The sequence below is a fragment of the Mus musculus genome, chromosome 13 (assembly GCF_000001635.26).
Source record: "Mus musculus strain C57BL/6J chromosome 13, GRCm38.p6 C57BL/6J".
NCBI lineage: Eukaryota > Metazoa > Chordata > Mammalia > Rodentia > Muridae > Mus > Mus musculus.
The window spans coordinates 37,343,684-37,473,667 of NC_000079.6; the positions used below are offsets into that span (position 1 = coordinate 37,343,684).

General features: G+C 44.3%; 1 protein-coding gene and 1 long non-coding RNA gene across 2 annotated transcripts; one reads left to right on the top strand and one right to left on the bottom strand.

Annotated features, from left to right (window-relative positions):
* The first annotated feature begins 1,661 nt into the window (after positions 1-1,661).
* Ly86 (lymphocyte antigen 86) lies at positions 1,662-75,353 on the top strand. Its single transcript, NM_010745.2, has 5 exons — positions 1,662-1,891; positions 31,280-31,366; positions 33,205-33,333; positions 71,814-71,866; positions 74,856-75,353. Exons 1-5 carry the CDS (start codon positions 1,756-1,758, stop codon positions 74,937-74,939), a joined length of 489 nt encoding a protein of 162 aa, NP_034875.1. The 5' UTR covers positions 1,662-1,755; the 3' UTR covers positions 74,940-75,353.
* A 2,901-nt stretch (positions 75,354-78,254) lies between these two features.
* Gm4035 (predicted gene 4035) lies at positions 78,255-91,438 on the bottom strand. The gene is made up of 2 exons (NR_167664.1): positions 91,313-91,438; positions 78,255-78,472 (listed from the first exon to the last, which is right to left on the bottom strand). It is a non-coding gene; the product is annotated as a predicted gene 4035 (long non-coding RNA).
* Positions 91,439-129,984: the final 38,546 nt, after the last annotated feature.

Here is a 129,984-nt window from a genome sequence, read left to right on the forward strand (position 1 = left end):
CAATTCCACTTGATGTTGACTATTCTTTCAAATACATGAGCCTGCGGGGCTATGTGTATTCAAACCACTGCACTTATACTAGCTTTCTGTCACTGTGAGAGAGTGCCTAAGGTAAATAGACAAAGGGAGGAAAAGTTGGTGTTGCCCCACAGCATCAGAGGTTTCAGAGCATGGACATGTGGCCCCATTTTTCTGTGGGTTGGATTGGACCATGTTAAGGTGGGGCTACACATGGAGGAAACCTGATTTCCTTGTGTTGGCTCGAAAACAAAGCAAAAGGAGGGATACGAAGAGTTAGAATTCCACTATTCTCTTTAAGATGATCTAAATTAAAGGTCCCACCACATCTCAATGGTGCCCCAGGCAGGTGACCAAACTTAGCAGCACATGGAACTCTGGGTGACAGTTAATATCCAAACCATAACAGAACTCAAGATGACACCATTATGGATTGATTTCTGAAACAGGTGAGCCAAAAACCACTCGTCAGACCCAAGTCCTGGCTCTTGGTTGACAAAATGAGTTCCCATAACTCCTTGAGGGAGTGGCTTGCTCGTTTTTTCCTACGAGGCTGCATTACATGTTATAGAAAAAAATGCCATCTGTCATGCAAGGAGAGAATATTTTTATTGAGAAGTCTTCTAAAAATACATTGTACATTCTCAATGGGATATAATTCATCTCTTCCTGCCATGGGAAAGAGTGTTGCCTGTTGCTCTGCAGCATCACTGGCCTTGGCCGTGAGTTTGATGAACTGCATAGAGTGGGGTTAGGATTAAGAAAGCTGAGGCAGAGCGGCAAGAGTCCATGGAGGGCAGCATCTTTGTGTGAGAAGCGGTGTCAGTCACCTCTCCTAGTTGAACTAGCCTTTCAGGGAGGCCATGGGCCCATGAACTGTCTCCATGGGTAAAAGCACTTACCTCACAAACCTGGTGACTTGAGTGCCACTCGCAGAACCCACAGAGAAAGGAGAGAATTGACTCCCAAAAGTTACCTTCTGACTTCCACATGATCATACACACGCAAACACACAGAAAGACAACACAGATATACACTAAAAAAATAAATAAAATAAAAATGTTAAAAGGGTAATCCTTCCTCCTGGTGCTGTTGGCCCAGAAATGGAAGATGGCTTACTTCTCAGAGGGAATGCACCACCCAGCTCTGTGTGGGCTCCTAGGACAAGCTCCTGTTCCGCTGGCCCAACCCCAGGGCCAAAGCCAGACAAGAACAAATCCAAAAACCCGGTTCCAGATCCTAAGTTCTAGTATACCACCCTCAAAATGTCACATGTGCCTGCTGGCGTTAGCCAGCTCTGAGACTCACATCAGTGGGGTGTACGCTGATAGAAAACACATGGTGGCCTGAAGCTCATTTTTCCTGAGTTTACAGCTCCAGTGGGGGACAAAGATTCTAAAAGGGGCTGTTCTGAAGAGTCCTGCAGGACCTCTTCCTGTGAAAGCGAGAAGTCACCTTTCAACCTAGCCCATACCTGCCCATATGCGCATGCGCATGTTCAGAGATATGCGCGCGCGCGCGCACACACACACTTGCTATTTCAAGTATGTGAAAGCCCCCTGGAACAGTATTCAAATGCCCCTCCCCGCTGTCTGTCTTTGTCTTCTCACAGTATATTTCCCAGAGACTAGTATTCGAGAAGTGAAACTGAACATACTACTCCTTCAGGGGGAGGACGAGCTTCGGAGGTCTTTTTATTGGGCTGGCTTACCATTGGGCACACACAACCCCCTCGCCATGAATGGTGTCGCAGCTGCCCTCCTTGTGTGGATTCTGACTTCTCCGAGCAGCAGTGACCATGGCAGCGAAAATGGTTGGCCCAAGCACACGGCCTGCAACAGTGGGGGCTTGGAAGTAGTCTACCAGAGCTGTGGTAAGGTCTTATGAAATGGCTGCTTGTGCTTATGGGGAAATTAAAGCTACACGTGGGCAATACGAACACTGGGTGAGTATGGGCGAGGGATGAGGTTATCAGCCTCTCCGTGCTTTTTGCTGCTACGGTGAGCTTTTGTCTTGGCAGCCGTGAGGAGGGAAAGGCCAGGGACAGTGGAAGAGCCTTCTGAAAATAACGAAGACCACAGAAAGAGAGAAATGAACAGTCTAGATATGGAACGAAGTCTAAGAGCTCAGCCCTGCCCTCTCCCCCAAGAACAAGTGATCAGTAAGCTTTTCTTCCCAAATCCTGCGCCTACGCTGGCTTTTCACCTCAGCCATTTTGCAAACTGGGTGAGCATCAAGTCACTTTTGTCAGAGACTCTGTCCTTCAGCCGCTCCCTCTAGAGTTCTTGTCATGCCGCACTGTGCCACCCATTAAAGCAGCAAGCACGTCAGAAGTAGCATCCAATGCCAGGGTTTCCCCAGGGGCAAGGACAGCGAAGGGGAGTGCTGTGGTTGGCCTGTGTCCTGGAGCATGTATTAGAAACTTAACCTCAGTGCAACTGTTTGAGAGGTGGCATATACTGAGACGCGTTGGGCTGGGAGAGCCCCGCTGTTGGCACCACGAACCAGAACTTAGGAGTGGGTTAGTTCTAAAGTCTGAATGTGGTACCTCACCTCACTTTTTCCTTCTGTGACGCTATGACACAGCGAGGAAAAATGAGCCTTGGGATCGATTTCCAATGGGCAGTAGAACAAATGGCTTGTGGAAAGGCAGACATTTATGAAACCTGGAAATCTGTAGGGAAACGGGACAGATGAGCTGAAGAGTATGCAAAGGAGACTCTGAGCCTCTGTGTTGGTCCCACCGCTCGCTGAGAATAAATGAAAGCAAACTAGCTGAGCCCGGATTCTGCCACCCAACTTTGGTTTCTGGGGTAATTCAATGGATTCTTTTAAATTTCCTTTTAAAAGGAACCTTGAAGTGCATTTTAAAAATTAAAAATAAGAAAAAGAAAAGGACGCGCTGGGTGGAGAAAGTGCTGACCTCATGATGCTTGCTGTTCTTGGGACAAATGGGAGCCTAGACGTCTGGGGACTTGCTCACTTCAGGAGTAGGATGACAGCCGGATTGGGTCACGTGGACTACTTGGGATTTGATTTTCCGAGACATTAAGCCTCATGTGACTGGCTATTCCATGTCTAAGATTCTCCCTCAGATTGTAACTGAGTCTCATGTGTCCTTTCACTCACCTGGGTCTGTCAGGGAAAGAACGGGGACATAATGTGCTGCCACACTGTCTGCAGTGCTGCATCTATTTGTAGATGGTACTTCTCTGCAGAGTAATTAAATCTCAGAAATAAGCCCTGGGCACTTGGAATAAAGGAACAGGGGAGATGAAGTTTTCATCCAGGGTGAGTGGGAGAATCAGCCAAGGAAACCAAAGGATAACTGCTTTGTGGGAGGGATGTCTCAAAGGCAGGCATCAGTTACCAGGAGACACAGTGATTTGAAGAGAGCAAGGTTTGGATTGTCAAATGTTAACTGAAACTTTAAAGAAATGATAAAAGTAGCTGGGCCACATATTCCACAAGAAGGGTCTGCCTGTGTGTTGAGGGCTGTGCACAGCTCCTCACTAGCATGATCCTTGCTTTGTAGATGTGTAAACCTGGGGCCGGAGATGCCAGATAATACTGTAAAGGCTATCTAGCTGATACTGGAGAAATTATAGTCCAACAGCACAGAGAAGACAAAACATTTGGGTAAATATTTGTGGAGTTAGAACAAACTGATCGCTGACCTCTCTAAATCCAATAACCCTGGTGTGTAGAGTTTTGTTGTTGGACATAGTGATATAGAGGAGGGTAGAGAAGGAGATTTCAGCAGAGAGAATAGCTTATATAAAGGCAAAGAAGTGTGGCACAACCAAGCCAAGTTCAGAGGCCTGAGACATGATGGGAGATGTACAGTCAGAGCCCTAGACAAGGCCATGTTGCCTGCCTTTGGCTTTGGGGAGCCTCCACTTTGGAACGATCCTTTGAGGAGTGGGTGTGACTGGATATGGTACTTGTATCTGGACACCATGATGTTCGGGAAGTTCAGGGAAAAAAGTATGGTCATCATGAAAACCATTCAACAGTCTTTAGACTAAGAGGATTGTAGGTAGACTCTAGGGTCAGCAGACAGGCAAGCTGGACCCTCGGTGCTCTGGCAAGGGTGGTGCTCACTCTGTCTTCTGGGTGGTCCTGAGCTTTTGGAGGTTGAATGACTGGTTTGCAGGGCAGCTGCGTCATAAACAGGTTGCCTGGTGTGACACTCTGGCCAGTGTACTGCTAAGGCAGTATTAGCGCACATCAGGGGCTTCTAAGCTCCCACTACATGCCCAGAAACAGGGTTGCTGAGGTCTTCTGAAGTAATGCTTTGTTTATCTCTTTTAGTTTCGTTTGTGGTTTTAGTTCCAAGAGGAGGAGACCTAAAACCAGAAGTTGCTTTCTAAAAAAAAAAAAAAAAAAAAAAAAAACCTTTCTCTTTCAAGAGAAAGGGAAAATCAGAAGTGACTTCTGAATATTTGGTACAAACCAGAAGGCCAGACGTGGTGGCTCATACCTTAAATTCTAACACTTGGGAGATGGAGACTAGAAAATCTAGAAGTTCAAGGTCACTCTTGACCTCACGGTGACTTTGAGACCAGTATGACTATATGAGGCCTAGTCTCAAAAATACAAAAAAAGTAAATAAATAAATAAATCTAAAAAGGAAGTGAGCACGATGTTCTGAAAAGCAGAAGCTCTAACTTATTCAAGTAAGAGGACTGAAAAGGAAAAGAAGAAGGAAGCCAGTATTGTCAAAGTAAAGTACAGGAACGTGTGTGTATGTATATGCGTGTGTGTATGTATATGTATACATATATGTGTGTGTATGTATATACACACACACACACACGTACTTATGTGTCCATGCCTAGGGATATGGCCCCAGTGCCCACTAGTGAATATTACACAAAGATATAATGTGGCTTACAAGAATACTTATGACAAGAGAGAAATCAATAGCAGGAGGAGAAACAGGGTGAGTGAAAAAAGGCACAGGGTTACAGAGAGAACTTGCATCCCACCAAAAAAAAATCTACACATTAAAACCAATGTGCAGTCTGCAAGCATGACAACCTTCGACTGACTCCTGGAATATGTGCATGTTGTAGTGCAAGGAAAACCGATTGTACATAGTTGTCCTCTGACCTCCACATACACACCATGTCATAGGTATGCCAGTACTCATGCACACACTCACCTGCACACTTACACAATGATAACAAAATGCAATATATATGTTAAATCCTACTTATAAGATTATATGTATTATAAGTATTAGTTGTTATTGTATTAGGAGATAAAGCTTTTGTTAGGCAATCAGAACATGAACGTTGAACCTACAAAAACAGGATTTTTCTTTTACAAAAGAGACCTCTAGGGCCAGAGGATGGCTCCAACAACCCAACCCTGCTGGGCATTCTGAACTTTAACTTTTAACCTTGAGAATACTGAAAAACCCAAGTTTGTTGTTCAAGCTACTCTGTTTATAGCAACTTGTCAGAGCAGCCTGAGTCAGGAGAAACAAGCAAGTAAGGTCAACACACACACAGCAGATGAGTCAGGTAGGAGACAAGGACTACAGATCCGGAGTGGGCAGATCGCATTCAAACTGCTGGGGGAAACTCTAGCTCCCAGGCCCTGTTGCTGAGATATCTGTTCCCAGTCACGCTCCAAGTGTCATTCTGTGAATTAAAACAGAAAGCATGGGGGGCTTAGGAACCAGCTGAACTGGTAACGTGCTTGCTAGATGACATGACGACCTGAGCTCAATGCCCAGAACTCATGTAAGCATGCTAGATGTGGAAGTGCAGGCTTGTAAGCCCAGCACTAGGGAGGAAGAGACATATATTCCCAGGGCTCACTGGCAAGCCAGCCTAGCCTGGTTAGTGAGTTTCAGGACAGATGAAAGACTTTGTCTCAAAAATTAAGGTGAACGCCCCTGAGGAACAACGGCTGAGGCTGACCTCTGACCTCCACATATATGCACACATGTGGACAGAGACACAAGCACACAACACACATATATAATATAAAATAATTAAGAATATGTATACATATGTACGCATATATGTATACATATATGCATACATATATGTATATACATATGTATCTAATCGTTTCAGAGTTTTGAGGGCTTCACTGGGTTTCTGGGTCATTGTACTGCCTGGGCCTCACTTCCTTGAAAGCTCTAAGAAAATCCCTGTGTTTTTTAGCATGCAGTCTCGCTTTGTAGTTCCAGGCTCCTCCTTCATCTTCAGAGGCATCCCTGTAGCATCGCGTTTCAGTCATCTCATTGCTTTCCTGTGCTGTGGCAAAGCCCCTACCTCCTTCCTATGAGGACGACTTCACAAACACAGATGAGTAACTGCAATGGCAAAGCTTCTGGCCACATACAGTAGCACTCCTGGGTTACAACGATAAGGACATGGGTGGTTTTGGTCATCATTTCCAGCCTATAAGAGAGACAATATTTTATCTTATAGGGGTTCAGTGAAAAGGACTATGGGAAAATTTCTTCTCATATACTACACGCTTAATAAATCTTTGCTGTTGATATATATGATATTATATAATCACTACAACAGTGATTCCCAACCTTCCTAGTGTTGTGACCCTAGTCCCTCATGCTGTGGTGACCCCCAACCATAAAGTTATTTCACTCTACTTCATAACTGTAATTTTGCTGCTGTTATGAATCATGATGTAAATACCTAATATGCCCAGGATATCTGATAATATGACACCCAAAGGAGATGCAAACTACAGGCTGAGAACCACTGCAATAGATGCATATCTCCTATAGGCTTCATAGGCAATTCAAAGAAAGGACATTTCCAAAATAAAACTGTTTTTCAAGAAGATTGTCAACTGATTCTGAGGTATAAACAATACAAGAAAACTTCCCCTGAATACCTAGCTTCCTGGACGACATCTCTAAGCAATACCACTGTCCCCTTGGTGTAGATGAAGGCCTAGAGTCAGCACACAATGTAAAGAGCCATTGGAGACCCTTCCCTGCATGCCGCACTCAGAGGTCCTGCTCATTTTCAAAGTTCAGTTGTCATAGGAACAAATGAGCCATTCACTCTCCAGGAAATTCTGCATAACTATTGTTGTGGCTGCTGTGGGGTTTGTTAGTAGTTTCTTCACACAGGTTAGATTGCAGGGATCCTGGTGATATTTCCTGACACAGCTTAAGAATAGACTCCAGGCTTGACATACTTTTCACATACTTCATCATCAATGAAGCAGAGAAGATGGGATCTGTGTCATGCGCCTAAACAGCTTCATGCTCCCTTTTGTTTTCTCTGATACTCACAGACAACCTGGCCATGGAAAGGGTCCTTGAGAATAGTCTGCAGCAGGGGGCTGCCAACTGTAGCCTGCAGGCTAAATCACATGTGTGGCCTATGAGCTAAGAGCTGCGTCTTCATTTTTAAATGATTAAGAATAATACCTCTACTACTATGAAACGTACCTGATATGATTAACTTTAAAAGGAAAGATTACTTTGCTTCATAGAGTTGAGTTTCCTGTCTGTGATTCTTTGTACCCATTGTTTTAGGCCTGTGTGAGATGCTTTTAATATTAGGAGTGAAGTAAGTAGTATACCGCATACACAGGAAGTGAAACGGTAGAAGAGGAGACCAGGTCTCTCAGCTCCCTTGAAGGGTTTCCCTACATTGGCCTATGGACTTCTAGGAAAACTTGAACAAATTCACCAAAGATGACTGACGAAATTAACTGATGGCAGACTAAGGAAACAATGCCACCAAAGTCCAACTTGGTAAAGCAATGGATATTTGGGGGTTATTTGCAGGCATGTGGGCCAGGGACTACTTACTGGAGCAGGGATGACTCAAAGGGAGTTGCATCGTCAAAAACTCATTCCAATACAAGTGAGACTCACAAAAGCTGGTCCTCTGGATCTGTAGGCAACACCACTTGTAGGCAATTTGAGAGATCAGAGATTTGTCTCCTCATAAATTCTTACTGCTTATATTATCTTGGAGGATAGAGGGGATCTTATACATCTGGTAAGTTTCAGGAACTTTCTGAGATTTTTGAGTTGTCTTCTTCCTGAGTCTGAAGGATTTTTCTGAGTCTTAATGAGTTTCCTTCCACTACAAAACCAACTGTAGGAAATTACTATGCAAATTCCTACTAGGCCCCACCTCTCAAATGTTCTATTACCTAATGATAACTCCACATTAGTGAACAAACCTTTGAGACATAGGCCATTGGGAGACATTTAAGATACATACTAAAGCACTGAGGTACATGAGCACTACATGAAATTCAAATGTCTGTGTCTATAAGTAAAGTTTTATTGACACACAGCTGTGTTCATTCTTTTATGTATTGTTGATAGTTACTCATGTGCCATATCAGCATTGTTGAGAAGTGCAACCTTGATCACATGCCACACACAGATTTAGATACCAACCATCTTTATAGACATCTTTGGCCAAAGGTAGGAAAGAATCTCTCAAGATTGTCACTAAAGCAGATCCTTAAATTCTGGTTCTTCTGAGTGATTTTTAGCAATAGAGCGCCTGGAAATGAATCCTAAATCTACCATGTTAGTCAGAAATGTATAGGCTTTCTCTCGGAGAATTTTTGTTCTTATAATCTCCCTCTTAAGTATCTAGAATTCCAGCTTTTATGAGTCTTGTCCATGTTCGTGTAGGCTTTTTCCATTACAGAAATTTTAAAATTAATAGTCACTTAGAATGCCTCATATAACCCTTACAAAAAATCCTGGAGGGAAGTTGGATGGGGATTCCCCAATTGTAGAACTGAGGCACATATATAGTAAGTAAACAAGATAATATGCTAAGCTGAACACAAACCTAAGTATTCCAGCTTCCCCTCTTCTGGGGATCTAATAGGCAAACATCTAGGAGGAGAAAAGAGGAGGAGAGAAATATCTTCTGATTAAAGATCATTTTTTTTCCTGTCCTCCTACCCCAATCCCCACTCTCTCCATCTCTTTTCATATTCAGAATTGGCTCAATTTAGCTCTTGCTATGCAGCCAACAGGGACCTTCAGTAGCTAGAGAGGAGGATCTCCCCCCACCATAACCAACATTTGTAATGATGTGTCCCAAGTTGCAAGGTTGAACATAGAAATGCCATCCTCCAAATTTAAAAAGGGGAGGGGGGGCTTTTTACCAGTAAGAGTGATACATTGCCAGTCAGAGCCCTCTTGGGCAATTGGCATATTTATTTCATAAGGGAACCTGTTTCCTACATACAACAACAGGTTCCCCTGTGGAGCAGTTAGTGAAGAAAAGAAGGATGCTCTGTCTTGGGCAGTATGTTGTGGGTGGTCCCACGAGACCAGGCAGTTTCTGAGAGTTCCTAGAGTCAGATTAGGGCTGCATCTGGGCCTCAGGCTTTCCACTTAGACTTAATTTAACCTCCCCCCTCCTGTCCTCTAAGGCAAGCAGCCTCATTCACTTGTCTCAATAGGATTTGTAAGTTGTTGACATTTGCTTCAGGTTGGGCAATTTAACTGACCTCCAAAATGTCCCTTAATTATGAAATTCTAAATCTGGTCACGCACAGGTACCTGCATAATCCATCAAGGTAGTCAAACAGGACAATTAATCAGGCTTTAAGAATGCAAAGCAATGCTGGCAAAATCTCCCACAGAATAGAGGGCAAACTACGAATGACTTACCCCATAGCTCAATGTAACAAGACATACAGATAAACTGTTCATCAAAAAGTTTTAAGGTGCCCTGGGAGGTGAGGACCGAGGAAAGGGACACTTCTTTCTCCAGAACCTGACAATTCTGAAGTAAATGGAGCATAAAACCAATACCAAAGAAATGACATAATAAAATCAAAAAGAATCGCAGACCTTAGAGTCATTTAGCCATGATTTCTAATCCTGCAGAGAAAGTAATCTCTCCTAGCCCATGCTGTTGTACAATTAAGGAAAATATTGAGAAGTGGAGAAGGTGGGGCAGAGGCAGAGAACATGGATTCCAGGTGCCAAGTTTAGACATTCAAGATGCACACTGAACAGCAGATTTACCTGGAGCAGGACTGGCTTTTGGGTCAAATTTTAAAACAGGAAATTGATGTAGAAAATACAAGAGATGCAAGTGTTTGTTTGTTTGTTTGTAATCTTGTAAGAACACACACTGGAAAGGAAGCAGTCCCTATAGATAGGTTCCTGAGAAGACACCATAGGGACCTTCTAGTGGTTGCATTTAATGGAAACCACTTAGAAGCCAACCCTGCAGAGCAGTGCGAATCCTCCTGAGCACATTAAAAAGAAGAGACTCAGTAACCTGGTGAACAGAGGGAAGTATGCTCTGGCTGGCTGCGGTTCTACAGGGACCTCCTTAATAGGCAGGAAATGGGTGTGTTCTAAAAGGCTATGCACTGCCCTTTCCAGCCAAAGAAAAGCTCCCTGGGCTCCTGGCTCCGTTTGTGTTTTGAGAGGAGAATCTTGGGAAAGGGTGAGATAGGGAAGGCTGTCCTCCAGCTGGTTTTCAGTCAGCACATCCTAAACACCACAGGCAGCATGGAGTCCTGAGCATGGCCTCCATCAGGCGTGGATGGAGGGATTTGTGCAGGGCATGGGACACCAGAGTCTGAGAAAGTGGCCTTCAATGAAAATCCCACTGTGAGTTCCGTCTGGACAGTGGCCAAGGGACATGCAACTGTCAGGGAGTGTCAGGACTTTGATAGCAGCGTCTCCAAGACACAGAGCGACAGGTGGCCCTTTCAAGACCCAAGCAGCAGGACAGGGGTCTAGATGGGAAGAGGAAGGTGGCTTTCTCAGTAAATTCATACACTCTAGGCTTGTGTTCTGCCTTTCCTAGATTCCTTCTAAGGTCAGACTCTAGATCTCTGATCCAGTAGCTTTGTGCTAGAGAACTGGAACTAGCAAGCAGATGCTGGACGTATATAGCAGTCAAGCAGGAAGCAGGTGCCCACACGCTTCTGTTAGGCTGATGGCTGAGCAATGCACAGAAGACAATGTGCAGATTAGGGTGTCGCAGGAGTCCCTTTGGCTCTTAACCATGAGAACAGAGTGCAAGAACAATCTCTGTACGGTGGCCATGAATGCTGCCCCCTTTCCCAGTAGCTGAGACCTTTCTTATCTAAGAGGCTTCCTTGTGCATTGGTGATGATTTAGTTCCTCTAGTACTGTGCTTTGAAGTGTCCCTTTAAAGACGTGAGCCCTACTCACACAACTGACATCCCAATGTGTTGTTCATTTAACACACTTTTGCAGAGACGTGCACATTAGCCACAAATTTATCAATGGAATTTCCTTAAATGTTTGGTAGACCACAACAGACTTTTCCTGATGACTTTAAAACACTGAATAGCAGAGGAAGTGTGTAGTGACCATCACAAAATAATTTCACTATGATGTTTCTCAAAGTTGTTTCTGAACATTGGCTTCATGGGCCTAACATTTTTCATCTTTGTATCGACACTCATATTCTCCTCTTCCTTTTCTTTTTAAAATTTGATTGACCTATCACCGATGCTGCCTCAATCTCTCAATCCTCTGGCCTCAGCTTCCCGAGTAACTGGTATTGTGGGTATAGACCTGGTATTGTGGGTATAGACCTGGTATTGTGGGTATAGACCTGGTATTGTGGGTATAGACCATGGCACGATCACTCTTATCTATAAGACTTATGCTTTCTTGCAGCTGTTGGGGTATGTATTGGGCTATTTCTTGGTATATCTAGCATGTTCAAGCTCAATGAAAACATGGTTTTTTTGGACTTACCAGCCAGTCGACTCCGGACCCAGTTGCCAGTCATCGGCTTAAGTTCTCTTGGCATAATGCTTCCTGCCACAACTTAAAGACCTCTGAAGACTCTTCTTCCCACAAACCTCTTTCCGCTCTGCCATTTTCTCCTTTAAAAGTACACTGAGGTCTGCTGGGTCACTGTTTTGCAAATTCACACCCTGCCATTATCCTATGCTTGGAGGCTTATGTCTACTGTAGACATCTCAATTAAAAAATCAAGGGGTCATCTAGAGGTGAGGATAGAGCTTGCCTGCATGGTTAAAACTCATCTTTATAAAGCTGAGCTGACTCATGATTAGCATTAAGCTGTCTTCCCTCTTGTATATCCTGTAATTGCTGGTGCCAGTCCAGCTTTCTATTGACTTTGGGGAAGTGTGTGCTAGGGAAGGAACTCTAAGCCCTGTGGGTGCCAGGCAAGCACCCGGCAACAAGCGATACCCTGTAGCCCATCTACTGGAGTAGATGAGACCACTTGAACTGATCCACCCTTCTATTTTTTGCCAAGTCTGTCTGGCTCATTCACAACTCTTTGTCCTCACTCCTACTCATGTTCAAAGATAGAGAAAACTTCGGAGTTCTCTCTGGTCTGTCCATATGGATATAAGCATTCTGAATTCCAAATAACTGAGAATGAAGCTCCATGCACACGAAGTGCTCAGGATGTGACCCAGTTTCCTTTCCGTCTATGTTGTCACTCACACAGGCCTGCTAAGTAACCCCCTAGAGACGGAACCATGACACATGAGATCTCAGAGACGTCAGAATAGCCGTGGCGGATTTCATCCAACACCAACAGCTTCCTAGTACCATTCATGCTGCTGGCCACAGTCAGCTAAGACACTGCAATGTTTTTCCTGACTGGTTTTCGCTGTCTCTAACAGACATTGCAGGTCACACTAGACTGCCTGAAGTACAGACATGGAGGACATTGGTGTAGATCATCATCATTACAGTGGATAGGATGAGAGGGAAATGTGCCCCTACATGGAATGAAGGACCTTAGCAACTCTCAGAGATGAGTTCTGTGTCTCCAGAGGCAAAACTGTTGGTTTCAGCAGTCTATCTGTAGCTCCTGGTGAAATGTTAGGGTATAGGAAGGTTATCACTTGGTAACTAATCCCTCACCCCACCCCCACCCCTGCCACCCCAAAGTCTGGCATTTCTCAGGACAGGTTAGTTTCCTACAAGTCCCTCTGATAGGTAAAACAGGGGCTCTTTTACGGACTGGAATAAGGCCCTGAAGAGCCTTGAGGTTTCAATCTAACTTCCTCTTGTTGAAAAGGGGAACCTCTGAGCCTGAAAGGCAACATTTCTAACTATAGTTGGTCACAGAGCCAGTCAGTGGACAAATACAAGAGGACCCTCCTGGGCAAGCTCAGCTTCCTCGTCCATCTTGTAAAATAAGTTGTCCAGGTCCTTTCCTGCCCAAAACCCTATAAATTATGAAGGGTTGCAAATGATCCATGAGACTCAGCTCTAATTGAGAAGAACAATTTTATAAAAGTACCATATTGTGGACTTCACATGGGAAGTGACACAGTCTAAGACCTCAAGTAGATGGTTGCAATCATAGAGTGCTGACCTCATATATACTTGGCTTTTTCTACACACGCATACCTATGAAAACGTTTAATTTATGAATTGGCCCAGTAAAAGCAACAACTAGCAACTAGTAATAACATCATTTTAACAACAACACTTTCTGATTACATTGCCACCATCTCTACTCTTGCACTTTAGGGACATTACAAAATAGGATAACAGTCATCTGAGCGCAAAGCACTCTGGTTCAGTGACAACCAATCTGAAAACTGAGATGGCCACAAAAATCACAAAAATCTGTGAGTCCCGCACACAGGATGGATGTGCTGCACACAGGCGGGACATAGTGCATGGGATGGGAGTTCAGTGTGCTGCTCACAATAGTGTACAATTTACAGTTGAGAAGTGGCTTGTTTCTCGAAGTTTCCATTTTGATATTATTGGTTCATGATGGTAACAAATTGCAAAACATTAAATGGCAGCGGGCGAGCAGGTATTGTATTTTCTCAGCATATCAGAAGGGGAAATGCTTGCTTAGAGAAAGGGCTGCATCTTCTGACGGGAGCCTCCCTTGGGAAGGTTTACCTAACAGCTTGATGTAAATACACACTGTGTCAGAGAAGAGCTGTGAAAGCTATTACAGCGACTTGGGCCCTTGTGCCTGAAAGTGTCACCCCAGAGCCTGCATCTCTGTTCCTTTCTCCATTTGTGGAAACGCTAGCCATAGACAACCAACCCCAGCATCAGACAAATACCCAAAGACTGCTGCTACCATGCCCTCTATTGGGGTCATCGGCCTTGGGTCTGAATCCCTGGGAGGAGGGTGTTCTAAGAGGGAGACTGTAGCATGTAGTTTTAAATAAAACTCATGCAACATCTGGTTATGCGCCATATATGGGGTGGATCCCCAGGTGGGGTAGTCTCTGGATGGCCTTTCCTTCAGTCTCTGCTCCACACTTGTCTCCATATTTCCTCCTGTGAGTATTTTGTTCCCCCTTCTAAGAAGCACTGAAGCATCCACATTTTGGTCTTCCTTCTTCTTAGGCTTCAACTTTTGGGCTAATATCCACTTAGCAGTGAGTACATGCCGCATGTGTTCTTTTGTGGCAGAGTTACCTCACTCAGGATGATATCTTCTAGTTCCATCCATTTACCTAATAATTTCATGAAGTCACTGTTTTCAATAGCTGAGTAGTATTCCATTGTGTAACTGGAGCACATATTCTGTATCCAATCCTCTGCTGAGGGCCCAGGCCCATCCCCATAGCTAGCTCTTGCCCTGGTTCCCAAAACTAGATTGCTAAACTAACCAAACCAGTTTAACCTGAAATGCCTGGGGCTTGCATTTCTCAAGCCATCCACCCCCTGTGGCTGGCCTGCAGAATTCCAGCTACAGTTAACTCAGCTCCCCTTAACTCCATGAAATGACACTGGAGACTGACATTACACCCGCCAGATTTATAACTGTAAATCTCCAACCCCAATATGCCCATGTAAAGAACGCACAACTCAGTTAATATGAATACAAGCTAGACAGCTAGGTTAGGCAAATATACCTTATACTACTCTATTGCCCAACTATGAAATCCCAAGCCACTTGCAGCTCCCCTGGGATACATTAGGTCTGCTCCATCTTCAACCTCGTCTACCTCCATTTTCTTCTTCCATCGCCCATCTCTTCTTCCCTTCTTCCACCTTCTTTTTCCTCTATAAAACTTTCAGCTCTGCCTTTTCCTTCCACTACCCAATCACAGGCTCTAGCCTTCATTGGACCAGTTAAGATTTTACTTGACATCACCCGAGTATGTGATCTACTCCTTGTCAGGGCACCCCTCTTGAGGGAGCAAGAAAATACAAACAGCAGTCCGCAAGAGTAGACTAAGTTCCAGGCAGACCCACACTGAGCTGTTTGGAACCCAAGCAGAGTAAAGTGGACAAGAAGGTCATTTCCAATGGTAAAGGTGGCTTTTCCACCTCACCTGTGGATTAAATTTTAATTAAATGAAAGAGTATAAGTAGATGAACAAGTGTCAGGAGAAAACTGTCACTCTTTAGTTATTTATTCCACTGGTTAAACAGAGAGAATCCAGCTAGCAGGCAAGGATCCAGGGTCCTACCAAAACTGTGCCTCAGATTTCAGAACCAGCAAGTAGGAGTAGGCAGCCCCTCTGTGTGTTATCTGAGGGTGAGCTTTCCCTCTTGGGGCAGTAAGCCTCAAGAAAGATGGCAGGAGCATGAGGGAAAGCTAGGCCATAGTAGCTGCTCTCCTGCTAAGCTGAGAGTCTATATTTCACCTCTGTCAGACTTGGTGGAGCTAAAGTCAGAAGCACCAGGGCCACCAACTTGACAACGTTATGCTGGAAACCATGAACTCTCATCTTTTTCTCATCTACAGATAATGTGATATGATGCCTTTTTTCAGATGAACCAAGGTAGCAGTGAGCCTCAGTTGCCAGTCAGCCCGGTTACAGGGGGAAAAGATGCTCTATAGTACACTTTGCTGCTAAGCCAGGGTGTTGATAGACTACGGGTATTACATGCCTCTTTTCATGAATGTCAGAACCTTGACATCCCTGTAAGACAGCATGACTATTTAGCAAAACAGAAGTAGGAGGTTTACCCCTGTTGCCTATGACTGCTCCAGCTAGGGGCCTTTGAATAGGTCCCCAGTACCAGATAGGAATTTTCTCCTGTGGAGGGGGCCTCTGAATCTAGCAGAAGTCAGTTGGTTTACTCCACAATCATGCCACTGTTACACGCTGAATAGGCACCTCTTGCCTGGAAAATTGAACTATATCTATTTCTTAAAAGGAATGAGAAGTAAGCAAGCAACCATAAATTATGCTAGAGATGAAACCACATCTGACTTATTTTAGAACAAAATGCACAGCCTGTACTCAATATAAACTGGAAGGGTTGGCTTGAATATTGCTGATGTTAAAGGTTTATCTGGAAATGACTGCTAAAACAAGGAAGAGTACAAATTTATTTAAGAGCTGTTCCCTAGGAAACCCCAGGGATAAGAATGAGAAAGTTAGACAAGAAAGAAAATAAGGCCAATCCAAGTGGCCACTGTGAGAAAAAGACTCTCAATTGTACTGGGAACCTTGGGAAGACCCTGTGGATGATACCTTAAAGCTGTCAACTCCCAGGAGCTGTTCCCAGAGGCACTGGTTCTCAACACTTCCACCTTAACTGTGTTAATAAGCAGGCTTACTCCTACAGCAATAGATGTATAAGCAGAAAGTCCCAAGAGTTTGCAGGGGAAATCTTTGGTGGCATTAAATGTTATGGGTTTTAGTTCATTCAAGCTACTAAAACAAAATATCTTGGCTTTGGTAATTTGTCTGCAATAGAATTCTAATGTTCAATTATAATTTATTTATTCAACTGGTCATGAACCCCTTTCTATGGAGTGGGCATCAAATATGATCAGAAACCGACTGGCTACCCCTCATCACAGCCACGCCGCTATTGTATCAACAGGCATATGTTATTTTATTGAATTATATTGGTTAAGTAGATAATGGCTAAGAATCCAAGGTAGCTATAAATTTAACATCTCATGAGCGCCTGATCTCAGCTTCATAGATGCTGCCTTCTGACTTTACCCTCATGGTGGAAGGGGCATACAGTTTCCTTGGGCATCTTTTGTAAAGTACTAACTAATCCTACTCCTGAAGGACTAAGTGCCTAACCACCTCCTGGAGTCTTTACCCCTAGTACCACTGCCTTAAGATTTTAGCATTTAGACTAGCACTCTGCTGTAATGCTGTAATCCCCTTGAACATTTGAACTGCACGTTGAAATACTGAATTCAAATGAATATGTTGATGAACAGGACACTGGTAAAAGAGAGATTTACATCATTCACTAAAAAGATAATCTACACGGGGAAGCTGTATGGAATGACCAATTTCCTGAGAGCTATTGTAGAAATCTGTCTTCCTCTATAATATCTAAATGTAAGGGGTGCTATGGGCATAAGTCATTTTCAGTGCATATCTGAGCTTGTATTGAAAGGGCTATGGGAGCAAGGTCAACTAAAAAGCCAACAAACAAACAAACAGAGTCAAGAGATGATACTGAAGGTTCGGGTACCCTCAGAGAACTAGCTACCTTCTATCAGCTACAAGTAAGATGTTAATGACTGTGCAGTGGTTTGCAACAGTGACCTGCACCACATAAGAGAGAAACTGGACCCTTCAGGAAGATGCACTCTTCTAAGTGCAGTAGCCATAAATCTATTTTTAAATGAGCAAAACCAAAGTACTACTAGACAAAGAGATATCACTAACTCTGCCAGGTCACTAGGGAAAATATCTGTGAGAGTGAGCAGTTCCAGATATGATAACACACAGGCTTGGGCCCAAGTATATATGTACTATCTTTCAGATTCAGGAAATCCCGAGTCCAGAAATTAAAGTGGTTTTTGATTGGGAACATCTGGAGTGTGTTGGCAGAGAAACAGACATCCTCAGTTTATGTTTCCCTGGCATGCTAAAGATTCCATGAGCTCAGAGTCCAAAATCTAAAAACAGAAGGAAATAAATTCTAGTTGGCAGAGAACTCAAATGTGGGAGACATACCCTGAGAGATATTAGAATTTGGGAATACAGACACATAATATGAATAATAATATAACTGTTTAAAGAATTGGAAGTGGGAATTTCAAAATGTGAGAAAAGAAAAATACAATATCAATAAATATCAGGGAGATTTGACAAAAGAAAGCCATTTATTATGGAATATTTAATGACTGAAATAAAGAACAGTTGCTATGTTAAAATGGAGCTTTAAGAATAACTAGAGAGGGCTGGAGAAATGGCTCAGTGGTTAAGAGCACTGGCTGCTCTTCCAGATTTTCTGAGTTCAATTCCCAGCAACCACATGGTGGCTCACAACCATCTGTAATGGGATCCAATGCCTTCTTGTAGTGTGTAGCTGAAGACAGCTACAGTGTACTTGTATACATTAAATAAATAATAAATAATTTTAGAAAAAGAATAGCTGGAGAGATTTTGAGAGTTATATTATTCAATATAAACCATGGAAGAGTAAGTCAGAGATGAAAAATATAAGCTACTATGGAAGAAAATAAGGAAAAGGCAAGTTCTAAGCAAAAACGCTGCTTCCCTTTCTAGAACTCTCTATAAGGTATGCATTTTCAGGTTCCCTGTGTAGAGTCTCAAGAGAAACTCCATGACCTACAGAAGGGAAACAAATTGCCTAGCAATAGATCACAATTAGGCTGAGGCCAGACTTATAAAGAGTATTATCAACACCCCCAGAAAAAAAAAAAAGAACAGAACCACCAGTCTAGAATTTGTGTGTGTGTGTGTGTGTGTGTGCGTGTGCGTGTGCGTGTGCGTGTGCGTGTGCGTGTGTGTGTGTGTGTGTGTGTGTGTGTGTGTGTGTGTGTATAATTCCCATCAGTAATGAGAGAGAATTAAAGATCTTCTGGCCAAACAAAATCTAGAGCACTTCCTGGCAATCATAGTAGAAGTCAATTCTGAGGGGAAGGTGGGTCGTGATAAATAAAAAAATTGACCAAATTAATCAGACTTTTAAAAATACCCAAGAAAGCCAGACTGCCTTTTAAAAATGAGCTATCTATCTTCTAAAGAAATCTTTCTAGACTATGACTCTGCGGTGGGTGTTATAATTAATGGCAGACTATAAAACGCCTTTTGTTTAAAATTAAAATCACAGTAAAAATGTCCACCATCTCTTCGATCCAACATCCTACTGAAGGCCCCTACCAGAGCAGTGAGATAAAATATATTTATGGCCTTGAGAGGTAAGCAAAGCATATTTTAAAAATGTACAATGTAGTTAGGCAGTGGTGGCGCACGCCTTTAATCCCAGCACTCGGGAGGCAGAGGCAGGTGGATTTCTGAGTTCGAGGCCAGCCTGGTCTACAGAGTGAGTTCCAGGACAGCCAGGGCTACACAGAGAAACCCTGTCTCAAAAAACAAAAAAAAAAATTGTACAATGTGCATCCAATATGACCATCCACATGGAAAAACCCAGCCAGCCAATTAGTGCAGTGTGTGAGTGCTGAATTCACGGCTTCTCTGGAGGCGAACTTAATGCACTCCTTAAGGGGACAGCTAGTATGTTCCATCCAAAGAAATTATTTCCCAGCTGTGGAGTATGTTATTATGTGTACAGACTACAAATGATCCTTCTTTTGATGTGTACATAGACTGGCCAAGCTCTTGTCCTTATAAACTACTGTGAACATCATTTTGTTTTGTTTTGTTTTGTTTTGTTTTGTTTTGTTTTGTTTTGTTTTTGCTCTTTTATTTTGAGACAGAGTCATTTTTAGCCCAGGTCTGCCTGCAACTTTTCATGTATACCAGACTTTCTTCAACCCTGTGGTCTTCTATCCTGTCTCTGTCTCTCATGCTCTGTGTGAACGTGCACATTTATGTCTGTTACGTCAGAAAATGCTTCCTGACCCAGGTATTTGCTTTGTCCACTTTTTGGAAGCAGAACCTGGGGCAAAGCTATTTAGCTATAGCAACATCAAGACTCGTCTAGGGATGTTTCTATGCATACTAACAGTTTCTAAGTTATGCTCTGAAAACACGTGAGCAGACAGCGAGAGCAGGCTGAACAGTATCCAAACAGTTACAGAAATGGTGTTAAGGAGACAACAGAATGTTACCCAGCTTCTGGCAACTTAGCAGTGACACCAAGTTCATCTCCAACCCTTACTGTGTGATTAACTCAGGAGGATGTCCAAAAGATATATGGAGCTGGAGACTACAGCTACTCAACTGTTCACAGTTCTCCTTGGTTCATCGGAGGCTTGGTTTACTGGCTTCTTTTCTGTGTCAGCTTTCTATCGTTCCATGTAATCCTTTATATATTTATTAGGAGAACCATTTTTTTATCCTCTAAAGGGGAAGAGAATGAATAGGGATAAGACTTGTTGACTGGGGAGACAGAGAAATGAACCTTCTACTCTGTTAAGAATTTGTTTTGCTGGCACAAAAGCACAGCCTCCAGCAACTGTTCTTTTCCTCCCCGAGCCCGGACTTGCGGGAGCTTGTAATCCTGCATCACTCCTGCCCCTGGGACCCTGTTCTCCATGCACTTTGCTCCACCAATTATAAGATGCAATCAGCAAGGATAGTTTCCCAGAGAAGCATCTCTCTCCTCCCCAGAAGGAAGACAGCTTGCTGGCTGAGCCAGGTATCTGATGGATTCAGTCTGACTTGTTTTCATTGAGGTAAGAGATACAGGAAGAATTCATTTCCCCTGATTTCAGTTCATCGTATCCTGAGATGTGTTCCCAGTGGGCACCTTCAACTCCTTTGGAAAGCAGCACTATAGTTGTAAGAAGCCTAGGGGATCATACCTGAGAGATAATGGGCTTTAAATGCTTTGGATATCTGCTGCTATGCTATTCCTTGAATCCAGGGCTACTTGGTAGAGGCACTCTTGTCATAAATCAGAGGCAGTCATGTTCACGAGCATCATCCTCGATGGTCCTCTGAGACACGCTAACACAGAAAAGGAGTGTCTCACTATGAGTCATCTCCAGCACCAGGACTGCTTCCTGGGAAAAGTGCAAATTGATCTTTTTCCTCCTATGAGTAAGCTGAGGGATTGGAGACAGCAGTGAACAATTCATTACCAGGAATACAGAAATAACAGAAAACACGTCAGGCTGGTCCCACAATCAAAAGCACTTGGGAAATACATCTTAACAATTAATACTCGGGCTTTAGACATCAGAGTGTGGCCAAAATTGTGTCAGGACCCTGAACAGAGCCTCAGGAAGAAAGGAAGTAGCTAAACATGGATGCCAGAGGTCTTGAGTGTCCTTGTTCTGTGTCCTGCTGTGTTAACAGTTCTGCCCCTGGAACTGGAATTGTAGCTGGTTCTTCAAGATCTGAGTAGGCATAGAAGTTCTCAGGAAGTTCTCAAATATACCTTGGACTACCAGGCTCCTGTAATTTCTCCCTTGGGAGCCTACTTCTCTGGCAAGAGTTTCTTTCAAGTGGACCCTGACTGCTGAATCTCTCCTGGAAGGAGAGCTTCAAGTGCTCTGCCAGCCACTGTAGAAAGTAGCTGGGCAGTTTCTAAGGGAGCTGAACACGTTCTTGCCAGATCACTCAGAAATCCCACTCATGAGTATTCACTCCAGAGAAAGAAAAAGCACAATATAAAAAAAAAATCCGTAAGTTGGTGGTAGATTTATCGCTGCTAGATAGGAAGTGGTCACATGTCATGGCCTGTACTCTTCTGGAGGCAACTCTGGAACTTTGTGGTCCCTGGGTGTTGTAGACTGTTGTCCTCTGAGCATGGCAGCCATCACTCTCTTCATCAGAACAGCTGTGACTAGTTGCAAGAGACCCTTGGGATCACGCTTGTTGATATTCTTCCATAGTAGGAGAGGGTGAGGAGGGTCAGTAGATGCTCGTTTGAGATTCAAGCCATTGCCTTCCTACACTTCCCTCTGAGCTGTATGTAATTCTGCCTAAGCTGCGTGTGATTGCATAGACTTGGGCAGTAATGGAGTGCACAGTGTGGAAGACTAACTAAAGATGGGGCTCCATCCATGAGGCACGCTGATGTGAGACTTTATGGTAATGCAGTTACTTTGGGGTCACCTATGCCCTGTAAGTAACTGTAAGGGATACATGCTCTGTAAGAAAGCCAAGGAACTAATTACTTCCTCAAGTGGAACTTTGGTGCAATAAACACTATCGTCACTCACTGGTTTCCCTACCTTGCCTAAGTTCACACAGCAGTGAGTGTGTGTGATGGCTGTTATTGTTTGTCAACTTGACTACATCGGGAATGAACTACAATTCAGGAATGGAGATCACACCTGTGAGAGATTTTTTTTGTGGGGGGGGCTTGGTTTGAAGTGGATAAATGAACTTCTAGTTCAGACCTTTGAGGCAAGAAGATACAGGCAGGAAGACACACCTTTAGTATTTGCCATACTTTCTGCTGGAAATCTACATAAGAACATAGAAGATGCAAGCATTTGCTCTTTGCCTGCTTGCCCTCATCTTGCTTGTACATCCATTCCTTCACTGGCATTGGAGCCTACTTCTTCAGGATCCCAGCATAGACAGAAGACCAGCTGAGATACTCAGCCTTGTGGGCCTGAGAGATTACTAGATTCTTGGACTTTCCGTTCACAGCTAGCCATTGGTGGATTATCAGGACTAAGGCCTGTAAGTTATTACAGTAAGATGTGTGTGTGTGTGTGTGTGTGTGTGTGTGTGTGTGTGTGTGTGTATCCCCAGTCCTATCTTATCTGGTTTGGCTCTGCCAGCTCTGAAGCCTTCCACTGCCATCTGCATAAAAGATTCTGCTACTCCCCATCTTCTCCACACTGAGACGTTCTTACAGATGCATCCTATGCTTGGTCCCCCACCACCCTCCATTGATTATTATCATTTCCCCTTTTTTGCTCTGTCTTCTCCCTCTCTGGACCTCTCACATTAGGCCTTCCCATGCCTAGTATGACACTAGCAGAGAGAGGATGCTCCAGTAATAGAAAAAGGAAAGTTCTTAAGACCATTTTACAAGAATTTCACTAAGCAGATCTGTGCCTTGCTTCCAAGAGTTCTGGAGAAGCCACCTGGGTAACTGCTGGAGTCCCAATGGCTTATACTCCTAGACATGGCGAATAGAGGAAGCACTGTATCTCCAGAGACAGAAATCAGTAAGTTGAACGGAGAGGGAGCCAGGCACAGACAATCGTTGGTCTGGGTGGGAGGAATCCCCACATGAAGCTCCTCAAATTCTCATAAATCCTACAAATCATGAAATATGGTTTGCAAAGAGATGGGTTAGGGTTAGATATCTGCAACAGAGCTAGGCTTTGAAACTGCGGTGAAACACGTTGTATCTTGAGACCTATCTACAAAATTGTACACCAAGGAGATTAGCAAAAAAAAGGCCCATATGGCTTAAAACAGTGGTTTACAAATAAAATAGGTAATTGAATTGACTGTTAAAAATCTCTGTGCTGAGGCATCGCCCAGACACATTAATACAGAATGGCTGAATGGACTCAGATATTGTCATATTCACAGTGATGATCACTTGGTAGCCATCATTGGTGGAAGAGCACACTCTGAACCAGAGTCATACCCATTGCAACCCTATTCAGTTTCCTCCTCTTAGGGAATGTAGTCTAGAAGACTCCAATGGATGGGAAGCAATGGAGAAGACTTACCTCTGTGTACGTATATATTTCATTCATACGTAGATCTTAGTCACCTCAGCATATTATTTGTTTTCTGTATTAAAAGCACTCATCTTGTACCATAGAAGTACTTTAAAGCTTCTCTATGGCACGTCTGAATTTTTAGCATTATTACTCTTTTGCTTCAAGGTCATTGTCAAGTTAAATAAGGATTACATGAACCTACTATATTCCTGAGACAGTAGTTTTTATAACCAAGATAGCTGCTAAGTGGTGGGTTATGTATACAATGTAGATACGTCAGACAAAAAGCCAGTTCACCTCCCAAAGGGAATGAGTTGAGATTCTGTCTCGGCACTCAATGGCACCAATTTGAAAATTACCTACTGTATACTTTGGGACATTTTCCATTTAATAATTTTGGACAATAACTAATCATAAGTAATGACAAATATGGAAAACAAACTGCAGGAGAGGGACCAACCACTGTATTAAAACAAAACAAACCATTCCCTCCCCCTGCTGGGGGAAGGCACACTTCAGCTGTTCTGAGGCAAAAGTGCTATATATATATATATATCCCTCCTCTTTTTTGTCATTAAAGGGCTATCATTAATGACTTTCATTTATTTTACAATTGAAAAGAAACTAGTAAAGGTTCCAGGATTTTCCATCAGCAACCCAAACACTCCTTTACACTCAAAAGCACACTGGCCACCATTACCAAACAGCCTACACAGCATTGAGGTGTTTAAGCCTCACTAACAGTACACAGTGATGGTGTCAATGCTGTTTTTATTGCATTTAAAGCAAAGATTCATATCTAAGCATCTGCATACCTTAGCTGAAAACAGAAGCAACTGCATCAGAGGTGCAACTTAGAGTGACTAAATTCCCTATGACACACTGGGAGAAGAAACTTGAATAGGAATAGAGCTAGTATCATTTGAAAGTGAGCCACTGGGGCCTTGCTAGGCTATTCTCTAATAATGAGATTTGACAAGTGGGAAAGAGAAGAGATCAGGAAAACACCGCTAGCATACATCCACCCACGCTAGGCTTACTTTTTTCCTACAGTGCAAAGAAGCAGGGAATGGGGAAGGGTGTGCAGACAAGACAATAACTTTATAAACAGAAAAGATGAAAGTTGGCTTTGAGCTTCTGTGGATGAATTCTAGCAGTGGTGTCTCACCCAAGCCTTATGCCGTCATCATCAGTGATGGACCTTCGCTGACACTCGAATGATATCGTATGAATTGATACAAGAGGGTTAAGACCCCAGTCAAAACCACCAGATGAGAAAAGAAACTTTCAACACACACTACATTTTAATCATAAACAGAACAAAAGCTTGCAGAATTGGTAAGCAAGCAGCCTAATAGATAATGTCTAAATAAGGCCTGTTTGTTATTGTCTGGTGAAAGATACAGAGGAATGGCTGCCACATCTGACCTTGGACTATTGGCTGTTCAAGCACACCCAGAAACTCTATCTCAAACATCAAAGTAAATATTTCCATTGTTGTCAAGAAAAGCTAATGGACTCAAAACTTCCTGGAGAGCTAAATTGGAAAAAAAATATTATAAGCCTCACAAGAAGGTCTCAAATGTAATTGCTAGCACCTACCAAAGCCAAGGCCGAGAATACAAGGCTCCATTGCCTAACTCCTTCTGCTCTTGTCAAATCACCCCACTTTGTCCTTTTCCTTACATATCCAACCAACTTGGGCATGTCCACTAACACAGACACCAGTTATCTGAACTCCTTAATAAATAAAACACAATTCTTAACATGACAGCTTACACCTGGAATTGGGTGTGTCCAACTTCAAGACATTGCAACAAAATTCATGTCGGAGGATGGGACAATTGAGTTACAAAAAAAAAGTTCACCAAAAGAAATCCCATAATGTCATACATATATGAATGTAGGTCAACAATATGTCTGTCTTGGACATTCTGGCGTATTTGTGGAGCAGAGCTGCAGATACCAGTGGGGCTTAGAGAGAGCAAGATCCCATTGAATACCAGCTCTGGTGATTTTCTCATGCTGTATACTTTATTATTTGCCTGGGATCTCAGGGGCTGGATTGACTAAGGTGGTGGCCCAGAAGATGACACCTTGACTTTGGTACTTTGAACAGTGTGTTTTGGGGGAAGATGGAACTTTCAATAGGAACTGGTGGGAAAAAAATCAAAATGATTTTGGAAATTCAATTCTTAAGTTGAGGATAGTGAGGTACGGGGGTACCTCTCTAGCCTTCTCGTTGGCTCTGTCTCAGGTAGTCCAGTAGATATGTCAACAAGTCATAGGGTCTCTGGGATCCCTGAAGCCTCTGTGTTTCCTGCTGGATAATTGAAGTCCACAGAACTCACTCAAATTTCTCTACTGTTCTAGTTTCATTACATCACTGTGGTTTATTTGGTTTATAATTCCAGTCCTCGGCTTACAATTCCAGTCTGTCACTGAAGGGAAGTCAAGGCAGAAACACAGTAACCTGTCATCTCTCATCTACAGCCAGGACAGAAAGAGCAAGACGGTTCCTCACTTGCTTACTCCCTACAAAACTAGCACTCTTAACTCTTTTCTAATTTATGGGTTGGCTCATAAAACTGAGCTGCCCACAGTGGGATGAGCCAATCAACAACTGTCTTAATTAGGGTCGATACTGTTGTGATGACTCACCATGACCAAAGCAACTTGGGGAGGAAAAACTTTATTTGGCTCACATTTCCATATCACTGTTCATCATCAAAGGAAGTCAGGAGAGGAAGTCAAACAAGGCAGGAACTAGAGGCAGGAGCTGATGAAGAGGCCATGAAGGCATTCTGCTTGCTGGTTTGCTCTCCTCAGTACTTTCTCAGCTGACTTCCTTACAGAACCCAAGACCACCTACCCCTCGTGGTCCTACTCACAATGGTCTGGACCCTTCCTCATCAGTTGCTAATTTAAAAAATGCTCTACATCCTGCCTATAGAATCATCTTAAGGTGGCATTTTCTCAGTTAAGGCTCCCTCCTCTCCAGTGACTCTAGCTTGTGTCAAGTTGACATAAAATTAAAATTAGCTAGTACAACTCTCCAAGACAAAGCCACAGGTTAGCATGATCTAGATTATTCCTCAATAGACTTTTCCCCTGGGTGATTCTAAGTAATGACAAGTTGGCATTAAGACTAACCATCACACCAAGTTTTACAATCTTTTGTTTGTGTGTGTGTGTGTGTGTGTGTGTGTGTGTGTGTGTGTGTGTGTGTGACCTGCCCTTACCTCTAGTTCTACTACTTGGATTTAAAACCTGTTGGAAATTGACTGACTTTCTCCCACAGGGGAGGAATTCTCTTTTAAAAATCACTCCCACCAACCTTCTTTGAGCTTGTGTCTAAAGCCAGCTTCAATCTTCTGTATTTCCTGCTCTGGGAAGGCAAGCTCTCTCTCCCTTCTTTATCTTCTCTCTTCCCTTCTTTTTCCTACTATGCACGTTGCCCTCCTTGATCTCCCTCTCTCTACCTCTTTCTTTTTCCCTGACACACACCCTCCAGGGCTTATACTTGACCTCACTCTAAGGCCCCAAACACCAACTTTCCCCCTAATGGATTAAACCTTTGTTTTCATTCTTACTTCTTCTTGAGATCTGGTTTTGCTTCCTGTATGTGCTGTTAGCAGGAAAAAAAAAAGCTGACCCAGAAGAATGCTAATGCAAGGGCTAAGGATGCTAATGTGCTTGGCCACTTTCCAATAAATAAATTAGTGAAAGGTTTATATCTTCCATAGTAAAACTCTAATTATCTCTCTCCTATAGTCTCTCCCTTCATACCTGGCTTAACCACACCTCTCCAGAATGCCCTCAGAGTCCCTAGTTTGCCCTTCCTCTGGCTTCTCACAGTCTATTGTATATGTATCATTATGCCTCTATCATCCTTAATCAGTGTAGACGTTAAGGCTCTATTAGGGTAGCTGTAGAAGTGGCTCAATAAACACTCATACATTTACTACTTCTGCTTCATCTACAATTCCCTATCCCCACTCCCTTCCTTGTCCTGCAAAGGTCCCTGCCCATAAGAAAGTAATGCCTTAGGCCAATGCTTCTTCACTGAGGGTAAGTTAGTGCCCAAAGGTGGTTAGCCTTCAGCAGTTCTGTCACATTATGGATTGTCACAGAAATGCTTCTATCATATGGATAGCAACTGGATGTGCTGGTTACCAACCTGTGGACCACAAAACATTATTTGAGACTAAATGACAATAACCATGAGGTTAAGCTGTTCAGTTTTAAGGTTCTCAAAGGAATTATTCCAAATAACCTACTGTGTTCTCCTTTTTTTAACAGTTACGGAGAAGTTAGTGTAATACTAAGACATGATGCTCCTGGTTCTGGGAGTTCATGTCTAATAGAGGAATGACAGGATGTATAATACCCATAATTCAGAGCATGCTAAGCACCCAAATGGAAAAATAAGAAAATACAGGATATTGGTGTAAGGATGCACTTGAAGGAAATGATGTCACCTTTTCCTAGAGACTGCATAGCTTTCCTGTAGACTGCCTAGTTACTTTCAAAGACATTACATTAAAAAAAAATTGAGATAACTGCCAGGGAAGCTCAGAAAATTCCCTAAGTACTTTTAAAATAATCTTTCTGTTTCCATATACATTTCCTTAGAGAGGACACAAGCAACCTACTGATCCCTTTGTGATTATGTCTCTTATTAAAATTATTTTTCTAATACCAAGAAAAGGCTTTATTTTTTTTTCTTCTCCTTTTGGTTTACCCTATGTGTAGCTTTAAAATATTGATGATAAACACACTCTGGAATTCTGTAGCTGCTAACTGAGCAATATACACCTTTGTTCATTTTGCCTTGGATGGCAATTTAAATTAATGCACAGTTGTGAGGGTGCACTTTTCTAAACCTCTACTGTTAAGTAGCCTCTATCTCCATCAATATTGAGTGCTAAGTGTGTAGAAGGAACAGTTGCCTTCTTCATCCCACCACTATTTAACAATCTGAAAGAAGTCCTGAGACAGTATGAAAACGTTTAGGAAGAAGTCAAATGCGCATCAGAAAAGAGGGACATTTTCCCTAAGAAAATTAGGGAACAAATCAATCGGGAGAATACCTGTGTTGGATTTGCCAGGCTAGACTTGTCTAGGGGCCATTGCCATCACAGGTATCAGAGGCAATGATGCATCTCTCAGGTTAGCATGTTGATGCTCATGGCAGTGTCTGCAGCATCACCTAGAAACTCACAGCGGGAAGCAGGTAGAAGACTGCAATACCTAACTCCATATACCTGCACAGAAAACATCCCAGGCAATCTTAAAAATGAAATTAGCATGCATATTTTAGGATTTTCTTATTGATTCCAATATATACTTACTAAGCAGCAATGTGTGGGTTTGTCTGTGCTTTTGTTAATGCTGAGTTTACAGCTTGACTCGGGTGCTTTCCATGCTGGGATCTAGGTAAGCTAATACAACCTTTCTGAGTCTAAATGCTTCAGTCTGTGAAAGGAGGAAGAGTCGCACCTTTTCCCAGATCCTTCCTGGTTCTACCAGTCTGGAGCCGATAGAGCAAAGGGCCTAGTCTATAGAGCAGCAGTTCTCAAACTGTGGGTCTCGATCATACACATATTTCCTATGGTCTTGGAACCCCCAGGCATAAATTTATTTCCATTGCTCCTTTATAATAGTGATTTGGCTACTGAGCAGTATCTCAGTCCCTAGGACCATGCTTTTTCTGATGGTCCTCAAGCCACAGGTTGAGCACTGCTGCTATAAAGGAAGTAATAACTAATCAGCTAATTTTAATGTAAATAATCTGATATAAAGAATATGTTAATTAGCTGAATGGAAAAATAAGGGAAACCAAAAGAGTAAAATAACAGTGAATTAGAGTTGCCTCCTTGAGGACTAAGAGAGCTAAGGGCAAAAGCTGGCAGGATGAAAACCTGGGTGCTTGGAAGGCAGACCTTGTGGTCTAAGGCAAGAGTAGGGTAAACACCTCTGAGGCACTATTTAGCAGAGGTCTGGGGACTCACAGAGCTGAGCCTGGCTGGTTCCAGGAAAGTGCAAGAGAAGCATCATTTGGAAGCAAGGGCCACTGAAAGGGGTTGAGAAGCAAGCCCAGTCCCTGGCTCCGGCTTCCAGCTCTCCCTGACCCCCTGACTGCGTTCAACACAGGAATCATTATAGAGGAGCAGCAGCCACACAAAGCAAAGTACAAAGGCTGCATTCAGAGCTGAGATGTGGCTAGCGTAGTGGCTGACCCAGACTCATAGTCATCATGTGTGTCTGTGGGGTGCCTATCCCTAGGATGGACTGGATAATGGGGAGTTTGAGAAGGGAGGCTGAGGATTCTTAGCAAGTTCTCAGCACAAGATGGTGTTCCTCTCTTAGGCCCAGTGAGAAGCACAGTGGAAAAGGAAATGAAAAATGAAAGACACAAAATTAGTTCCTGCCTTAAATCTAAGTTTACATTAGGTGCTACGGGGTTAAGACAGGGAGCAAATTACAAAGCAATACAGTTGCGTTTCTATATCCACAGTTGCCACATCCTCAGATTCAACCAAAGCAGATCTAGAGTAGTTGAATATGAATATCTGAGCATGTGCAGAGTTCCTCCTGTGTTTCTTGAACAAAACAGTATAAGATGATTCACACTGCATTCGCCTTGTATCACACAACTGTATCACACTTATAACTGCTGTAAGTCTCCTAGGACTGACTTTAAAGATCTGTGTGGAGAGGAGTCTGGAAACATGACTCACTAGTTAAAAGGGTTTGCACAGAACCCATTTGGGGGTTCCAGCACCCACATGGTGCCTCACAATTGTCTGTAAACTCCAGTTCTAGAATATCTAACTCCTTCTTCTGGCCTTCACGAGTACCCATGTGGTGCACATACAAACATGTAGGAATTCACACATCTATTTTAAAAATGAATATATATGTATATACATACACATATATATGAGGATTGCATAGATTCTATGGAAATAGGATGTTTTATATCAAGAACTTAAGCATCAATGGATTTTGGTACATAGGCGTCCTGATGCGTTCCTCATGGATATTGAAGGATGACTAGAAATATTTACACAGTTAGAAGAGTACATCAGATACGACTGGGTTTTTCTAATTCAGAGAATAAACAACTACTCTCAACACTGTGAGGGAAGCTTCACAAAAGGCAAGAATTAGCAAGAAATGAAAGTATACAAGTGAATCAGAGGGCTGGAGTTTTCAAGTGTGTGTGTGTGTGTGTGTGTGCTGCACATTGCCACCTGCCTCAGGGTAGGGACAGAAGACTCGTTCTGCTCTTTATTCTGGTTCATAAGGTGCTATGTGAATAAAGAAACATTACACGTGAAACACATTATCTTTAGCCCCTAACTATTTAGTATAGTGCCTTGCATAGAGCAGAAAGGGGGCACTGAGTGGGACAAGGTGGCCTAAGGTAAAGCAGAAATGTAAAGGCTCACTGTGAGTGAGTATCTACACACATCTCCCTCCGTTAGCAAGATTAATGATAGGGGCTAAAAGAACTTAAGCAACGATGAAAACAGTAAGTACTAAACTTGTCATCTGTTCCTGAGGCCCTGTTGTTAGAGTGAGCACAACAGGGACCATGGACAGACTGCGAGGAAGTGCTGAAATGTTCCAGGTGTTTCTAAGTATTGGTTACTTCAGTCTGTCCTGTAAAAATCATTAGTGCAGATTGTGCAGATGAGTTTGCGGTGTCCTCATGACTCATCTTTCCATGTCCTCTTCGGCAGATCCCTTACAGGATTTTGGCCTTTCCATTGACCAGTGTTCCAAGCAGATCCAATCAAATCTCAACATTAGATTTGGCATCATTCTGAGTAAGTAGACTCGATTACCCTGACTTGAAGCATAGCAGAGCCTCCTCCTCCTCTGCACATACGATGATTCACGCTGACTTAGCACAGCAGAGCAGGCTGTATCAACTATCCTACCTTTGCCTCTCACATGCCCTCTTTAGTTAGTCCCTCATGATCATGAAAATGAAATGCTGGGCTTTTGTATTAAAGAGGTTCCAGATGCTCATTTCCATACTGTCAACTCCTGGTCACCATAGACAGCAGAGAGAGAGAGAGAAAGAGAGAGAGAGAGAAGAAGGAGGAGGAGGAGGAGGAGGAGGAGGAGGGAAGGAAGGAAAGGAAGGGAGGGAGGGAGGGAGGGAGGGAGGGAAGGAAGGAAGGAAGGAAGGAAGGAAGGAAGGAAGGAAGGAAGGAAGGAAGGAAGGAAAAAAGAAAGAGGGGGAAGTAAGAAAAGAAAGGAAGGAAGGAAGAGAGAGAGGGAGAGAGAAAGAAAGAAAGAAAGAAAGAAAGAAAGAAAGAAAGAAAGAAAGAAAGGAAGGAAGAAAGAAAGAAAGAAAGGAAGGAAGGAAGAAAGAAAGAAGGAGGGAGGAAGGAAGAAAAGAAAGGAAGGAAGAAAGAGAGAGAGAAGAGAGGGAGGGAGTAAGGGAGGGATGGAGGGATGGAGGGAGGGAGGAAGGAAGGAAGGAAGGAAGGAAGGAAGGAAGGAAAAAAGAAAGAGGGGGAAGTAAGAAAAGAAAGGAAGGAAGGAAGAGAGAGAGGGAGAGAGGAAGAAAGAAAGAAAGAAAGAAAGAAAGAAAGAAAGAAAGAAAGAAAGAAAGAAAGAAAGAAAGAGGGAGGAAGGAAGAAAAGAAAGGAAGGAAGAAGAGAGAGAGAGAAGGGAGGGAGGAAGGGAGGGAGGGAAGAAGGAAGGAAGGAAGGAAGGAAGGAAGGAAGGAAGGAAGGAAGGAAGGAAGGAAGGATTGTTTGGTTGCTACAGACAAGAGGCTTGCTTATTACCTTTGCCACAAGCAAATCTGCTCTATCCACAGCATGGTCTGTTACTCACATTACTTTGCTTCCCAAACAACTAATGGAAGTTCTTATATATTGGGGGAGGGGTGGGGGAAGGGACTAAATCTTTCCTCCCACCCCAGGATGTGAGCCCACATACTTCCTGGTAGCTTCTTGGTTGCCCATGCCATTACAGTAAACCAGTATGTTTGTCATAGCTACTAAAGTATCCCCTTTTGTAGAAGGCCAGTTTTCTCAAAACAGAGCAGAGGCATTCAGTAATTTGAGCACCAGAATCACTTTAGAGAAAAGAGAAGAATATTTTCAAAGACCAAGAACTCTCGTGTGACCAGGTCTCCCTATAACTCTGCACGCTATCTGGACATAGAGCGCCTGGAGAAATGCTACAGGCGGGGAAACAAAGAGGGAAGAGGAATGGATGAGAGACAAAAGAAGGGGAAGGGGGCCAGAATGAAATAGATGCCACCCACAGAGCTCACTGGAATTCCCTGGGGAGCCATGTGCAGCATCCGCTACTCAACAGCAGTGGCAATACGCCAACCCAGCCCTGCCTTGCTACTATCATGACAGATAAATAGCAGTAAGGAACTAAGGAACTCGAAAGGCCAGACTTGTAGGCATTGATAGGGCAGAGTGCTGAGAGTATCAAGAGGAAAAGATAGCCAGTGAGCTGCCTCATCCTGAACAGGTGGACACTTAAGCTAGAAGTGCTGCTCTGTTGCAAAGGGTGGTCCGGCCCCACTTACAGCAGGCAGAAGGCTGTAGAGTTCCTTTAGACAGTGCCGTTGAGCCTTGAGTTACCTCCCTGCAGGGGAAACACGGAGTGCTGAAGTTGTTCTTCTCTATAGGACAGGATATCAGAAAGCTGTTTCTGGACATAACTCTGATGGCAAAAGGCTCTTCTATTCTGAACTACTCCTATCCCCTTTGTGAGGAGGACCAGCCCAAGTTCTCATTCTGTGGAAGAAGAAAAGGAGGTAAGAAAGCTTACTGACTGCTTGTACCTGACACCAGGGTCCCAGGGGTCAAAGTCCTGACTCTTCCCCACTCATCTGAGGGCAACCCACACCCTATTCATCAGCATCTGCTGCATAAAAATACCAGGCAATGCTGTGCAGAGAGCCTCCCTTAGACAGATGCTGTAAGTGCTGAAAGAAGATGCGTAGAAGATTGTTCTAATGGAGGCTTTTTCCTGAATGTAACAGCATCTTACTCAAAAGACTGGCAGCAGAAAGAACCAGGAGTTTCCAAAAACCTATGAGGAGTCAGCTTGTTTCCAGGTTTTCTATGATCATCTCTGCTGTACTAAGGTCTCACCCATACAGCAACAACTCAGAAAAAGAAAACAGAACAAGGCTTGCTAAAAGTCACGGCTTTCCCCACCTCCCTCCCGGGGGCAGGGATGCCTGATGGAGATGTCAGGTAGCTAGGCTCCAACTAAAGAAGCAGAAACCCCATTGTGTGAGCTGAGTTCCCTTCTTTCTAGTCCACTAGGCTTTGACTTTGAGTAGGCTTGATCTGCAGGTGCACAGGCAAGCTCACCCACATGTCTCCACCTCTCTTTTTCCCTTCCCCTCCCCTTCCAGACCCAAAGATGCTTTATTGTTTATGAGAACTTGGGTCTGTTCTGCACTGGGCTCCCCAGAAGTTGCTCTCTGCCAGCTGCTCCCTTCTGCCAGTTTTCATTGACCATGGGGTGTACAATTTAAACGCATGTTCCAGAAACACACCCTTGACCGTTTCTCCTCCACTCCAAGAGCCCAGACCTTTAAGTAGCAAGGATCCTGTCAAAATGACCTGTGATGGTTTGTATATGCTCAGCCCATGGAGTCGCACTATTAAAAGGTGTAGCCCTGTTGGAGTAGGTATGGCCTTGTTGGAGTAGGCATGTCACTGTGGGTGTGGGCTTTAAGATCCTCATCCTAGCTGCCTAGAAATCAGTATTCTGCTAGCAGTCTTCATATGAAGATGTAGAACTCTCAGCTCCTCCTGCACCATGCCTGCCAGGATGCTGCCATGTTGCTGCCTTAATGATAATGAACTGAACCTCTGAATCTGTAAGCCAGCCCCAATTAAATGTTGTCCTTATAGTTGCCTTGGTCGTGGTGTCTGTTCACAGCAGTAAAACCCTAACTAAGACATGACCTAATTGTCCTTTTTAAACAAAAAACATAGAAGGCATTGGAGTCCTCTTCCCATACCCATGGATACAGAGGGAAAGATGTTTGTCTGCAAGAAAAGCAAACAGAAATTGAGGAAGAGCCACCAGATGGGAAGGGAAGCCATGATTTAGCACAATGAGCTGCGCTCCACTCAGATTCCCCCATCCTTGCTGGCCCTCTCCCCTGAGAACATGGTCTAGAGCTCTCTTGGAGCGCTTGCCACCAGCATCGTCTCCACTCATAACACACGCTAGACTACAGGTCTGGGGAAGTGTCACACATCACATTTGTCCCCTGCACAGTTGGGTCTTGGTATCTGGTCCTAGAACTCTCAGGGGATTCCAGACCCCTCAGATGTTTAAGCCTTTCATACAAATGGAGAACGTTTGCTCCCACACATATATTGAAGACTATCTTAATCATTTTCAGATCACTTACTAAGCCTAATGTCAACATGATATAAGTAGTGGCAATTCTGTATTGGTAGGACTTCCTGACAGGAAAGCTCTATACATCTCAGAAACATACTTCTCCCTACACACACAAAGCTTTTCTTTCCACAATTGGAATTTGAGGCTCCAAACTTGCAGCTACAGAAGGCCAAGTGTGCTCCAAATGTGCACTAGTTTAGAAATCTTGGTACACATTCACACATACAGCCACACACAGACACACTCAACAAATGCATACACACTCATTCACAAGCACACACGTACATTCACACTCTCACATATACACACTCAATACAAACATATACACATACACACACATTTACACATTCATACATAAATATACGAATACACAAATATACTCATACACAGACACACTTGCACATACATTCACACACACATACTAGACACAGGCATACATACACACACACATACACACACATACACTCATACACACACATACACAAAGACACTCAGACACATGCACCAAGCATTATACTGGCCACTGTTCTAAAAGCATTATACCCAGAAACCCATTTCCTTGCCAGCTCAAAGTCACAAGGGGGTGCTGTCAATATTCCCCAAATGTGTAAATACAGAATCTGAGGCACAGCATTTTAGCCGCCTATGCCAAGTCATAGGCTGGTGAGGGACCCGTGGCTGGAACCCAGCAAGGCTAGCTTCCAGGTCTATAATCTTAGCTAAGAAAAACAAAATGAGTGAATCAAAGAACAAGGGATATATGGCTGTACGCACATGTTTTAGCCAGGAGCTTATTTAGAATAATCACTTAAGAACTCTGTTTTAAATTACTGTAAGTGGTATTTGTTTTCCTCTTTCAACTTAGTGGAAAGGAGTGGTGTGTGTGTGTGTGTGTGTGTGTGTGTGTGTGTGTGTGTGTGTGTCTGTGTGTGTACATGCTGGAGGTCAAAGGACATCCTCCAGTAAAGGGCCTCCCCTTCCTGCTATTTGCTACTAGCTGGCCTGAAGACTTCTGGGGATTCTCCTGTCTCTGCTTCCTATCTTATCCCAGGAGTGCCAGGGCTGCAAACACGTGCTGCTCTGTCTGGTTTAACATGGGTTCCAGGAAATTGAACTCGACTTCTTTCTTAGTCAGTGTTCTACTGATGTGAAGGGACACCATGACCATAGCAACTCTGATAAAGGAAAACGTTTAATTGGAACTAGATTACGGGTTCAGAACTTTAGTCTGTTATCATGGCAGGAAGCATGTCACTGTGCAAGCAGACATGGGCTGGAGAAGGAGATGAGACTTCTACATCTGGGCCTGCAGGCAGCAAGAGACTAAGACACATTTCCTCCAACAAAGCCATACCTATTCCAACAAGTCCATCTCTCCTAATAGTACCACACCCTATGGGCCTCTAGGGGTCATTTTTATTCAACCTACTATATTCCCACTCCCTGGTTCCCATAGGCCTGTAGCTATATCATAATGCAAAATGCACTTAGTCAGACTTCCAAAATCCCCATAGTCTATAACAGTGCTCACCCCGGGAAAGTCCAAAGTCTCTTCTAAGACTCATGCAATCTCTTAACTGTAATCCCCTATAAAATCAAAATCAAAAGGCAGATCAGATGCTTCCAACATGTAATGGCACAGGATATACATTACCTTTCCAAAAACAGGCGGTAAGGAAGCATAGTAAAGATATACTGAACCAAAGCAAGACCAAACACCAGCTGCGCAAACTTGAAATCCTGTATCTCTGTGTCTATTATCAAAGCACTCCGCAGACCTCTCATTTCTTGTAGCTTTGTTGACTACAGCACACTCCTCTCTCTTGGGTTTGTTCCACTCCCTGTTAGCAGCTCCCCTTGACAGGTATCCAACAATTCTGGCATCTCCAACATCTTGAGGTCTCCAAGGTAATCCAAGCGTCACCTTCACAGCTTCATATAAGGGCCTCTCTAGGTCACCGTGACACATGCCTAGCCTTAGCTCCTCACATTACATTAACTAGTGCTTTATTTGCCCACTTAGACATCTCTGTGACCTCTAGATTTTTTTAAATATATTTTAAATGAAATAGAATTACATCACTCCACCTCCCTTCTCTCCCTCCAACTCTTCCCAGCCAACACCTCTCATATCCTCCTGACTCTCAAGTTGATATGCTTGTTCCTTTGTTATTGTTGTATACGTGTATGTATATGCATTATATACTCTTGAATAAATATAAATACAATCTGTAGGGCCTTTTTTAATTAAGGTGTCTACTCTTCAGTAAGGGTTCATTCTTGGGAAAGGCTAATTCTCCTCCCAACAAGCAGCCTTTAGTGGCCTATAGTTCTTTGTCTAGGGGTAGGACCTGTGAAATTGTTCCCACTTCTATGTTACTGTATTTATTGACACTGCCCTTGATCCAGCCCTTTTGTGCAACTGTTTCTAGGACCGACTGTTACTTAGCAGAATTCTTTTTTTTTTTTTTTTAAGATTTATTTATTTATTTACTTATTATATGTAAGTACACTGTAGCTGTCTTCAGACGCACCAGAAGAGGGCGTCAGATCTCATTACGGGTGGTTGTGAGCCACCATGTGGTTGCTGGGATTTGAACTTTGGACCTTTGGAAGAGCAGTCGGGTGCTCTTACCCACTGAGCCATCTCACCAGCCCAGCAGAATTCTTGATATCCTGGTTCTTACTGTCTTTCTGCCCCTTTTCCTTGATGTTCCCTGGTCCATAGATGCAGGACCTGTGATGTAGAAGAATCTGATGAGGCTGGGCTCTCCGTGATCTGTACATCACTGAACTGTGTCCAGCTGTAGTTTTCTGTGTTTGTCTCCATTTGCTGTTAAAAAAAAAAAAAAGAGGCTTCTTTGATGAGGGTTGGTAGCTACACTTACCTTTGGGTATAAGATGTAGCATACTGTAAGGAATTATGCTGGTGTATCAGAGTGGTTAGAGTAGATTCTCTTCTAAGTTCCATGACCTCACTAGTCCTGAGAAACTGGCTAGGTTTCCAATACCAAGTGTGATTTGCCTCCGGTTGGGTGGACCTGAAGTCCAATCAGACAGCTCTTGCTTGCCACCGACATGTGAGTGCCACTATTACACCTTTATGCCCTAGAGACTTTGATGAGTTGAGTCCATCCATAGGTTCCCTCAGCACGATGAACACTTCAATCAATCTCTTTTCTTTTCTATACTGTTTTAATATGGAAAAATGTACACCACCAAGATGGCACAATCTGCTGGAGCATCAGCAGCCAAGAACTACATCAGGAAGTGATTCTGGACAGCAATTCCTAGAACATAATTAAGAATTTAAAAGTTTTCACAAATGGCAGATGCTAATCAGGACTTTGTGAGTGTTAAGTTCAGTACAGAAAGCATAGAGAAATTATTACCCTGACATAGGCTCCTTCCTAATCTCATGGTATCTGCCTTCCCTCAAGCCCACAGAAATACACATATATAAAACACTAGAAGCTAAGAGACACACATAAGAGAGAGTGTGTGGTGTTTGTCCTTCTGAGCCTGGGCTACTTCCTTAGTATAATATTTTCTAGTCCTCTCCATTTTCCTGGAAATGACATAATCCCATTTTTTATGGCTAAATAAAATTCCACTGTGTATATGTGCTTCATTTTTATTATTCATTTATTATCCATGTCTGTTGAAAGACACCTAGGCTGATTCCATTCCCTTGCTATGTGAATAGCAGTAGGATAGAGTCCTTTGACTAGATGCCCAGGAGTGGTATAGCTGGGTCATATGGAAGGTCTACTTTTATCTTATTAGAGAAATGTCCCCACTGAAATTCATAATGGTTGCACTTGGTTAAACTCCTACCAGCAGGAAATAATGCTCTTCTTTCCCATATCTTCAGCTGTATTAATTGTCATTTGTTGTCCTGGTGACAACCATTCTGACAAGGGTGAGGTAAAAATCTCAGAATAGACTTAATGCGCACTTCCATGATAAGGGTGTTGAACAATTTTAAAAGTATTTATTGACCATTTGTATTTCTTCTTTTGGCAATATTATTTAGCTCCTTAGCCCATAATATTAATCTGGGTTGCTTGTTTCCTCGTTGTTTAGTCTTTTTAATCTCTTTGTGCATTTTAGACACTAATCCTCTATTGGATGTATGAATAGAAAAGACATCCCATTCTTTTTTCTTCTTTTTATTGAAAATAATTTTTCATACAACATATTCTAATCACAATTTTTCTCCCCATCTTCTCCCAGACCCCACCTCTACCTATTCAACTCAATTCTCCCTCTCCCCCTCCCCCTCCCCCTCCCCCTCCCCCTCCCCCTCTCCCTCTCCCTCTCTGACAAAAACAAACATAACCCCATGCTTTTCCACCTGCTCCCCAGTTCCCAATAATGACTTGGAAGCTTTTTTGTGTACAATGCTTAGGCCTTAGTTGGACTTGTTCCCTGACTAGCTTGTCTAACCTGTTTAAACTATTCTATGTCTGCCACATGGCTGGTTATCTCTCCTCAGTTTAGTACATCTAACTTCTTCTGAGTCCACGTGAATCTTCCCATCCAACTATCTCCCACAGTTCCAGCCTGTCTACGAGAACTCTCACCTTCCACTTCCCACCTTTTGCTAGCAGGTCTTCACCACCATACACAAGAGATTATCCCTACAAACGCAATTTTGTTAAAAAAAAAAAAAAACAGCACAAGAAACACACACAAAAACAAAACCCTTAAAAATATAAAACTGGAGACTGTAATATACACACAAAGACCAGTGTGAATAAAAACTACCCAAACAAAGCAGTATGAGGCAAATAAATCCTCAGAAATACCCTTGAGCTCATTTTGTGTTAGCCATCTTCTGCTTAGCATGGGGCCCTCCATAAGCAGGGTTAATATCCCCAGAAAGACTCTACTAGAGAGAACTAATTTTTTGCAAGTAGATGCCAGTTAGAGATAGCTTCTTGGTTAGGGATGTGAGTGCATGTCCACTCCCCCTCTAAGGACTGGGGCCTGCATCTTTTCTGGCTCTTACAACTGTTTCATTTCTTCTGCACAGTTTCCTGAGCCCTGAGGGGAGTATTTTTGACAAAGACATCCCATTTAGGACTGAGTGTTCCAAGGCCTCTCACTCTCTACACATTGTCCAGTTGTGGGTCTCTGTATTAGTTCCCATCTACAGTATGTAGAAATGTCTCTGATGGTGTCTGCATGAGACACTGATCTATAAATATAGCAGAATATTGTTAGGAGTCATTTTATTCTTATGTTTTTAGCAGAACAACAGTATTTAGTTTTCCTCCTTGGTCCATAATCTATTTAGTCTCAAGTTATTGGGCACCTGAGCAGTGTCAGGGTTCCATCCAGATGGGTTCCATCTTGTGAAGTGGTCCTTAAATCTAATCAAATAGTGCTTGGTTACTCCTACATTTGTGCCACTATGACACCAGGATATCATCCAGGCAGGCCAACATTGCAGATTGCTGGGTTTATAGCTAGCTTGGTACTTACCTTTATCCATGGTTGCATGCAGAGTGACTTTCAGTACAGATGCTCTAGTTAGGTACCAGGTTGACTTCTTCCTGTTCAAGGAGATACATAAGTGTTGTCTTCACCAATAGGACCTTACCATCAGTTTGTGGAGAGAAATCAATAGCCTCAGCAGTAGCCTGAGTTATTTGGGGATTTCCACAGACCCTCTTTGGTCAAAAACTCAATCAGATGAAACCCATTCCTAGCACTGGAAGTTTCACTTGGTTACAAAAGATCTCCAGTTGGAGCTTTGTCTCTCCCATTATTTGGCGACTCTACATAGGTTTCTTTGATATGCCTATCTATTTTAAGAAACTTTGACAGTACTAGACTTCCCCATGGCCCATCTTTCTCCTTCTTCCCTCCTCCACCTCCCCATTTAATTCCCCTAATCCAGTCCCCCTCCCATCTCTCTACAATGATATATTCTATTCCCCTTTCCTAGGGAGATCATTCCCTTCCCACAAGTCTCTTTCGCTGTCACTAATCTCTGTGATTATATGAATTATACACTGCTTATCAAAGACCTAACAGCTAACATCCCCATATAAGAGAATGCATGGTTTTTTAAGCTCCAATTTATCTGTGAATTTCATGATTTTCTTTTTAACAGATAAGAAATATTCCATTATATAAATGTACCACATTTCCATTATCCATTAATCTGTTGATGGATGTTTAGGCTGTTTCCAATTTCTGGCTCTTATGGATAGAGCAGCAATGAACACGGATGAGCAAGTGTCTTTTATCTACAGTCAGATGTAGAGTCTTTGGGGTATATGTTCAAGAGCGCTGGATGTTGGGGAAGATTACTCCCAACTTCCTGGGAACTGAAACACCGATTCCATCGTGGCTTTCCTGAAATCAATGGACAAGCTCTCTCCTTTTCCCACATCCTCAGCAGCATGAGCTAGCATTTGTTTTATTGACTTTAGCCATTCTCACTAGTACAAGATAAAATCTCAAAGTAGTTTTGATTTGCGTTTTCCTGATGACTAAGGATGTTGAGCATGTCTTTGTCCCTCCGTCATTCGTGCTTTGTCTTCTAAGAATTCTCAGTACACTTCTGTCTCCCATTTTTTAATTGGGTTATTTGTTTTTCTTAGTGTCCAATTTTTTGTTCTTTATTTATTTTAGGTATTAACTCTCTATCAGATATGGAATTGCTAAGGGTCTTTTCTCATTCTATAGCTTGCCACTTTCTCCAAACAATGACATCCTTTGCCATAGGAATGATTTTTTATTTCATGAGGTTCCATTTGTCAGTATTTGGCTTCATTTCTTGAGCTTTTGAAGTCCTATTCAAACTGTCATTACCTATGCCTATATCTTGAAGTGTCTTTTTTTTTTTTAAGATTTATTTATTTATTATATGTAAGTACACTGTAGCTGACTTCAGACACTCCAGAAGAGGGCATCAAATCTTGTTTCAGAAGGTTGTGAGCCACCATGTGGTTGCTGGGATTTGAACTCAGGACCTTCGGAAGAGCAGTCAGTGCTTTTACCCACTGAGACATCTCACCAGCCCTTGAGGTGTTCTTCTTATTTTTCTTTTCTTGAAGAATTTTCAGAGTTCCAGGCCTTATGTTAAAGCTTTCTGGTCCACATGGAGTTAATATTCACACAAGGTGAGAGAGAATGACCTAGTTTCATTCTACTCTCTGTGTATATCCAGTTTTCCCAGCACCATGTGTTTAAGAAAGCTTTTCTCGGGGCTGGTGAGATGGCTCAGTGGGTAAGAGCACCCGACTGCTCTTCCGAAGGTCTGGAGTTCAAATCCCAGCAACCACATGGTGGCTCACAACCATCCGTAACGAGATTTGGCACCCTCTTCTGGACTGTCTGAAGACAGCTACAGTGTACTTACATATAATAAATAAATAAATCTTTAAAAAAAAAAAAAAAAAAAAAAAGAAAGAAAGCTTTTCTCCCAGTGTTTCTAGCAAGTGTCTATAGCTGTATGCATTTATGTCTGGATCTTCTGTTGCTCTACATGTGGGTTCTTCTGCTAGCAACACACTGCTTTTATTCCTGTAGCTCTGTCACATAAACTTGAAATTGGATATGTTGGTACCTCCAGCATTGCTCTTTGTCCAGAATTGCTTTAGCTAACTAAGCACTTTATGTTTCTGAATGGATCTTTAAATTTTTTCCAGTATCTGAGAAGAAACGATGTTGGCATTTTGATGGGGACTTCCTTGAGTCTTTAGAGTGTCTCTGGTTAAAATGGCCATCTTCAGTATTGATTCTTTCAACCCACATGCATGAGATTCTTCCATCTTTCAGTGTCTTCCCCTTGAGCACTGGGCCTCTTCGGGATGTTTTGAAGTCTTCATTACAGAGGTCATCACTTCCTTGGTGGGATATATTCCCATTATTTTATATTTATGATGGCTACTGTGAGTGGGATTTTCTGTTTCATTTCAACATGTGTGTCCTTGGTAGATAGGAGGGCAACAAATTTCTGTATGATGGCTTTATATGCTGCCATTTTACAGTGTTAAAAGAGTTTTCTGGTAGTCTTTGAGATATCATGTATAGAATCATATCATCTGAAAACAGACAGTTGGACTTCTTTCTACTTGTATCTCTCTCGTTAATGCCTCTTGTCTTACTCTCTAGCTTAGACTCCCAGCGCTACATTTTAAAAGAGTGGTAAAGTAGATACATGTATCTTATTTCAGACTTTAATAGAAATGCTTTGAGTTTCTCCCTCCTTTAATACCCTGTTGGCTGTGGATATGTCATATGTAGCCTTTATTACGTTGAAGTATGTCCCTTCTGTTCCAAGTTTCTCCAGGACTTTTATCATAAAGAGATGTTGGGGTTTGTAAAAAGCCTTTTCTACATCTGTTGAAATACCCATGTGATTTCTGCCCTTGAGCCCACTGTGTGAGCTGTTGCAATTTTGATTTACCATGTGTTGAGCCATCCTTGCATGCTTGGAATTAAAAGGACTTGGTTGTGATGAATGAACTTTCTTATGTTTCCTTACATTTGATTTGCAAGTATTTTTATTGAAAAAAAAAAAAAAGGTTGTCTAATCTTTTCTACCCGTCCTTGCCTAGGCTAGCCCCATCCCTCCTGGCCACACTTACTAGACACCCCAACACAATTATGAATTATAGTTATGCATTATAAATATGAATTATAGTTTCTTTATCCAACACAATTCCTTCAATCCTTTGTCCCATTCCTTCTCCCTTCCTTCCTCTCGTTTGTGGGCCATACTGTCTTCTTTCTCCTGGCTTCATCCCTCCTTGATTCCTTTCCCCCTACCGCAATGACTAAGTCCCATATGTGGTGCCAAGAGCTCTGGGGAAGCCAAGATGAACCTAGGATATTTTCTGCCATCTCTGACATTATTGGCCTGAGATAAGAGATCTATAAATCCATGATTCAAAGCTACCACATGTGGTGTTCACACTGAACAGGAATAAACAAAATGGCAGGCCAGCCTGCGAGGTAGCTCATCCCCTGATGTGCCACCTCTGAGAGATCTAAGTAAAGAATTGCTTTCCTGCCTGCCTTAAAGTTATCTGAATCCTGTTACAAGGTGTTTGGCTATATGCATTCATGTTTGAATAATATTCTTTGGGGTATGAATTATAGTTTCTTTATCCATTCATCTGTTGCTGAAAACTTGGGTCATTCCAAATTCTATATTCTGGAATGAGCAAAGTCTTTAAATGTCATACTTCTTCAGGCACATCCTGCCCCATGCTCCGTTTGTACCTTTAGCGTTTCGCCAAAAGGTTATCACGTTCCCCCAGCAGCCTGTGTGATAACAGGTACTGTGTATAAGTGGTCCCTTTGACCTGTAACATTTGTTTCCATTTGTCTTCCATACGGATTTAACCTATTAATCCGTCTTTCGAACCCAACCAGATTCATTGCTTCAGCCATTGCCAAAGCCAGGGAATAGTGTTGGGGAGTAGATGGCAAAGATACTAATTAACCATAACGGGGGTGCATTTAGATAGGAAAAATAGTTGTTCTGTGATGGGAAACAATTCATGATTCCTACCTCTGCTATAGCCCTGATCTCAACTTCAGGTAGGTGTGTGTGTGTGTGTGTGTGTGTGTGTGTGTGTGTGTGTGTGTGTGTGTATGAAAGAGAGAGAGAGGGAGGGAGAGAGAGAGAGAACTGCACTCCTTGAAGGCAGGAATATTTCTGGCTTCCTGTCTCTGTGGACCTGGTAGATAGAGCTATCACAGAGTAAAGAGATAATGAACACTTCTTTTGCCGAGTGTGGTGTGGGCAGATGATAGACTGCATACAGGAACAACCAGTTCACATCAGATGAGAGTGTGTAAGGATGGTGCTGCATTGCTAGACACTGGAGGCTCATCAAATCCTAACATGGAGGAAATTGTCTTGCTCCTCCAAGTTCAAGGAAACCTCACTATTTATTCTGTGTGTGGCTTTAATAGAATTAATAAAACAGGAGAAATACTGGTCCCTCAAACCGTTTTAGGAGTCTAAATCTGTTTAGCAGCTCAGAGAGCTTGCCTTGGACTTATCTGAATGCTGGGCAGACAGCCCACAGTCACTTTCCTTATTGCTATGGGGACAATGACTGCAGACGCAGGCAGAGGGGCTGGCATCTGGGGAGCTGCCAGGAAATTTTATTCAGTATGAAACAACCAAATAAGGGATGCACAAATGCTGAACAAATAATTATGTAAATTAAATAAGCCAGAAAAGTGAAATCTTAAAATTCAGAGGCCTCTTGGGTCACTGGGATTTTTAACCTACTGCGGGGAGGGCAGTTGCTGTGATTAACACTGGGTTTGGAAGCTGGCAAGTGACACCAGGGAGAACCGGAGCCATCAAACCCAAGCACAAGCTGCTATTTCCACATTAGGCATGGGACAGAGTCCCGGGGGGAGTTGCAGTTCATTTTAGCAGAGTGAGGAAAAACTTGCTGTCCTGCGGGTGAGACAGTCTGCCACCATCTGCAAGTCCAGTGCTCAGCGCTGTTTACCACGCACTTGCCTGCAAACTAGAGGCCTCTGGCTACTTCCCAAGCCAGGAAAAAAAAAGCTACTACCAAATGGCTCAGGTTGAGAAAAAAAATGAACGGTTAAACTGTAGTTTTCTTCTCCTCTGCCCTACCTCAGCTAGCTCTATGGCAAGAGGTTCTTTGGAGTGTAAAGCTAAGTGACAGTCCTCGAGCCCACAGACTGCCCATCATTTATGCTTTGGGGGGACAAAATATCCTCCCCCACAGAAATCTAAGAGAATTCCAAGAAAAACAGTGGTGTGTGGAACTGAATCCAGACACACCTCATCTTATCTTACCTCAGTTCGTGGCACTTGGCAGAAACTGTGTTTAACAAATGGAAGACTTGACAGCCCTGTGACAAGCAAGTCTCTTGGCACCGCTTCTCCAACGGCATGTGCTCACTTTGTATCTGTATGTCACACTTTTTTTGGCAATAGGTATTTTTAAACTAAAGTACTTCCATCTTTTTGTAGACATAGGCTGTGGCACGTTGAACAAACCACAGTACAGTATAAGTGCAACACTTATGTGTACCCAGATGTTGTGATCTATAGTCAAACCAGCTGTTTCCACGAACATCTGTAGGAAGTTCTGAATCAGAGTCAAATAGGCTATTATCTAATGTCAGCTCTTCCCTTTTCTCCTGAGACCTTTGAGCCTCTTCCTCCAGGCTCTGAGCTTAGGGATGCAGATGAAAAACAATCTATACCACTTACTCTGGGTCAATAGATTCATTCACTTTCAGTGCTTTGCTGTGTATGCTCAATATCAATATTGGGCTTAAGGACTCTTAATGACCACACCTAATTACTAACCTTAAAGAGACAAGTTGGAGTAGTCCCTACCACACTCAAGAACCGTCGCACAGTTAGAATACCCTGCCATTGGGTGGTTTAACTTTGATCTGATCCATAGCCATTCAACATGGTTGCCTAAGCAGATATTAATTTGGGTTCTATTTAGTTAGACCCCTGCTGTCCTGTGCAGGGATCACAAGCCACATATAGTGATAGAGCCTCTAAGTGTTGCCCGCTGAGCTGCTGTGTGCTGTAAGTCTAAAGCACATGCCCAATTTTTAAAGGCAATGTGAAATAAAAATATATTATGTCACCATCATCAATATGTTCACCTTCATTGTCCATTGCTGTAATGCAACATCTGAGGCCTAATGATTTTTGAAGGACTCAAGTTTATTTATTTGTTTGTTTGTCTTTATTTGTTTGTTTGTCTTTGCACTGCTGGGCATGGAACCAAGAGTCTGGCTTATGCTATACAAGTGCTCTACAGTTTAGCAACGCCAGAACCTGGAGGTTTTATTTGGCTCATAGCTCTAGAGGCTGAAAACCCAATTCCCATACATCTGTTCAGCATCTGGTCAGAGTCTTCTTGCTGCATCAGGACATGGAAGAGAGCTTCAAATAGGACAATGGAGCAAACTGCTAGCCTAGGTTTCTGCTCCTTTAATTCTAAAACCACTAGTTGTATTATGAAAGCTCCACTTCTTTGACCTCACCTGTAATAGTTAGGATTCTCACTGCTGTGAAGAAACACCATGCAACACTTATAAAGACATTCATTTGTGACAGGCTTATGGATTCAGAAGTTTAGTCCATTATCACCGTAATGGGAAGCATGGCAGCATGCAGGCAGACATGGCGCTGGAGGAGCTGGGAGTTCTACATTTTGATCCAAAGGTGGCTAGAAGACTGGCTCTTCTAAGCAGCTAAGAGGAGGGAGTTAAAGCTCAACCCCACAGTGACACACTTGCTCCAACAAGACCACACCTCCTAATAGTGCCACTATGTGGGCCAATCATGTTTAGAGGATTACATTACTCAGTCCAAATTACCTCCCAAAGACTCCAACATCCAAATGCCATTCACAAACTACTTCAGAAATTTAATTTCCAGCACATAAAACTTGAAGGACACCTTCAAACTATAGCAATGTTGAAATTTATAATCTTTGGGATGTGGTTGGTATGTTAGTCATTATCTATTATTGTATCACAATACCTGAGATAATCAACTTGAAAAGAGTTATTATACTGGGCCGAGCTGCATATTCTTATATCACATACATTATAATATATACCATATAGGATAATTATATGTATTAATATAGTGTAACATTGAACTATAGTGTACATAGAACTTAATATAGTGTACATAGAACCATAATGAAAGCAGCATAATACTATATATAACATGTAAGATGATATATAGTATATTCATAAAATATGTATTTATATTGTATAATGACATTATATATTATATGGTGGATAATATACTATGTATTAACTAGTATAACATTTATATTATATTTATTGCATTATCTCCTCTTTAAATGTTGAGGATCCCACCACTGGTCTATACCCTAGACCAATTAAATAAAAATTCCTGGAAGTCAGAAGCAAGCTAGGTTAGTCTAGTCCCCATTATAGCTGAAGAGCGCTCTATTCATTTCCGGAGCATTATCTTTGCACTTGACTGCTCTAGGAGCCTGTACCAGGATGTCATGCATATTAACCAAAGCTTCTGTGGACCTTATGAAGTGTAGAAGCTTTGTTATTAGCTTCTGCGGTGCTGTGGATTGTAATAAATGGTCTCTGTCTTTGGTTCCCAGCAGCTTCTAAAACACTTTGTAACTTCCTGAGCCTCAGAGGGACTGGGAAGATCTTTTGTTCTCATGTTAGCCACTGATAGAGCTACCAAGTCCCTAGAACTTTCTTGAAAGATGAGTATCTTTGTTCTACTGATGGCAGTCTTGATTGGCTCTTTAGCTGGTCATCAGAAATGCAAAGTCAAATTACAACCTGGAAATCATCCATCCCACCATGCACTTCTGTCTTCTTTTTATATATATATTTTTTAATTAGGTATTTTCCTCATTTACATTTCCAATGCTATCCCAAAAGTCCCCCATACCCTCCCCCCCCAATCCCCTACCCACCCACCCACTCCCACTTTTTGGCCCTGGCGTTCCCCTGTACTGGGGCATATAAAGTTTGCAAGTCCAATGGGCCTCTCTTTCCAGTGATGGCCGACTAAGCCATCTTTTGATACATATGCAGCTAGAGTCATGAGCTCCGGGGTACTGGTTAGTTCATATTGTTGTTCCACCTATAGGGTTGCAGATCCCTTTAGCTCCTTGGGTACTTTCTCTAGCTCCTCCACTGGGGGCCCTGTGATGGGGAATTTAGTCAATACCAAATCCTGTCCATGCTGGGGCCAGATCCAGAGTGACCCCTAATGTGTGGGTGCAGGTCCCTGCAGGGTAGTGTGTTTAGGATAACCATGGAAGCTCTGCACAGCTTTCCACATAACCTGCCTGTGTGTTCACTTCTATTCTCTGCAAGGAACGAGCTGAGAAATGTCGGCAAGCATTTTCCAGGGTTCTGCAAACTTCTTTAGCAAATTACCGAGCATAAGAACAGGCTAGGGTGAGTCCCTTGTTTGCGGAGAAAGTATGACTATTCTGAGAGCCTACTGGCTTGCGGCTGGTGTCTGAGATAAAGAGGAAAGGCAGTCTTGTGGGATGGAGCCCTTGACCTTTAGGGTCAACACTAACCTGATTACTGTCAGAACTGAAGTGAACTGTTCCATGCTCAGCTAATGCTGAAGGAGTGGATGGAGTGGGAGTAAATCTCACATATTTAGCAGTCAGAAATATAATATTTTAAGAACATAAGAAAATGATTTGGGTTTTTTTTCCTAGCTTTATTCTAACAGATGAGGTAGGGTTCCAGAGCGCCTCAACAAGGTAGCGCCTTAGACATCTGATATAGGAAATGCCCCCAAGTCTGTTTTTTTCTATTTTTAACTCACACCACAGTGTAGACCCAACAGCCTAACTTGAAACAAAGTCATCCCAGTCCCTTTAAGATCTGACTTACCAAGAGTTCAGTGAATGTGTGTGTCAGTGGGCTTAATGTCATTCAAAGAGTTTCCCAGAATATCCCATCTCAGGATGGTGAGAGTTACATAAGTTAAATAGAGCCAAAAATTAATTATGGTACTTACTGACCATGAAACTAAATTAGCAGGAAAGTAGGAAGAGGCCTCCTCCACATCACACTCCACCCAAATAAAAAATTGGGAGAAATTACTCAAAGGAGTTTGGTAACTCATGCACTTTATGTAGAACCATAAAATGGAAATGAACAAAGAAATTTGAATAAAGGCCCAGACTAAGGCCATGGGTTAAACAATGAGTATGAGATTTTTTTTTTCCAGTCCTGATGATAACTTGCATGTTGCTCTCAAACTTGATCCTAGCTAAACATCTGTGAATTCTAGCCAGAGTGGTCAAGATTGGTACTGATCTCACAACACCAAGTGAATAACTGACTTTAGAAATGACTCACTATTTAATGAATTGGTTTGTGGGTATGTGCCCAGCTGTTACAGTTTGCTTTAAAAGTCCCTGACGGACCCCTACTTTAAAGGCTCTGTCCTTGTGATGGTGCTGCTCAGATGTGACTGAACCACTAGTATGCGGGGTCTCATGGGAGGACCTTGGGTCATTGGAAGTGTGGAACCTCAGGTCTCTTTCTCTGGTTTCCTAGTCGTGAGTGAAATGGGTTTGCTCTGAAGATGTTTCTTGGTGTCCTCACTAGCACAAAGTAGTAGAGCCACCTGATCATGGGCAGGAGCATCTCATAACCTGAGCCAATATAAATATTTTCTCTCTCTTAGAGAACTAGACCCAATATCTGTTACAATGAATGAAAAGCTAAAGCACCAACCCACTCAAGCCAACTAAACCAACAATTTTTAAACTGGGGGAGGCAAGTATGAGAGTCATATGCAAAGGACCTGGGTACACCTGTACATGTATAAATGACCCCTCTGAGACATCTCTGACAGGCACAGCACAATACAATAGACACTGAAAGGACTTAATAATGTCACTTTCATGTTAGAATCCTAGAGAGGTACAGGAGACAGTACTCACCCCACAAGAATTGTTGATTCACAGTGCCTCTGTCCCTGGCTGGCCAAGACAGACACTTTTTTTCAAGAATATAGGACTTAAATATATGCAAATTACAAGATATGGGACTAAATGACACTTTTGTGCACCATGTAAGATACAGGACATAATTGAGTTTGGATATTAAACTCATGTTTAAACTCTTTGGATTGAAAGATGTCTCATAGTGACACTTCTTGCAGAGTGAAGAATTCTTGGGCCTTTTGTTGTCTTCTGAGTGTTTAACTGTTATTTATTTATTTATTTATTTATTTATTTATTTATTTTGTATTTGGGGAAGGGTCTTGAGTTTTCCACAATGGTCTCAAACTCACTACATAGCAGCAGATGGCTTTGAACTTCTCATCCCACTGCTTCTAACCCCTGAGTGCTGGGACCACAGGCAGGCTTCACCATGCCCAGTTTGTGCAGTGCTATGGGCCAAACCCAGGGCCTCATGTACGTAGCACAAGGACTCTACCAACAGAGCCACAACCCAAGTCCCCGAATAATTCTTCAGTCTAAAGAAACAATTGCTCTCTGGCTTATCGTCTGCATAAAATCAACTCTGCTATTTTAATTGTTTGCCCAATATGGTAAATACATCATAATTACAAGAACTTTAATATTCACCAGATCCACCGAGAGCTATATATAAGCATGATATTGCCCTTAGGGCAGATATTAGCCCTGACAACAGCTAAGGGCTTGGACTATGGTGTTTACTGATCTTGCATATGCAAATAAGTCAAAAGTATAAGTGCACTCAGTATTCACTTATGACTACTTGTCCTCTGTTCCACCCCATCTTGGCCCATTCCACCCCATCTTGGCGGGTGTTTCCTGCTGTCCTGCTTCTCCCTGAGCATCTGCATCTAGTGATTCTCAGGGCACCATTAACCTCTAAGATACCTCAGCCTTGACGCCTATACAGATCCAAAATCCATCTTAACACTTCTACCTAAATCCTCAGGTCAGAACTCATTTGCTTCTCTAGTGCCTTCATTACTTCTCGTTCCTGGTGCTGCTTTCTGTGATCTATGAAAGAGGGGTGAACAATAAGAATGCATTCCTCTTTGTGGCCTAGATTTAGAAAAATTCCCATTAAGCGCTTTCTGTATAGTGCCTTCTACCTGCACTGCTATCGGAGAAGACAAGGCCAACAACTACCTTCCAGGCAGACCGTTGAAGAGCATTGATCTAGGCTGACAACCTGACAGCTCCATAAAGCATGCTGGAGACACAGCATGTCCACAAGCCTCATTATTCACTTGTTTAACAAATGCAAGCCCGGGGAATTTGGTCACTGATCTCTGCCGTAACAGAAGGAGATTAAGCAGCTCCATTTGAAGCCTCAATTATGAAATATGTCCCCCCCCCTTCCACCTGCCCACTTATCTGACTTCTGGGGCCATTGGAGACCACCTGCTTCTGCAAGCCCTATTGCTGCAGACTTTATGCTCCAATGATCCCCACACTATATTCTCCATCTCTCCTGATCCCAGCTTCTTGTCCTGACCTTCATCAACCCTCTCAATAGCCTAAATGGCAAGATGTCTTCATCCCTCTTCTCGTGGATGAACCTACCTGGAAAATTGGACAATCTCTCCTGCCATCTTCATTCCTACTGTCATTTTGTAACGGCAGGCAGCATGTCACCTAAAGTATCATTCCAGGACAATGCCCTGCTCCCTGCCTCATCACTCTGCCTGGTGACTAGAAGATAGAATAGGACTAAGCTCACCCCAGCAACTCTCACAATGGAACAGGCATCAGCTTTGCTTGGAGACTGTGTTTAGCTGTAGATGGATGGACCATCCTCAAGTTTCAAGCTCATGAAAAGAATTCTGAAAACATACATTGCAGTATTGAGTGGCAATGTTCCTTGAGCGATGGGTGCTCACCTCAGATAGGAAAGACATAACAGACTGTCATAGTTAGGGTTTCATTGCCGTGAAGAGACACAACAACCAAGACAACACTTATAAAGGCAAAATATTTAATTGGGGCTGGCTTCCAGTTTCATAAGTTCAGTCCATTATCTTCATGGCAGGAAGCATGGCAGCCTGCAGGCAGATATGGTGGGAAGCCAAGGGTTCTGCATCTTGATCCAAAGGCAGCAGAAGAAGACTGTCCTCTGCAGGCAGCCAGGAGGATGCTCTCTTCCACTCTAGACAGAACTTGAGTAGTAGGAGTCCTCAAAGCCCACATATACAGTAACCCCACTTCCTCCTTCAAGGCCTCATCTATTCCAACAAGGCCATACCTCCCAATAGTGCCACTTCCCATGGGCCGGGCATATTGAAACCAGCACACAGACCAAAGAGAGGAGGCTCCCAAAATCTAACTTGATGAACTAATAAGTTTTGGGGGCTACTCACAGGTCTGTGGATGGGAGGCTAATCTCAGGAGCACGAATGACTGCAGATCTCACCTGTGCAGATGATGGTGTTCATCTAGGGACCACACCCTGAGAACTACTATCCTGGTGAACAGTCGTGGGTTTGGGAGCGAGACCTACAGACTTAACTGTGTGACCTCGGGCAAGCCATTTACGTTCTGAGCCTCAGTTTCCTCATTTGTACAATAAGGAGAATGGGACTGAACCCATTAGATAATGGAGAAATGTGGACTAATGTGTGAGAAGTCTTGCCTCTACAGTAGGCATTCAAAATATCATCCACAGCAGGTACTTGAAGCAGCTAATGACAGCATCTCAAGCTAGGGCTCAAAGACTCTCAGGACTCATCAGTCTCAGGGTGGAAGTCTGAATCTTAACGAGGCACCTGGAGAGTCACTAGAGGCCTAGGGCTTAGAAGCTGAACCTCTTTTTCCTCACAGGTAGCAAGAAAATAAATGCCTTTGGTCCAAGCCTCCATATTCCCCAGAGGTCAGTGATGTCTCCCTGGCCTTCCTAAACCCTGGGGAGAGCCCCATTTGCATTTCTGTCACTTTGCTTTCAACCTTTTCTCATCTTCATGTTTTATTCCTTGTTTGCAGCCTTTTTTAAGTAGCTCTGGGTTTCCTCAGCAGCCACTGCTGCTGCAAATTCATGGAGAATCAACAAAAGCAATAGGCTCTTTAACGGATGAGTAGAACTGCACTCTTGGACTGCAGGGCACAGACCTAAGAATAATGGCCATCAAAGAGAGGCTATGGGCAATGACCAAGCCAAGGGGGACTCTTCCTTGTTAAAATTAAAGGAGAGACCCTGGTTGTTAAGGAATGGTGCTGTTCTGGTGTTTGTCTCCATCCTCAAGTTCAAGTACCAGTTGCAAATGATCCAGTCTGGGGTTAAAACTGTCTTTTAACATCAGTCAATTTGTTCGGTTTGAGCCCAGTCTCGTAAGGCTAATGACAGCCTAGGACCAGAAGCAACTTTAATTTTCGAAGACAATGCTCAGCTTCTTTCCGAGTCCTTAGCCAGTTATGAACTTCCATAAATCTAACTCAGTGACTCACACACTTCCATGCAATAATCATTTAGGAAGCTAATTTAAAAGGACAACTCTCAGCTCCTCCATTCTACCCCAATCTGACCCTAAGGTTGCTGGTATTTGCATTTTAACTAACTAAACATTTCCTAGGGCTCCACTCTGCAGGGCCACAGAGCTTCCTGGGCCAAGACACATAGACCTCCTAAATGCTTATGTTGAATTCTCAGCCACGACATGCTTGCCAGCCCTGCCCAGGTTTCTGCAGATCAAGCCCCTTTCTTATCTCCCATGTTCTTCTTTCTTTACCCGGAACTCCAACCACTCCACCAACTGATAAGGTGAAATTTGACTGTGGTATTTAGAGTCTACAGAAATCGAAGAATGGGTTTGTAGGAGGAGAGGAAAATAATGACCAAGTTGAATTCTCTTGTCTGTGATTCCCACATAAAGCTGGGAATGTATTTCCTCACATGAAACTTGAGCAGCAAAGGAAAAAAGACATGGCAAGAGGAAGGAAGTTCCAAGTAAGTCTGACTACTTCCTCCCAGGATCCTCTTCCTCTTCCATGATTGACTAGTGCAGGGGCCATCGGCTTCCAGTGTCTGAGGCCCTTGAACCATGACAGGTCCAAAGTGAGAGATGCTGTAAATCTAAATGCCTCATTTCTATATTGATTATATGCTTTAAAAAAGGTAATATTTTAAATTACTGAGTTAAACAACATATTTTGCTAATCTTACTTTTTTCCTTCTCATTTTTTAAATATGGCCACCTGAAAAGCTTAAGTGGCCCATGTGACTCATGTATTTCTGTCAATGTTGACCCAGAATTTCATTGTCCAGCAAAATAATCACAAGACATACATGGTCATTCAAAACTGTTTTTTAAAGTAAATTAAAACCTGCACTGGCCACAGTATAAGCTCTTATGGCCACAGGGGGTTGGTGGCAGTCATATTTGATGGGATCTTTGCAAAATGTCCTACCAGGCAAATCTGACCTACTGCTTCATACTGTTTTGTATTGCTTGTAATTGTCTATCCTGAACTCGTTGGTATAGCTTGCATTAGAAATCTCACTCCCTGGCCCAGTTCAAACCCTAATATTTTCTCTTGGGCTCAAATCCTAGAATATGTTTGTGTCATGGTGCTAAAGTGCCCCTTTGGGGAAGCTACCACTCATGGCCCCATCTCAGGCTGACTACCTGGGTCCTCCTCCCTTTAATCCAAGACCTCTGTAATGTCTTCCTACTGCTGCTGTAACAAGTTGTCGTGGAATGTGCAGTTCATAGCACTGGTTTGTTCTCTTGGAGTCTGAATGCCACGAATCTAAATCCCAAGTATCTGGAGAGCTGTATGCCTTTGGAAGCTTAGGGAAGTCGCTCTCTTACCCAGTTAGTCTCTGGCTGTTGTGTTCCTTGGCTCCTCTCCATGCTCTGCCTCCATCTATACATGACCTCTCCTCTTTCCCCTCAGATCCTTCTTCCCTCTCATTTTCTAGTCCATCTAGGTAACCCAGGGCCACCTCCCCATTCCAAAATCCTAATTAGAGATTACATCTGCAAAGTCCCTTTTGACACGTGAGATGGCATAATATTCACAGGATCTCTGGGGACCAGGATGTAGCCATCTGTGAGTGACCATTGCTGCCTATGCAACTATTACTGAGAAAAGAACAGGTTTTGGGTTTTGTTTTGTTTTGTTTTTCTGATTTCTGCTGGCCATGTCAAGAGTCCAAGTAGCTACATATAATCCAAAGGAGCCTCGAGCTCCTTGTGTTTTTGATTAAAATGACCTTGTGAAAACCAAACCGCCATGAACTCCCTAGACCATACGCTTGCCCACATGCCCAGAGCAAGATATGAGTTTTTCTGTTCGGAGGTCAGATCATTGCTTCATATCAAAGCTTCGTCTCACTGGGACATGACTGTCACTGTTTCTCAACTTTATAACCACCCCTATTTGGCATAGCCTTTACCCAGAAGAGAACCAGTGCGGCCAGAAGTCAACGACTCATGTGTTGAAACCATTCCTACTTCAAAACCGGCTTGCTGTTGAAAATGAAAAGACTGGCAATGACCACATTGCTAAACCACTGGAGAGGCATGAGGGGAAGGCTGTGATTAATCCAACCCAGGAGAAGTCTTATTTGATAATTTTGTAATGATTCGTTGCAATCTCACAGGGGATGGTTCTGAGCTGTCAGTAACATTAGATTTCCCTAGTCAATGAAATCCCACAAGGGGGTCAGAAGTCTGGCTGCATGCGGAGGGGAAGATTTCAAAGTAGAACTCGCTGAGCCAAAATGAAAATAATTCATCTAGAGGAAAAGTAACCACGGTGGCTGGACAGCTATGGACTCTAAAGTAGGGCTGTGGTTTTCACAAAGAAGACCATAAGTATTCCCAGGGCACCTTACCCTACAAACAGCCAGCGGGTATTAGCTGGGGTGTAATTGAGCTGATAGCATGCACATCTAGCATACACAAGGCCCTAGGTTAGATCCTTAGCACAACATAAATCAGGTGTGGTAGCACAGACCTGAAACCCCAGCACATGGGAGGTGGACACAAAAGGATCAGAAGTTCAAAGCCATCCTTAGCCACAAAGTGAGGTCAAGAAAACCTCTCTCAAAAACAATTAAAATTAAAAATAATTCCCCTCTCTCCCTCTCTCTCCCTCCCCCTCTCTCTCTCTCCCTCTCTCCCTCCCTCCCTCTCTCCCTCTCTCTCTGCCACCATCTCCTCCCAAAGTATGAGGCTCTGAGAACTCACAAGCACAATTCAAGGCCTAAAAATTCTTTTTCCTGGTTTTTGCCTTAAAACTCCAGATCATTCCAACATAATCTGTAGACAAGGTATCCTGTCATCAGGAGGAGGTCCAAATTAATCAACAGCTGAGTCTCCTGAACCAGCACCAGCTCACCCGTGGTGTGTGGGCTGGGTAGGCTTTTTATCTACTTTACACAAGTTAGATGAATCTGAGAGAAGGGAACCTCAATTGAGAAAATGCCTCTATAAGATCTGCCTGTAAGCAAGCCTGTGGGGTATTTTCTTGACTAATGATTGATGTGGACAGACCCAGTCTGCTGTGGGCAATGCTACTCATAGGCAGGTGGTCCTGGGTCATATAAGAAAGCAGACTGAGCAAGCTATAGGAAACAATCCAGTAAGCAGCACTATTCTATGGCCTTCCATTAGTTCCTGCTTCTAGGTTCCTGGTCTGCTTGGGTTCTTGTCCTGACTCCCTTAGGATGGATTGTTACCTAGAAGTATAAAATGAAACAAACCCTCTCCTCCCCAAGTTGTTTTGAGTCGTAGTGTTTCATCATAGCAATTGGAACCTAAGACAAGGAATATAGGGCACTGACATGGTAAATTTTCTAGTTCTATAACAGATTCTGGAGCCTGAGTACTTTATAAAAAAAAGATTTTTTTTTTTTGGTCCATAGTTCTGGAGTAGTCTGGGACATCCAAGCAAGGATGTCCACATCTGCTGAGGGCATCATGCCACTTCATAACATGAAGGAGGAGCAAGTGGAGCAGGTGAAGGGTACTGCTCTGCTTTATTTTTTATTTATTTTATTGTATTTTATTCGTTTTTTCGAGACAGGGTTTCTCTGTATAGCCTTGGCTGTCCTGGAACTCACTTTGTAGTCCCAACCTGGCCTCGAACTCAGAAATCCGCCTTCCTCTGCCTCCCAAGAGCTGGGGTTAAAGGCATGCGTCACCACCGTCCGTCCGGCAACCACTCTGCTTTAACTGGAAACCTGCTCTCCTGCTTACCAGTGCAGTGGAGCCAGTGCACCAATCCCTCGATGAGGGTGTGACCCAGATGCATCTTGAAGATCCCACTCCCTCTTGACACCCTGGCATCACACGACTCTGAGTGCAGTCAAATTTTTCAAGCCATAGCAGGCACCATCCACCAGGAAGTATTCTACCTTTGGGATCCTCCCTGAGAAAAACGGGGCTCAGAAGCCTAACACTAAGCTAGAATGGGGCACGGTTGGGAAAGGGACCCAGGGAGGAGGAGAAGCTAGCCATCACTGTATTGTGGATCTGATCACCACTTTGGGGGGCTTAGGGGAACTGAGGTAGGTCTTTCAGAACTGTGCTTCTCAAGGTCAGGAGGATCCTAGGTAAAGAGCATCCTCTGGAGTTGTACACCATTGATTTCCTGGTTTCTCTCCATGTCATCTCTAAAGCAGAGTCCTGTGCCCAGGTGGCAATCCCTTGACCTGCGATGACAGCAGAGCCCTCTGCAGCCTCTGGATTTCTATGTCTCCCATCCCTCACCAAACACTCTCTGCAAGCATGTGGCAGGGCCCTGCAGCCCGTCTGGACTTGCAGCAGATGTGCAGCGGAACTTCCTGGGTTCCCTGGCCTCGAGGCCCGTGTGCTGCACAGACTTGTATGCAGGTGAAATATCCATATAGGCAGAATAAAAAAGGAAAGTTCTCAAAAGCGAAACAAAACAACTCAGGAACTCTAGAAGACAATGGTAAAAATGGCCCAGATACAGGCATGGCCTTGGTCTAATCCCTAGTATGCACACATGTGCAAATGTATACAAGTATACACACACACACACACACACACACACACACACACACACACGCCCAAGGGGGGGGAGGAAGGGAGGGAAGGGGAGGGAAAGTAAAGGGAAGAAAGGAAAACAAGAGAGAGGAAAAAGAGAAAAGGGAGGCAAGGAAGGGGAGAGAGGGAAGGGGGGAGGAGAGGAGAGGAGAAGGGAGGGGAGGGGAGGGGAGGGGAGGAGAGGAGAGGAGAGGAGAGGAGAGGAGAGGAGAGGAGAGGAGAGGAGAGGAGAGGAGAGGAGAGGAGAGGAGAGGAGAGGAGAGGAATGGAGAGGAGAGGAGAGGAGAGGAGAGGAGAGGAGAGGAGAGGAGAGGAGAGGAGAGGAGAGGAGAGGAGAGGAGAGGAGAGGAGAGGAGAGGAGAGGAGAGGAGAGGAGAGGAGAACCTGTCATGCTACATGAAGAGCTGTGCTGGAGAAGCCGTGCTCAGCCTTTGTCTAGATTTGGCTCAGGAAATCCCCAGAGGTAGAGAAAAGAAACTGTCTTTTATTCACAGCTCGCTAGAGTGAAGTAAACCACTCCCTGCCTCTCCCTCCAGAGACAGGCAGTATGCTCCACTAACCTTCGCCTCTCCCTTGATTTCCCTAGCTTCTCACTTGAGGTTTTGTTGGGCTCCATCTCACAGTGCTCTTGCAGAACACAGGCTGTGTCTCCCAGATTCACAGGCCTTCTCTGCATGCAGAGAGTTCTGGGGGATTATGGTTCTGAAGGCATCTCCATTTTATTTTCTCCATAGTTGTACTATGCTCCCACCAAGAGTGTATAAGCATTCTATTTTCTTCAAAAAGAGTAGCCAAGTAGACAAGAAGTAGAAACGGTTCTAAAGGTGAATGAAGCCATTAATGATAGAACTACACAGCAGATTGTATTCTACCTTAAAGAAGGAAAACTCATCATTTTTAACAGCATGGTTAAAACCAGAGGACAGTGTGCTAATCGTAATAAGCCAGAGAGAGGATTGATGCGGACTGGTTTCCTTTACATATGTAAAATAAAAGTAAAAAAAAAAAATTCAAACTCATCAACTCAGAACTCAGAGAGGAGAGATTTGTTACCAGCCAGGACCCAAGAAGTGAAGGATGACCTTGGTCCAAGGATACTATACTAAAGTTAAAGTTAATTTTTCTCACTGCTGTGATCAAAAATCTAACACAAGGAACCTAAAGGAGGAAGGATTTCTTTTGGTTCACTATCCATGAGATACAGCTTATCACAGCATGGAAGGAGGGGTGTGGCCACATTACATCCACAGCCTCAAAGCAGTCCAAGGTGCACGCTGGAGCTCTGCCCTCTTTTCCCTTCATTTTTCAGTCTGAGATTCCAGACCATAGAATAGCTCAGTGGCTACCTCGGTTGGCTCAGTGTAAAAACCTCCTCACAGATGTGCCCGAAGGACACTCCCCTAGTAAGTTCTCCACCCTATCAAGCTGACAGCATTATCCTTCACAGACACAGACTTTCAGCCGTGAGATGGACCAGTTTTTGAGATCTGACACACAGTGTGAAAACTACACCTCACAATCCTATCTTATTCACTGGAAATTTGCTGACAGGATGGACCTTAATTGTTCTTTATTAGGAGAAATAACACTAGGAGTGTGTGGTTATGTCGGGTAGCTTTAAATGCCTTAGACAGACACTTAGTCAATATAGCTTGGGAGAACCATTTTGCCCTACTGGCCCAGCAGGAAGGAAATGACTTCAAAATGTCACCAGTTGTTGGAGGTAACAGACCAGCACTGATACCCACAAGCTGACTCATATGTCACCTACATCCATATTTGCATCTTTAAGAATCTCCACACAGATAAAGCTAGGTCCTTGACTATATCACAGGAAAGAGTCAGAGTAAATGAAAGTGAGTACGTTTATTTTTTTTATTTTTTTTTTATTTTTTAAATATACTTTTTATTAGGTATTTATTTCCTTTACATTTCCAATGCTATCCCAAAAGTCCTCCACACCTTCTCCCAACAACTTCTCCACCCACCCACTCCCACTTCTTCGCCCTGGCATTCCCCTGTACTGAGGCAGATAAAGTTTGCACGACCATCTTTCCACTGATGGCCGACTAGGCTATCTTCTGATACATATACACAAGCTCCGGAGGGTACTGGTTAGTTCATATTGTTATTCCACCTATAGGGTTGCAGATCCCCCCAGCTCCTTGGGTACTTTCTCTAGCTCCTCCATTGGGAGCTCTGGGATCCATCCAATAGCTGACTGTGAGCATCCACTTCTGTGTTTGCTAGGCCCCAGCATAGCCTCACAAGAGACAGCTATATCTGGGTCCTTTCAGCAAAATCTTGCTAGTGTATGCAATGGTGTCAGCGTTTGGAGGCTGATTATGGGGTGGATCTCTGGGTATGGCAGTCTCTAGATGGTCCATCTTTTCGTCTCAGCTCTAAACTTTGTCTCTGTAACTCCTTCCATGGGTGCTTTGTTCCCAATTCTAAGAAGGGGCAAAGTATCCACACTTTGGTCTTCGTTCTTCTTGAGTTTCATGTGTTTTGCAACTTGTATCTTATATCTTGGGTATTCTAAGTTTCTGGGCGGATATCCACTTACTAGTGAGTACATATCATGTGAGTTCTTTTGTGATTGGGTAACCTCACTCAGGATGATGCCCTCCAGGTCCATCCATTTGCCTAGGAATTTTATGAATTCATTCTTTTTAATAGCTGAGCACTACTCCATTGTGTAATACCACATTTTCTGTATCCATTCCTCTGTTGAGGGGCATCTGGGTTCTTTCCAGCTTCTGGCTATTATAAATAAGAATGCTATGAATATAGTGGAGAATGTGTCCTTTTTACCGGTTGGAACATCTTCTGGATATATGCTCAGGAGAAGTATTGCTGGATCCTCTGGTAGTACTACGTTCAATTTTCTGAGGAACCGCCAGACTGATTTCCAGAGTGGTTGTACAAGCTTGCAATCCCATCAACAATGGAGGAGTGTTCCTCTTTCTCCCACATCCTTGCCAGCATCTGCTGTCACCTGAATTTTTTATCTTAGCCATTCTGACTGGTGTGAGGTGGAATCTCAGGGTTGTTTTGATTTGCATTTCCCTGATGATTGAGGATGCTGAACATTTTTTTTCAGGTGCTTCTCAGCCATTTGGTATTCATCAGGTGAGAATTCTTTGTTTAGCTCTGAGCCCCATTTTTTAATGGGGTTATTTGATTTTATGGAGTCCACCTTCTTGAGTTCTTTATATATATTGGATATTAGTCCCCTATCTGATTTAGGATAGGTAAAAATCCTTTCCCAATCTGTTGGTAACCTTTTTGTCTTATTGACGGTGTCTTTTGCCTTACAGAAGCTTTGCAGTTTTATGAGGTCCTATTTGTCGATTCTCAATCTTACAGCACAAGCCATTGCTGTTCTATTCAGGAATTTGTCCCCTGTGCCCATATCTTTGAGGCTTTTCCCCACTTTCTCCTCTATAAGTATCAGTGTCTCTGGTTTTATGTGGAGTTTTTAATCCACTTAGATTTGACCTTAGTACAAGGAGATCGGAATGGATCAATCCGCATTCTTCTACACGATAACAACCAGTTGTGCCAACACCACTTTTTTCCACTGGATGGTTTTAGCTCCCTTGTTAAAGATCAAATGACCATAGGTGTGTGGGTTCATTTCTGGGTCTTCAATTCTATTCCATTGGTCTACTTGTCTGTCGCTATACCAGTACCATGCAGTTTTTATCACAATTGCTCTATAATACAGCTTTAGGTCAGGCATGTTGATTCCACTAGAGGTTCTTTTATCCTTGAGAAGAGTTTTTGCTATCCTAGGATTTTTGTTATTACAGATGAATTTGGGGATTGCCCTTTCTAATTCTTTGAAGAATTGAAATGGAATTTCAATGGGGATTGCATTGAATCTGTAGATTGCTTTTGGCAAGATAGCCATTTTTACTATATTGATCCTGCCAATCCATGAGCATGGGAGATCTTTCCATCTTCTGAGATCTTCTTTAATTTCTTTCTTCAGAGATTTGAAGTTCTTATCATACAGATCTTTTGCTTCCTTAGTTAGAGTCACACCAAGGTATTTTATATTATTTGTGACTATTGAGAAGGGTGTTGTTTCCCTAATTTCTTCCTCAGCCTGTTTATCTTTTGTGTAGAGAAAGGCCATTGACTTGTTTGAGTTAATTTTATATCCAGCTACTTCACTGAAGCCGTTTATCAGGTTTAGGAGTTCTCTGGTGGAATTTTTAGGGTCACTTATATATACTATCATATCATCTGCAAAAAGTGATGTTTTGCCTTCTTCCTTTCCAATTTGTATCCCCTTGATCTCCTTTTGTTGTCGAATTGCTCTGGCTAGGACTTCAAGTACAATGTTGAATAGGTAGGGAGAAAGTGGGCAGCCTTGTCTAGTCCCTGATTTTAGTGGGATTGTTTCCAGCTTCTCACCATTTACTTTGATGTTGGTAACTGGTTTGCTGTAGACTGCTTTTATCATGTTTAGGCATGGGCCTTGAATTCCTGATCTTTCCAAGACTTTTATCATGAATGGGTGTTGGATTTTGTCAAATGCTTTCTCAGCATCTAACGAGACGATCATGTGGTTTTTGTCTTTGAGTTTATTTATATAATGGATTACATTGATGGATTTCCATATATTAAACCATCCCTGCGTCCCTGGAATGATGGATGATTGTTTTGATGGGTTCTTGGATTCAGTTATCAAGAAATTTATTGAGTATTTTTGCATTGATATACATAAGAGAAATTGGTCTGAAGTTCTCTATCTTTGCTGGGTCTTTCTGTGGTTTAGGTATCAGAGTAATTGTGGCTTCATAGAATTAGTTGGGTAGAGTACCTTCTGCTTCTATTTTGTGGAATAGTTTGTGAAGAACTGGAATTAGATCTTCTTTGAAGGTCTGATAGAACTCTGCAGTAAACCCATCTGGTCCTGGGCTTTTTTTGGTTGGGAGACTATTAATGACTGCTTCTATTTCTTTAGGGGATATAGGACTGTTTAGATCATTAACATGATCCTGATTTAACTTTGATGCCTGGTATCTGTCTAGAAATTTGTCCATTTCATCCAGGTTCTCCAGTTTTGTTGAGTATAGCCTTTTGTAGAAAGATCTGATGGTGGTTTGGATTTCTTCAGGATCTGTTGTTATGTCTCCCTTTTCACTTCTAATTTTGTTAATTAGGATGCTGTCACTGTGCCCTTTAGTGAGTCTGGCTAAGGGTTTATCTATCTTGTTGATTTTCTCAAAGAACCAGCTCCTCCTTGGTTGATTCTTTGAATAGTTCTTCTTGTTTCCACTTGGTTGATTTTGCCCCTGTGTTTGATTATTTCCTGCCGTCTACTCCTCTTGGGTGAATTTGCTTCCTTTTGTTCTAGAGCTTTTAGGTGTGTTATCAAGCTGCTAGTGTGTGCTCTCTCTAGCTTCTTTTTGGAGGCACTCAGAGCTATGAGTTTTCCTCTTAGAGATGCTTTCATTGTGTCCCATAAGTTTGGGTATGTTGTGGCTTCATTTTCATTAAACTCTAAAAAATCTTTAATTTCTTTCTTTATTCCTTCCTTGACCAAGGTATCACTGAGAAGAGTGATGTTCAGTTTCCACGTGGATGTTGGCTTTCTATTATTTATGTTGTTATTGAAGATCAGCCTTAGTACATGGTGATCTGATAGGATGCATGGGACAATTTCAATATTTTTGTATCTGTTGAGGCCTGTTTTGTGACCAATTATATGGTCAATTTTGGAGAAGGTACCATGAGGTGGTAAGAAGAAGGTATATCCTTTTGTTTTAGGATAAAATGTTCTCTAGATATCTGTTAAATCCATTTGTTTCATAACTTCTGTTAGTTTCACTGTGTCTCTGTTTAGTTTCTGTTTCCATGATTTGTCCATTGATGAAAGTGGTGTGTTGAAGTCTCCCACTATTATTGTGTGAGGTGCAATGTGTGCTTTGAGCTTTACTAAAGTGTCTTTAATGAATGTGGCTGCCCTTGCATTTGGAGCATAGATATTCAGAATTGAGAGTTCCTTTTGGAAGATTTTACCTTTGATGAGTATGAAGTGCCCCTCCTTGTCTTTTTTTGATAACTTTGGGTTGGAAGTCGATTTTATCCGATATTAGAATGGCTAATCCAGCTTGTTTCTTCATACCATTTGCTTGGAAAATTGTTTTCCAGCCTTTCATTCTGAGGTAGTGTCTGTCTTTTTCCCTGAGATTGGTTCCCTGTAAGCAGCAAAATGTTGGGTCCTGTTTGTGTAGCCAGTCTGTTAGTCTATGTCTTTTTATTGGGGAATTGAGTCCATTGGTATTAAGAGATATTAAGGAAAAGTAATTGTTGCTTCCTATTATTTTTGTTGTTAGAGTTGGCATTCTATTCTTGTGGCTGTCTTCTTTTAGGTTTGTTGAAGGATTACTTTCTTGCTTTTTCTAGGGCGTGGTTTCTGTCCTTGGAATGGGTTTTTTTGTTTGTTTGTTTGTTTTTTCCTGTTAGTATCCTTTGAAGGGCTGGATTTGTGGAAAGATAATGTGTGAATTTGGTTTTGTCATGGAATACTTTGGTTTCTCTATCTATGGTAATTGAAAGTTTGGCTGGGTATAGTAGCCTGGGCTGGCATTTGTGTTCTCTTAGTGTCTGTATAACATCCTTCCAGGATCTTCTGGCTTTCATAGTCTCTGGTGAAAAGTCTGGTGTAATTCTGATAGGCCTGACTTTATATGTTCCTTGACCCTTTTCCCTTACTGCTTTTAATAGTCTATCTTTATTTAGTGCATTTGTTGTTCTGATTATTATGTGTCAGGAGGAATTTCTTTTCTGGTCCAGTCTATTTGGAGTTCTGTAGGCTTCTTGTATGTGCATGGGCATGTCTTTCTTTAGGTTTGGGAAGTTTTCTCCTATAATTTTGTTGAAGATATTTACTGGCCCTTTAAGTTGAAAATATTCATTCTCATCTACTCCTATTATCCGTAGGTTTGGTCTTCTCATTGTGTCCTGGATTTCCTGGATGTTTTGAGTTAGGATCTTTTTGCATTTTCCATTTTCTTTGATTGTTGTGCTGATGTTCTCTATGGAATCTTCTGCACCTGAGATTCTCTCTTCCATCTCTTGTATTCTGTTGCTGATGCTCGCATCTATGGTTCCAGATTTCTTTCCTAGGGTTTCTATCTCCAGTGTTGCCTCATTTTGAGTTTTCTTTTTTGTGTCTACTTCCCTTTTTAGGTCTTGGATGGTTTTATTCAATTCCATCACCTGTTTCGTTGTATTTTCCTGCAATTCTCTGGAGTTACTTGTTATAGTTGTCTCTGGTTAGAGATTATTCCTCTGGTGATTCTGTTAGCCTCTATCAGCAGAACTGGGAGACTAGCTCTCTCCTCTGAGTTTCAGTGTTCAGAGCACTCTCTGCAGGCAAGCTCTCCTCTTACAGGGAAGGTACACAGATATCTGGAGTTCAGAACTCCCTCCTAGCAAAGATGAGGCCCAAAACAGGACCTGTTCCAGAAGCTGTGTTGCTTCGGCCTGTCACAGAAGCTGTTAGCTTCTGTAGTCCACACTCTCACCTGCACAGACTAGTCTCAGAGGGATCCGGGAAACAAGATGTCTCCCCAAGGTGCTCCGGCAAAGCCCTCCTGGGAAGGGCAGACACCTCTCCTCTGGCAGGGAAGGTGCCCAGATGTCTGGAACCCAAAATTGGGTCTGTCTCAGAAGCTGTCCTCTAGGGACCTTGGGGGTGTCTGCCGACTCTGTGCCCAGGTGACCCAGTGCTGGCGCCGACCAGAAGGGACTTGTGACCCTGGTCAGGCCGGGTTTCCTGCTTTCCTAATGCTGTCTCAGGTCCCGCACGATTGGATTGAAACAGAAGTTGTGTTCCACTCACCAGTGGTCTTCAGATTGCGTGGAAAGTCCTCTAGGGAACTTTGGGGGTGTCCGCCAACTCTGCACCCAAGGTGACCCAGTGCTGGCACCGACCTGAAAGTATAACTGGAGAGTCAAAGCAGAGAGGAAGTACGACCAGGATGGGGTGAGATGCCTATCGAAGATTCAGACTTGGAGTCCACACAGCAACAACAGCTACACCCAAGACCGAAGCTGTTGCACATCCAGTTCCCCTTGAGGATGTCAGTGGTCAACCATAAAATAAATGTGCTGGTTTCAAGCCCTGAGAAAAAGTCTGAGTGAACACATAAATAAGGGCTGAGAGTTGTAGCTCAGCGATCAAGCACTTGCTTCACGTGGAAAAGCCCTCTGTTCAATCGCCAGCATAGCACATAAACATAATAGTCGTTTTAAATAAAGCCCTTCTTCTGCATAAACTAATAGGTTTGGCATCATAATTGTTAGCCTACACTAACAGTGTTAAAACACTATAACAATGCTTAAATATTAAGAAAGTGGAATTCTAATGAGGGCCTAGGAAGGCCTGAGGAAGGATACAAAGGCTGTCAATCAAGTTCACCACTCTGGGAGTGAAACTGTCCAGTGGCCATGCAGAACTGGGTCTACCTAAAAGGGGATCTAGAAATATAAAAGGACAGTGTGTGAGAGAAGGATGAAGCCAAGACAAAATTTCTGATCAAGGCTCCAAGTTTAATTATTCAGCAATATGTTTATATAGGGAAAGCCCACGGAAACAAAGCACCATTTGGTTCAGCTGGATTGTGTTGCAAAGCAAGCTCAATGGGCAGTCTACTCTTCAAAGCTCCTGTAGGAAATTACAAATGCAGCAGGTCTTAAAACCACTGTGGGTCTGTTTAGCCTACTCAAGGCTGGGGGAAGGGCACATGGGAGCACCACCATGCTAAGAGCACCGTCATTTCCAAGCACTTTCGCTTGCTCCAGCCTCTGCATTGGTTTCAGAGAACAAAGGGATGGAGCAATTGGCTAAGCTCAGTGGAATCTGCTGTAAACATGGCTCTCCTACCCACCAGCAGTACAGAATAATTAACTGAACCTAGCAAGGACTGGACCGGTGCAGCCAGAACTAAAGACCTTGAAATAGAGCGTTTCAGTGTACTGGTTTCTCACTGAGGTCATGAGAATCACCCAATAAGGGCTTACTCCCACCCATTCTGTCATTACTGAAGAGAACTACAGAAGCAGTCCAGGAACAGATGAGCAGGGATACTATGAGCAGAGAGGCTGGGATCAGTGTGGGCCCTGGAGACCAGGGGTGGTCAAAGGAGGGAACAGAGCACAGACCTTCACCCCAAGGTCAAAGGAGGGAACAGAGCACAAACCTTCACCCCAAGCCCATGTCGTCCAGATCCTATGGGGCCTTTGTGTTCCTACCATAAAAGTCAGTTTCTGGAGTAGGAGTGGAGCTTCGTGGTCCAGCACTTGCATAGTAAACATGATGTCAATCCCTCACCCAACAAAAAGGCAATCAACTTAAGTTCAGTTGAACTAAAGTCAGTTTACTCTCTTTAATAAAGAGAGGGGGAAAGGCCAATTTTTAGAAGTTTTTCAATGAGGGAAAGGAAGAAATAGGTGAGAGTATCCTGGGAATCTTTTTATAGTATAGAGGGTGAGAATGTTAATTAAAGGAATCTCAGAAACGAAGAGGGCCTGAGAAGGGAAGGGAAGAGAGTTTAATTTTAGGTGTTGTTTTGTCGAGCTAACAACAAAAAGTCACTTCCCCAAGTTACTCGCAGCTATTTTCAGGAGCTTCGTGGACCCCAAAAAAGCTCTAGTCGAAAGCGTGAAGCATAGAAAAACCAATTTAATGAAAAGCTCTCCCAAAGAAGGACCTGTTAGGAGTGAAGAAGAGCACAAACTGGCAAAGCCCTGGGGCGTTAAGTGAGCATCAGAGAAGAACAGGCACCATCCAAACAGTGTTCTTCGAACAGCTAGATCCATCCATGTTTGAAACTGAAAATGTGAAAAAGAAAAACAGATGCTGCTGCACAAGACTTTCCAAAACTGGGTGTCATCGCAGCTGTCAGAATCCAGCAAGTGAGCCTCCTGTGAGCTGGCTAACAATCAACTAGTGACAACTGCCATTATCCCTCCGGAGGACCACACTGCTGGATGAGGCTACAGCCAAGGTCTCTAGTCCTCCTTGAGCCCTGCTGGAAGATTTCTATTTCTATTTTGTGAGTCTAGAATCTGAGTGCCAAGATTGCCCACTGTCACTTTGCTAGTGACAAAGAGATCTGGGCCTGACACCCATCTACCTCTGCATCTTAGTGTTGGGGATTGGTTCCAATGTTTTGAATTCATCCAGCCCCCAAAATCAGGAATTTGTATGTCCAAACACTGAAGGTTCTTGTCCCCAATTGGTTTTTGATCAGTCAATAAAGAGCCAACAGCCAATGGCTGGCCAGGCAGACTGAAGCAGGACCTTTAGATTTGCACAGGCTAGGGACTGGGAAAAGGGAAGAGAGAGGATCGCCATGACTTGGGAGAGAAGGATGGAATGTAAGAGCTGCAGAAGAGAAAGTCAACCAGCCATGTAAGAATTTGGGAAAGTGACCACTGGCCACTTCCCAGATTGGGCCTGGGTTAGCAAGGGAAGCTTTAGAAGTCTCAGGAGCATTGGAGGAGAGCATTTGCTAGCAGGGGAAGGTTTAAGAGTTCCCAACCTTTGAGGTAGTCACAGTATATCAAAAAATTAACTGGTGTGTGTGTGTGTGTGTGTGTGTGTGTGTGTGTGTGTGTGTGTGTGTGTGTGTGAGTGAGTGTGTGTGTGTGTGTCCCCTTCATTTTGAGTATACAAAGAGCTCCTGGATGGGTGTGTGCATGCAACCTGCCAGGAGTCAAACTGGTGTAGCAAGTACCAATACATCTTGGCTCAAGCCATTTGCCCTGGGCCACAAAAGAGCAATAAAATGGATATACAGTATGCATACCCACAGGAACCAAGCACACAGAGAAAACAACATAAAGAGGATAGTTTGGAGGTGGAAGGGGATCATCAAGAGGGCAGCAGAGAAGGGAGGGAGCTAGTGGGTAAATATAAGCAAAGTACCATATGTATGTTGTAGGCATGAATCGGAATGCAGAGGCACCTGCTGATATTTCTAAGTCCAGGGACACTAGATAGTTTTAGCAATGGAAGTAGCTTATCAACAAGAAAGGCAGGGCAGGAAGAAAAGAACGGCTCGGTGGTTAAGAGCATTTCCATCAGAGGAACAGACTTTGGATCCCACACCAAGTAGCTTACAAATGCCTATAGCTTGAGTCCCAAAGATCTAATACCTTTTTCTAGCACCAGTAGTCACCCTGGAAAAGCCACCCAAATGCATACACACACACACACACACTCACATATACATGCATATACAGACAAACACATACATTTTGTCTTAATATGAGAAAGAAGGGAGAGTCAGAGTCAGAGATAGAAACAGAGGGAAACATACTCCTTGAACTGACCCCCAGGCCACTAGATTCTGACTTTTCAGTTGTTCACATAGCATCTACCTTTCGTGGCTTTTGGAAGTATGTTCTCACACATGCTGTCTCTCACATGTATCCCTGGTAAGGAATGGTCTCAAGTCTTTCAACCAGTGGCTTCTTGTTGTTGTTGTTGTTGTTGTTGTTGTTGTTGTTGTTGTTGTTCTTGTTCTTGTTCTTGTTCTTGTTCTTGTTCTTGTTCTTGTTCTTGTTCTTGTTCTTGTTCTTGTTGTCATTGTTTCCCATGTTAATCATGATGCATATAGACCACCCCACCTCCATCCAACTCTCTTACCACAATATACATATGTGAAAATGGGCATATCATCTGGCAATGGTACACCTGCAATCACAGTACTTGGAAGGCTAAGGCAGGAGGATGAGAAATTCAAGATCATCCTCGGCTTCTTAGTAAACCCAAGGCCAGCCTGGATTATGTGAGATGATGTCTCAAACTGACAAACAAAAAGTCATGGTGTAACCCATTATTTTTTATGCTAACTAAAAACAAGCAATTGGTCTGTTTTTTTTAATTGTTTTGTTGTTGTTGTTGTTGTTTTAACTTTTTTTAAATTCTGAATTTTTCTGTATAGCCCTGGCTATCTTAGAACTTGCTCTGTAGAACTTGAACCCAGAGACACACCTGCCTCTGTTTCCCGAGTAATGAGATTAAACATGGGCACCACCACCACCATTTAATGTGGCTTCTAATGTGACTGAGATGGGAGGACTCTGAAATGAGCAGAAGAAAGAATGAAAATACTCTTCTTAATTCAGTGATGGAGCTGGGCAGTGGTGGCACATGCCTTTAATCCCAGCACTTGGGAGGCAGAGACAGGCGGATTTCTGAATTTGAGGCAAGTCTGGTCTACAGAATGAGTTCCAGGACAGCCAGAGCTACACAGAAAAACCCTGTCTCGAAAAAAAAAAAAAAATAGTGATGGAGTATGTCTTAGGTAGGGTTTCCTAAGAAGAAAAGAAGAGACACCATGACCAAGGCAACTCTTATAAAGGACAACATTTGATTGGGGCTGGCTTACAGGTTCAGTGGTTCAGTCTATTATCATCAAGGTGGGAGCATGGCAGCATCCAGGCAAGCATGTTGCAAGCAGAGTTGAGAGTTCTGCATCTTGATCCAAAGGTAGAAAGGAGGAGACTGGCTTCCAGGCAACTAAGATGAGGGTCTTAAAGCCCATGCCCACAGTGACACACTTCCTCCAACAAAGCCGCACCTACTCCAAGGCCACACCTCCATAGTGCCACTCCCTGGGCCAAGCTTATTCAAACCACCACCAAGTATGATGACCAGGAAGACAACCACCATTATGCTAGGAACCTGAATCCTTTGCTTTTCTTTTCTTGAAAAGAGGACAGCTGATAATCCACTGTCTTCGGTGTGTCCGGACATAGTGAAAATGATGCCATGTGGCTCCTTCAGCAATAAGTAGTAACAGACACTGTATTTAGAGAAGAGAACAAAACAAAACCAAAAGTGACTACAACCCAGCCCTTACCTGTATCACAAGTATTGGGTGTTTCTCCTGGAACTATTGCAGTGTCTTTGAGTTTCTGGCCACAGATCTCAAAACATTTCACCCTGTATTTCCAGCACCAGTCTAGACTCTTGACCTCTCAGTCAGCCAGGGTCTTTCCACGACCTGCTTGCTTCCTTCCCACACTTCTCACTATCTGGACAGTGCTCCATCCAGAAGTTTCTGTACCGTCAGCCTCATCACTGGGAAGCAAGAAACATGTACATGGGCAGAGACTATTGTTCATCAACACCTGAGATCCATTTGAAGTCAGGAAATTAAAGCTTTTATATCAATGGCTACTCTTATTTTATTATCCAGACTTGATCTACGTCTCTACGGCCACAGATGATATGATAACCTTATTTGGAGGGTTGTTTTAAATGAATGAATAACATTATCTGTGATCTATATATTTTTCAGAACAGATATACTATGCCGGCCCTGTCAATAACCCTGGACTTGATGTTCCACAGGTAAGGTTTCTTGTTTTGTGTTGTTGTGTATTATTGTGTTGAAGAGTTGATTTTAAACTCTTGGAGGAGAAAAAAAAAGAGAAAGAGGAGAAGGAAAAGGAAAAGGAGAAGGGGGAAGAAGAGGAGGAGGCAAAGAAGAAGAGAACTAGACTTACATAATTGAAAGTGTCGGCACATGCCACAGTTAGGAGGCATGCTAACAAATGCTAACATAGTTAGGAGGCATGCTAACACACTGACTTTGATGCTTCATGATCCTTTCAGTTGAACCAGAACAAAACCTACTGGAGTTGAAATTCTGGCATCTTGTCCACAGGATCAGGGTTGTGTGGGGGAACTCCATATGGCTAGTGTTGTGTGGGGTGTGTAGGAGGCAACTAGCTTCTGGCAATCTAGAGAAAGGAGAGTTTACAAAATCCCAAAGGTTTCAATGTCCCACTGGTTACCATGCCACACTATGACTGCCAAGCTGGGATGTGGGTCTGCTTCTGTTTACTGTACAATGTATAAAGAACAGGGATGGGGAGATAGCTCAGCTGGGAAAGGGCAAACCTAAGGATCTGAGTTTGATCTCCAGAGCCCATGTTAGGAAATCCAGATGAGACAGTATAGGCTTATAATCCAAGTGCTGGAGAAGCAGAAGCAGGCAGGCTCCTGGGACCTGCGGGCCAGCCAGCCTAGGGGGTTTCAGCTCAGTGAGAGATGCTGACTCAGAAAAAAAAAAGGAAAAAGTTAGATGACACACGAGGAGTGACACCCACGATTGTCCTTGGCCTCCACAGGCATGTGCACACACAATTATATGTGTTCCACGTGCACATGCATCTGCACACACAAACATGACCACATGACACATGTGGCCAAAGAATAAAGGCATAAACCCAGCCCATCCCTCCAGAGTCTGGGATATCCAGGGTAAAAAGGGGGCACATCTAGGGTCTCCTTGCTGGTGAGGACTTTGCAACATCCTAAGTCAGCACATTAGGGGACACAAATCAGGACATTCAAGGATAAAGGAGTCAAATTTTTTTATAACGCACCCACTCCCAAGAAAACCCATTACTCCTTAATCTATTAGTCCATAAATGAATGAATCCACTCACAAGGGCAGATCTCTTTTAAAGATCCCACATCTTCTGATCTCACGCTGGGGATTGCGTCAACAGACTTTATAGCAGGGACAGTCAAGCCAAAGCATTGTGGCCCATCCTGAGCATCCACGAGCAAGACTCAAAGCCAAGACGAGGATTTCCTGGAACATCATAAAAATGTCATTGCTCACACATCCTGCTTTCAGCTTCATCTTTTCAGGCCTCTGAAACATGAAGGAAAGACACTGTCTCCTGCATAAGGTGTCTCCTCTGCTCAGTTTCAGTTCTAAGTTTCTTTCCCTCCTGTCCCACCCTGTGAGCTCCGAAATCACAGAGTCCTGAACAGACCCAGTTTGGTTTCCACAGGAATCCTTCTCACACCTGGAATCTCTCTCCCTCCCTCTCCAGAAGTCTCCAATGATCTTCTCCTGCCTTTCTGTGAAAGGCACAACTTCTTCCAGGAAGGGAAACTCAATCTCTCCCTGGAGGAACTCTCCCAGGGAGCTTTTTCTTCACATCGTTGCTACTTGAATGTTTTTCCCCTCCTCGTTTTTCTCCTGATACCCCACTAGAGACTGATGTAATAATTGCTATCAATTGGATTTCATTTTGCCTTGCTGGCTTTTTACAATCAGCTACCCTTCCCAATCCCTATACAATGAAGGCACAGTCAGGGGAGGGAGGGCTCTTAAAGTCATAGAAGCTCTTTGAAAGGAGATTTGCCCTCAGAAATAGATATAAAGGGCATTATAGATGTTACTCATCTTAATACAGGATTACATCCGCTAAACTCTGCCTCAGTTGAAAACAGCTTAAGTGGAAAATGCATTGACTCCATCCAGCCTGCAGAACCTCATAGCTTAGTGGCAAGATACCCAGGAGAGTGCCAGCCGTTTGATCATGTCTTCTCATGACTGGGCACTGTGACTCACTGTCACTGCTCGGTGAGGAAGGAGGTTTGAACTGCGTGCCACAGGCCTGGAAAAATGAAGGTTGAAAATGCCAAGTACAGATGCTACCGAGCCTCTTTTCGTCTGTTGCCACTGTAAATAGAGCCATCGTAATCGGGCACCATACTGTAGTCAACAATATATAGTCAACAAGCCTGCAGTGCTTGCAGGATACTCCTTGCCTGCCTTCTTCAACCAGTAATAGTGCTCCTAGAGATGTAGGCCAGAGGAAGCCAGGTGTCCTGACCCTGGTTACCTCCTCTTCTGCAGCCTGGTCCTGGGAAGTAGACACCAGAGAAGCTTCTAACCCACACCCACAACCAACAGAAGACGTACGCCTTCCCCACAGGCCTATGCAGCAGAACAACTGGGGGCCTTGATCCCAAGAGGGGCTGTCCACATTGGCCACAAACAGCCACAGTGTGCCCAGAGCCATCAGCTCACAGCTGGCTGCCTCACAGCTTTGGAAAGAACTTCTGCACAGCTTTTAAGGAAAGGTTCTGGTTTCCTAAGAACTGTTAGTTGAAGGCATTTTAACTGAAGGCCTACTCACACCCTGTGAGTAGACCCCCAGAGATGGGCTCTGAACTGATGGAGGTTTCTCTTTAGCCAAATTCTTCCCACTTGGCATGTACAACCAATACCTTGGTTATTTTTCCTCGTTTTTGAAATATATTTATTTATTTACTTATAAAAGTATGTGGTATATACTGACTAGTGTGGTTGTGTATCATGTTGAGTGTCACACTAGATTGTCGGGAGATCTTCACAAAGACAAAGAAGTCTACACAGGTTCAGTACAGAAACTTCTTGCAAATATTTTCATACTATAGTTAGTGGGGTGGGCAGATACACAATCCTTGAGGAGAGAGGGACATGTTGTATTTATTAAGTAGTTGGTGGTATTGTGGGTCGCATGTCCTAATGCGTTGCTTGTGTCCCTTGCAGGGAGAATATCAGCTCTTGCTGGAACTGTACAATGAAAACCGTGCTACTGTGGCTTGTGCCAATGCCACTGTCACCTCCTCCTGAGCATGGTCTGCAAGGAAATGCACAGTAAACTCAATCTCAGGGGACCCCAAGGTCCCTGGACTCACCTAGCTGCAAGAACCACTGATAACCAAGAGAGGCTTTACAAAGAAATTTCTTGTGGGTCACTCTTCCGATCTTAGCTCCAGGGACAGATGTTCCCAGACCCAACAGATGTAATAAACCCTCAAAAACTATCTATTTCTGAGGACCCTGAGTAGTCTTGAAGCCCTATTGTAGTACCTCTCCTTATGTAATTACGTTTCATCAAAGCTACTTCCTTGCCTGCTCCTTAGCAACACTTCCTTGAAGTTGCCTGGGATGTAAAAAATAAAATAAAATAAAATAAAATAAAATAAAATAAAATAAAATGAAATGAAAAATAAATAAAATAAAACAAAATCTGCCCTGCACCTATTCACTGTGGCTTGCTCAATGACTGTAAGTACTGCCTGCAGTTAAAGAGATGTTTTCTTCAGATACAAGTGTTGGCCACCAGTGCTGCACAGGTAACTCTCAGAAAGCCAGGATGGTGGCCTCCATAAAATCAGAGCTCTAAGTATCATAGCTGCTCCTGGACCCTAAGACTGTGACCAGAAGAAGCTGATGAAACCCCAGCAAGCGTGACATCGCTGTCCCACTTGTTGACCTATTCCTTTGTCTTCACCCTCGATGTCTGTCACCCTCCATCTCTGTAACAAATCCCTAGGATAACTAACTTACAAAAGGGAACTGGGTGCTTGGCTCACAGCTTGGCATGTTTCCGAGGGTGACCGTGGCCCTTCTGCTTTGACCTGTGGTGGAATGTTGCTTTACACCAGGAGCGTGTGGCAGAGTAAGTCAGAGCTTTAGAAGCAGTGTTGAAGGTTCCTGAGTTGAGGGCAGACAGGAACGATAGCAGTGGATCCATGCTGCTCACAAGAAAAGATAAAGACAGCCATGCCAGGCCTCGGAGTGAGCCTCTAACTACAGAACCATATCTGCCCTTCCACCACCTCTCTCTCCAGGCATCTGCCCCATTCCTTTCTCAGTGCATTCCTGAGACTGAGAAAAGCCCTCAAGAGACTTGTGCACACTCACACTCCTAACAACTCAAAACAACTGTCACAGGCGCCCAGAGGCAGGAGAGGGTCCCAGCCATCTTTCTCCCATTGCTTTCCTTAAAGCTGACACCTCTGTGAGTTGTGTGGTGTGTGTGTGTGTGTGTGTGTGTGTGTGTGTGTGTGTGTGTGTGTGAGTGTATGTGTATGTATATGTGTGTATGTGTGTGTGGTGTGTGTGTGTGAGTGTATGTATATGTGTGTATGTGTGTGAGTGTGTGCGTGGTATGTGTGAGTGTGTGTATGTGTGTATATATGTGTGTATATGTGGGGGGTAGATGGGTGGGTATGGGTGTGTGTATGTGTGTGTATGTATATGTGTGTGCATGTGTGAGTGTGTGTATGTATATGTGTGTATGTGTGAGTGTATGTGGGTGTGGCTGTGTGCATGTGTGAGTGTGTGTGTGTATTTGTGTATTATGTGTGTGTGGGTTTGAGTGTGTATGTGGGGGGTGTATGCATGTGTATGTATGTGTGTGGGGGGGTATGTGTATGTATGTGTGTGAGTGTGTGTTTGTATGTATGTGGGTGTGTATGTATATGTGTGAGTATGTATATGTGTGTGTGGGTGTATGTATGTGTGAGTGTGTATGTTTGAACATATGTGGGGGGTGTATGTGTAAGTGTGTTTAGGTATGTGTTTGTATATGTGTGTAGGTATAAATGTGTGTATGTAGGGGATGTGTATGTATGACTGTGTGTATGTATATGTGGGGGGTGTGAGTGTGTGTGTGTGTGTGTGTGTGTGTGTGTGACATGCACACCTCATGTCAGAGACATAGACATTTATTCAGATTCTCTAAGTTTGGGTTAAATGGGGACTTTCATTTGCAGAGCTGACCCTGATCAGGGCTGCACGAATACACTCACAGTTTCACTAAGGATATGATTTGTGAGAAAAAGAAAATATTCCTCTGCCCCTACATATTGACTTTCCTAATGTCATACCTAAGCCTTGCCTTTCGCCATGAGTTTCATTTTTGCAAGGTGAGTCAAAATGCCAGTAAGAGTCTCTTACAAAACACAACTAGACCCGGTGGGAGGAATGGCCAGGCTCACTCTGACGGAAAGCAGTACCAAAGTCCGGGTGTGGTGGGCAGAAAACTGGGGGTTTTAAGAAGGGGTTCCCAGGAGAGTGGACCTCCCACTTCTCATGAAAAAACAAACAAAAAAAATTAAAGCTTCCTTCTGCAGCACACAGTGACTGCTACAGGGAGCCACAGCTGCTTGAAACACAGAGGACTGACTGGGTGCCTGTCCCCAACTGAGGTGTTAGGTCTCAAACCCCAGAGAAACATACATATCAGAGTGGACCTGGCCTCTAGGTTCTCCCAGCATCCCTCAGTCTCTACCTGTTACAGGGCATGGCTGGCATACCCCATCCCCACCCTAAACGTCCCCATCCCCACCCTAAACGTCCCCAGCCCAGGGGATGGGCTGCCCTTCCCCCAGCTGTCCTTCTCTACATATGCCCTGCTTTTTTGTTTTTATTTCTATTTTATTTTTGTTTTTGTTTTTGTCTACCCTTTTCCTTCCTAGCCTCTTGGTCTAGCTCCCTCCTCTCCATTCTCTCCTCTCCCTTTCTCCCTCCCCCTCTCCTCACATGGCCACACTCAGTTTGGTCAGGTTAACTCTGGACTGTCTCTGCCTCTGGCTGTGCTTTCCCTTCTATCTACGGTAAATCTCTCTCCTCCACCATACCTAGGAGCAGGCATGTCCTTTCCTTATTTCTTTTTTCATTCAGTGCATTTACAATACAATCCCTGTGTGTAAGGCACGGGGGACATTGTAGAACACAGGGCAAAAAGCTTGTAAGAGTCAGAGGACCAGGAAGACATCTATTGCAAGATTGTCTTCTAAATATGACAGGAAAGGGACACCCGTGGAGTCTCGAGACCATGGCTGCTTAAGGAAGACCAAAATAATGATAACACCAGTTGACATGACAGCATTGATGGGGGATTCTCATGGGACACTAGATAAGGAACTAAAGCAATTAAAGACTGCTGGGAGAAAGAGAATGAATGCTCCCCAGGGACACTCTTCTACATGATTATCCAATCCCAGTCAGTCAATCCTAAAAATACAAACAGCAGTAAACAGACTCAGCCGGTGGCATTTACGTATTCATTTGCATATGCATGAAACAGTAGTAATTAACGAGTAATTAAAGGCCTTGAATTTGAGGAGGAGATGATGTGGGAAAAGTTGGAGTTGGTGGGGTGCAGAATACAAATATATTTTAATTCAATAATGAAGTTTCTTTTTACATGGGTACCAAAAGCCAGACATCTAGATGACGTGGTCCGGCTGCCGGAGAGCTCTGAAGGAACCCAGATTGACTATCGAATAATTTATGTCCACTTTTCTTCTCCTAAAGAGACTTTGCTGCTGTCTCAAAATCACCATGGAAAACTCCAAGAACTTGCCCAGCCTCTGAAGAGAAAAAGAAAACCAGTTTAGTGAGGTTACACTGTGCCAGAATCAAAGGACCTCTTTGGGAATCTCCACCTGTGGTGGTCACAGTCCTCAGCAGCCCTACTTTAGTTTCTGAGGGAAATGTCAACCTCTCTGCATACAACATTATTGAAGCACCCTGTTTTTCTTTTTTTAAGATTTACTTATTTATTTTATGAATGTGAGTACACTTGTCGCTCTCTTCAGACACACCAGAAGAGGGCATCAGATCCTGTTACAGATGGTTGTGAGCCACCATGTAGTTGCTAAGAATTGAACTCAGGGCCTCTGGAAGAGCAGTCTGTGCTCTTAACCACTGAGCCATCTTTCCGGCCCCTATTGAAGCATCTTTTAAGGGAGTTCTTGTGTCCTGGGGAAGCTGTGACGTACAGGTCTGGGATGTCACCAGAACCTCAGTGGCCTGACTTCCCCCTGCTAGGGGCCACTTGTTGAAGTGATATTGCCTCTCAACAGCAGTGTTCTTCAGTCCAAGATGGTAACTCATGGGTGTTTGAGGGATTCCAACGATTCAGATGATGTCCAGCTCAGAACACTGCTTGGGACGCCACAACACCATCATGTGTCAGGATGGCCACTCAACGGTGGAGGCAAAGCCTCATGCCCTACCCTACATCTCCTATCACCTTCCTCCTATCACCTTCCATGATGACACCAAACAATGGAAGGCCATCCCTCTTCTGTTGAATTAGCCATACTTCAGGAACAGTGCCTAGCCTAGCTGCTTTCTGTTGCTATAGCAACATCCTCTGACCAGAAGAAACTTGGGAAGGAAACTGTTGATTGGTTTACACTTCTGGATCACAGCCCATCATTGAGGAAGTCATCAGAGACCACCGAGGAGCACTGCTACTCAACTGCTTGTTCATACAACCCAGGCCCACCTGCCCAGGGGTAGGAATGCCCACAGTGTCAGTAATTAAGAAAATGTCCCCACAGACTTGTTTACAGGCCAATCCTCTACGGTAGAAACATTTTCTTAATTGAGGCTCCCCCTTCCCAGATGACTCTAGCTTATGTCAAGCCAGCAAAGAAATCGACCAACACAACTGAGCCCTTGTCAGCTTGACACGCACATATATCACTGTTTTATCGAAGCGTGCTATGGCTAGCTTTGTTAAACCAAGGGTGGTAGCATGTTTCATAGTTACAGGCTGGAGCCCAGGAGCTCTCCAAAAAATATATATGAAAAATACATTTTCCCAAAAGATAAATTGAAGTTTTCCCCCAAAATGGAAATACCTAACGAGGCCAAAAGGATCTTGCGGATATTTTAATTCACCTTACTCCCTACAAATAAAGACACACCTTGAAGACGCGAAGAACCAAATGTAGCAACTGACAGTTTAACAATTACTTAACAGCCAGAAATAGCTGCTGAGAAGTGGCCAAGGTTCTTAGCCTCATTATATCATGGATGGCCTGTCGGCCTGTCAGCTGGGGCACTATGGCTCAGATGCAAACCAACTGGCTTTCCCAGTCAGCAAGGCCAGTGCCTCTGTCTACACTCCCCATCACTAGATCACGCAGGCAGAGCATTATGGGAGTTTAAAAAATAGAGTTATTTTCCCTCTACTCTACATGTATTTGTAGTTGTTAAGTTTGGAACTGAAAGGAACTTTCTACTGCTTTCAAATGTTATCTATGTAACTATTTTTCCTCACTAAAATAACTTTCCCTTAATATGTGCTACAGTTTGGTACATGTGTGTCCCTCAAGGACCAATGTGTTTTTATACAGTTCTTTTGTGTTCTTAATGCTATTGAGAGGTATGGTAGAGATTTTAAGAGGCAGAACCTAGCAGTGGGGGTCTTTAGGTCATTGGGGGAAGGGCTTGGGGGATCGTGAGCTCTAAGCTGCTGTCTCCCTTTTGCCTTTACAGCTGATGAATTTCAGTGGATTTACACTAGCATTTACTCCCACCACCATGCGCTCCTCGCCAAAGGCCCAAAGCAACTCAAACCATTCATCATGAACTAAAATGCCCAAATTGAGTCAAAAATAATCACCTTTTCCCCTTTATGATCTGGTTGTCTCTGGATGACAAGGAAGTGAGTTCTTTACTTCAGTATCTTGGTCTCTCTGATCTTCAGAAAAAAGAGTTATGTATCAATCCAGCCTCGCGGGCTTGAACACATGGTCTCCAGCCCGTAAAGGTTAAGGCGTGGGGCAGTCCTTGGAGGGAGGAGCTAGGTCACTGGTGGGTATGCCTTGAGCATTTGCTGCCCCTACTTTTTACCCTAGTTTTGCTTCCTGATCAACCATGATATGAACAAGCAGCCTCACGCGTCTGCAGCCGTCAGAGCCGTTCCAACCACTATATCTTCCCTGTACCAGGCTGAAGAACAAAACCTGGGCTTTCCCAGTTGTCATGGCGAGATGCTAAGGCCCCTGCAGCATTCTATGGGGGACCCGTTGATAGGAGAGCAAGGCTTGTTCCATGAACCTGAGCGTGAAGGTCACACAAAAAAGAGAGGGGATAAGCCAAACGTGAGCATGGGCGTCTTGTTGCTCCCAAGACACGGGTGATGAACCTTGGCCTTCAAGGAGATTCAAGACCTTAAACGGCAGCCTGGGGAAGAGGTTGCGAAAGGGCAGACTAGGAAAGAATCACTGTCACAATGGCAATAGGGTCCTAGCGATAGCAAAGGTAGAAATTGGAAAGAGTGCCTGAAGACATTCCATGACACACACAGGCCTGGGACTCTTAAAAGGTCACTTGTTCAAGCATCTTCTTAGCAACCACAGACCACAAGCACATCAGATCTCACCATACCTGGTGAACAGGATCCCCAGCAGAATGGGGACCCCACTTTCCCCCATCCGCTCCCCCAGCTCCTCTTTCTCTCCCCTACTGCCATCTGGAAGTCCACTTGAAACACCCACACTGTCCCCATGGCGCTGCGCTTCCCTCCGCTCAAAGACAGACGGACTCCTGTTACAGAGTCCCTCCTCCCCCTCCTGACATTAAGCCTCCTATCCTAGGATTTGTGCCACTCTGAGCCAAAGCACACCCCCAGGTCCTATGGCCTATCCAGGTATCGTGCTCCAAATCTAATCCATGGGGTGGAAAAGGAAACCACAAATTTGGAATAATGTACCAAGTATTTGATTTTAAGGATATGACAAGAATGGAAAATTTTGGAGAGCATTGTAGATACTATTTATAACGAGCATTTGTTAGCAACAAAGTATCATCGTTCCCTAGACTTTCTGTGCTAAGGAAACAAGGAAGGAAGGAAAAAGAAAAGAAAGGAGATAGGTAGCCTTGACTTTGTATGCCTTAGTCAATCTATGCGAAAGCTCAGACCAGAGATACCCAGTGGCAAGCCTTAGGGTGGAAGAGCATGAGAAGCAATAGAGCACCACGCCCAGGACAGAACAATGGGGTCCTGAAGGGACAAAGGAAGAGTTCTGGTTCTCATAGGCTTTCAGGGACGTGGAGGGGCAGAGCTCCATACTGTGTGACCTCTATGCTCAGTGGCACAGGTCACAAGGGACTGCCATAAACAAAGGCCTAATTTGAGGCTGCCTTGTGCTTGCCCAAGGTGATTTGGCTTAGCAAAAGCATGCTTGTGTGTCACACACAGTAGATCAACCCTAAAAGCCTTGAAAGACAAATGTGCAGAGATGAAAGAGTTCTGGGGATGCCCAGCAGTGACAGTCACACAACGCTGTGATTGTGTTAATACCAGAGAACACTGAAAAAGTTACAACGAAACATTTTTTGTCCTACATATTATATCTTTTTATTGATTATTTTATTTATTTACATTTCAAATGTTATCCCCACCTCTTCCTGGTTTCCTCTCCAAAAAAAACTCTTATCCCATCCTCCCCTTGCCCTCCTTGTTTATATGAGGATGCTCCCCCACCCATCCACCCACCCACTCCTGCCTCACTGCCCTAGAGCATTCCTCTATGCTGAGGCAGCAAGCCTCCACAGGACCAAGAGCCTCCCCTCCCATTGATGTCTGACAAGGCCACCCTCTGTTACCTATGCGGCTGGAGGCATGGGTCCCTCCATGTGTACTCTTTGGTTGGAGGTTTAGTCCCTGGGAGCTCTGGAGGTCTGGTTGGTTGATAGTGTGGTTCTTCCTATGTGGTTGCAAACCCGTTCAGCTCCTTCAGTCCTCCCCCTAACTCCTCCATTGAGGTCCTGGTGCTCAGTCTGATCTTAATGTAAAATATTATAGCTAAAATGTTTGCATTAATTTTCTTAAGTAAAATCAAGTTTGATCTGCATTTATTTTCCTTGGAGGCCAAGAAATGGAAATGGGCCCCTTTCACTTGGCATGACTTTCCCGATTCTCATCCATTTCTTTTTTAACAAAGTGTCTGCTATTGTATCAGTCTCCAATGTTTTTGATCCTGAAATGTTGACAGACATTGACGCTATAATAATAAAAGTAATTGTGCAAACAGGTTCTCTAAATTTTTCTCAGAACGATTTATTCTTTACAAGAGTAACGGTCCCTTTAACTGAGGCTGGGCACAGACATAAGGCTCTCGATGGAACAGGCAGGTGGGTAGGTATCCTTTACTGGAGAAGTTGAGCTTTGGAATAGTGAGAAAGCCCCACCCCTTCTCTAGGTCTCCGACACAATGTAAACAAATGAATTGGTTCAAATGAAATACTCCAGGACCCGCGAACACTGGATGTGATAACACTGTAAAATACTTCCTACGTTGAGAGCGTCTGCCCTGAGTTCACCCCAGCTCTTAATTTCTTTTATTCCATCCTAAAATACTTGTCCCCAGTTTGCTTTTAAGGGCACTAGGCTAGGTGCTTTCTCTTAAGTTATAATGTAGAAGCCACCATTGCCCTGTGAAAAGAAAAACATCTCCACTTAAAAGCCTGTTCTAAAGGTAAGGTTGGAAGAGGTTAAATAAATTACCCATTAACTAAGACGGAAGCTAGAATCTGGTGGCTGCAGAAGGTATACTCCTAACAGAGTCATGGTTTTGAGAAAGCATGGAGACTAGGTAAGCCTGTGTTGAAGGAGGTGTCTCCACTCTGGCGCTCTTGGTATAGCCCTGAAAGTAGCAGCTAACTCACTTCTTGTGTGTTTGTTTGGGAGGCAGTGTGTCCCGGATGGCTAGGCTGGCTTACCTGTCAGTCCTCTGCTGACTTACAGTATAACTGTACTGACTGATTTTGTGTCAACTTGACCCAAGCTGGAGTTATCACAGAGAAAGGAGCCTTCCTTGAGGAAATGCCTCCATGAGATCCACCTGTAAGGCATTTTCTCAATTAGTGATCAAAGAGGGAGGGCCCCTTGTGGGTGGTGCCATCCCTGGGCTGGTACTCTTGGGTTCTATAAGAGAGCAGGCTGAGCAAGCCAGGGGAAGCAAGCCAATAAGAAACATCCCTCCATAGCCTCTGCATCAGCTCCTGCTTCCTGACCTGCTTGAGTTCCAGTCCTGACTTCCTTTGGTGATAAACAGCAGCATGGAAGTGTAAGCTGAATAAACCCTTTCCTCCCCAACTTGCTTCTTGGTCATGATGTGTGTGCAGGAATAGAAACCCTGACTAAGACAATAACTAAGCACTCAGATCCTCAGAGCTACTTCATTAAGCTTCTTTCATGATCTGTTCATTATGAGCCAGGTATACAATGAGAAGAGGCCAGGGACACGCCCTGCTGGATGTGTCACTTGAAGGATGACACCTGAGGGTCGAAAGCCTGCAACCATTTTTTCACAATGTGCTGTCCTACCTACTGGGTGTAGGGATGGGAGGTCAGGAGTTATATTTACATAGCCTCTCTCAGTCCTTGCCGGTCTGTACGGCTCTGGGTGCTTGTTCTTTGGCCCAAGCTTTGGAGCAGGACCCTTCATCTTACCACAGATTTGGCTCCATGACAGATTCTCTGTTTTTCCATGTGAGCATTTATGCCATGGGAAAAACAAGAGCAACTTGAAAGTGTCAAGAAGATTCTCACGGGGTCTGGAGCAATGGCTCAGTGGTTAAGAGCACTGGCTGCTCTTTTGAAGGTCCTGAGTTCAAATCCCAGCATCCACATGGTGGCTCACAACCATCTGTAATGAGATCTGATGCCCTCTTCTGCTGTGTCTGAAGACAGTATCTAAGTATTATGTGTACTTACATATAATAATAAATAAGTCTTAAAAAAAAAAAAAGGACTGGCTACTCTTCCAGAGGTCCTGAGTTCAATTTCCAACAACCACATGGAGGTATACATGTAGATAAAGCACACATATACATTAAATGAATGAATAAATAAATAAGACTTCTACATACTAATAATAAGTAAGATTTTTTAAAAAGACTCAGTCTCATGGCTGGCAAGATGGCTCATGGGGTTAAGGAACTTGTTGCCAAGCCTGACATATAATCACTGTCACGCATGCACACACACATACACACATACACACACACACACACACACACACACACAAGTAAACAATGCACTTTATTAAAATGCAGGCTCATTCTTTATCCTGCTATAGCATGCCACCATGATGACTCACCCCACACGGGCATAAATCCTCTCCTACCCCAGTGTCAAGCACTAAATATGAGCAGCATGGTCCATGCCCTGCAAGATCCTACATCCTTTTTAGCTGACTGCATTGCTGTGCTAGGAATCTAACAATAGTCTCTCCAGGGATTTGAAGGCTCTGTCAATTGCCATAACACAAATACTTCCACGGTGCTCAATCCTGAACTACTATTCACCAAGCTCCTGAAGTTCCAACACTCTTATGCCAAGAGCTGATGGAAACCGGAGACAACTGTCCATTCTCGGTCCTCTGTAGCACAGAGGCAGAAAACCCGCAACCATATTCCTCCCAGCAAGCATCCCTGCCTATCTTCACAGTGTCCTTGTCTCCTAATGGGAATGCACTGCATCTCTCCCCTTCTACTCAGAACAGCAAGCTGCATGGTCTAGATGAACAGCTTTGCATTAAGGCACAGACTGCAAGTTATGCAAGGTACTGAGCCTGATGTTTGGACTGGGATTGTGTTTTGGTGTGTGTGTGTGTGTGTGTGTGTGTGTGTGTGTGTGTGTGTGTGTGTGCTCTTTTGAGTAGGGGGTCTTCTTAAGTAGCCCAAGTTTGCCACGTAGCTTCTGTTGTTTCTATGGAGTCCATTCAGTTTTTTAAATTATTACTATAGTGTTTTATTCCTAAAACCCCCAGTTGGTTCCTTTTTCCCCTCAGTATCTCCTATTTGCTGAAACTATCTTTTCCTTCATTTTAGGGATGTTTGCCCTTACTGCTTAGAGCTTTTTGCTAACCACAGCTCTAAACTTTGTTAGATAATTCTGACCCTGGCACATCTCTGCTTTAGTGCTTCTTCCAGTTCTCCCCCAACCAGGAAAGTTGTGTATTAACAAAAGTCTGGATATTAAATATTTTGGATGCTATGCCTGGAGCCTCTAGATACTATTTAAACCTTTTGGCAAACTGTTTTGTTCATCGGACCAGGTTGGATCTAAGCTCAAAGCTCTGGCCCGCCTTCCACGGATATGACCTCAGTGTCAATACATTTATTAGAGGTCTCAATGAAAGCTTAGTTGCCAAAGTGTCTACATGTGCCCCCAGTCACCCAGCAGGGAGTGTGGGTCTCGGACTGTGTCCTAGCCCACAGTTTGCTTCTCAGAGTCTACAGCAGTCTGCGTAGAGTCAGCTCTAGGCACCAGGAACTGAAGAGTTGGTACCCAGCTTTTTTAGCCTGCTTCCCTCTTCCCAGCCACAGTGGGATTTCCCTGGGGTTCACCCTTTCCAGTCTCCAGATGGAAACATGGGACCACGATTACCTCATTATTTCAGCACATGTTTGCATGCAAGCACACACCTGAGGCCAAATGACGTAAGTATCTTTTACAGCCATGAGGATTTCTCCTGTTCTCTGGAGACCACAGCTCCTCCAATCCCAGATGTTTCTCGTTCCTCAGGACTTCTATAAACTGGTGCTGTGATTGGTGCCCCTACTGCCCCCTCAGCATTGCTTCAGGACTGGATTGCAGAACGGAGACAGGAAGTGAGAACAGAAACTAAACTTTCCCTGACTCTTTTTTAATATTAGAAACACCTTTCCCATTCTTCACACTTCTGAATCTTTCCCAGTCCTGAAGCCTCTCCTGGGTTGAGGCTCTAATTAAACCTAGAGAATGTCCTAGAGGAGAAAGAAACGGAGGCACACTGGCGGCTCTCCAATATTCTAAATCATCTCTTCCCGATCCACCTACTACTCGTCGTCATTTTCTGGAGTCCTCAAACGGCTGATTTACATCCATTATGCCCAGACTTTATAACCCTTTTGGGAGCAGACTCAGAACTGAGTTCACCAGAACCCTACAGTCTAATCAGAAGGATCTTTTTAAACCACAAATGTAGTCACACCACTCCCCTGTTTCGGGTCTATAAAGCACCTGCTCTTGTGCCCCTAAACCCTCCATGTTTGCCCTGTCTCCTTTTCTCTCCAGCTTCCGGCCATCACTGTCTTGTCCTCAGCATTATTGCTGGGCCATGTGCAGCTCCCAGCACACAATGCATCTGAGAGCCCCAGCACACAACACCAGTGGCCTTGTCTAAGATGTGCTTTGCCCTTCTGTCCCTGGATACTGTCCCAGAAATCTCAGAAGAAACCACAATGGAGTCCTCTTCCAGTCAAGAGTTCGTAACACATTCTATTCTAGACTATGATCATCGTATACAAGCAACTGTTTAGTCCCCAGCCTTCGACACTAGCCAGTGAGCACCATGAAAGCAGACATGGTGCTTTTTCCAGCTTCTAATAGAGAATCTAGCACATGTTGGCAAGTGATGACCTATGGAATTGAATCTAAGTATCAGCAGTGCCTTGGGGAAGCAAATGCCCTGCTCCCAATGACATCCCTCCTCTGCTTATGTCTCTGATAGCAGGTTGCCATCATTCTTAGTTAACAATAGGCCCCCCACTCTGCATCTGAGATTCTACCTTGGATCCTGCACATCTGTCTCAACCATCAGGTCTTCAGTCTGTCTTTAAACTCCTAGAACAGAGTGTCACTCCCTGAAGTGACCACACAGTGACCTCAGGCAATACCTATGGGGTTGCATCACGCTCATTGCCCATAACACCCGAGAGAAGCAGCCACTGCCTCCTTTGACTGGTTCCATGATAACCACAAGATACTGGTAAAGTGGACAAGAGACTTCCTGGCTCACTTTACCCCCGATTTCCATGCCTTCTACCCCTCTAATCCACCCACCTGATTGGATGAATTGTCCAACAAGAAGCTGGTACACAAAGCATGGAAGTCATAATTTTCTGGTAACTCCTTTTTAAAATAGAAAATGGTTAGGATTCATGTCAATAATGTATATTAGGACTAGCACAGTCGGTTAACTATGGATGAGAAGACAATGAATATTACAAAACAGCTAGTAGAGAGGATTTGAGATATTCTCAACCCAAAAAATAATTACTCTGTGAGCTGGTAGACACGAGACATGACATCACACTCTGAGCTCATGTATTGACATGATCCATGAATATGAGCAATCCATGTGTCAATCAAAAGTTTTAAATACATGCCAAGTGTCAAAGTGTATTTTATTTAACCCAGCTCCTCGGAGTGTTATCATTTCAGTATGCAATCAAGATTTTTGTAAAGTACTGGCAAGCAATATCACATTTTTGGCTTTGTATTGACTTTAAATTGCAGTCTGGGACCTGGAAAGATGAGTCAGCATTTTAAGAGCACTCACTACTCTTACGAAGGACCCAGGTTCAGTTCCCAGCACCCATATGTCCACTCACAATTGTTCCTAATTTCAGTTCTAGGGGAGTTGATGCTCTTTTCTGACCTCTGCTGGCAACACACACACACACAGTGCACATACATACAAGTAAGCAATCATACACATAAAATAAAAATAATTCTTTTATAAAAACTTATAAAACAGAATCCTGGGCTGGAGAGATGGCTCAGCGGTTAAGAACATTGACTGCTTCTTCCGGAGGTCCTGAGTTCAATCCCCAGCAACCACATGGTGGCTCACAACCATCTGTAATGGGATCTGATGCCCTCTACTGGTGTGTCGGAACACAGCTACAGTGTACTCATAGAAATAAAATAAATCTTAAACAAACAAACAAACAAACAAACAAACAGAATCCTCTGTGTGTATGTGTGTGTTTAAAACACACACACACACATATATATATACATATACACATACATATATATATGTGTGTATATGTATTTGTGTGTGTGTGTGTGTGTGTGTGTGTGTGTGTGTGTGTGTGTGTGTGTGTGTGTGTTTGTCTTTTGAGACAAGTCCTCTCTTTGTAACCCTGGCTGTCCTGGAACTTGCTCTGTAGCTGGGCTCCAACTCAAAGCTTTGCCTGTCAAGTGCTAGGATTAAAGGCACAACTGTGGTTTTATTTTATTTTAACTTGGCACCTTTGTTTTATTTTGTGAAAGGGTCTCTATGTAGTTCAGGCTGACCTCCTCCTCACCTGGTAGGCAAGGATGGCCTTGAACTCCTGGTCCTCCTGCTTCCACTTCTGGAGGGCTGAGATTCTAGGTTTACAGTGCCTGCCTAGTGTTGTATATTTATAACATCTGCCACTTTGGTCTAACCCCATTTCAAGCTCTCAGTGGCCACAGGAAGCTGGTAGTTGACACCACTTTGGATAACACGTGACTGGAGGTTAAGCCCTATAGATAGCAACAGTAACTGCCAATCATTACTTTCTGCTTACAATGTTGCTGTGTGCTTCCCGTTTGCCTCCTACTCCGGGCTTTGGGTGCTCATCAGACTTAATCTTTGTAGCAATCCCTGATCCAGGGACTATTTAAAATCGATACTGTAGGAAACAGTCTCACAGACTAAGAATTCACCTATGATAGACACAGGAAACTGAGCAGCAGAGACAAGACTACAGCCAGACGCCCAGCTGGAGTCTTCTCGCTTCTTAGCATTGCTAACCAATCAGCAGACCTAGAGAACTTGATAACTCTAGGTTATCAAGGACACACCGAAAATACATATATTGACTGAATGTATCATGAACAACATAATCAAAGAGGCTTACGTTTTGACTTCATTTTGCTTTTCCAGGATGCACTCTGGCCAAGCACCCTACCACTGATCTGCATGGCCAGCCCAACCCAAATGCTTTGATGTGTAAATTCATGTTTTGAGAGTGGTAAGGATAAGCTTACCCTTTCGGAAAACACCCCTCCCCTTTCTGCTCCTTTTCTCTCTCTGACCCCTTTCTCCCTCTCTCCCCTCCCTCCCTCCTTCCCCCTCTCTCCACATGTTCCTGGCCAGCTGCTGCTTTCTTCTTCTTCTTCTTCTTCTTCTTCTTCTTCTTCTTCTTCTTCTTCTTCTTCTTCTTCTTCTTCTTCTTCTTCTTTTTCTTTTCTTCTTCTTTTCTTCTTTTTCTTTTCTTCTTCTTCTTTTTCTCTTCTTCTTCTTCTTCTTCTTCTTCTTCTTCTTCTTCTTCTTCTTCTTCTTCTTCTTCTTCTCCTCCTCCTCCTCCTCCTCCTCCTCCTCCCCTCCCCTCCCCCTCCTTGTCCTCCTCCCTCTTCTTCTCTTCTCTTCTCTCTGCCTCCTCTCTTTCTCTGCCTCTACTCCCTTCTCAATTCCCCTTCTCATGCCCCCAAATAAACTCTATTCTATACAAGAAAGAAAGAAAAAAGCCCACCCCACCCCACCCATACCAGCACAGGGCTAGGAGACTATCAAGCCACAGAGAGGGCTGGGTTTATTATGTTCCCAAGCTCTGGGAGCTTCATGGAGGAGTAGCTTAGGGAACGTTGGGTTTCTCCAGAGTTGACAGACAGTTAAGGGTAAGAGAAGCCCACTGTAGTTTTAGTCCTCGTGCTTATATTTATCATTCAAGGATAGATGAAAGATGCCAATAAATACTCTTATCTAAAAGATAGTTCTTGGCATTTCCCTTTCACGCTACTAAGAACTTGTAAAACAGAGCTGGGGAGAGGTAATCAGGCTTCCGTAATTTACCCACCAAGCCCATTGCCCAGTAGTTCTCCAGTTCTACCAGGAGATGGCAGTAGTAATCAACGACAAAATCTTGTTGCTCGGCCTCCGGCAGCTTCTCATTGTCCTGTGGACATTTCCTGCATCTAATCTGATGCTTATGAAAACTATTTCCTCCTTTCAAAAGCACAAGCCCAAACAGAAACTAACCTCACCCTACAGATAAAGGATGTTTGTGCCTTTCCAGTTGTCGAATCCTCCCAACTATGGCTTGACTGTCAAGTATTTTCCCAGCAGCTACACGTTCGGTCCAGGAAGCAAAGCAAAAGATGCCGAACTTCCTCTGAGGGGCAGCACCCATCCAGCCACTACTGCGATCCCAACTCCGAGAAGTGGAGCGCGTGGAAGGATGCTGCGTGAATGACCAATTCTTTTTGCTATGAGAACGACTTTCCCAACACCCGAGCAGCTCAATCCAGATATTTGTCCAGATGCAGCACCCAGCTGTCTTTGAGCACGCAAACACAGGTTTCATGGCGTCCTTCTTGAGAGATGGCATTAAAATGGCTATTGCTGACACGCTGCAGAACAGCGGTAGGGCAGCTCAGACAGGGAAGGTTTGGAGAAGCCACAATGAAGTGTCCAGACAGAATTAAAAGTTTAGCGTGAGGGTGGGGGAAATCACATAATCAAATTAAGAAGTGATAATGGGGGAGTGGAAGGCAAGAAAGTCTCTATCCTTGAGTCTCAGCACTAGGTCGTGCTTAGAGTCTCTGATAGTGTATATGAAGAACCCTGAGGAAAGTTTAGAACATACTCGGTCTCCTTTCTCACCTGCAGGCAGGAAGCAGCTGGACGACCAGGGCGACTTGGCTTTGGGATTTGGAAAAGCAACGAAAGCTCTGGAAACTCCATTTCCTCATTTCCCTGCATGTTAATTAGAGATGGCAGTCCCGAACTGGCAAACGGTCAGGAGGCAGAGCAAACTGGCCGCCCAACGATGTTCAAGCCAGATAGTTAGAAACATAGATGATTGGACTTTCAATTTTGAAAACCAGACTTACAGAAATATTTTCAATAATTATACAAAGAAGTCCTATATACCTTTTAGAGGTTCTCAGAACAGTAAGATGAAAGCAGGATGCAATAATCAAGATCAGAAAATAACATTTACATGGGACTAGTATTACCTAACTTTCAGACCTTATTTAAGTGTTACTTGGTGTCCTTTTCTGGCTCAGGATGAAACAATGAATCTGTTGTCTGTGTCTCTCAAGTTCTCTTAAACTTGAAAGTTGCTGGGTCCTTTTTTTTCCCTCGTGACCTTGACACTTCCCAAGAGTACTACCAATCTTTTGATGAACTATGTCTTGGTTTGGGTGTGCCTGAGGTTTTCTCTTGATTAAATTCAAGCCAAGCTGTTGTGGCAGGAGTCGGACAGGAATGAGGTTCCTGTACATCGTATTGGAAGGCTCTCGCTGCTGACTTAGCCATTACTAGTGATCATTTTGGCCTCTTGCTTAGGATGGAGGCCAGCAAGGTCCTCTGCCGTAGTGTTACAAACTGTGTAAGTGTCTTGATCCTTAGCGTACCTTTGCCCTCTAATTTTTGCATATTCATAATCTCTACCTAAAATAATTACTACCCTGGTATTTACCAAATGGCATTTTTATTGTTATTGCTACACAGATTTGTACTTGAAAAATACATTCTACTGATTCTGGGATGTGTTTTGTTTGTTTGTTGGGGAGTTATCTCACTGAAAATTGGTCCCCAGGCTTTGCAAGCAAGTGAGCTACCACCAAGCTACATTCCCTGACTTCCTGATTGCTTTATTAAATATGTGGAGAAATATTGTGCCTCCCAGAATGTTTAACCCATTTCCATTTTGTGTTTTTATTATTTTACATAATGTTTTATTTCATGTCTTAATAGGTCTTATAGGACATTGAGATTATTCCAAGTGTAGTGCTAGTTTGAAAACTTACTGGACATTCATTTAAGCCCAAAATCTTATTCCATCACCTGTAATATTAGCACCTATGGAGAAAGAGAGAGAGAGAGAGAGAGAGAGAGAGAGAGAGTCAGAAGCCCTACCCTAGCCCAGAATCAACTATCATTCCATACCGTCCCTCCCCCACCTCACACACCCACCAGACTTGCTAAGACTTCGTTACTTTAGCGAAGAATGTCTGAGACCCTCTTCTCTCTGCATGAAAATACATCACAGCACCCCTGGAGAGCTTCTCAAATTCTGTTCCTGGGGGGGGGGGGTGGAGGGTGACGGGTAGATTCCAGTCTCCCCTAGAGCAAGCCTTTCCTTTTCTTGTAACCGGAGAAAAGTCACCTGCTGTCTTGGATAAGCATCACTAAGGGGTGTTGATTTCCACAGCACCAGAAGCGTCCGATTTAAGGGAAGGGTTGAAACAACACTTCAACCGCAGGAAGAAGGGCCTGCCCAGGTCTGCGGGGAGGTAGGAATTTACCAAAGCCACCCAATGAAAAGCCACTGGTGATGAACACCGATTTCACACCTATTACCTAGGGGGATGGTCTTTAACCAGTCCTGGTGTCATTTGCAAGTGAGCTAAGCAGATATCATTCAGCAAGCTCTGCAGTGTGGCAACCGAGCTCTTACGGGAACTTGTATTGTTTTCCAAAGCCGGGTAAGAGTGTGTCTGCCTTCACGGACTCCACGAGGCAGGAACAGAGCAGGACAGCTCAGCTGTCGGGGTACAAACTGGAGTAATAATAACACCTGTGCGAATGTGGCCTTCTGCGCCTTGCACTCTGAAGTAGGTATGGAATGTGGTTTTTAGAACAAGGAGGTTCAAGAGTGAGTGTGATTGCAGGACCCCGCCCCCTCAAAAGCCCAGGGGGGAAAGTCTGTGCTAGCGGGAAAGCCTTGTGCATGTGGGGAAACTGAGCCACATGCAGAGTGGCTACAGGACTGATGAGGACTGGAGGGACAAGACGGAAGATTCAGAGAAGCCCAATCTATTGCTGAGAACCGAGGGGTGTTGTGTAGAGGAGTGTTGGTGTATATTCATGATACATTGCAATGGCTCGCACAGGAACATCTTCACAGCAGTCTGCAATGTATTTTGACCACGGTCCCCACGTATCCCCACGTATCCCCACGTATCCCCACGTATCCCCACGTATCCCCACATATCCCCACGTATCCCCAGGTACTGCTTTGTCTTTTCCTTCCCCTCCTCCCTCTGTTGCCCCTGCTTAGCCCTAGTCGGTTTTGCTTCTTCTTCAAGTAATACATGTAGTCACAATTGTGTCTACTGCTATAAAATCTAGGCTCCACAAATAAGATCATCTGTAATATTTGTCTTTCTGGATGTAATTAAGTTTGTACCCCTTACTGATATCCACATACAAGCATTTTCTTGAAAATGGGGTCTTCCTCTTCTTCTTCTTCTTCTTCTTCTTCTTCTTCTTCTTCTTCTTCTTCTTCTTCTTCTTCTTCTTCTTCTGGCTGAATCCCATAGAGTGGAGCCACCAGTCCAGGAAAACAAACAAACAAACAAACAAACAAGAAAATTGACGCTTTTTCCTTTCAAGGCATGCAGCATCTACTGCCAAGACCCAGACCAGGAGCTATAGAAGACTCGGGAAAGCAGAGAGAATTGATGGGAGGAAGGGTGTGGGGTCCATGGATGTGAAGGGTACAGCTCATGAGAGTCAGAAAGTCATAGGGAACTGGAGAGGAGATGCTTGAACAAGACGTCCCAAGTGTCACGCCCCAGGTCAGAGAGCACCTGTTAGGGAGGTCTCTGCTTTAACGCCATTTCCCAGAAACTGGAGGCTCTCTGCATCCTGCTTTCTTGAACTTGGGTTCCCTCAGAGCCCAGACAATATACCACTAGCCCGGAGACAGTGGAGACAACTCGGTGGCCATGCTCAAAATGGCAGCGCAGATCAAAGGACTGGAAGGCCCATGGGGAACATCTGCTGTCCTCTAGATCACCGCAGAAACCAAAGTTCATCATAAGGGCAGCAGGTACTGATGTTTCTTTAGGCTCAGGTTTCACTTGCATGGGAGCTAAGGCTTGTGGGACACAGTCCTGGTGGAAATACTGTTATGATGGAATACTGTTTTTTCTAAAAGCAAATATAGTACACATACATACATACATACATAGCACCAATGATAAAGTTAGCACATAATGGTACCTATGGGGCAAGTCGAGAGAGCTAAAGGAAGTATGGATTGTGAATTACAAGCCACTCAACATGCGAGCAAATGGGCCAGCCTCCCGAACAAAAAATGTTCACATGGAAGTCATACCAAGCCCTGTGTAGTAGCGCAGGCCCCTCAACCCAGCCCTCTGGAGGCTGATGGGGGACCATCATGAATTGATTCCAGGTCAGCCAAGCTTGCAAAGCAAGACCTCTTAAGAAAATAAAGCATACTGGTGGCTCATGCCTTTAATCCCAGCACTTGTGAGGCAGAGGCAGACAGATCTCTGTGAGTTCAAGGCCAGCCTGGTCTATAAAGCAAGTTCCAGGACAATCAGGGCTACACAGAGAAACCCTATCTGAAAAATAAAACACAATGCAAAAATACTACACCAATATCCTGTCTTAAATTACACATTTTGCAGTGGGAATATTTTAATTGTTCCTATCCCTATTTTTTTTACCTGCTTGTGTACTTACCTGGGCTCTAGAATAATGCTAGCTTAACAAAGACTTTCCCACAGAGACAACCAGAGGCACATCCTGACAATTAATTCCCTCTCATGTGCAAGTGTTTCATAGCTAGCTCGCAGAGCCATTGGCAGATTTCCACAAGATTTCAAAAATAGCTTAATGGCAAGATGGCTCCCATATTTTTCCATGAATACATTAAAAACAGATTGATGATTATTGAAACATAAGGCACAGATCTTACCACATTCCACAGAACCTAAAGCGCTGTCTATATAGGAGATCTTATCTCATGAGGGTTCTCGGAAGGGAAAATATTGATACGGAGCCAGGCACATCACATGGATTCCCTAGTGCTTAGAATTCTTCTTTTCATCTTATTGGAGACTACAGCAAGGTGGCTCAACAGAGAATGTTGTTTGCCCCCAAGCTTGGTGATCTTGCTTTGATTCCCCACCTCTTGTGATGGACAGATAGGAGCCTTCTGCACACATGCTCTGTGGTGTGCCCACACACACTCATGCATAACACATGCACAAAATAAATAATCATGTAGAGACCTTGATTATAATATTTTTAAATTCTGCACCACGATGCCTATACAAAGAGGAAATGTAGGTAAACAAATGGGGCGGGACAGACCTAAGCCCCCTTTCTATTCACAATCTAACGCTGTTGAATCACTTTGAGATCATGTGATTCGTGTCTCTTTCCAGACACTGTTGTTCTGTCTACCAGCCAGTGAGAACTTCCTGGAGATTTTTAAGGTGGGTGTTGTCTTGGGTTAATGTGATCCACAGGAGTGATCCCAGAACTCTGAAGCCACAAGCGGGATTATAAGTTCAAAGATGGAGAGCTACACGTCAGTCTTCAGGATTTCCTTACAAACAAACCCGTGGCACCAGTTCTTGGAGCTTTACCGTTCCCAGAGGACCAACAGCATCTACAGCTATGCAACATAGAATCCCAGGCCGGCAGCAGTGTGGAGTCCTCAAGCTGTGAAGGAATTCCTCCTGCCATCAATAAACTGATGCATCAATGAAACATTCAACAGTTGCTTCTCTCTTGCCTGCTTTGTTACAGCCGAGTACACTGACAGTTACCCAAAGACAAACTCTAGGAAGCAAACAAAACCTGTCTCCCGTAACAAAAAAAGGTGGGGAAACCCAGGGACAAACCCATGATTTGAGATTACCATGCCCAGGACTCTCCAGGATAGCTCTTGCTCACCGGCAGCTGTGTAGGAAGCTAACGAAACAGCCAGGGTTCAGAAGCCCAGCGAGGCTTCTCTCCACAGAGGTGGAAACCGCACAGGCTAGGGTGGGGCTGTCTAGAGACACTCAGCTTACCTTACCTTGCTAAACTCCTCTCATGGCTCATCTGTAAAGGATGGGTGGGTGTAAAGCGTGCCTCTCAGGACTGTCAGAAGGGGTAAGCGAAGCACGTAAATGCCACTGATACATGCCAAGGGCATTGTGGTCCAGCCATCTTCCCCACACTCAAAGTGCAGTGCCAAGCATCGGCCTGGAGGCCGAAAGTAAAATAGAACCTTGCTGAGAGGCAGAAGCCTGTAGCTGAGCTCGCCTTTGTCAGGTGCCCAGAACTTCACAGGTGGGCACTAATTGTCTTGAGAGTTCTTCTTTCTCCCCCCCCCCCCCAGTATGCAGAGAAAACCGCAGCTTAACATTGGGGGCAGGTTGAGCATTGTTCTCCTCACTATCTTTTGCATTTGACCAAGAACAGTGGTGTTTTGAAGAACAATATTTGGACAAGACTCAGCCCTGTCCTATGCTGTCACTGCAGGAGATGCAGGCTCTTCGTGGGCAGAGACAAGTCCAGTCATGGGAAGACAGAAGGCAGGGGCACAAGCCACCCCACCCCAGTGCAGCTTGCCCTCAGATTTCCTCTCCCCTCCCTTTCTTAGACACACCAGCTGCAGCTTTCTCCTCCTGTCTTGTGAAATGTCCCAGTCCACTACAAGGCTCGTGCAAATGCAAACCTCGGCCTTCCAGGAACCTAGCAAACTGTCTGCCCTGGAGTCACATCCAGTAAAAAGGCGGGGCCAGGCCAAAGCCACAGCCACAGAGAGTGGGAAGCCCAAAGCGTAACCCCAAACTCAGCAAGACTTTCTCTTATGGCTTTGGCAGATCAACCAGTCATTTTGCCTTGGTTTCCCATCCCAGCAATGAGAGCTACAGGCTCGCTCGCTTCCTTTACAAGTGTGTTGTAGAAGAATGTGGGAGAAAGGCCGTTTTGCATGTACTGACGGATGGAATGTAGAGGGAGTGCAAAATACCATTAGGGCATAATTGTGGGCAAACTCCCAGCCCCACCCTTTAGCAAACCATATTCCTCAGAGACTGGTGTTTTGCCACTTCTCTGCACTGTTAAAACAGTTTAAAAATATAGTGGGCCATTCTCTCCTCCTCCCCCCACCCCCAACCCGGTGCTATTTTTAGTCCACGTTGGTTTATTTCTCCACTGTGGCAGCAGCATCCTTTCCCTTTGGGCATCTGTATCTTTTTTTGGTGCCCCCCACAATATCCCATTACATCTTTCTACTATTTAGAGAGCCCAAAGATTCAGGACTCAGGCCTGCCTGGTCTGCCTGAGCTAGAATTTACCCCAAAGCAGACAGAGACTCAACTCAGGAAGGGGGTACAGGGAGCAGGAGTGACAGAAGCGGAGGCATGAATGTCTTGTCACATAGCCACTGAGGAAAGTCTGGAGACATCTGGGAATTTATAGCAACCACTCGCTATGTACCAGTAGCATCACCAGCCTGCGGGGTGAGGAAAGGGGCTTTCATCCCTTGGCTGCTGTCCCCAGACCCTTTTGGTTCCTTGTTCCAGCATGAACACATGGGGCCTCTCAGGCTTTTCTCCTGGGGTAACAAAGGCTGCAGGACTCCGGTGGTAAAGACAGCTCAGTCGACTGCACGCCCAACCTGTGACTGAGATAAGACTCAAATCTTAGACAATAAGAGATAGACACTAGAGTTTGGATCTTAAAAGTCTCCCCGGAGTCTGGTGTGTTAAGGGTTTTTGTTTGTAACTTGAGTCCTTTTTGCAAGGTTGTAAAGATTTTAAAGCTTTTGAAAGGTAGGTAGAGTAAAAGTTAGGTTTAGAGAATGTGCTCTCGATAGGTGGGGTACTGGGACCACTAGCTGAGTCCTCTCTGCCGCTGGTCATACCCTCCTCCTCCTCTCCCTCCTCCTCCTCCTCCTCCTCCTCTCCCTCCTCCTCCTCCTTCTCTCCTTCCTCTCCCTCCTCCTCCCCTTCCCCCTCCTTCTCTACCTCTTCCCCTTCCCCCTCCTTCTCTACCTCCTCCTCAGCTCCCATCTTCTCTCCTCCTCCCCTCCCTCTCCCTTCCTCTTCCCCTTCTTGGCTGTCAGGAGTCCAGTGGCCTCCTTATCACGGCCTCCCACGGCCTTAAAAACAATGAAGCCCAATGACCACAGATTGCGACCTCTGAGCCAGAACAAACCTTCCTCCTTGGAGGATGCTTATCTCAGGGAAGGCAGACTCTCCAGCATAAGCAACCACAGCTGCTTATGAAGTAAGCCAGAAAGAGCCAAACATCAAGCAAGGCCAGCTCCTCGACAAAGTGAGTTCAAGGCCAGCTTGGACAATTAATGAGACTTTGTCAAAAAAAAAAAAATTAAAAGAAAGACATAAATCCGTAGAAAAGCTGTATTTTCTGTCAGGTATTTTGTCTCAGTGACAGAAATCTGATTAACACTTCAAACCTCCATCAAGAAAACCAATCCTGGGTCACGTTTCTGGCAATTTTCTTTTGTTCCCGTCCTTTCCCAGTCGGTGTTTTATGTGCAGCCAGAGAGAATCAATCGTGACAGTGGAGTGTGACACTGCTCCCAGACAGCCCACAGGGTCATAGCACCAAGAAGGGAAGGCCGGCTTCCCACTGGGAGGACTATTTTGCAAGCAGCAATTAAGGAGCTCTTTTTAAACTTGACTTTTGGAGGGGGCAGGGGGCAAGAGTTTCAACTGCTGGCTGCTGTGGTTGGGCCTCAGAACTCATGTTTAGAAACCCCAAACAAAATCTTATTTTACTACGTATATTTATCTACGCCTTAGAAAAACAGAAGAGCAGTTTCTTCCTCTGTATTTACCAGCCACTTCAATTACTTCATATTAAGTACGATCCATAGACACCCCCTTCTGGGAGGGGAGGGGACAGAATCTCATTAGAAGCCCTGGGTGGCCTAGAACTCACCAAGTAAACAAGATTGGCCTTGAATTTATGTCAATCCCCTGCACCAGTCTTCCAAGTGCTGCTGGTATTGTAGGCCTGAGGTGACTTGGGGGAAGTACCTGAGACAAGTAACGCTAACCAATCCTGCAAGTGGCTGTATTTCATAATTCTACCTATGTTTTCCTTTTCTTCCACACCCCCTAAGTTATCTTAATTCATCTTGAAATGTGTGTGCCCTGTCTCCTTAGCATGACCTGTACCACCCCCAAATTTCATATGTAGATTCCTGCTCCAGAAGGTGACTGTTTGTGACTTTGAAGGGGTAATAATTATGTTAAAATGATGTCGTGGAAAAGGTGACCTGTGAGCCAGATGTAAGTGACAAGCTACTAAAAAGAGGAAGCTTGGAGAGAGACACCAGAGATGCTCAAATACCAAGGATAGGTCATGCTGAGACATATCAGGAACCAGTGAGAGACCAGATGGGAAGCCATGTTAGCCAAGAGCAGTCACAAATTCTGCTACACAACTGAGCCACGAATCAGTAAAGAATAGGTGTGAGCCATGGTCAGTGATCAATCATATCGCTTCCTTCAAAATCTGTTGATGACCAGCCAGTGTTCAGTTCTTGCACAGACGGCAAATGGTAGAGTATATTCCCTTCTTGGCTCCTAATGGCAAACCCATGTGAGGCTTTAAAAACAGAGCATAATCTAGAGGAAGAATTGTGGCCACAAAGAAAAATGATCATGCTGTAAGCGAACTATAAATGGAATTCCAGAAGGAGTTGCTGGCCCCACGAGCGAAGCTGCTGCTGTCTATTGAGAGATTCTGAGATGAAGCCAGGGGACACAGATTAAAGATGCTGCGATGGCAGTTCACATTAAAGGAGCTCTGGGGATATTTTGTGGCATTGAGAATAGCATGACTTACCCAAACTTAGAAGAGCATGACAACTCACCATACCACAGAAATGGTGTTTGCCTGTACCATGGGTTTTATGGTGAGGGGAAGGTGCTGTTCAGGTTATTCCCAATAAAAAGCTTCACAGTGAAATAGAAGAATAACCAAGCAGGGCTGTAGAGAGGGAGTGAGTCCTGGTGTTGTAGGGAACAGCGTGATGCGACCATAGCTCACCATGCACTGTTACACAGTTGAAGATCTAGGAGAGAGACGTTTATAGACAGAGAAATGGTAATGACCCAAACCATCTAAGCCACACTGTGTTACGCACTGAAATAGCACCCCATTAATATGTGCGAAAAATACACATTAGTAAGAACTGGATAAAATTCTCAAATTAGAGTTCTAAACTATTACCAATATAGATTAAGGGCAACTGCCTTACCTATGGAAAAGTCTAAGAGTGAAAAAAAAATCCAGAGTATAGATGGATCTATAAGTTTCTTCTCCTGTGTCTGCTAGCTCAGATAAGAGGTTTATTACCAGTTCTTGCTCCGTTTTTGAGGATATAGGGACAGATCCCAGCTATCCATTGTAGATTCTAAATGCCTACTCTATAATCTAGTGTCTAGTTGTGCCTTGAATACTCCAGACATACGTGTGTGTCTTTGACTCTAGATAAATATAAATGTTTTCCTAGGCAAGACCACTCTTGTGATCCCAGCTTATGACCTGAGGCAGAAGGACTGAGAGCCCAGGCTCAGCCTGGGTCGCATAGTGAGAGACACTGTTGAAGAGGTGAGAAGGCAATGAGAGGGGGCAGGGAGGAAGGATATTACCACATATTCTTGATTCTCTGTAAAATTCTTCTCTATAGACTTTAAGTCCAACCATCGTTTTGCCCAGTGAAGAGAATGTGAGTGAGGCAGCCATTTGGGTATCTCTATGCTACATTTCTAAGCATTCCCATGAGGCACACAACCTAAGGGTCAAGAGACTTGGTAGGGGTCTTAATGACATAACTGAAGCTAATCTCTGCAAGTGAATATGTTATTATGAGATCTAAAGTGAGCCTGGGGCAGGGTCACAATTTTTTCAATGTCTCTAATGTAATTAAAGATTAAATTGGCTGCTTTTGAATTTCCATTTATATTCACAACCACTAGCAAGAGGATTTTTATTTTAGCAAATTTTCTGAACAGTGATATCATCTTCATTTTAGATTTCATGAGATCACTCGTAATTTTCTTTGTTGCTTTGTAAAATTGTTCCCCACAATTTCAACTTGTATGGCCCTTTCTACAGTTGTAGGCTACTGTGAAGAGAAAAGACTGTTTGGGACTCTGTCTTGGTTAGGGTTTTACAGCTGTGAGCAGACACCATGACCAAGGCCACTCTTATAAGGACAACATTTAATTGGAGCTGGCTTACAGGTTCAGAGGTTCTGTCCATTACCATTAAGGCAGGAACACGGCAGCATCCAAGCAGGTATAGTGCAGGAGGAGCTGAGAGTTCTACATCTTCATCTGAAGGCTGCTAGCAGAATACTGGCTTCCAGGCAACTATGATGAAGGTCTTAAAATCCACACCCACAGTGACACACCTACTCCAAGACCATACCTACTCCAGCAGGGCTATACCTTCTCATAGTGCCACTCCCTGGGCCAAGCATATACAAACCATAGCAGACACTGTGACAGAGATCCCTACATGTCTACTTATGATCATTTGACACACACATGCTGGAGTTGTGTAGGGAATCCAAAGGCCAAGGTATAAGGCACACTCTGCTGTTAAACTGTCATGTGTTGTTTTAGGTCATTGAGAAGGTGTTTCTGGAAGCATGGCTACCCCTCATCTATAAGAGGGGCCCTGTGCTGTGTTCATAGAGGCCCTCTGATAAAGCAGAAACCATCTTTTAAAGGCCCCAAGACAGGTTCAAGGAGGGTGGGAAGTATGAGGTGGATATTTGGTACAACTGTGCCAGTCATGGAGACCATTTGAGAAGAGCAAACTGTACTGGTCGTGAGGACCATTTGAAAAGCAGCCACCTTCATGGCAGCCACCTCCTTTCCATCATTGTATAACATCTGAAGCTCTAAGGATCCTCCACTGTGAACGCTAGGCAGCTGCATTCTGTATCTTTGTCCTATCTCGTGTGAGCTCATTTCTAGGGAGTAAGCCATCACAATAGGCCTTGGAAGACTTTCTGAGCATGAAAAATATTAATGAACCATCCATATTGTCTTCAAATCCCAGCAACTGTCACTGCTAGCATGCCCCTGTGTTGCTGGACCCTGCACCCAGCTCTTGCACAGCCAAGGCAGAGCAGAATCTGGAGGATCCGGCCAGTGAGATCTGCTCAAGGAAGGAACAGGATGGAGAGAAGAAAGGGATGAGAGAGGGAGGGAGAGGGGAGGGGAAATGGATGGAGGGGAGGGAAAAAGAAAGAAGGAAGGTCTTAAATAAGACAATGAAATACTGTCTTTATCAGACCTTGTGTATCAGCACATTGACTTTAATTCACGAAACAGCGTAGAGCTTTAAGAGTTCTAGAACTTTCTACCCTCTTCACAACCCCACTTGTACGAATACCACTGCAAACATTGATGTGTGCGCACATGTATGCTCATATGTGTTTGTGTGTGAGTGCAAATCTATCTTAGTAGACTCCAGGCTGCTTCAGAAAGGATGGATTTCCACTCTACCCAGAGATGTCCCAGACAATTCTGATTAGTGGGGGGGCTGGGGAGTGGGGGTGGGCAAATGTTCCCTTCATCCTTTCACCCTCCTTGAACTACTAAAACCAGAAGGGTTTGGAGGCCATGACGTCATATTTATGGCCTTCCCCTACTCAACCAGATCCATGACCCCATGGGAACCGCGGAGGAACACACGCCTTTTCCCCTGTCACAACATCCTCCACACCCATCCACCTCCCCGCCCACTCTGTTTCTACGCATGCGCATTCAACTTCTTGCGCTCGCTCCGTCACCTCGGTTACCAAAGCCTCCACCCTTTACTTTCCTAAATCAAAAACTGGCAAATAACCTAAGGAAATGAATGCCTTCCTAATGGGCCCCGAGTTTTTATGATGTACTGTTTGGATAATAAAGTCCTAACAGAATACCCGGAAGTCATGGAATATACTCTTTAAACATAGCAGCCAGTTAAGCCTTGGAAAAGCCGTAGGATTCTCAACAATGAGTTTTTTTTTGGAGGCGGGACCAGACAAGAGACCTAGCTTCTCCTTGAAAGTAACATTTCATTTGGAGACCACCAGCTCTAGACGATGCTAAGAATGTTTATCTGAAAGTCCTGGGTAAAAAGGTCATAGCGCATTTGTGCCTTGGCCCTGGAAAGAAGACGTGCCCATGTTTTCCATTCTCTGTAAAATGCCCACTCAGGACTTGCCTCGTGCAGCCCACGTGGCTTCCTGCCCATATTTAACCATTTTGCAAGGACACAAGTCAATCTGAAACACGATTCTCCCTGATGACCTTCTCTTCACTTAGAGCTGCAAAGACTGCTCTCAAGTAAAGTCCCATTCACGGGTCCCAGGGAGTGGGGGCTTCAGTGGATCACCTTGTAGAGAACGCAGGCAGGCCTATGATAATCGTCACTCAGAAGGGAAAGGTTGGACATTTGCTCAGGACACCAGAAAAACCAGTCAATCCCTAGATTAGTGGTCAGTGAAGCTCTTAAGTGTCATTATGCTCCCCTCCCCCGACATAAGAGTGAATGCCCAAAGCCACGCACCAGATAGAATCATGGCTAATGTCCTGCTCATATTGTGGCTATTGAATTCAGTAGTATGTGGTAGACAAACTTTGGATCCCAAGTGCACAACTGTAATAAGTATACTCAGGAGTTTGGGTAGCTTTAGCATCAGTTCCATGGGCCGTGATGTAAGGCCCATCATAGTACCAAATAGAAACCCTTGGAAACACCCCAATATGTCAAGGCAGTAAATAGCAGTCATACATTCTGGGAAAGATGGAGGGTATTTGTATGAGCATGAAAAGCCTCACACTCCCGATCCCAAGTTAGGAAGTCCAGTGCCTGGAACACCTTATTTGTTGCTGCCAGCAGCAGACCCCACACCTGGGAACACTGACCCCTTCTGTACATTAGATAACACTCAAGGGGAGCCTTAAAGTCCAAAGCAAAGACAAACATACCTGCCTCTGGAGTCATGTGACTTGGTGGAGTCTTTGGGTCTGGAGGTATCAGTAAAGGAATCAGATGAATTTTAGGGTGGAAGCCTGTCTTCCATGTCCTATCCTCAAAGGGGCCCCGGTAAGAGCAATCAGGGAGATATCACACAGCAAGAAATGCTGTCCCTTCTGCACAAGCTTAAACTTTGGGCTAGCATGATGTCTCCACATCCATTGTAATTAAGAGCAAATCTGAGCATGGTGGCTCAATGCCTTTAATTCCAGTAATGGGGAGACAGAGGCAGGTGGATCTCTGTGAGTTTGAAACCAAGAGTTCCAAGACAGCCAGGTCTACAAAAAAAAAAAAAAAAAAAAAAAAAAAAAAAAAAATCCTTTCTCAAAAAATAAAACAAACCAAAAAGCATATCTGGATTGGTAGACCCCTTGACACCTCAGAATCAAGGTTAACAAGCTCAGGGGATTTCCTGACTCATGACACAAAGCCTGCAGAGGGCATGATGGACAATGCTTCCTGGACCAGGGCAAAAAGAGGTGGTGCTTGGTCATTAGGAAGAATCTTCATTAAACACATTAAACACATGTGTACATTAAACACATATGTAAGTACATCTTGTCTACCTAAAATTCTAAATCATTAGATTTGAACATCTTGTTTAGCAATTTTCTCTAAATTTAAATATCCCATCCCAGAAGGAAAATCCTTGTAGGGCACAGGGGCTTGGGGTAAAGGTGTCATAAAACAACTCACAAGTCTCAAGAAGTTCCTGAAATCAACAAGATACACAGAACTCTTCCTGACAATAAGCAATGGCTAGACGAGGAGAGTCTCAAAGCAGGAGAACTATATTGAGAAGATTTTCAGACCTATTAATGCCTGTACATCATGGAAAATGCTGTGGAGATATAGCTCTTCTGAGTCTACACCTAGGCTAGAGTTGTCTTTTTGATGATGCAGCTTCTTTTGAGCTGCTCCCTGCCCCTGTGAGTCACCTCTCACTATTCTACTCCAAGTAAGCCTACTGAATTCATTGGTTCACCAAGTTGAGCTTTGGTTGCACCATTGCTTTGCTCTGCTTTGGGTTCTGTCTTGGGGTAAGTGGACATTTGTGTGAGTCTCCCCAGGAAATGTGTAACCTAGCATTTGTCCACTTGACTCTAAGTCGGTCGGTCTTTGTATTCCAAACAGGCTGTGGATTTTTCCATATGTTCTTAAAATATCCTTTTCATTAAGACAGCAGATTCACAAAAATAAATAGCTTTCTAGAACTAATCAATAACATTTGTCGTGCTTTAATGTGAGTAAGAATTGTGTTAGACACCACAGACACAAAAAAGAACAAGCCATAAAGTATACTGAATGCAACTTGGTGTTTAAATTCATAGAGATGCCCATAGAGATTGGAGATGGGGGTAAGAGCCTGACAATGGCTCTGTGCTGCCTTTCCCAAGTGAAGTGATGCTACGGGCACCAGAAGAACCATAATTCTTTTGAGGCGGTTATTTAGTGATATTTTTCAGCTACCCTCCAAAGCCAAAGTTCTTCTTCTCTTAGGCTTCTCTTTGACCTGTTCTTCATTAACCAGAGGTTCCACAGGATGCCTGTGAAATGACAGAAGAGACTCCTGGGTCTGCCTGGTCCCAACGGTCTAGTCTGAACCCACCACATTATAATTGAATTATCAATCAGACAATCTTCCTTTCTGCTTATTCTCATCCTAGAATCTGACTTCAATTAAAGGGTCTTTATCATAAAGAATTCTCTCAGCCGCACCCTATAGATCATAGTGAGAGAACTATAAAAGAAGCTCATCTGGAAGAAAGTATGAACCATCACGGGTAAGATCAAGGCCCTGGGCCGTCCTGTCTTCTATTTGCAGTTCTGATTGGAATAAGCAAGGAGTCTCTGTGAATGTGGATTTCCTTCATTGATGTTCAATGAGTTCATTTCTCATTCTGTGTCCTACATGCCTCAAAGACACTCGCTCATCATCAGGCAGAATGTGGGAAAGGCAGCCAAGCCTCAGGCATGGTGAGTGAGCAGCACAGAGAGTCCATCTCCCCTTCAAGAACTGCTGATCGCTAAGCTAGGTGTGCTGGCCCTTGCCCTTGGGAGGCTGAAGCAGGTGGATCTCTATGGGTTCAAGGCCAGGCTGACTCACAAGCACCAGGCCCAGCCAGTCTACACAGTGAGACTCAGTCTCTGGAAAAGAAAGAAAGAAAGAAAGAAAGAAAGAAAGAAAGAAAGAAAGAAAGAAAGAAAGAAAGAAAGAAAGAAAGAAAGAAAGAAAGAGGGAGGGAGGGAGGGAGGGAGGACGGACGGAAGGAAGGAAGGAAGGAAGGAAGGAAGGAAGGAAGGAAGGAAGGAAGGAAAGAAGGAAGGAAGGAAGAGAGAGAGAGAAAGAAAGGAGAGCTATTGGGCTGCTTCTAGAAACTTGGCAGGAATTTGACATTGGGACAGGACATAGATGTGGGCTCACATATCTTGATGATCCTGATAAGCCCCTTGAAACAGTGATCGTGAGACTTTGTTTATTGCTTTGTTTGTTCCTCAACCTATAGCTGATCTTATTCTTTGCATGTACTTAGAATGATATAAAAGCAGGCTGGAGAAAAATAAACCCGCTTTAGCCTTAGCACTGGTTGGAGTCATGCTATAATGTTGTCTAATTGGAATCAAGTTATAATGTTGTCTGATTGGAGTCATGTTATAATGTTGTCTAATTGTCTTTTTCTTTTCAATCCCCACTCCCTCCCTTGAGACCCGGTTGACTGACTGAGCTGGCTTGGTCAATAAATAAAAACCGTCTGCCAAGGCTAGCAGATACAGATTGGGACGCACCAAGTTTGGGCCCAGTCCACAAGGGGATTCCGTCTCCATGTCCCTTAGCTCCTGGTAGTCCTTACACAAAGTCTGTGCAAAGAAACCCTCTCGTAGAGCTCAGCATCTCTCATGACCATGTGCAACAGTCACTTTATCCATTCTCTTTAGGCTTCCTTTAGGTTTTCACGTTGCTGTGGCTTAGCTGTGTGTCACCCAAAAGGCTGCTGTATTGGAAGCTTGGTCTCCAGCTTGAGTTAATAATTGAAAGTGGTGAAATCTTTAAGAGGTGGATCCTGATAGGCAGTTAAGCTGTTGCATGAGGTTATTAGATTTTAGGTGGTTGCTGGTTTGGTTTGGTTTGGTTTGGTTTTTGCTTCCTGGTCACTAGGAGACCGGCAGCTTCATCAGCCACATGCTCAAGTTCAGCAAAACCAAGTGACGATGGACTGAAATCATGGACCAACGTAACCTTTTGCTTGTTATAAATTCATCAGCTCGGGTGCTCTGTGATGGTAATGGAAAGCTGACAGATACACAGATGGTGGTTAAGTGCCGTGTGCTTGTAAGGAGGTTCTAAGGATGTGGCCTTGGATCTGAGCAGCAATGTCTGAGAAAGCAAAACTCATGAGGTAACCAGTCTGAGGACAAACCTGGAATCTAGTCTTCAGCATTGCAAGTCCGATTTCTAGCTTAGTGGCTCAGGGCACTGAATCAGGCTCTTGGCAGGGGTTTTGCACAGCATTGACCCGGCACCCTGTGAGATCAGAAAGGGGAAGTGCTAGGCTGAGACCCATGCAGAGATGAGATGCTCTCATGAAGGAAGTGGGAGGAGAGCTGGCAGCTTGAGGGAGAAGCCAACTTACTGAGAGATGTTTTGTGATTTAGAAAAAGACATAAGGCAATTTTTTTTAATTGAAAAAAAGAGAAAAAGAAAAATCCATTGGTGAGAAAAAGACCAAAATGTACAGAGAAAGAATCAAAGGGGGAGGGGGGGTCATCGTTTCAGAGGAGATGGTCAAGGAGGGTAGAAATCCAGCCATGGGAAGATGTTTATTTTCTAAGAAAGGAGAAGGAGGCAAACTGGGAAATGTGGAGAATGTCAAGGATGGGGGCAGGAAATGCAGGAAGCTCGCAACAGATGGCCTCAATCTTCTAAGTGAGAAAAGAGGCAGCAGTTAGCTGGGTGCCGATGGGAGACTGGACTGGAGGCGTCCCTAATGGCCACGGGGGTCTGGGCTGGGTCCTAGGCTAGCCACAGCTGCACTTCTCAAGCCTGCCTGTAAACGGAGTGGCGAACAGTGTGGCAGTGCAGATTTCCAGACTTCTCCCTCGAGACGTGCATTCTGCAGAACTGGGGTGGCCCGAAATCTATGTCATCAGGTTGGGCTCGGAGAACACTTGCCTCTTTAGAGAAACTGGCCAGTGTGAGAACCGTTGCTCTCAGGAGACCCATAAACAACTGGGAAGCGCGACCCTGAGGGATCGCTTTGAATCCCTGCCTCCGCCAAACTCCTCCACCAGGAAGCTGTAGGGAAGAAAACCAGAGGTGGGGGTTAACTGTGTGCCTGTGTATCTATCCAGGAGGGAGGAGTCTAACCAGGTCTGCCCTGGAAGGCGAGGTATATCCGGAAGGGAGTGATCTAGCTAAGGCAGCAGAGCCTAGCAAATAGGGTGTGGCCTGGCCAGGGGGGTGGAACTGAGTCAGAAGGCAGAAAACATGGTCTCTAGCACGGGCGGCGAGGGAGTCCAGTGAGGGATGGTGTCTAGCCAGGAAGATGGAACTGAACCAAAGGAGGACAGACAGGTCTATGAAAGAGAACGGTCTCTCCAGAGTGTTGTGTTTGGAAGTCTGGAATGTTGCATTCACCATGCTTGACCTTGGACCACCCATAGCAGAGACCAAAGGCAAGAGAGTTCTGCTAGGCTATGGGCAAAGTCAAGACAGAGGAGCCAGGAGAGATGGAGAAGTGGGGAGGAGATGGAATCTCGGACTTGGGGGATGGGATAGGCAGGTAGTCCCCATCAAGCGAGGGAGGGCATACCCCCATGAGCACACTGCTTAGATCAATTGCATCTTGCTAAGGTAGAAATTTAGTGTAGGGGGAAATTAGATTTATATGGCAATAAACACATTCTACTGATTTGTAAGAAATGGAGAAAAAAGTCACCACCACCACCAGGCAGCATCAAAAGCTCGCAAAGATTTTTCTGAAGCTGTTTCCCAAGATTCATGTCTTTCTATGATGAGGCCCGTTTAAGAAAACGAGCTGAGACGATCCTTTGGCTTAGGAAATGGCTACCTGGCTTGATTCCGCAGACCTTTGGTGGACCTCCTTCCCAGCACCTCTGCCTTATGGCCTCAAGAGGGCGCTGCTCCACTTCCTAAACTCCCCAAAGGCAGCTGATGCCCTTGGGAGGCCTCGCCCTCAGTGTTCCTGCAGACATTTAAAGGGGAACACGCACAGAAAGAGACAAAAAATACAGTTTAACGCCTTAGCCTCTTACACGTGGTCCTCACAGGAACAACGGTAACACCAACTAGGAGCTTGCAGAATACGCCACGCCCCCACCACTGCCCCGACAGGCTTCTGTTTGAAATTATCAACATCTTAACGAGGTTCTCCTGGGACCTCTCTATACAAATCCACTTTAGAGAAGCAATGGCCTCGCCAACAAGGTGCTATTTCTTGATTATCTGCCCTTTCTTCTCCCCACCCCCCACCCCCCAACAACTTGGGCACTGCCTCTATAGCAGCCATCCCCAAGAACATTCTCTCAGACCTTACCACAGCTTAAACTCAACATTTAGTCTGTCCTTTCCAAGAGGAAGGTGCTTCATTTTAAGAAGCTAGGGTTTTGTTTTGGTTTTTTGTTTCTGTTTTTGTTTTTTTCTTAAGAATTATAAAGTTATTTTTGCTGTGACTTTAGTTACTTTTCTTGTGGCTGTGACAAAGTATCCGACCTTAAAGACACACCTTAAAGGAGGGGAGGTTTATTTTGGCCCATCTTCAGAGGACAGTCCATCTCCACAGGAAGGCATGGCAGAGACTCAAGGTAGCAGATAATCTTGGATGAGGTACAGAGGTGGACAGGCCTAAGACAGGACTGAGCTGCAATGCTCCAGGCCGGTCCCCCCTGCCCCGTCCTCCAGCTGGATTGTAGTTTTCAAAGGTTCTAAAGATTCCTCCAACAGCTGTGGGCCAAGTGTTCAACATAGGAGCCCGGAGGTGGGGGGAGTGGGCATGGCGGGGGATATTACAGGCTTAAACTATAACAAACCCCAAAACTGAATGCTTCAAAATTAACAGCATTTCTCTATCTTCTGGCTCCTATGAGCCAGGAATCTAGGTGTGGTTTAGCTGGAGACCTCTGACAGAGGTTGCAGTCTGCATAGGTTTGGGGCCTTAGTCATGCAGGGCTGTACCAGAGGGCAGCTCGTGTGAATTCCAGCTCACTCACCGGGAAGTCAGCAGGCTTTAGGACATCACTACCTCACTTCCCTGTCACTGAGCCATCCATCACTGTTAGCCATTGTCCCTTAGAGCAAGAATGCTGCAAGGGCTGGGGAAGGGACCCAGAAGCCAAGCAAAAGAAACAGGACATAAAAGCTTGGAAGTACCCTCCCATCAACTCTGACACACGCTCCTGGTTAGGTCTGAGTCATTAGGCGCAGCCCAGGCTTAAGGGGAGAGGATAACACAAAATCCGAAATTCCAGGAATTGGGGCTCACAGGACCATCTTTCAGGGAGTGATGTCACAGCTAGAGCCATGCCTCAACAAGGCAACTGCATCAGCACACAAGAACGTGACCTTTACTGTCACAGCCAAGGATGTCCTACAACCTGTAACAGGACATTGATTCTCCTTTAACCATGGCTTCCCAAGTGACTGTACATTAGAATATCCAGGGATCTAAAAAGAGCAAATGCCCAGGTCCTACCCAAGACCCTTGAACCAGGCAGGTGTGGGCCATTTGTTTGATTTTTCTGTTTCTTTTAAAATCTCCAGCCTGATTCTTTTGCACAGTTGGGGGTGAGATTAAAAAAAAAACCCAAATGATAAATAATTGTTGGGCCTGTGGTGATAGTCACTGAGGGAGAAGATGTAGGGCCTGGCAGCTTAGATTTCTGTGAGAGACCAGTTGGGAAAAGGAAAATAATCTAGGGAGATAAAGAGGAGGTGGGGGAGGGAAGGAGAGGGGGAGGGGAAGGCAGAGGGGAGAGGGAGCAGGAGAGGGGGAGGGGAGGAAAGGGGGCAGGGGAGGAGAGGGAAAGGGAGAGGGAGAGGGAGAGGGAGAGGGAGAGGGAGAGGGAGACGGAGAGGGAGAGGGAGAGGGAGAGGGAGAGGGAGAGGGAGAGGGAGAGGGAGAGGGAGAGGGAGAGGGAGAGGGAGAGGGAGAGGGAGAGGGAGAGGGAGAGGGAGAAGGAGAGGGAGAGGGAGAGGGAGAGATTGGCCTTAAGGAATCCTGGGATATTTGGGGGATAAGCAGATAAAGAGTGACAAGAGATGAGGAAGTTGTTACAATTGCCACCAAAACAAGGCCACCAGAGAGTTTCGATGCAACACTTGCAAGAGAGACAAGGAGGTAGGGATAATTGGGTCATGCTCCTCTTCCAGCACTTGTGATGCTGAAGCAGGAGGATTGCTGCCTTCATAGGCAACCTGAGCTAGAGAAGAAGCCCCAGGTCCTTGAGACCCCATATCACCACAAGCAAACAGTAACAATAAACTAGAAACTTATCTGGAGCCAGTCCGTGAAGGCCACACACTGTGTGTGACTCCAGCCACATGATGTTCTGAGAAAGGCAAAACCAAGGAGACAGGAAAGATCCACTATTGCCAGAGGCTTAGGGGAAGCGGGGGGAGGGGCGACTGCAGCTTAAAGGGGATGGGTATCTTTTTTTTTCTTTTAAGTTTTTATGCTGTGTGAGTGTGTGTGTTGTGTGTGCATGTCTGTGTGTTACTGCATGTTCCCACTTACATGCAGAGGCCAGGGGATCCTGTTGAGTACCCAGCTGTCTATCATTCTCTGCCTCATTCCTTTGAGTCAAGTCTCTCTGTACCTGGAGCTTGGCTGGTGTCCAGCAAGCCCCAGAAGTCCTGTCTTTGCTACCTCACCACACTGGGGCTCTAGGAGAGCGTGTGACTACACCCAGCTTTTTATGTAGGTGGTGGGGATTTGAACTCAGAGCCTCATGCTTACCTTGCAAGTATTCTTATCCCCTAAGCCCTGGTAGACTCGTAGCTTAATTCACTCTCTGTGAACCCATAAACGGAACAACACCAAGACAGAGCCCTGCTGTACACTATGGCCTTTGTGTGATCACAGTCTGTCGATGTATTTATCAGTTGTGACAAATCAACCACTCCTGTTAGGATGGCAATAATGGGGGGGTGCCTGAGGGTTGTGTGGAAAATCTCTGTGCGTGCCCCTTTTCAACTGTGTGTGAGCTCGAAACGGCTCTAAAAGAAATAAAGAATTTAAAGAGATCAAAAGTTGAAAAGGAAGTCTGTTGACTTTTCTAATCGTTAGCTATACCTGCTGGCTTCAAAGAAATATGAGCCAGAAACACAGAAGACTCAACAATAGAAACGGCCCTTATCCTTTATCCCATGGTCTATAGACATAGAAGCTCAGAGCTGGAGCCGGTCCTCTCGCTTTTTACCTCATCATTTCATTTCATAGATAAAGAAAATAGGGCACAGAGAAGTCCCTCGGGGAGAGGGGAAGAGTCGATGCTGGGATTAGAACTCAGCTCCTCCAGTGTGAGCCCTCGGTTCTGATCACAGGCCACATGTGCACAGAACATCTCTTTTTCCTAAAAACAAAACAAAACAAAAACAAAAACTCCTTTGTGGAAAAAATAGGTGCATGCATATTTAAATGTGATTGTGTGCCACCAGCAAGTAGGTCAGTGCTTAATTCTCTCTAAAAATCAGCAGGTCAGTGGGTTGAAAACGTTCACCAGAGTTTAACAAACTCAGCCTGAGCCACACCTACTTGGAGAAAGGAGAGACTTGAGAACAGCCATTAGTAGCCCCTGGCTGAAGTGGCTCTGTCCACAACAGTAAAGGGCTCCATTCTTCAGGCAAAACTAACCTTGACTTCCCCTCCCTACCCCTAGCCTGCCCAATCTGTATCTTGGCCACAGTTCTTACTCCCAGGAACTGGGTCTCTCCCATTCCTGTTGCTATGACCACGAGCCTCACCCAAAGCATACCAACGCTGCAGTGTGCACAGATCTTTGGCCAGAGGCCAGGCAGATGCAGAGCAGTTGGGGGTTGGGGTGAGGGAGTGTCCTTCTCTAAGAGCTGTTGGTCCAAGACTGGTAGGGGCCTCTTTCTCTCCTGTCAGCTTGGGTCTTTCAGGGCTGTCCACTTGGCTGCCCAGCTGTGAACGAGCAGTGGTTGCTAATTTCTCTCCCCTGCACCAACTACTCAGAGCCTCTATCCCAAAACTTAAACAAAGAGCTAAGCGAGGCTGTTCCCAGGGCTCCGGATGCTGGCTGTTTACCAAACACTGAAAACTACCAGTTGCCACCAGTTCCAAACCTCTAAGCTCTTAAGAGAGCATGAAGAATGTTGTCCCTAGAGTTCTAGGCCTATTCCCGATGCTCCGGCCTGTTCTTTTTCCACCGTCTCCATCCTGTGATCCAAAATGTCTCTCCCAGAACTCAAAGACAGGGGGAGCACAGATCACAAATCAGTGGAGAACAGAGAGCCAATCTTTCCTAAAACAAACAAAGAAAACCCTTCCCGGGTGTGCAGCACACCATGAAAGCATGGGTCATCCCTGGATCGTTTGTTTTGGTGCTTGAGCTCGCTACAACTACAGAGAAGGGGAGAGCATCAGGAGTGGCCCATGAACAGCAGCAACACTCTCAACTGACATTCCTCCCTCCCTCAGGATAGACAGTCTGTTCTGTTGGCCCCAGGATGCTCCTTGGAATCCTCCGTTATGAGAACGCATCCAGAGGGACCTTATGTGAGGCAGTGAGGATGGTGCCCATCACAGGGTGAAGTGGCTTTCCCTCTGCCCCTCCAATAAGGAGCATGCCAAGTGAGAATGGCAGAGTGCTTGCCTGTTGTGTCCTCGCATTCAGAGGAGGGAGGACACTGATCCTCTCTCTGCCTAAGGAGTCTTTGTTTCATGTTTGCTAATATGCTATTGAACTAAAAAATGATAATTAAATTAATATTTAGATTCAAAATGCTTTGGAAAGGAAAGTGTTTAGCTCTTCTTTAAAAGTAATATAAAATGAATACATAGAAATAATACAGAGGCTGGGCTTAGTGAACTACACCTATGATCTCACACCAGGGAAGCAGAGACTACAGAACACTAAAAGTTCAAAACCAGCCTGGTCCCTAGAGCCAGCCCAGGCCACCTGTATAGTGAGACCTTTTCTCTAAGAATAGGTGAAAATTAAAAGTAAGATACAGAGGAATACCCCTTTAAAGCAGATGTAAATATAACCATAAATAATAACCCTAAGGTCAACGAGCAACGTGCCAAGTGATCTGTGGCTTTAAATTATCACTTCTGTGCCTAAAAAAAACAAAGACCAAAAAAATAAAACAAACAAACAAACAAAAACAACAGTTGAAATAATTTCTTCATTCTATAATTTAGATTCAAATGTTTAAAAATTGGTTTAGTTTTGACACTGAATGATGGTTACTATATTTACCTCTAAAGCTGGCAAAATGTTTTTTTTTTAAAGCCTTGAAAATAAACTTTAATATTCAGATTACACAATAAGCCAAAGTCACCAACCAATTTCACCACCACCGACTTTTGCTCTTCTAAGAGCAACAGATACAGAGGCCGGGTCATCAGGCTGAAAACACGATTCAAAAGGACAGCAAGCACCCTGCTTCCCCCATGAAAGACATCGCTGGAACACGCCCTAGATGATGTGCCCCAGGGTCCTGGCAAGAGGTGCCACCAATTCCACACTTAGCCTAACAGTCTCATCCCATGGGCCCATGGCTCTCAGTTTTTACATCAGTCCAGTTTATTCAAAACGGACTCCTTGTTTTTAGGAGGAAGATTTACATAACTAGAAGCTGAGTCTTGGGTAAATCCCCAGCCTGGGATTTAAAAAGGCAGACCTGAAATTGTTTGGGAACCACTGTCACCCTCGTGAGACACAGGGTCCTTTGAAGGACAGCGGCAACTGAAGATGTCTGACACGGGTGAAGGTTGGCATCGTAATGTCGGGATGGTTTCTCTCTCCGAGGCACATTCATTATCTCTCCATCCCTGGCATTTGCAGGCACAGCACTGAGTCTCACCCATGTCCCCGAGGGACAGCTGCTCCAGGATCCACCCAGCAGCTGAGCGACAAGATGAATAGTATTTTCCACTTCGAGCAAAAAGAAAAACAGGCAGGGCTAAGGTTGCAAACAGTGGACCAAATAGAAGCCGAATAGGAAGAGGTTGGAAACATACTTAACAAAGACTGTGTCCCTAGGAGGACAGGCATGCAGGGGGGCTCAACCATTTTCCAAATAGAGTAACTCAAGTTCCATTTTGATTCTATGTGCAGCTGCTGACTTCTGGGTCTTCAGAAAAAAGAAAAAAAAATGCAAGACGATGCCTGGAATAGCAGACATGGATGGAGTTAAAGGGTATCCGCATGAAGGTGGCCATTCTTAGGAGCCAAGTTGCCCTAAAAGTCACTTCCCCTCTTTAAACTTGGCAGAACATTCTCAGGCTCCTATGGGACTTAAGGAAGGAAACACCAAACCCACTTCATTTGAAACCCTTCAAACTAAAGAATCTGCCCTTGTCCGTGGCCATGGCACCAAAGTCACTCAGTGTTGATTGTGTCCCTTCCCTCTGCCAGGTAAGCAGCCTCTGCAGTCTCGTGTTATTTGTTGAAGCTGGAATCTCAATGAAGCCCAAAGTACAAGTTCTTTGAAGGGCCAGGCCATCCTGCAGAGTAGTCAGGGGACAGCATCTACAACCAGCTTCCAGCCCTATCCTGTCCCCAACAAGGTGTACCCAGCACACGGAGTGGTCGCTGTCTCTCCCCTAGACCTGAATAAACCGTTCTTTCTGTACCCTTCAAACGGAAACCCTGTTGCAACTGGCAATGATTGTTTTCATCCTCAATGTCTCCACACACAAGAGCTCTGACAAGGAGTCCTGGTTAAATAAACCAACCGTGCGAAGCCTCTGTTCACACTCTCAGCTCACCCACGCTTAGAAGCTGAATGGAAGACAGACAGCTCCCTCCCAAGGAAGCGTCTAGAGTCCTTTGGAGCAGTTAAGAGAGCCTTGGGCTGAGTTCTCTATTGCCTTTTTCCAGACCTGCCAATTCGGTCCTTCTAAGCATTTGTGGGATAACTGGGGCACATTGTTGAGCTGGATCAAATTAGCTCGAGGCTGACGTGGAACATCCATGAGAAAACCAGAGAGGCTCTCCTCTGCACTCAGTTCATCACACCGCCGCCTGGCCAAAAGTCACTTGGCAGGAAGCCTTTCTGACCGGTTTCAGCCAGAGTTTCACAGTGGCTGGGACTGAAGGCGTCGTCGGCGTCCAGGCTTTGTAGATGAGGGAGGAGTGGGAAGTAAATAAGGGGAAAATAAAAGTGTAATCTTATTCTCTAGAGGGTAACTAGGTCCAATTAAAAGGCCCCACAGCCAGGGGACCTGCAATAATTTAGAATGAATTAAGGGGTGGTGAGCCAAGAGGGCACTGGGTAACCAGTCGTCGGAACTCCTAACCCCAGGTCATCAGTGACACTGCATGACTGCGAGCAAATCAGACCTTTTAACCATGGAAGGGCTAGGCCGGGTACCGCCCACTGGGCATCTGCAGCCGTACACTTCTGTGGTTCTGGAAACTGTGGGCACTTGAGAATGTTGATAGCATTGTTATCAAATCGGAGTGTTGGCATTATTCGGCCGTGCCTGTTACCTTTAAATATTCTTCAGCTGAGACACACATGACCGATTTAGGCCATGGGGTGAGGTCCTACGATCTGTGAGGGGTTGGCTTTGAGTCTGTAAAATCAACCTAAGCCATTCTGCTCCAAGAGGCCTTTGTGCTATGCATTGTTAAAGCAATCCTGGCCCAGTGGGCACTCACCAAGTCTAGGGAAAGGCAAATTTGCAGGCTGATAGAATTATCTGCATGGATTTGCTTGCTACAGCCTACAGCAAAGCCAATGGCTTCTGAGATCACATTGCCGGGTCTTTCTTCAGCATACTTCAACGAAGTTCAACCCATGAAGAATTAACACAGAGAGATAATGAGACTCTGGGCTTAACTTTAGCCTAGGTAAGATAGGACTGATCTTCCTTCCTTCCTTCCTTCCTTCCTTCCTTCCTTCCTTCCTTTCTTTCTTTCTTTCTTTCTTCCTTTTTCTTTTTTTTCCAGGTCATGAATTGTTTCTTAAATAATAAATGATTAGCTTAGCTAGGTAGTCGTTCAAAATGGCATGCTATGTGGAATCTGATTGTGCAACCTACTTCCACCTCGGCCCCTATAGCTGTTCTTTAGCTGTTGCATTCCAAAGTCTTATTAAGGCTACCTATATGGCTCCCAGCACAGCCTATCCACTACTGACAAACACAGCACAGCTGGGCACAGTGATAGACACATATAATCTGGTAACTGAGAGCCAGGGTGCAAGCTGTAGACCAACCTGAGCTACATAGGGAGACCTTATCTCACCCAAAACAGTATAAATGGCATAAAGACAAAACAAGAGGAAAGGGTGCACTCTTTTCCCTACAAACCAAAGTTCCAAGAAGCCACACCTATACTGAGCATTCTACAAAGGCTGATTGGCTGATTGGAACTTCAGTAGTTGGGGGTGGGGGACTGGAGAGATGGCTCAGTGATTAAGAGCATTGGCTGCTCTTCCAGAGGACTCTGGTTGGATTTCCAACACCCATGAGGCAGCTAATAACCGGCTATAATGCCAGTACCAGGGAATCTAGCGCCCTCATCTGGCCCCAGAGGCAAAGCACACATTAGGTGCATAAGCATGTAGGCTCATGATGTGTCCTCCTATTACCTACCATGTCTACTTATTTGCTTCAGATCACCTCTTCATTGCTTAATGAACGATGGCAACAGACAATTTTTGTTGTTGTTGTTGTTTTCCATCCACGGTTGGTTGGGTGCGCAGATGTGGAGCCTCTGAGTACTGAGTCGCTGCTCATCTCCAGCTTTCATTCTGAGAACAAATGCCAGAGAACTGCCTTTGCCAGCCCCATCTTCACACACCCAGAGCCTCACCCCTGGCTGGCCTTGCTGCCTGCCAGACCTCCTCATTTCCCAACAACTAGCTTTGCAGCTCATGCAGAGGGAAGGAAGTGGGTCACACGGCAAGCACATGTCAGGGGTAGGCACACCCGCAGCAGGCCCTGAAAGGACAGAGCTGGGATGGTTTCTCCTGCCTACTTTCTTCCGATTTAGTAATTCTGCAAACACATTCATGAGTGGGCCTGCTCTAGAATAAATTCTGTTTAAGCCAGCAAAGACCTGAAGGTGCTTTCGTTCCACCCGAAGAGGGAAGCAACACTCCTAAAAATACTTACTCAGCAAACCTCTGTGGAAGCCAGAGCCAAGACGCAGGCCACCATGCTCACAACGTGCTCGTGTATTGTCTTAGCGACACTGCCTTATTCCTCAGAGTCACCCTTCAGGATGTGACAAGGCCAAATTGTTCAAGACCTTTAAATTAGTACATACTGTTCATACACTGTGTGGATTTTATTATAAGGTGACCATATATATTACAGTGTATTCAAATCATATTTACAACCCCACTAAGCCTCTTATCTCCCTCTCCTCCAAACCATAGGCCATCTTCCTCTATTCAAATCATCCCTGTTATGGATTAGGAGGCTGTGGAGCCCATAAGAAGTGGGGTCTAGCTGGCAGAAGTAGACCCCAGCAGTAGGGCTTTGAAGGTTATACACATTTCTGGTTCAGGTCCCACTTCCTCTGCTTCCAAGTCATCTCTATGTGAATGACCCCTACCAAGTTCTTCTACCACTGTAGACTGAGTCCCTCCATGCCTCCCCTGTTATCATGGGGCAACACTTGAGATACCACGGGTCAACAAATCACCCTCCTGAGAAGTTATTTCTGTCACATTTGCAGCTGTAGTACAAGAGTTATTAAAATAGTGCCCCCTCTTTTCTTTCATGTCTTCCTTTTCACGTCTATGTTCTTCATATGAGGGGAAAAGAAGACATGTAGCATTTGACTTTCTGAGTCTAATGGATTCCATTTTATACAATGATCTTTACACTCACCCCTCTTTCTACAGATGATACAATTTCATTCTTTATGCTGAATAGAGATTCATTGCATATATATACATATATATATAGTATATATATATATATATATATATATATATATATATATATATAATACATATATTCCACATTTCCTTTAACCAGTACTAGGCTAATTCTATAACTTGGCTATTGGGAATTGTGCCCTGAGAAAGATGGGTGTACAAGAGTCTACTTCATGGGATGGTTTGTTCCCTCTAGGTCATACCCAGGAGCAGTGTAACCAACCCATTTGGTAGTTCTTGTTTTCATTTTTAAGATTTATACTAACTCCCATAGTCACTAGGCTAACTTATATTTCTACAACCAAGAAGACCAATTCTTAGCCAGAAACAACATGAGATACCTATTCTGTCTTCATTTCCTTGTTGCACCCCATAATATTCACAGGCAGAATAGGACTGTAAAAATCATTCCCCATCAGCAAAATGAAATATATGTGGTCATTTGGTTTTTAAACTAGAGAATGACCTGGAATTAGCACTGCTGTCAAGACCAGAGGTTTTCAGTCTCAGCACTGTGAACGTCTGGGATAGGATTTCCTTTACTCAGGTCATCTTGTACATCTGGGATCCCAGAGAAATAAATATGACTGCAATGGAGTCCTGAAGCATGACTCTCCAAATATATACTCACCTTTCCATGCAAAGGCCAAGGGGAGTATGAGGAGAATTTGAAAGTGTACTCAAAAAAACAAAATCTAAATGGACTGTAAAGTGAACAACTTTAGGAAGAGATGAGGGTGGGATAGTGCTAAGTCCTCAGAAAGTGGGAGAAACACAAGACTGACTGTCGTGCTTACTGCTTACAAAGCTTGAACCAGTTGTATCTCATTTAGCTTGTCTGTTTAGAGGATGAAAATATTACAGGAGCTAGGCAGGGGTGCTCCGTGTTCCTTTTCAAAGAAGCCTAGCACTATAGTTTGAAGACTTTGTAAGAGTCTTGCTTTGGCAAGGTGATCAGCAAGCAGGGTAGAAGGCTCTAGCTCCACTTAAAGAAATCCAGACTCTCAGATTTGGTCTGTTGATGGAGTTAGGAGCTATATGGGAATCAGGTATTTTAGGTAACATAGTTTGCACTTGAGAGGGGGGTGTTGGACATTTTGAGGCAAGCAAGAACAATTAGATGACCAATGACAACCATAAAAGGGTAAATACACAAGGTGGGAAGCAAGAGACACCAAATGCTCTTCAGGGACACAGAGAATACTGACAGTCCAGTGGGAAAGCCTTTTCTTCAGAAGTTCAACAAGTTGAACTAAGCAGAAAGCTGTGTTACATAGCATGGGGTTCTCATAAGCAAGAAGAAGCTCCAGATATAGGCTTCCCATGATCAATGACCAAATTCTTCACCATAGATATGGCTCGTGCATCCCTAGGGAGGATGCTGAGAAATCAAAAGCAGTAACTAACAATGGGCTGTGTTGCCTTGAGTACCCACGGGCAGAGCTAGTTGTCTCTTCTTGCACACTAGTGTGGACATAAGACAAAGGGTCCCTTTGACAAGGGCACAAGAGCGATGGACTAAATGGGCCTTTTCCACTTTCATGTCTCGAGGTTAATGTTCTTTTTGTTTACAACATCTCCAAGTATCTCTTACTTCAGGAGGTTCTGGTAGGAACAGGCTGCCCCGGTTTGATATCCTGTACTTAGCTATGTCTGACAAGGCATTCTTTTGTACTGTGCTGATTTGGACCACTCTATGATGGAAGCTTCATGCTGTTAAGAAGGTACTCTGTGAAAACAGACACTATATTATATTTTTATATAATATGTCTACTTTTGAATCACAAGCCATTAGCAAAATCAATGATGGCCATGGTTTGAACATCTCCTCCATCATGCCTGTGGAAATCAACTACCATGGTAACAATATTAAGAACTGAGGCCTTTCAGAGGTGTTTGAGTGCTGGCAGTTCTAAGTCATGCGTAGGTTAACGCTGCTATCAAGAGAATGGGTTACTTATCTCAGAAACAGGCTCCTGCAAACAAAGGATGTGTTTGGCTACTTTTCTCTTCTGCTGTGTTATGATGTAGCAAGAAGGTGCTCAAGGAAAAACAAAACAAAACAAAACAACCTACCTAAAGGTTAAGAGTGAAAATCAAATCTTTGCTATTTTGCCATGGGAAGATGTTCAGGCAGGAGGAAGTGAGTTCCCTGTGGAATCTGCTATCATCAGGCACAGATGGGGGAGCAGTTCGTGGCCTTGGAGAACGCAGGTCAAGGTTCTGGTTCCTTCTAAGTCATAAGAGGGGTGGGGGGAGCTCCTTGGATTGTGATCAAAAAGGCAACTAGATCCAAAGACAAGAGCACCCCAGATGGTAGTCATTTAGACTTTTGTATCTGAGGATGCTGCTACACAGGTACCGTGTTTTTGCTATGTGAGAAAGCCATCAGTCACCTGGACAAGACAGCCCTCTTTCTGTGTTTAGCTCATTTGCAGGACAGACAGTTGAATGAGTCATTAAATAAACACGGAATGATAAGTGTAGGATCTGTTTCTAGGCTTGTCAGAGGTAAATAAGGGTAACTATTTGGGAGTCTTGTGGGTGTCACATGGCATGCACACCATTTGAGAGTGTACCCGTTTGCCGGGGCTGCATAACAAATACCACAGAGAGGGCAACCTAAAACAGCAGACAGCTATGTCCTCACAGCGCTTGTCTAAGGCCAAGTCATGGACTGGCTTGCTTCCAAGGCTTGTAGCTGATCTCCCTGTGTGTGTCAGAGTCCTAATGTCCTCCTATAAAGGTAGGTTGGATGAATGCCTACTCAAATGACCATTTTAACTCAATTTCACATTCAAATGGTCTGTCTTAATACGCAGCCATTCTACGTTATAGAAGTGGAGGATCAAACCTTGTGCATATACATTTTGGGGCTATAACTTAGCCCACAACAGAGGCTCTTATCTAAACATGCAGGGGAAAGTGGATCTCTGCATGGTGTCATTCCTAGGAACACAGAAGGTGGGAGCTTTCCCACAAGACTGGAGGATAGCCCTTGCCCCAGGAGTAAAGAGATGTTCACACTCTTAGGGAGTGGTCCCTTGTGTGTTTTTCTCCCCTGAAGCCTCCCACTGGCCCTCTGGAAGGGCAGAAAGGAAAGAGATTGCTATCAGAACCAGAGGGGCTAAAGAGAATTACTGAGAAAGGGAGTAAAGAAAATATATATGGGGAGCAGGGGGTAGCCGAGGGGCTGTAATCTGTAGTTGACAGTGAGAGAGACAATGAGACCCAGATATAGCTGAAGGCTCAACCTGAGGAGAGAAAGGAGTCTAGGCAGGGAACTAGAGAGGTGAGTAAAGAGATGACTCCCCCTCACTCGAAAGTCTCTGCCAGGTTGATTTGTGGCAACAGTTCGCCCTTCACCACCCTGGGAACTCTTCCGTGTATATATATTTGTTGCCAAGCAAGAAGTCAGAGGTCTGGGTTATATGTCCCTGTCATCAGCCGAGGAGAGCCAGGGACAGGGCTCCATCTGTAGCATCCAGGTTCTTCTTGCACACTTCTACCTGGTACAGTAGGGGCCCTTGACTTTGCACAGAGAATTTCAGCCTGAGCCGGTACGAAGCAGAGTTGGAGTTTATTCAGAAGAAAAATATTAACACAGATTTCAGCACAGGGGCTGAAGAAAGAGGGTCATCTGGGGACAGATGGGACACACCCAGGAATGGGTGGGGGCTTCTTAAGGGACAGTGTTGCTTAAATGTCCAGCAATAGCAGTCTATAGTATTTGGGTAGCTTTTGGAATTACGTTGCTCAGAGGGATTTCTTTATCTCCGTATAGATCATGAGATTACAGAGGGGCTCTGCAGGTGCCTGGGACAGGGCTGCAATCCATTAAGGCAAGGCATGGGACTAAGGTTGTACAAGAAAGCAAAGGCATATCTTTTAGGTAAATGAAGGGACTGGGACGATCCTTGGGAGAGTCCTGGAAAACTGCAAGCTTGTAACTGAGAAAGGACTAGTGAATATATACTGGAATATAAGTGAATATACTGGAGGTCATATATGCATTGCCCTTAAACATGATGTTCCGACATTTTAACGGTCTTCTTTGAAATATATATAAAGTACATAAAGGTAACACTGTCTCTGTGTAGGCGGCCCCCCCACCCCACCCCAACAGTAAATGTCAATCCTGTTGGGATCCTTGGCTTTAGGCTGTTGAGAGACATTCCCATACCATTCAGTTCCCTGTCGTCTTCTCTCCTTTCTCCTCTCTGCGTTCACTCAAGGAAAGCCTAGAGGCGAGTGGGCAGGGAGCTTCTCCCAGTGCCCATCAAGATCTCTCCGCCACAGGCACACTGGCAGAGACTCTGTCCCGGTGCTTTGCCATCAGTCTTCTTGGTCCCACAGTGCCGCTTTACGCACCTGTGACTCTTGGGCCCTCAATAAAAACGGAGTAAGAGTAACCCAGATGGAACGTCATATCTCAGGGTTATTGATAGGAAATTAGATACTGATAGCTTAGAGGGTAGATATCTGCCCAGCCCTAGTGTTTTAAAGGTTTATTATAACTATATATATAAAAAAAAAGATTATAAACTTGCCAGTTTAAATAGATCTAAGTCCTTTGCATCGGATGGTATTTTCCACTTAACTCTCCTCTGGGGGGCGCTGGAGTCTAGTTAACCCCAGGAAAGCTGGCAAGTATCTGGCATCTGGCCTCTTCTGGTTTCGTGACAAAGGTGTACCCGTTGAAAGAGCAAGGCAAACAGGCCGCTTTGCCAATGGGGTGGAGATAAGGAAGGGGCAGGCCCCTCTGAGTCTTTACGTGCACGCAGTGGGCAAAAGTGGGGAGGCCTTCCTGGGAGCCAACAGAGTTCCACAGGGAGAATCTGCTGGGAACTGGAGCCCCTGCCTCATATGGCCTGACCCCCTACCTCCCACCCTCTTTTCGGGGCTGCTCTCTTGGCCTGAATTAAACTCTCGGTGTGGAAATCTGTTAGGGAACAAGATAAATGCCAAGAAGGCAAGAGAGGAGAAACACAGGGTAAAATGACAGGGAGGATTCTGCAGCCTCCCAGCGCTCCCAACTTGGGGCTCAAGCACACATCGCCACCCTCCCCTGCAGCCCACACCAGCAGGCTGGGGTGAAGACCTGAGGAAGAAGATAGGCCAAACAGAGGCTGGAAGCTGCCCTGGAAGAGAGAGGCCAGGCCCAGAGTCTTGAGAATGTTTTCTTTTCGGGGAGATGCTTCGAGGCGTGCAAAAGTGAACAGTGACAGCTTGCAGGAGCCCGGGCAGTCAGGGCTCAGCAGACAACCCTCTGAAGGGGGCGTGGGGTGGGGATGCTGGCTGGCTGTGGCAGCATCGGGCGGGTCACTGCACAAAATGGTTTTTATAGCTCTATTTGGCTTCACAGTCCTCAAACATAGACAAGCTGGAGGGCGGGTGGTTTTAAGATCCACTTGTGTGCCATTAAAGCACCCAGATGGGAATTCTAAGGGTTTCTGTACTCCCAGCTTCTTAAGCAACAATAGGAAAAAGCCCAGAAAAACAAACACAGTCGGAACATCAGGTTTTCTTTGTTTCCACTTAAAAAAAAAAAAAAAAAAAAAAAAAAAAAACCAAACACCCTCCCCAGGCACGTGCACCTTCCACCAAAATGTGGCATTGACTTTTAAAATACAAACAAAAGGCAGCAGAAACTGTGGGTGGAAAAGAAAAAAAAAGAGCTGTGCTATCCTGGGATGTTCCAGCTCCACTTCTACTGTGGAAGCCAGAACAGAGATCTTCCATACGGACTGCAGAAGCATGGAAAAATCCGAGCCACCATGTTCTGTAGATGTCTCATGAAGCATTCGCAGACAGCATCTCAGGTCATCCACGTTCACTTTTAGATCAGCTAAAGGGTATGCCAGATTAGCAAACACAACTGCAAAATTCGGGGTCCCAGAGACAAGAGGAACCCTTCCCCGCTATGAATTATGACCCTTGCTTGCAGAGTCTACAACTGTCCTGATGTCTGATTGCAGCCAAAGGCCAGACTACCCAGGAGCATGCAGTGACATGCAGGTTCAGGAGCTGCCTGTATGGGAAGGTGTCAGCAAACAACCTCGCATCTGGGTCCTACTTCATGGCTCTACAGAGCCAAGCCTCGAAGATGCTGAGCAAGGGGAGTAACAGATGTTCTCTCTCTCTCTCTCTCTCTCTCTCTCTCTCTCACACACACACACACACACACACACACACACACACACATGCACACACATACACACAAAAGATCCATAACACTGAAACATTTGACAATATTCAGCAGCCATGTCCTGAAGTCTGGAGAAGCCAGCTTCCTTTGGTGATGAACAGCAGTGTGGAAGTGTAAGCTGAATAAGCCCTTTCCTCTCTAACTTGCTTCTTGGTCATGATGCTTTGTGCAGGAATAGAAACCCTGACTAAGACAGTGTGAACCAGTGTTTCTATTTGCTTCACTGTCCCATCACCTAGTTTTGGGCATCCCCTAGACAATCACCTAGTTTGGGGGCAGATGCTCTTGGCTGACCCTTGGCCTTTCAGATAGATCCTCGGATTCTGGGTGTCGTCTTCTTTGGAGGTATATGGTTTAAAGTGAGAGGAGGAGAGGAAACCGTTTTTTAAAAAGCCACTCTTAGTCAGTGAGGAAAGAAGCTACCTGCACCACAGACAGTTTAATCCAGAGTTGGCGGTGGACAGAAGACCCTTGCACTTGTCTCTGGGAAGCTGCCGGGCCACTATCAAAGGTTCTGTTGCTGGAGCTTAGTCATGGCCTCATATCTAGCACCCCGTGGAACCACAGCTAGAGGACACATGGTGAAGATCTGTTCAGCTGTGTATAACTCTACACAGGGCTTCTCTTCTCCCCTAGACAATCCTTTAGTGCTTGGTTTATGACCCCCTCATCTTTCCCATTGTCAGGGGCTGAGACCGTTGTCCAGAAATCCAAAGAGCTGACCCATAGCCCATCAAGTAAGAAAAATCTCAGCCTCGTACTGACAGTGTGACAAAATGACGATCTGTGGAGAGAAAACAGGAAAACTGCACTCGTGGGTCAGTTGGGAATTCCCAGCAGTTTCTCCACTCCTGAGACATATGTACCTTGGGACTGTTAACCTATGATTACACAGATGGGGCTGGGGTATGAGCCAGTGTGAAAGCTATCCAGCTTGCCAGATGGGGCTGGGGTGTGAGCCAGTGTGAAAGCTATCCAGCTTGCCGTCTAATTGAAATGTTCAACAGTTTCTGCTTCCTTTCCAGCTCTGATCTTAACACACACAAATGACAAGATGGATTGAGCCTGGTTCCTTATCCCCAACTGGGGTAGCAAGCAGGGAAGCACATGACGATGTGCAAAGATGAGCCGTTGGTCTCCCAGTAAAACATGAACTGATTGAACCACTGCCTGCGGTTTGCTGATCAACAGGCCCATTCACGGGAGTAAAGTCTGCCCCTGAATGAGCCGAAGGACTGGAGATAAGCAGGAACATAAAAGGGGCGCTTTCCTTGACAGCCCAGAGGGCACAGACTTAGAAAGTCCCAGGGAAGCAGAAAGAACCTTTTCAGAGTGCAACCCAAACCCCAATTCGTGGGATTTGGCTAGGGGAAGGCTTCCAAGGAGACAGCCCAGACAATCTCCATGCAGAATCAATCTATCAACAAACAAATGCAGGAAGCAGAATGGGACCCAGAGAGGAGACAAGAGGAAAAGGGAGATACCAGCAAGACCAAGGGTTAGTCCAGAGCACCTGCCCAAAGCTAGGTGATTGAACAACGAAGCAAGAGGAAACTCTGGTTCACACCTCCAGCTATCTTCTGGTATTCATTCATTCCATGGGGCCATCACTCATTTCCCTGCTACTTTCTACAGAAGTTTCTTTGTTTGTTTGTTTGTTCCTTTGTTTGTTTGTTTTTTAAGACAGGGTTTCTCTGTATAGCCCTGGTTGTCCTGGAATTCACTTTGTAGACCAGGCTGGCCTTGAACTCAGAAATCCTCCTGCCTCTGCCTCCCAAGTGCTGGGATTAAAGGTGTGTGCCACCACTGCCCAGCTCTACAGAAGTTTCTAATTCCACAACAACTTGGGGGGGGGATACTCTTTAAGGGGACACAGGAGAAAAACAACACCATTGATTCTTGTCAACTTAAGATATCGCTTCCTCTTATTGCAAGGTATTTTCCATTGACAGAGAAGAATAACATTTATTAGGACATTTAGAAGACTATTGGGGGGGGTCCTCTCCTAAATGGGCAAGAAACACATTCTTATAACAAGATGCTCCCTTCCGACACCCCATGCTCAGCTCAGGAGACTTGTATGCCAACACCTATCTGGCTGTTTCCTGACTCTTGGTGCCCTCTTTCTTGCCCGTGGGAAGATGCATTTAGCAGCTTTCCAGTACTGTCACAAACACCTCAGACAGTCAGATTATAAAGAGAAAAGGTTTATTTGGGCTCACTGTTTTGGAGCCTTTAATCCCTGATTTGCTGGTTGAGCCTATGCTAAAGTCAAGCATGATGGCTGCTCACATCATGGTGCCCAGGCTGCAAGCAACCTTTGAGACCTGTGTGAGCAGAAGGCTCTGTGCTATATCACTTTTGTTTTGTTTTGTTTTGTTTTGTTTTGTTTTGTTTTGTTTTGTTTTGTTTTCCCAAAGTCCAGGGACAATTTTATTAGAGTTTAACAGAAAAATTCCAAAGCAGACAGGCTGTAAATCTCAGCAGCTGCCTGGAGGAAGAAGACAGAGGAGGAAGAGAGGAAGCCAGGCTGTCTGCGGCCATGGAGATCAGCCACGTGGTGGACAAGCAGACATACGGAGGGGAGGAGAGCTTTAAAGAAAGAGTGCAACCCAATGTGTTGAGGAAAATGCACCCAGAAAAGAGGTAGGAACGGGGTGCAAGGGTGGGGGATGGGGAGGAAGAGCTATGCTTTCCTGCAGCTGTGAGGGACTGCACAGAGGGCAGAGAGAAGGTGAAAGAGTGCAACCCAATGTGTTGAGGAAAATGCACCCAGAGAAGAGGTAGGAACGGGGTGCAGGGGTGGGGGGTGGGGAGGAAGAGCTATGCTTTCCTGCAGCTGTGAGGGACTGCACAGAGGGCAGAGAGAAGGTTTGTTTCCTTCTGAGAAGGGAAGCTCGTTAGCTCCTTACAGGGATAACTATTCCTCCTACCTTTTTAGCATGGCTTCATACTGGTCAGTGGTTTCTTGGCTGGGAGACTGAGTGGACCAAGCCCTTTTCTGCAGCTGCCACTTTTGGAGCCCCCGCCTTGAGCTGTCTGTCCACTTCCTGTACATCGTTCCCAGTAGTCACCACCTGTAGCAGGTACTCTAATGGCCATTTTCATGAACCAACCATTGATCTGGCTTCTTTGTAAGGCAATCTAGGGGGTCCCCTAAGTTCATCACTAGTTCTATCTCTTAAAGATTCTAACACCTCCCACGATACGCTGCAGACCAAATCTTTAACACAAGAGATTTTGGTAAGACTTACCGTAGCCACAGCACTAGGCAAAGGAAGAGCTTGGTCTAAAGCCATGTTTTTCAAACTGGGAGCTGTCAGTATCGCGGGACACAGCACTCCATGTTGTGGAGATTGTCCTCTGTACTACATGACATTTGGCGATGTTCCTGGCCTCTACCCACTAGCTGCCAGTAGAACCCTCTCCAGTTGTAACAAAAATGACTTTTGATGTTGCCACACATCCCATGGATGTGGGAGATTATCTTTAGTTGAAACCTTAGTGTAAACTGCAATGGCTAAGCTAGATACCACATGTGGTCATTTTGAACACAGCTAGTTCAAATTGAGATATCTCATCATTATAAATTCAAATATTTAAATGAAAAACAAACCATGTAAATTATTATGAATTAGACTAACATATTTCAGTATGTCTATATTTGGTGTTTGTTTATAGTGCAATGATTTTTAATTCATTAGGGAAATTAAAATACTATAATTCATTTCAACTTCTTTTTCTTTCTTCTTCTTATAACGTAGCTACTGAGAAATTTGAAGTAGAACACATTGTTCATACTAAGCCACCTTTAATTTCCCCAGCTCAGCATGGGGTGGGACTCAAGCTAGAGTCCCTCTCTGCTCAGCAGGTTCCACCCCCACCCCCCTGTAACTGACTACTACAGGCAAATAAAACCTTCCAGCACTCTCTGCATCCAGCCAGAGTATAGCAGAAACAGAAGCCTGCTAGTAAACAGCTGACACTCACCCCAGAAGTGTCTAAGTCTCTTCTCTCCCATAAAAACTGAGTGAACGCAGCAGCCTCAGCACCCAGAGTCAACATCCTGCCCATCCCAGAGGAAGCAGCTCCACTGTCAGTATCCTGCCTGTAGATGCCAGAGACCCAGCACTTAGGCAGCAGCCTGCAAAGCCTGACTCTGGGCAGCCATGTAAAGTTTCT

Coding starts and splice junctions, on each gene's coding strand:
- Ly86 (NM_010745.2), top strand. CDS start 1,756: ATGAATGGTGTCGCAGCTGCCCTCCTTGTGTGGATTCTGACTTCTCCG. Junction 33,334..71,813: donor CTGTGGAAGAAGAAAAGGAG/GTAAGAAAGCTT, acceptor TATATTTTTCAG/AACAGATATACTATGCCGGC. Junction 71,867..74,855: donor CTGGACTTGATGTTCCACAG/GTAAGGTTTCTT, acceptor TGTCCCTTGCAG/GGAGAATATCAGCTCTTGCT.